The sequence below is a fragment of the Sceloporus occidentalis genome, unplaced genomic scaffold (genome assembly GCF_023333645.1).
Source record: "Sceloporus occidentalis isolate IW3139 unplaced genomic scaffold, rSceOcc1.0.p SCAF_3, whole genome shotgun sequence".
Lineage (NCBI taxonomy): Eukaryota > Metazoa > Chordata > Lepidosauria > Squamata > Phrynosomatidae > Sceloporus > Sceloporus occidentalis.
In genome coordinates, this window is record NW_028316983.1 from 219,286,582 (window position 1) to 219,401,316 (window position 114,735).

A 114,735-nucleotide genomic window follows, 5' to 3' on the forward strand; every position below is an offset into this window, starting at 1 on the left:
GGAGAGTGTTAGATGATTTTGTTCCACTGATTCCCAAAATTTAGAGAGAATGTGCAAAGTGTGTCACATCTGGATATACTTTTTATTTTATTTTATTATGCAACATCTGTTGGGTCACAAGTTTGTACAGATGAAGAGGAGGAATATGATTTGAAACTTGTGGGTTCACAGCACCACCTTGTGGACAGGAAAACTGAAGTGACCATGGACAAGTGGTTGTCGTTTCATAATGAGGAAACTAAAGTGACATTTCAGTACAAACTGATTGCTCGATTAGTCTGAGTTAGAGTTTTACAGAAAAGCCATTCTTTGACTTCAATAGAAGTGTTAATGATCTAGTTTATATTTAAGTTTGACTTCATCAGTGAACGGTCTCTGATCACCAAAATCACAATTCAGTGACAAAAATGCACTAAAAGGTTTCCACTGATAAATGTGGAAACTGGCAGCAGATTTAGGGTTTTCAGATTATCTAACTTGTTATAGAATTTCAAAGACTGATTCCCCGGTCCAACTGAGTGTGACATGAGCTTTCTTTCATTGATAGTTTTGTTGTGTGCCCTCAAATCATTTCCAACTTAGGGTGACCCTAAGATGGGTTTTTCTGAGGCTGAGAGTGTGTGACTTGCTCAAGGTACCCAGTGGGCTGAGAGGTTATTCAAAGCCTGATCTCCAGTCACAGTCCAGTGCTCAAACCACTACACCACACTGGCTTCTCTTATATGCTTGCTGATAAACTCAGTCCTATCATTTGAATGAGACTGCTGCCTCAGACAATGAACTAGGTGTACTTCCATATCCAATGCTACTGCAACCAGAACTTTATTCCCCTTCCACCACATTCCTCCAGGGAGCCATAAAATTGCTTCAGAGTTTTTTGTGGATTTTTCAGGCTATGTGGCCATGTTCTGGAAGAGTTTCTTCCTGACATTTTGCCTGCATCTGTGGCTGGCATCTTCAGAGATGAATGTTTCTCATGGCACACATGTCCCAGTTCTTAGTCTGGTAGATAGGGCATTGACTTCATTTGAACCATCACCAAGAATCTTTGAATACATTAAAGATGAACATGTTTTTTTTGACATAGGCTTTTGTGGACTGCAGATCACTTCTTCAGATTAAGTGCTCTCCCAGTTTACCCACGACTGGATTGGAGAGGTTTGTGGGAGCACAGAAATGCAAGCAGTATAAACATTGATGAGTATTTCAATGATTTTCACTTAACAAACAGTAGTTGGGAGGTAACATGGACATCGTAGTAGTGATATTAAGCATGATAGGATGATGAAACCCTTTGTCCCATCTAAATTACAAGTGATGGAGTTTAATTTTTCAATTAATTATGGGCAAAGTGTGGCCCTCCAGATGTTGATGGCTGCAGCATTCTTCACCATTGCCATGCTGGCTAGGGTTGCTGGGACTGCAGTCCACGAACATATGGAAGACAGCATTTTGTTGACTTCTGCTCTAGATAATTTCTTCTAGATGGACGTTGTAATCATTAGAGCTGGAGGGAATAGAAGTTAAAATGGTACAGGTAGTGAAAATTGCCTAACAATAACCATTAACCATAATAACTGGATGGCTATACAGACATCCCTGCATAGAAGAACTAATTAATGTTTCTGGTCAGACAAATGGCCTTTGTTCCCATTCAAGCCATAGGGGATAGAGTAGAATTTGTTTATGAATTCTTGTTCAGCTGCCTTCCATTAGAATCCACCTTTGAAGTTATTGCTTCAAGGACAGCCACCCTATGATCAAACAGAGCATCTGGGAAACTAAGTAGGAATAGTGTTCCCCTACAACAACAACCACCGTTAAATTTGGGACACTTTCTACAAATCAATCTATCGATTGCTCTTGATTGGGGCAGTGTTGTGTGTTAAAGAACGCCTATCAATTTTGTGTGAATCTTAACAAAGAGGCAATAAAAACAGGAAATTTCACACAGGGGATCTACAAGACTGGAAAATTATAAGCATGTGGTTACTTTGCATGGGATCTCTGTTTCACTGTTCTAAGCAGGGACTTTTCTCTATGCATGTAACAGCAGTCAGCTGCAAAAACACAATTTCTTCTAACAGTCATCCGGTTTTGATGCTTTGTTAGCTTTCTCCACTTCTTTGGTAACCTTCTGTCTTGATATCACTAATAAATATATTCTCAAGCCAATGTGCTTGTAGTAAGCTGTTTATACAATGTCAGTCTCAGAACTTCCTACCCTGCTTGCCAGCAGCTCTTCAGTGTTTCCAACAAAGATTTCTTGAGATTGCCAAAACTGAACGTGGGACTACCAGCTGCATGCAAAGTAGATGCCCTATCATTACATTATAGTTTTTCCCTTTATACAAAGGTGAGTACCACCCTCTTCTCACCTTAATTGCAGTTAAAGGAATACTGGATTCTAGGGTGGCATACAGCTTCAGTTGCAAAAAAAGGAGAAAGCTGTGTAGTGGGCAAAGGAAATGTTGTTACTACTTGTAATCCAGCAAATCTAACAACTTTTTCGTTAAAAGAGGCCGCTACGAACATCATAAAAGCTCTGTGTGTGTGTGTGTATGTGTGTGTGTGTGTGTGAGAGAGAGAGAGAGAGAGAGAGAGAGAGAGAGAGAGAGAGAGAGAGAGAGAGATTTTTCCATATTGGTATTATGTAGCCATTTATTGAGGAATGGTTTAAGCACCTTTTTTACAGTGACAAGCCGTAGGAAGTATGAATGGCCAATTATCCAGTTTTACTGCAGCAAAGGTTGAGCAAACCTGCTTTTGTTACAAATCTTCTGTGCAATGAGTGCAACAGCACCATATGTTGCTCCCTGAGAGAAAGGGCATAATGGCACCTTCTCCATACCATATACAGAACCTAATACTCTGAACTGGGTAGTATCCCCCATCACATGAAGGTTGTGGAGGTGAGTAGTCTCTGTGGCACACTCACGTCTATTCTGCAAGAGAAGAGAAAGGTTGAGGGACTCAGGATAGCTGATGAACTGTACTACTCTCCTTGATTGTAAGGAATGATAAAATTGCATAACAATTGTACAGTTTTAAGCTTGCTGCACTATAACTGAGTCTTGTCTCAATTTGAAACTGTGGCTTACAACAGTGCTATACAAAAATAGCGATGCATGGATCGGTGCCAGTGTATCAGCCATTGGCTTCCAGTCTGTGGAGTTTCTAGGTAAGAAAGAATTGTAGCCAATTGGCACAAATATGGCATCCATCTCTGGAACATGATGGGGTAACCTCCCCTGCTGGTTCCCCACATTGGATTGCTAAGAAACACTGGCATAGCTATGTAAATAAGGGATGGGAACTGTGCTTTCCTCCAGATGTTGTTCAACTGCAGCATCTTACAGCTCCAAGCATAGTGAATGGTAAGAAATGCTGGGAGCTGATTAATTCATATGTTTGGTGTAACAGATAACAAGGTTTGACTAATTCCTTATTTCATTCTTTCGTTGACCCTCTAGATTTTGCTACAGGTCTAACACTGGATATCTTCAAAAAGGGGCTGGACAGCCACCACTAGTTCTAGTTAGAGATTTTTACATTGAGCAGGAAGTTGGGCCATTTCCAATTCTATGATTTTATGACAAAAGATAAGCCAGAAACAAAGCAAGTTTTGAAGATTTTTTAAAAAAATGATGGAGGTAGGCATAGTGTTATTAAGTGTAGTTTTATCTTCAGTTTATGCTATAAATGTCTTAGACATACAGACAAGTTCCATTAATTTGACAAGGGGTCCACTCTTTGCCAGTTCTTCTTGCTGCATGTAGTCCCTTGGAATTAAGTGCAGTGGCTATGTGGCCATGTTTTAGAAGTGTTTATTCCTGACATTTCGCCAGTATCTGTGGCTAGCATCTTCAGAGAATGCTAGCATGGAAGAAAGCTGGGTACACGTACGTACGTGCCGCATGTGCACACACACACACACACACACACACACACAGCATGAACCTGGGTAGGGAGGAAAACTTGTCTATAATTTACAAGTGTCAAAGGAGTGAGATGTTCAAAAGCGGGGGTTTCCTGTATGTCTACTGAAATTGCAGACCCCTCCTTGAATTAATAGAACCTGTCTATGTAATTTGTAAACGTAGCAAGAGCAGGCTTGCATCAACCCTTCCTTATGGAGGCTTGCTTTGGACTGCATGTATGCAAAAAAGCTTGATTTAGAAACAGCATGCATACGAACAGTCCAAAGAGAGCCTCTATTACCCATAAAGCAAGTACTGATTGGTGCCTTATTTTTTCTCTCTCTCTCAGTTCAGTCCATGTTGATTTTGAGACTGTGGACAGTGCATCTCTAACAATATTACTGTACAGCATTTGTACTTATAATACAGTATAGTAATATAATATGCATACAGTAATATACACTGGTGCCTCGGGATACGAAATGATCGGGTTACGAAATTTTCGGGATACGAAAAACGTGGATTGGAAAAAACTGTTTCGGGTTACGAAATGTTTTTCGGGTTACGAAATTCATTTCGGCGCGAAATTCAAATGATGCAAAGTGCAGCTACAGGCTTTCCAGGGATTTCCAGGGCTAACGGAAACCTAAGGGGGCTGGGTTAGGGGTTAGCTTTGGCGCGAATTTTGAATTTCGTTAGCAGCAGTGATTGGCTTGCGAAATCAAGCTGATCAACTGTATTGGCTAACGAAATTGGGGGGGTGGCCTGGCTTGAGATACAAAAGCCGGCTTCCATTGATCTGCTCCTTTGTCTGGCCCTGTGGACTGTGTGAGGAAGAGTTGATATTCTGAGCTCTGACTCTTTGGTTCCACTTGAGGTTCGGACTTTTCCTGGCCTTTGGACTTTTTCTGCCTTTGCCAGGTGTATCTTCGGATCAAGACCGGCCATCAGGAATTTCTCTACAGGTAGGCTGATGGATTTTTACCTTCTTCTTGTGGGGTGGGGTGGGGTGAGACAGTGTGACCATGCTTTTGCTGTGGGGTGCTGGTTTTTTTTTTTTTTTTTTTTTGTGTTTTCAAAGTGTGGATTGTGGGTTTTGCTACTGGCATGTTCAGATGTGTGGATTATGGGCTTGGGGTGCTAGCTTGCCTTTTTTGGCTTTTTTTCCTTTTAGGGTGGCATGTTCAGATGTGTGGATTATGGGCTTGGGGTGCTAGCTTGCCTTTTTTGGCTTTTTTTCCTTTTAGGGTGGCATGTTCAGATGTGTGGATTATGGGCTTGGGGTGCTAGCTTGCCTTTTTTGGCTTTTTTTCCTTTTAGGGTGGCATGTTCAGATGTGTGGATTATGGGCTTGACATGCTGGCTTGCCTTTTTTGGCTTTTTTTCCTTTTAGGGTGGCATGTTCAGATGTGTGGATTATGGGCTTGACATGCTGGCTTGCCTTTTTTGGCTTTTTTTCCTTTTAGGGTGGCATGTTCAGATGTGTGGATTATGGGCTTCACATGCTGGCTTGCCTTTTTTGGCTTTTTTTCCTTTTAGGGTGGCATGTTCAGATGTGTGGATTATGGGCTTGACATGCTGGCTTGCCTTTTTTGGCTTTTTTTCCTTTTAGGGTGGCATGTTCAGATGTGTGGATTATGGGCTTGACGTGCTGGCTTGCCTTTTTTGGCTTTTTTTCCTTTTAGGGTGGCATGTTCAGATGTGTGGATTATGGGCTTGACGTGCTGGCTTGCCTTTTTTGGCTTTTTTTCCTTTTAGGGTGGCATGTTCAGATGTGTGGATTATGGGCTTGACGTGCTGGCTTGCCTTTTTTGGCTTTTTTTCCTTTTAGGGTGGCATGTTCAGATGTGTGGATTATGGGCTTGGGGTGCTGGCTTGCCTTTTTTGGCTTTTTTTCCTTTTAGGGTGGCATGTTCAGATGTGTGGATTATGGGCTTGACGTGCTGGCTTGCCTTTTTCGGCTTTTTTTCCTTTTAGGGTGGCATGTTCAGATGTGTGGATTATGGGCTTGACATGCTGGGTTTTTTTTTCTGTTTTCAAAGTGTGGAGTGTGGGTTTTGAAACTTTGGCCATGGTCCCATGTGGGCCAGAGAGTCCCACCATAGGGTGGCATTTTCAGATTTTGGGTTTCTGGCCTATGGGCTTGTGTTCTTGTGTGCTTTGGCCATGGCTGTGATGATTTGAGAGTGTGGGGTGGGACTTTTGCAAGTTTGGGCCAGAGAGTGTGACCATGGGGGTGGGGGTGGTTTCCAATTGTGGCTTTTGCTCAGTGCCTGTGCCTTTTGTCCTTTTTAGGCTTGAGCTATGGCTCCCAAGCCAAGCGGTGAGAAAAAGAAGAGGGCTCCATTGTCCTTGGAGGACAAGAAGGACATCATCGCCAAGCACGAGAGGGGCGTGCGCTTGGTGGACATTGCCAAGGAGTATGGACGAAACCCTTCGACAATTGGCACTGTCCTCAAGCAGAAGGAGGCCATCAGAGCTGTTGTGGCTCCAGCGAAAGGCGTGACGACGATTGCCAAGCAGAGGACACCGAAGCACGAGGAGATGGAGCGCCTGCTTCTCCTCTGGATCAAGGAAAAGGAGCGAGTCGGGGACACTGTGACCACCTCGGTCATCTGCGAGAAGGCCATCACCATTTTCGAAGACCTGGCCAGCAGGGAGGCAGATGAAGGAACTTCTTCCCAGGAGGAGCCAGCCACCCCGGACTTCAAAGCATCACGTGGCTGGTTCGAGAAGTTCAAGAGGAGGACCGGGATCCACTCTGTCGTCCGTCACGGCGAGGCGTCCAGCGCAGACCACCAGGCCGCCGAAGCATTCGTCGTCGAGTTCAAGGCCATGGTGGAGGAGGAAGGCTACGTCCCGCAGCAAGTCTTCAATTGCGACGAGACGGGCCTCTTCTGGAAGAAGATGCCTCGCCGCACCTACATCACCCAGGAGGAGAGGAGACAGCCAGGCCACAAGCCTATGAAGGACCGCTTCACACTTGCGTTGTGTGCCAATGCCAGCGGGGACTGTAAGGTCAAGCCCCTGTTGGTGTACCACTCCGAAAATCCAAGGGCCTTCAAGGCACACAACATCCAGAAGGACAGGTTGCCAGTGATGTGGCGCTCCAATGGCCGCGCATGGGTCACACGCCTCCTTTTCGTCGAGTGGATCAACAGTGTCTTCGCCCCGACAGTGAAGCGGTACCTGGAGGAAGAAGATTTGCCCTTGAAGTGCCTCCTCCTCTTGGACAATGCTCCTGCGCACCCGCATGGCCTGGAGAAGGACATCCTTGATGAGTTCTCCTTCATCAAGGTCCAGTTTCTGCCACCCAACACGACCTCCCTCTTGCAACCCATGGACCAGCAGGTGATCGCCAACTTCAAGAAGATCTACACAAAGCACATGTTCAAGCGTTGCTTCGATGTGACGGAGAGCACACAGCTGACCCTTCGAGAGTTCTGGAAGCAGCATTTTGATATCGTGGTGTGCTTGAAGATGGTGGACTTGGCCTGGCAGGAGATCACCAGGCGCAACCTGATTGCTGCGTGGAGGAAGCTGTGGCCTGATGCTTCTTCCTTGGAAGGGTCACAGTCCGAGGGTGCTGAGCCAGGTGAAGAGGAAGAGGTGCACGAGATCGTCTCCATCGCAAGGTCCCTGGGACTCGACGTGGACAACGAGGACGTGGAGGAACTCATCGAGGAGCACAACGAGGACCTGACAACAGAGGACCTGAAGGCCTTGGCGGCGATGCAACACTCGGCCGTGGATGAGGACGTGCTCCATTTCGACAGGGGCCAGGAGGAGGAGGCTGCGGGGGCATCTTTGCCAACGGCAGAAATTAAAGACATTTTGCGGCAATTCCACAATGTGTCTTCATATGTGGAGAAGCACCACCCTGAGAAGGTGCTCACCAGCCATGCCATTGCCCATTTTGATAATGTCTGCCTTAGCCATTTTAAGAACCTGCTTAAGGGCCGGCAAAAGCAGACATCCTTGGACCAGTTCTTCACTAGAGAGGGAGAACCGTCATCCAAGAAGGCAAAAGGTGACCCTTAAAAAAAAGGTGACCCTTAAAAAAAACACCAAATTCTTTTTAAAAAAATGGTTAACTTTGTTAAATTGGTGGCATTGGCTAAATTGGCTGAATTGGTTAAATTGCTTGAATTGGCTAAATTGGCTGAATTGGTTAAATTGCTTGAATTGGATAAATTGGCTGAATTGGTTAAATTGCTTGAATTGGATAAATTGGCTGAAGTGGTTAAATTGCTTGAATTGGCTGAAGTGGTTAAATTGCTTGAATTGGTTTAAATTTGGCTTTTTGGGCTGCCCCTCTCCTCCTCCTCCTCCTCCTGCCTCACTCCGAGATGCCAGGACCAGATGCCAAGACCAGCAAAGATAAGAAAAACACTTTTGTATGGTCATGGGTGTGATGATTTGAGAGTGTGGGATGTGAGTTTTGCATGTTTGGCCTTGATTTGATGCGGGCCAGAGAGTGTGACCATGGGGTTGCTTTTTTAGATTTGGGGTTTCTGGCCTTTGAGTTTGGGTTCTGGGGTGGTTTGGTCATGGCTGTGATGATTTGAGAGTGTGGGATGTGAGTTTTGCATGTTTGGCCTTGATTTGATGTGGGCCAGAGAGTGTGACCATGGGGTTGCTTTTTTAGATTTGGGGTTTCTGGCCTTTGAGTTTGGGTTCTGGGGTGGTTTGGCCATGGCTGTGATGATTTGAGAGTGTGGGATGTGAGTTTTGCATGTTTGGCCTTGATTTGATGTGGGCCAGAGAGTGTGACCATGGGGTTGCTTTTTTAGATTTGGGGTTGCTTTGGTCATGGCTATGATGATTTGAGAGCTCCTCCTCCTCCTTCTCCTGCCTCACTCTGATGCCAAGACCAGCAAAGATAAGAAAAACACTGTTTTTCTTTATCCTTTAGAATGGGCCTGACCATGGGGTTGCATGTTCAGATTTGGGGTTTCTGGCCTTTGGGTTTGAGTTCTGGGGTGGTATGGTCATGGGTGTGATGATTTGAGAGTGTGGGATGTGAGTTTTGCATGTTTGGCCTTGATTTGATGTGGGCCAGAGAGTGTGACCATGGGGTTGCTTTTTTAGATTTGGGGTTTCTGGCCTTTGAGTTTGGGTTCTGGGGTGGTTTGGCCATGGCTGTGATGATTTGAGAGTGTGGGATGTGAGTTTTGCATGTTTGGCCTTGATTTGATGCGGGCCAGAGAGTGTGACCATGGGGTTGCTTTTTTAGATTTGGGGTTTCTGGCCTTTGAGTTTGGGTTCTGGGGTGGTTTGGTCATGGCTGTGATGATTTGAGAGTGTGGGATGTGAGTTTTGCATGTTTGGCCTTGATTTGATGTGGGCCAGAGAGTGTGACCATGGGGTTGCTTTTTTAGATTTGGGGTTTCTGGCCTTTGAGTTTGGGTTCTGGGGTGGTTTGGCCATGGCTGTGATGATTTGAGAGTGTGGGATGTGAGTTTTGCATGTTTGGCCTTGATTTGATGTGGGCCATAGAGTGTGACCATGGGGTTGCTTTTTTAGATTTGGGGTTGCTTTGGTCATGGCTGTGATGATTTGAGAGCTCCTCCTCCTCCTCCTGCCTCACTCTGAGATGCCAGAACCATCAAAGATAAGAAAAAAACTTTTTTTCTTTATCCTTTAGAAAGTTTAGAATGGACCTGCCAGTCATTGTTAAGCTCTTTAGTGCCTCAGGCAACTTGTATTGTAGGGTACTTAGCTTAATAGGCCTCTATTGTGCCTTTGTTTTGACTTGCAGGTTCAGTCTGAGGTCATAGAACGCATTAGTTATTTTCAATGGAAAATGTGTTTCGGGTTACGAAATTTTCGGCTTACGAAAGGAATTGCGGAACGAATTAATTTCGTAACCCGAGGTACCAGTGTACTGAGAGTAGGATATTAAAGGTATATAGTATTATTAAGCTTTTGCACACAAATATGATATAGTGTTATTCACATTTTTTCAGCAGCCAAAAGGCATTTGCAAGCTAAAGTAAACTAGGTTCCACTTTTCAACTTACTCTATTTTCTGACAGTGCTCCAGGCCATTACCTGTCAGATAAGCAAGGGCTTCCTGTATGAAGAAAGTTGTGGTTTTTTTGGCTAGAACTTAGCCTTCAGTAGCAAACCACCCCAAGAGTTTAAAAGAGAAATGATTAATTCTAATTACTATCTGATTTAAATGCTTTCAGTTACCATGAAACAGGAAAGACATGTTAAAGTTTAGAGTGGGTCTCTGTGAGAAAAACCTAGCCACCATAAAAATATGGTGTAAAGCCAGTGGATCAGAGATGCTCATGTGGCATCTACAACAGATCTCTTCCCTGTAAATATGTAAAATATGACCGTAGCCAATTCTACAATGAGTGCCAGGCATAGCAGTAATAATTGCTTTGCCAAGATGTTTCTTATGACTATGCAGCTCTGTTTCTTTTCAGGGTGGGCAAATAATTTCCCAGTAATGATAAAGTTCAGGCCAAATTCTGTCCTCTTTGACTGGTACAACAGAGACAAACTGAATCCAGAATATATTTAGAAGAACAAGTGAAGACTATGTTCCATGCAAAATATGATGAGATCAAATTCTACTTTATCTTTGTAGGTCTTGGCTCTGAAGACAGTGTTTCAAGTTACTGCTTCCTTTAGGCAGGTCCACTAGTAAAATTCAATGATAAAATACAAAACCTTGAAGTCATTATCCCCTGCTTGGATTTTAACTGATGAGAAAGCACTGTTTGGCTGGGACTCAGTCCAAAACCCATGAAATACTTGACTGCAGCAAATATTTGAAAAGGGCCAGCCTCAGAAACAAAAAACCATTCCTTTTTTTGCTTGTATTGATATTAAACAGATAAAATAATGGGAAGAATAGTAATACAAAGGGAATATAGCTTTAATTATGAAAGTAATATAATACAGGGCTTCTATGAAAATTGAGTTGGGCAAAAGTTGTGCTATGAAGAAATATATATGAAGCCTGTTTATTATGACTGTGTCGAACTATTAGTCCTTCCAGTGATGCAACTCAAAGAATGGCTCTCCTGGGTCTCAGGAAGGTCTTTTTCATCACATCTCACCTGACTCTAAGCAGAGATAGCAGGTGTCGAACCTAGGGCCTTCTGTGCATTATCATTTAGTTATGGCTATATTTGACAAGACCATCGACAATGCCATACATCATGGGTTGGGACACTTTGGCCCTGCTGATGATCTGGATTTCGACTTCTAGAAGCCCAAGCTAGCATGGCCAGTGATAAGAGATCATGGGACTTGTGATCCAAACCCAAAGGTCCACTGCCATACATCATGCTATCAATAATGCCAGTAGCAACCAGTTGTCTCTGCACTGTCATAAAGTTGACGTCTTCAATGGATGTCTCTCTCTGCTCCTCCTGCTATCTTTTAGATAGTTAAAAGAAATGTAGATGGGAAGGCTGCTATGCTGCAAAGCAGTGCAGGGTCCCCCAGTACCACCTTTGCTTCCAAGAAATTTCTTTATGGGATCCATAACATCAAAATAGTGGGTGGTAACAGTCCAGCTTTTCATTCTGAAGCTTACCCTGCCATTCAGAAAAATGTACGGTACCTTTGGTGGAGAAGGGACAGCATCCCAGAGGCCTAAAAGCAGAGGACAGGAATGGTGTATTCTACCAGGCTTTTTGGTTATGGGGGTCATGTTTTTATGTATGTATATTATTTGTATCTGAAAATATTACTGTGGATTTCAAGGATTAACTGGGTGGTCACAGGGGAAGATAGCCTGATAGATATGCTGGTCTTGATTTGTTTAGGGTTTTGTATAACAAAACCAGATAGCAAAAGGACAAGAGAGAGAGAGCAAACTTAGTTCTACTTGCCAAGGAGTACCTGAATGTGGGAGCAGCCAACTTAACAAGCCCTTTCTCACCAGAGATTTTTCCCAAAGCAGTGGATGTTTGTGTCTATATTTATCTATCCCACATATCTAAGTCAATAACACTGCGATGGGAATGCAAGTGTAGCTTTAAAAATTATAGCAAGCATGTTAAAACATTTAACATTTATGCTTTAACATCTCCAGATTTTATTAGGTGTTCTTTATACAGTCATCTGCTCTGTTTAAAGACTGAGCAATAATAGAAATGGAAATACAGCTACGAGTGATTGAAGTAATAAAATCCTGAAACTAAATAGCATCTCATAATTCATTTTACATAGCGTATATTAGATTTCATTACATCAGTATATGACTTAGTAGTAAATTCTCCTGTGAGTCATAAACATGAAGGTGCTGTCTTCTTGAAAAATGTGATTTTTTTTAAAGTTAATCGGAGAAGCACTTTGTAGATCTATGATACATTCCCATCTAGTGCCAAGGTAAAGAATACTATGCTGTTTACCCACAAAAATATGGCACTTAAAAATTCCTATCATGCCTTGAGATGCTTTATCAGACATAATGCTTATAAGCAACTATTAACTATTATCACTTTAGATTTGTATCAGTTTTGGAGTATGTAAAAAGGTCTATTTCCAGATTTATCTTTTTTAAATTAGTTTTTATCTGAACAGGTTTCTAAGCCATTTTAAATTTGCATCTTGCCTGTGGCTTCTTGACAACATGTCTATAAACACAGGAAGCTGTTTTATATTACACCAGACCACTGACCCATCTAGCTTGGCGCTGTCTATACCAATTATCAGCAGCTCTTAGGGTTTTACACAAGCTCTTTCACTGCCATGATCTTTCCCAGCTATACTTGGAGATGTGGGAGATTGAAACTGGGAGCTTCTGCGTGAAATCAGGCCCTTAGCATTTTACAACAGACAAAAAACCCAGTTCATGGACTCCACAGGACAAATTTGATGTGGATGGTGGAAGCATGGGTCTGTTAAATACATAGGTTCACTCGATGCCATCATATCGGACACCATCAAAACATCCTAACATAGCTAAATAAAAGCACATATAGAAGAACTAGTGGCAGGGATTTGAAAAGGTTATACCTGTACTTGACAGATTAGAACTAGGGCTTTTTCTGGACAGTTGTGAAAGCAAAATATTTGACAGTAATACACTACAAGTGACTGAGGCAGCCCATCATGGAAAAGTCATATTGCCAAGCAGTTATTACAAAACACAAGTATATTTGCGGATGATGAACCCTCCATTTCATCTTGGTTTCCCCCCAGCTATGTTTCTCCCAGGAAGAGCTCCAAAGTAAAGCCTGCTAGGAGAAAAACTGCAGGGGAAGCATTCAAGTCCCTTTCCTTTCTAACCGCCCCCCCCCCCCCGCTGTGCTTTAAATAATCTCCAGCAAGATGTATGCATCATATAAAAACAGAAGACAGCTGATTGGTTCTGACTTTAAATTGTGCATGAGGCAAAATGCAAAGACAAATTTATTTATGAATTATCTGTTTGTATCTTTTACAATTTCTATCCCTCTGCCCTTGCTATAGCCTACTAAATTCAGATCTGTGCAAATATCGTTTTGTACCCAGTTTAAGAGAGCCAGTGCTAGGACTCTAGGTGGCAAATCCCTGCTTAGCCAAGGAAACCCACTGGGTGACCTTGGGCAAGCCATACCCTCTCAACCTCAGAGGAAAGCAATAGCGAACTGCCTCTGAACAAATTTGGCCAAGAAAAACTCTGAGCTTTAGGGTCTCCGTAAATTGGAAATGACTTGAAAGCACACATCAACAATAATAAAAATTCCAGTTTAAAAAGAACTTTCAGTACTGAATTAACTTTCTAGGAATCATGACTCCCTTTCTGTAGTGATAAGAAATTAGTGGACTACAGAAAAGTATACATATTGGTGAGGCCTTGAAATCAACTATTATCAATTGCCAAACTGTAATATGGATTGCCAAAGTTGTACTTAGGGCGCTTCCTGACTTCCAATCTGCTTTGGGAAACTGTAGTCTTCCAGATGTTGCTGGATGCAACTCCCACAATCTCTCATCATTGGCTGCTCTGGACTGGACTTTGTTACAGCTGATGTCCAACAGCATCTGGAGGGCCATGTGTTTCCCAAACATGTAAGAACCATGATGTTTCATGTCTTCCCATTCTTATTATACAGAATTAGACTGCCTTCATTATATACCTTGGCAACATAATTACAGGAAACAGTAACATCATTCATAATATCAGGACTCATATTTCTACTTTCTCATCTTCTAATGTGATCTACTCTATCATTCACAAGCAGTGCCCATATACATTCTATATAGGACAAACAGATCCATCTTTCGACTCTGAGAATGATCAATAATCTTAAAGTGGCTATTGTTGTACAAAGGACACAAAATAGCTGAACTCTCTTGGAGCTTGGTCACTGACAAAGGCTTATTATACTGAATGTATCAATTGGAAGGATAGCGGTATTATGACTGAACAACTGTTTCATGAACAGCCACTGATGCTAAGTTAAGTTCCATTGTATGTGCTTCATAAATTATAAATAATCTGCTTTGGTCAGGCCCCACCTGGAATATTGTGTCCAGTTCTGGGCACCACAATTCAAAAAGGACATTGAGAAACTAGAGCGTGTCCAAAGGAGGGCGGTCTGAAAACCATGCCCTATGAGGAATGACTTAGGGAGCTGGGGATGTTTAGCTTGGAGAAGAGAAGGTTAAGAGGTGATAATGATAGCCCTGTTTAAATATTTGAAGGGATGTCATACTGAGGAGGGAGCAAGCTTGTTTTCTGCTGCTCCAGAGAATAGGACTCGGAACAATGGGTGCAAGCTACAGGAAAAGAGATTCCACCTCAACATTAGGTAAGGATTGTTCGACAGTGGAACACACTCCCTCGGAGAGTGATGGAGTCTCCCTCCTTGGAGGTCTTTAAGCAGAGGCTGGATGGCCATCTGTTGGGGATACTTTGATTGAGAGTTCCTGCATGGCAGGGGGTTGGACTGGATGGCCCTTGCGGTCTCTTCCAACTCTACGATTCTATGAATGAAATAAATAAACTTTATTCTTATACCCCGCCTTTCTGCTGCAGCAATCAAGGTGGCTTACATGACTAGAATATCTTGGAATAATACATACTTACAATAAATAAGTTGACACCCCCCTCTTTGAAACAGGATTAAATACAATACAATTTAAAAATTAAATCTGTTCAAATGACAATTTTCTAGTAGAGGCAGTGGTTACATCAAGCAGGGAGAGTATAGAAATTAGATTGAACTATTCTGGGAAGGCCTGCCAGAAGAGATCCGTCTTGACAGCTTTTTTGAAGCTGTCTAGGCTGGTTATTTGACAGATCTCCTCCGGCAAGGCATTCCATAGTCTGGGAGCGGCAGCGGAGAACATCTTCTGGGAGGTTGCCGTTAGTCTGCTTTTTATGTGTTGCAATAAATGCCTCCCAGAGGACCTGAGGGTGCAGGGAGGATTGTACTGAAGACTTCACTGTTCATAATTTTCCCATCCACCAAACTGTGTGTCTATATAGACGTAGTTGCTACACAATATAATGCTTTACGCATTGGATGAAATAACCTGCACTCCATGAAAACTTAAGCCATATTAAATTTTTTAGTCTTTTAAGATATAACAGAATCTACGAAGAAGTTAGTGGTAACATATTACCACAGCTACTATCCTTCTGGAAATATAGGTAGAGGTAGTCTCATAACCCAGTTAACATTTGAAATGTGACTACATCAAACTGCAAACTTTTGTATGATTTCCCCTGCATTTCAAGTGGATTACAAAATATAGACTGATTATATGCATGTTTATTCAATAAAAACATTTTTAAAGGTACAAGATTAAGTGATCATACAGCAAGGGATTGAAGTGACTTCATTTGAACTGTGTGTGAAGATATGCAACTATAGGTGTGGTATTTAGTGAAGTGCAAGTTAACCACCCATATCTGCACAGTTGTTCTAACAGGAATCATTTGCAATATTTTGCTTGCACCACAGAGTTGATTCACACAGAATCAAGAACATAAAAACCAGACATATGCTGCTACTATGCCAGCTTTTACTCTGGACCAATTTGTAAGCTTCAGGAGTCCCCTGGGCTTCCCTGTTCTCAATGTTGAATATTATAGGAGAAGTGGGAATTTCATATTTTTGCTTTTCCTTCTTCTCATTAATATGTACAAATTCTCAGCAAGAGACAGATGCTTACTCATTCTGACATAAAAACAAACAAACACATTTTTGATGACTGAATTCTAAATTGTTTTACACCAATCCTAATGGGATTTTATGCCAAACCATACTGAGCGTGACTTAAGTATGCATGCTAGGTATGCCTTAGTAATTCAGTAAATTTATCTAAGTGACTAATTCAGGTTAAATGAGGCAATTGCCTTTATTTAAAGATTGGCAAGAAACACAGATTCCTAAATGATGTATTAATGTAGCATTCCATTTGTCTGGATAGACACAATAGGGATTGCATAATCCCAATTTAGCACTGCTGCTGCTGAATACTTATGTTGCTGCATCCTTGTCTCCAAGGAAAAGAGGTGATGATGGATATATATTCAGTCATCCTGCATCCCCTTTAAAAATGAATCAGAAGAGGAGAAACAAACAGCAAAGGTTGTTGCTTATCTATCCTCCCAGCTGCAGGAAACAGCTGTATTATGACAAAAATAATTACTCAAACAACTGGAATGAAGATCACCATGCTAGCAGACAATGTCGCTAAAACAGACTTGAACCAGTTTCTTGCAATTTATGAGAGAGGATTCCAAGATTTGGTAATGTTTATTTGAGCTGACTCCAGAGTGACGGCGCACCGTTTGGGGGGTTGCGCTGCGTCTCTCCGGAGGAAAAACAGGTGCCCAGCAGGCCGCCGTTTCTTGGCGGTCTGTCCCAGGCAGCAGCCAGTCAGTGTCAGCTTGTGGTTACTAAAAATGGATCGAGGAGGACTCAGCGAAGGGTGAAACACCAGCAGACAGAGGCAGTTTAAACTGTTAGAAGTTTTCCCAGATGAGTATAGTCATGGATTCGAAATAAATACATCAAAAGTCACCAATGCTGCTTTCAGACCACATCCACCAAGTCAAGTTTCTCTTTCTTCAAATGTGACCATTACTGTAAGACCATCTATTATTCCGTACCGTTTACCAGCCATAGTGAATGAACCAGTTCCCCAGGCCGAGAGTTCAACCAGGCAAAAGATGAACAAAGATGAAATAATTCAATGACTAACACCAGAGAAAAGACGACTTAAAGTCGGATATCTTGCGATTCATAAGAAATGTGAAGAAGTGATGTCATTCAAGGAATCAAGATGAAAAAATTAAACACCTTGAAGATGCTGTGAAGTATTACACAGAAACAAACTAAGATACATGGGAACTCTTTGAAATGACCAGAATGAAGAAAGCTCATCTTATCTTTTTTGATGAAATAGAAGATGCTACAAAGTCATATGCCAAGTTCAGTGCTACATCCCGATATATAGATACCCCATCTCCAAAGGAAAGTGTGGAAAACTTCCCTCTACCATTAGCTCCCCAAATGGCCAACATCTTAGGGTTTAGGGGAGTTTGTTTTTTTTTACTGAGGTTGGCACACGCAACCTATAACAGCCAAGAGACTGGAGACAATTTTACTGTTGTGTTTTTTAATTATTATTGTATTTTGTATTGTATTACTGCATTGCTGCATCTTTTGTTATTTTTTGAGCTGGATGAACAAATACCAGTAGTAAATAGTTGCACAGATTTCTTCTCAATACTCAGAAGTGCTCAACAGATCCCTCTACCTGACATAATTTAATTTGAAACATTCACACAAACCAATGTCAGCCGCAGTTATTTCTTGTTCCACTCTTCTCTTTCAAGTCTTTCACGAATGACTTCTTTCAGGTATGGCTGAAGATATGGTTTATCCTAAAAATAAGAAAGTTAAATATATTGGAAACTTGGTAGATGCATCGCATTGTAAGAACAAGTTTGACAGAAATGCTGACTATGCAGCATTTCATCCTTAACAGACTGCTTGATTGTACAGAAGAGGGAATATGGTATTAAAATGTAAACTGCTGACCATGAAATTCAGCAGGGTTTTCCCCCTGCTACTACAAAAATGCATTTGTGTGTACTTTCAGTGCACTAGTGCAGTTAGTATTTTTACCCTACCAAACATTTTCTTAGTTACTAAAGTACTAAGATACACAGTTGGCCCTTGGTATCTACAGGTATCCATTTCGCAGCCCCACCCGCAGATACCAAAATCCGCTGATGCTCAAGCCCGTGTTGTCCCCAGACAATAGAGCTTCAGTGGTGGTGCATGCACGCAGCTATACCAGCATTAGGGACAGCCCCCATTGTCCTGTGGTGGCACTGAAGACCAGTCTCTTCTGGCAGGCTTATCTAGATAATTTTTAAATTGTGAATGTTAAATGATGAATTTTAGATGCAGACAGTTTTACGTAATATTTGCACATCTTGCTTATTCTTTTAAATTGATGTGTGTTTTAACTGGTGTGTTTTAATTGATATTGTTTGTTAATTGTTGTTGTCCCCTGCCTTAATCCAAGGGGAGAGATGGGTAAGAAATAATACTAATACTAATAAATAACTAATCTTTGATGATGTAAAAGTCTGAAGTGAGAAGATTTCTCCCCTTTCCAGCTATGACTCAGACTGTAGTCAATTCATTTTGTCCTCCTTGGTCCTTACCGTTGCAAACTGCTTGGACACTGTTAGTTCAGTATGAAGCGGTATATAAATGAAGCTGTTTGTTTATTATTTGGAACAAAGCTTTTCATTTATCTGCACAGGCTTGGCATGGGATTCTGTAACATCATCATGCTCATGTATGATAAAACACTGACAACCATCTTTTAATATGTGCAGTAAAAAATCTATTACTATCTCTTACATACCAAGCTGGATAATAAGTACAGTATAAGTGAAAGTCTCTGATGTCTAATGGCTGATGCACTCATTTTATTAGATTTTACTGCATTGTCCTAACAAATTGCAAGTTACAAACATGCTGAACAACTATTTGTACACTGGTGGATTAATTCAGTCAAAGTACACAAGCTCCAATACTGTTATCAGATTGACTTAAGTCACTGGAAACTTACTTGATTCAAATTCTATTAAAACAAACACAATACGCATATTCAAGATTTCTTGTTTAAAGTCATCATGGCTGGGTTTTTAAACCATTAAAACAAGTGTATATAAATATTTTAAATAATATATAAACTAACCGCTGATTGATGGCTTATAACAGTGGTGGCAAACCTATGACACTCATGCCAGAGGTGGCACTCAGAGCCCTCTCTGTGGGCACGTGTGCCGTCACCCCAGCATAGAGTTTGCCAGAGTTTGTTACTGAAAAGTCAGAGGGATGCGGCACTTTGCGATAAATAAGTGGATTTTGGGTTACAGTTTGGGCACTCGGTCTCTAAAAGGTTTGTCATCACTGGCTTAGAACTAGCCTTCCCTTTGAAAAAAAATAACAAAACCTATTATACGTAAGTATGTAACAATTCATACCTCTTCATATTTTACCCACTGATCTTTAGGAAGGATTTGTTGCCTCATAGACAAGTTAAATGCCCTCTTGAGACGAAATAACCTGTCATTGTACACATTTTCAGGAAGTCTCTTTAGTGCTTCCTTCACATCTTCATTTTCATACATTGTATCATCTCGCATGAGCCCTGCAAAATGTTAACCAAAATGTCAGTCAATCAGCAACAAAGATGTATAAAGCTTTAGTTTAAGAGCGCCAAGGTCTTTAATCATTTGTGTAACAGCTGATGGTAAATTTGACAACACAATGGAACCTTCTCCCACTACCAAGTACATGAACACTGGCTCTGGAGCCTCTGAACCACTCATTCTGGACATTCTTTATTTACTTATCCAAAAATAGCCATGTGAACACCCAGAAAAACTACAAAATTCTGGGAAAATAGCAAGTTTTTTTCCTTATCCTAAGACAAATTACCAGTTTTTTCAATGGAAAAACTGGAAACATTGGGCAATGAAGTAAAAACTCAGATGAGATATTTGGGAATGAGTAAAATACTTTTTCTGACAAGATTTTATTTACTCAAAATGCCTGGAACTCTGTAGCATGAAGCTATGTAAGACAATCTACCAAACTAGAGAACAATACCTCTGGTGCATGCACTCAACACCAACATAAAATCTGCATTTCTCCATCTTCACTAGAGGAGCATAGTGGTGGTGTTGGGGCATCACTGAGGAGTATATACTCAGTGTATTGTATAATTTTAATTATATTCTAGATAATTATGTAGATAATTTGACTGTTTCTATTATTCTATTCTACTGAGTAAATTAAGTGCACATACTCCCTCATCTCAAGGCCTTGCCCTCTACCTAAGGGCAAACACAGAAATGGATGAAGAGAGAAATTGGGGAGATGGAGTAGTTCTGAAGGAGGCAGAGGAAGAGAAATCTGGATAAAAATCCTGATCATTTATTGGAAAACAATACAGACATTGGTTACTTTATATATTACGATGTGCATATGTTCCAAGGAAAATACACAACTAAAATACACAACTAAATATCTATAATGGTTATACTAGTTCTAGAAGAAATAATGACTAAAGAGAATCTTCTTCAGTAGTGATTCAAATGGTATGAGAGTTAAATTTTTGCAGTGAGATAAATTTTATATCAGACCTTAAAATCATGTTTCTTAAATGCACAACGTATTTTGTTTACTACAAAATTTGTGATTGCATTTGTTCCTACTTCTTAGCTGGAAAAACTAAGATACGTATGTGTACGTAGCAGAGGGTGCAGCAGTGTGCAGCTGTCTTTAGAATATATTCACAATTTTGTGCAAAATTCTGGCTTTTATATTTTTGACAGTCATAAATATAACAAATAGTAAAAGTTTATAGGTCCAAATACTATTCTTAGTCCTCACTAGCGTTGAAACACTGAATGAACACCAATGAACACCAATGTTCATTTAAAAATTATCATTATTCAATAGGTGTACTTAAGTTAGATCTAGCAACAAGACTTCACCCTAAATTATGAACGAAGCCTTTTATGTTACCAAAGTAACAAAAGGTTTGGGCTTGCATTTCAATTTATTTATTTTTTTTTGCAAAAAATTTTTTTGGGAAGAAATCTACCCACTGTGGTTTCCAAAGTTCTGGAAATTTCCCCTCTCTACTTGAGAATAGGTTCTGTTTAACTTAATGTAACTTAGGTCTGAGTACACACACACACACACAAGATCCCATTGTAAATTAGCTGAATTGGGATTTCATGAAAATCAACAGGACATATTACAGTATTCATGGCTCAACTTAGTTCTCACTGAAGTCATTGGGAAACTAAGGGCAACCAACTTATCCTGAAACCAACCTAGTAATGACTCAATAGTCATGCTGCACATATATCTGGTTAGAATTACAATACAATAATGCAACAAAGTACAGAAGACACAAGTATAGTATAGCTTAATTAATCAGACTGAAAATCAGTATACAAAATGTAACTGCCCATTAATTCTCACCATCCACCCATCTATACTAAGGTTAGTCAAGAATCCAAGGACCATTTGACTAATCAAATATTGTCTAATAGGCACAATGAGAAGTAGGTTTTATAGTCACTACAATTGCAAGCTTGTTAACTTATTGTGAAACAAAGATACATTTAAGAATTTTAGAATCAAATTCAATCCTACAGTAAAGTATAATGGAGCAGCCAAATGACATGGATAGGATACAACCTTTTATTGCAGCAAGACATAGCGATAATCTGTTTTAACCAGCAATCTTTGCAAACAATAATGTAGGCTGCAATCCTGTACAAACTTACCCAGAGAGTGGGGTTTATTTATCAGTAAACTTGCACTGGATTGCACGGTGAACTATAATGCTGTTTCACTTTGAAGATGTCTATAGTTATAGCAAATGTGAGAAACACTTGCTACGCTGACAACCAGTGAGGGATACTGGTTTGAGTGTTGGACTAGGACTCTGATAGCCCAGAGTTTAAATCCCTGCTCAGCCATGGAAGCTCACTGGGTGATCTTGGGCGAGTCAAATTCTACCTGCCTCAAGAGAGACGGCAAACTTCCTCCCAATAAAAAAACTGTGATAGTTGCAGGAAGGTTGCTAAAAGATGGAAATGACCTGAGAGCATGCAACCATAACAAGGGCTCAGATTCAAGGAGTCTCACTCCTACCATGGGTAGCAAATGATGTCACCATGGAATAAGTTTACAATATTTACCATATCAAATAGAGTGTCAGTTAATACTTTTTGACTTGCCAATGGACAAGTGTGACAAGCGTTAACTCACAACATATTTATGTTATTTTTAAAAACAATACATTTAAATAATGCTTTATCCCTTTTTCTTCTGTGAAGAAACCAATAAAAATAACAATAAAAATTCACAACAGCAAGAATAATTAGGAGGAAGCAACATACAGCTTCAGTCTCCCATATCCGGAATTCCAAAATATTAAAAAAAACGAAACCTTTTTTTTTTACTCAGGGCTAAGACAATGACACCTTTGTTTTCTGATGGTTCAACATACACAAACTTTGTTTCAGGCACAAAATTATCACAAGTATTGTTTAAAATCACTTCCAGGCTAAGTGTATAAGGTAGGTATATATGAAACATAAATGAATTTCATGTTTAGACTTGGGTCCCATCTCCATGGTATCTCATTATGCATTTATATACAAATATATGTATTCCAATAAATAAATAAATAAACATCCAAAAATCTAAAACACCTCTGGGTCCCAAGCATTTCAGATAAGGAAGATTCAACCTGTATTAGCAATTAGTACACAAAAGGCACAATGCATCTTTTCTCATAGTAACTGATCCCTTCAGTCAAGTTCAATAATAACAGATTTTTTATTTTGTTCTTTCCATTAAGGGCTTAACAAATCAAGACACCTACCAAGTTTGTTGAATCCAGCTGCATTGTAATACCACTTGCGCAGACCATCAAGCAAACGACCACTGGCTGCAGCTGGAAACATCAATCATCACCATTAGTTCGTACCAGAAGATCAAGTATAGTAATTTACCCAGACAAGCATATCAAAACAGAAGTTGTTCAAATCAACAAAAAAATAAAGGTAACAAAAAAGCTTGATACTTTTTCACCAGAAACAGGTTTATATCATCTTTTTCCCCCCAATCTCTGAAGGTCGACAGCATTTTTAGAAATACCACCTTAAATTGCTTATTATCTGAGTCTCCCAGGTCTCCAGAGTTGTAGTTGAACTACTAAAAAGAATTTAAGTCGATCTATTCTGTATATCTCAAAGGTCTGCACCTTTAAAGTGACATTTTCTGTAGATTCCCAACACAAGTCTTGCATGACTATTGTTTTTCTATGTTTTTATTGGCTACAGTGACTATCCACGCTATGAAAGGAGAACAACTATAGGAGGCATTTACTCTATCTGAGGTTAATGGCATTACTGAAGAACAGCCACATTCTTTTTAAGCTATAAAGGCACCAGATCCCATCTGAGCTTAGAAACTAAGCAGGTTAGGACTTGGATCGGAGAGCACCAGTGAATAATAGCCAAAATTTTCCTAAAGCAAAAGCACAGAGGCTTCTCTTGAGAGATTCAATGTTCTCTGCCTAAACCAATGGGGCTGTAACCTTACAAAGGATGGAGACATCTGGGATGGCAGAAGAAACACTGTTTTGCATTGCTAATGTGATTCATATTTTATCTCCTGGACTTCAGGATGATTTGTTTCCAGTGCCACATGGCCAGGAGGGATCTGTTTACACAGATATCTTTCTATAGAACAACACACCAAAAACACCTTGCGAGAATTCAAGCCTGTGGCGAACATTAACATTTTATAATGTTTCTCCTGTATGATTTTTAGCACCTTTGTCTGATGAAGAAGCCAGTAGAGCTTCAAACGCTTGCAACACGTATTTTGTGCATTTAGTTGGCCCTGTTTTGTGGATTTAGGATATTAAGTCAACAGGTAACATGAAGGCACAAACACACTAAACTTTTTTTCTTCAGAGGTGTTAAAAATCATACAGGAGGGAGATAAAATTATGGTGTATTTTGTCAAGATATAGCTGTTCTCTGTTCAGGTGATGTGGAGGGACACTCATGCAAGCACAAACATCTTGACAAAATGCATACCCCCCCCCTCCTTTGCCTGATGAAGAAGCTGGTGGAGATTTGAAAGCTTGCGTCATGTATTTTGAGCCTTTTGGTTGGCCCCATAAAGAGAAAAGGATTTTGTGGATTTTGGATGCTAACTGTAGGTATTGTAGGCTATATTTCAGAGGCAGGAGCTGCCAAAACCATAGATTCATAGAATCATAGAGTTGGAAGAAACCACAAGGGCCATCCAGTCCAAGCCTCTGCCATGCAGGAAATCTAAATCAAAGCATCCCTGACAGATGGCTATCCAGCCTCTGTTTAAAGACCTCCAAGGAAGGAGTCTCCACTACACTCCGAGGGAGTTTGTTCCACTGTTGAACAGCCCTTACTGTCAGGAGGTTCCTCCTAATGTTGAGGTGGAATCTCTTTTCCTGTAGCTTGCATCCATTGCTCTGGGTCCTAGTCTCTGAAGCAGCAGAAAACAAGCTAGCTCTCTCCTCAATATGACATCCCTTCAAGTATTTAAACAGGGCTATCATATCACCTCTTAATCTTCTCTTCTCCAGGCTAAGCATCCCCACCTCTAAGTATCCTTACGTAGTATTTAATGATCTCACTAGGGTCTATCTGGGGTGACCAGGTGTCCCCCTTTTCCAGGACCTGTCTTTCATTTCAACTCTCTGTCCAGGAGGAATTCCAAAATGTCCTCCATACGAAGAAGCATGAATTTACATTTATATTAGGATTTTTTTTGGCTTTTCTTGGTCATGTCTTGAAAAGTCTGTGCCTTGTCTGCCTTTGCAGTTATGACATTTGGTCACCTTTGTCTTTAGACTTTTTGTGTGTGTTATGTTGTTTGTCTTCTAAGTTGTTTCCCACTCATGGTGACTCTTTGTTGTTGTTGTCATCGTCAGGTATCTTGAAGTTGTCTTTGATTCATGGTGACACTGTCTTTCTGCCGCCTTCCACTTTTCCAGGAACTAATGCCTTTTCTAATTAAACCTTCCTTCTCATGGCGTCCAAAGTACAACAACCTCAATCACTATCTGTAAGCCACTCTGAGGTTGAGTATGATATAACTATCATCTGAATATAATATAACATATATAATATATGAATATGATATAACTGTCTGAATAACTATCTGTAAGCTGCTCTGAGGTTGGGGATGATATAACTATTATCTGAATATGATACATATATAATATAAATACACACTCATCTCTCCATATTTGCGGCTTTGATTATTCATGGATTTGATTAATACGTTCTCTCTAGGAATATCTAGGTCCTCCAGCACAACTCTATGGTCGACTTTAACTAAATGTTGCACTGAAGGACCTAAAGATTCCTAGAGAGCTCCTCCAGGGCAGTTCTCTGGTCAGTGTCAGATGTGGACCACAGAGTTGCGCCAGAGGACCTGGAGGTTCCTAGAGAGGTGTCCTCTCAGGTAAAAATGTGGTGATTTTTCCACATTGACGGGGGTCTTGTGCCCCTAACCCTGGCGAATATGGAGGGACAAGTGTTATATATAGAATATATTCATTTTATATAATATCATCTGAATATATTCTCATATATATATATATACATACATATATATATATATATATTCTGAATATAGTAGATTCATATATATATATATATATATATACACACACATATATATAATATCTGAACATATCATCTGAATATGAAATATTCATATATAATACATCATCTGAATATAATATAGTCATACATATATATATATATATGCGCACATATTTCATCTGAACGTAATACATTCATACAGTATCTATCCTATGACTAGGAGGCAGCCGTCCGAGAGCCTTTCGGGCCGAAGAGCGGGGTGTAAATACCCTTCATAAATCAAACAAAGAATAAACGCATGATCCTGATCTGGCAGCGCTGCAGAAGACCATCGCCACCTTCCTCCCCTCCGGGCTGAACCCCTCCCGCGGGACCTTCTAATCCGGACAGCCGCCCCAACTGCCCGCTTTAATCACATGAACACTGCGAAACAAACCGCTCACCCGGTGCCCTGGCCGCCATCTTGACCTCTGAGAAGCAGCAGCGCTTCTCTGCCGCGCTGCCTTTCGGGAAAAGCTGCCCTCCTCGCCTCGCGGGTCACGTGCTCCGTGACGTCATTGGCTTAGTGCTGGGGAACTCTGGGAGTTGTAGTTTATTGTGGCACTAGGACACACGCACGCCACGCACGCACACCAGCCGTTTCTTATTACGGCTCAGGTCCAGAACCACACTCATGTGGCCAATCTGGTGACTTTCACACGGAAACGGGGACTTTTCAGAGCCTTTGGTGTGATTTTGGTGATTGGTTTTAATGGTAATTTTGAGAGTTGAAAGAAGTATTTGGTGAGATGTGGGGGGGATTTGGTGAGTTTTGGCCAAAGGTTTGGGGAATTATCTTCAAGGCTTGTTGGCAGCACTGGAAATGACCCAGGGACAGACCTATATGTGCCATTAGCATTCAGGCATAAACATGTATATGACCAAGCAAGTGGTGAAGATGGAACCGGCCTCAATATGAAGTCTAGTCCAGATGGTAGAAAAATCCATCCTTTGGGGGTAGATTCTGTCCTGCCCAGATCAGTGCAGAATCTTCCAAAGCAAATAAAACAAGGACAGTCAAACTGGGCTGTTAAAAAACCCAAACAAACCAAACACCAAATCTTCATTAGGACTATCAGCTGTTCCTTTTCTAATCCCCCACCTCTGTTTCTGTTTGTCTAAAAATAACTCAGAAAAAGCCTGTTCTTTCTATTATAAGATGCAGCTGATCCTTCCAGAAAGGATATGGGTGGGATGAAGTTTCAATGCCAGCAATGCACCTCTAACGCCAGGGGTTGAGTTCCTCTGATAGGAGTGGTATGCTGCACCCCGCATATTCATAGAGTAAGTTCCCAGTAAGAGTGGCTATAAGAGGTCCGGCGTCGTAGATGAGACTATAATTAAGGCCAGTGATGGCAAACCTTCCCCACTGGAATAAACAAGGATACTGCAAAAAGCATACGTTTCCTGTGGGGCCTGTTCTCATCACCTTGCTTCATTGTGAGCCAATGCTAATAAGGAAAAAAGAAAAGCAGTTCTTCTTATGAACCATTTGTTGTATTCTATATGTGTATGAACACCATATCCGAATGTTAACTTTCTTTTTTCCCCTCTCCAAGTTAACTTTCAGAATCATGTACAAGTATTTATTTGAAGTGTTGACTGAACATGCAGCTCCCAACCCTCTTGTAAAATGTAAAGCAGTAGTTCTCAATCTTCCTAATGCTGTGCCCTTTTAATACAGTTCCTCATGTTGTGGTGACCCCCCAGATACAGGAGCAGTGTCTTGGTTCCTAAAATGATCAGAAATACGTATGTGTTTTCCAATGGCCTTAGGCGACCCTGTGAAAGGGTCGTTTGGCCCCCAAAAGGGTCGCAACCCACAGGTTGAGAACTGCTGATGTAAAGTTTATTACCACTGTGAAGCTCTCAGAAACTAGGGCATGTGAAATAGCTGAACGTGTTTCATAACTAAACACAGGAAAGTGTGCAAACCACATATGATACAAGGAGTAGGTTGTTGTTGTTTTTAATTTATTTTGGACTGTTATGGACTGACCTCAACTGTACCCTGGAAACAGTAGTTGTGCATCTCAACTGCAAGAAGTTACCTACCTCATATTAAGCAGTGCTCCCCTGGGATTAATAGAGTGCCCAGGAAAATGCAGAACCCCCTGAGTCTTTGTAATCAAACAGGAATGGGTTCTAGTCTTGACTTCTGCCTATATAACAAAAGCTAGGTAGGCCTTAGCTATTTCCATCAAAACACAATTATTTTACATTGCATTGGCTATGTGAAGGCAAACAGCTTTGAAGCAATGAACAGCAGCAGCATTTGCATGGCAAGACAGAGCATGTCTACCTTGGAGTAAGATAGATATATCCCCTATTGCCAACAATCTTCCGCCCCCATATCTTGCATCTGAATATGAGAAAGTGTATGTGCAGGCAATACAGAGAGCAGTTTGTTGTTGTTGTGTGCCTTCATTTCTGACTTACGGCAGCACTAAGGCAAACCTATCAAGGGGGTTTCAAGGCAAGGTTTGTTCAGAGGTTTGTCCATCCCCTGATGCTAAGAACAAGTGACTTGCCCAAGGTCACCCAGTGGGATTCATTGCTGAGTGGGGAATCAAAACCTGGTCTCCAGATTCACAGTCCAACACTCAAACCATTAGCACCACATTGTCAGTACCAACCACATAAAGCAGTATGTGTTGCTGTGCAGATAGCCAGCTAGTCTCCAAATACAACACTTTTAAGTGTGCTTCCTGTGGAATGCTTTGGAAGACTGCATGTTCCCAGTCTCAGCCTCTGGAGATAAACAGGGCCACAAACTGCAGCCACTGTAGCTCTAATCAGCAGTGGAAACAGTGCAGTTTACAGCTTATAAAACTCTATCTAAGATAGGAGCCCCTTCATGTCTACTGGTAAAGCTGCAGGTACAAAGATTTGCACCCATGAAGCAGGTTCAAAGGTAGCTGAAACACTGTTAGAACTGCAGACTGGCAAGTTGTTCCTAGTCTTATCAAGCATCAGATTCCTTTTAGTGGGCCCTTTGTATCTGTGGGAGTTTGGTTTTAGAATCCTGTACGGATAGGGTTGCCATACTGCCGCCCCTCCAAACCGGGAAAAATGTAGGACAAATTTTTCAAATGTAGGACACACAACAATGTGTCCTACATTTGAAAAATTTGTCCTACATTTTCCCTCGCGATCGCGGCGGGGAGCGGAGGCCAAGCAGCGAGGGAAAGCCTCCTTAAGTGGAGGCTTTCCCTCCCTGCCTGGGCCCCGGGCCTCATCGCGATCGGAGGCCAGGATCGGGGCCTCGCCTCGTTCCTGGCCCCCTCAGGGACCAGGAAGGAGGTGAGGAGACCGCCGGCCATCGCCGGGGCTTTGCCTCCTTCCTGGCCCCCGCAGGGACCAGGAAGGAGGCGAGGAGACCGCAGGGACCAGGAAGGAGGCGAGGAGGCTGCAGGGAGGCAGGGAGGTTGGCGCGGCTGCGCCCAAGAGGCACCGCCTTCCTGCAGCCTCCTCCGCCCCAGGCCTCGCTGCCCTCCTCTTCCTCCGCGTGGCCATGCGTGGTGGAGGAGGAGGAGGGCAGCAAGGCCCCGAGGGTTGCCTAGCAACCCCGCTGCAACCGGGCTTTTCCCGGTTTTTGACGGCACCCGTGCCGGGACCGGGCACGTGCCACCAAAACCGGGAAAAACCCGGTTGCAGCCGGGTTATGGCAACCCTATGTGCCGATAGCAAAAAACACGGATGATTGAGTCCCTATTAATAAGACGGCATAGGGCAGCAGGGGAAGTGATGGCAAGTCCTGGCTGCCAGGTATACATTCTTTGGGCTCTCCTGCCTCCAGGAGCCTGCCAGCCACCTACTTCTGCCTCGCATCACTCTGCAGCCTCTCCAATATAGTATTCTATGTATTACCCCACTTGTGCTGTGTAAAGTATTGAGTATTGTGTTGAGTACATTACTGTACTTTGACTCTGTAGATCCTGAACCTGTATACCTATACAGAGATTTTGGCTCTAGATGTACCTTATTTCAATCACAGTGCTAAGAGGAACTCAGGACATCTAGATAACATTTGCACCCATCATCTCTTAAATCAGGCTGTACATTTTTAAAAGGTAGAATTACAGTAATTTTTTTTATTCAATGTATTAATTTCATACATAATCACAAGATTTACTTTACAACACAGCATTCTAAAGGTTAATGTCTGACTTTACAATGTTTTCAAAAACTTTTCAAAGTCCTGAACTTCTGCTTTGGCAACGTCTGCACAAAACACATCATCAGGCAAAGATACCAATTTCTCCAAAGAGATATAGTTTGGCTCCTTTGGATCATATTGTGCTCTCCCCAGGAATGTAAGAAACATATGTCTCTCTTTAATTCGTAACAGCTTTGAATTAAAAACCTGAAATGAAAAATACAAACAATTTAAAGCCAGCTATTTAAATTGTTATGACTTGGATTTTATATACACTTGTTTCAGAACAAGCCATACTGAAATCAGTGGGACTTTATAATTGCTACTGTTAATTGCCTTCAAATGGTGGCTATCCAGGAGTCCTGGTCATCAACTCAGTTAGCTCAGTTAGTTCTGAGTAAATATAGACAGGATTAAACTACATGTATTTAAGGTTAACTACATCTGCAAATAATTTTATAAATATGAACAAAGTCAGCAATATTTTAAAATACATCAGGGACAATTTGCAGACTATATAGCATTGTCTTCAGTACTGCACCTTTTTTTGCAAACTTCTTGTTATAATGATTATTGTCTACTAAATAACTTTCAAGGGTCCTGTGTGGTGTAATGGTTACAGTGGTAGACTAAGTCTTTGGGTATCCAGGTTTAAGTTCCCACTGAGCCATGAAGCTCCCTGGGTGATGCTTGGCCAGTCACATCTACTCAGAATTAACAGGGTTAGTGTGAGGATATAATGGGGAGAATGAGAGTCATGTACACCATCCTTGAACTCACTGGAGGAAAAAAGGGAATATATGTAAGGAATAATTTTAAAAAGGATCTCACCTGAGGAAAATGAACAATGAGACTGTGTGGAATACCCATTACATTGTGCAAATAGTCAAATGTCGTTGTTAGTTTCTTTTTATTTACACCTAAATTCTTGGGGATTCTGTGTATAATGTGCCGAATTTCATTCTGAGTAAAACCAAGTTCAAGCTCATATACCTGGGGGAAAAGAAGAGCAAATAAGATGAATGCAGTCACAGAAGTCTGAAAAATTTCAGGAAAGAGCATTCTATTTGGATTACATATTAAGATACATAAAGCGAGACACTTATTTGGCATTTTAGTTTGATTAGTTTAATAAACTGCCATCATAACTGTGAAAATCACCATGAATGAAAAAAGACATTTGTAAAGTCCTCCTTTAGTCTATTTTCTAAACTTTTTAGGACACCATAACTTAAAGACATGCCCCTTTAAAGCTACAGGAGTGCCAACACATCTGATAGTCCTAATGAGGAATCTGTACTCAAGACAAGAGGCTACTGTCAGGACAGAACATGGAGAAACAGAATGGTTCCCAACTGAAAAAGGAGTCAGACAAGCCTATCACCCTACCTACTCAACTTATATGCAGAACATATTGTAAGGAAAGCAGGGAGAAGAGGGAGGAGTGAAAATAGGAGGAAGAAATATCAACAATCTGAGATATGCTAACAACACCATAATACTAGTAGAGAACCTCACAGACCTGGAACAACTACTAGGGAAGATCAAAGCTCAAAGAAGCAAGTGCAAAGGTAGGCTTACTATTGAACATAAAGAAAACAAAAATAATGACCACAGAGAATTTACACACATTCAAACTGGGTAACGAGGAAACAGAAATAGTAAAAGAAGTCTCATATCTGGGATCAAACATTGATTGGAATGGGGACTGCAGCCAGCCAGGAAATCAGAAGATTAAGAATGGGGAGGGTGGCTATGAAAGAACTAGAAAAGATCCTAAAATGCAAAGACATACAACTCAGCACAAAAGTCATAATCATACAAGCCATTGTATTCCCTATTACCATGTATGGATGTGAGAGCTGGACAGTCAAGAAAGAAGATAGCAGGAAAATCAACTTATTTGAGATGTGGTGCTGGAGAACAGTGCTGAGGATTCCATGGATGACCAAAAGGACAAACAAATGGGTCCTAGAGCACAGATCAAGCCAGAAATATCCCTAGAAGCTAAGATGACAAGACTTAGACTGTCATACTTTGGGCACATCATGAGAAGGAATAAATTGTTGGGAAAGACAATAATGTTAGGAAAGGTGGAGGGTAGTAAAAAGAGAGGAAAGCCACATGCTAGATGGATGGACTTTATTAGACCATGCAGGAGCTGGGCAGAGCAGTAAAGGACAAGGGGGGCTGGAGATGTCTCATCCATAGGGTTGCCATTGGTCGAGATCAACACAAAGGAAGTTAACAACATAACAACAACAACAACTTAACACAACCAACAGCCTTCTTTCAGAAACATACTACTGACTATTCAGTGATATGAAAGTCAAAAAACAACCATGATTAAGCAATGGAAAAATGTTCTAATGTTCATTTCTTACACCCAAGTCTTTAAAATGCTATTTTAAAGTTTCAGTACAGATCAGAACAAAAGTGAAAGGCTACACTGTCACAAGTATTTTTGTGGACCACTCTGGTATTTCTCAGGATCTCAACTGAATGAGTGATACTTTGGGCCCATAAATTTAAAAAAAAAAAAAAAAGCAAGCAAAAAGCAGTAGCAGCAGCAGCAAACCAGACGCACTCTTTCTTCAATCCTCTATAATTCAGTTCTACAAAGCAACTCGTAGGTCCAGAATATTACTATAAAGAATTAGTCATAAATATGTTTTTGCCTATGAATAGAAATCTAGGATATTTTATAATACTTTTCCTGTGGCATCTAAAACAATTTCTAAGTTGGATAGCTGAGAGACTATCACAAGAACAGAATACTTACCTTTAGATTTTCTTTAATAATTTCAAGACTGCCTGTCAGTAATCTTGGAAGACGAGTCACTAGATCTCTGGTCTGTTATTTTAAATACAAAAAAAGGAAAAAATAGATTGGTGATATGTATTAAGTAACAGCTATTTAAGGCACAATAAACATGTGCTGGCATCTCTCCTCCCCCAATTTATCTTTACATGTGGACACTTTTAAAACTGCTCTGGATTATTCTCCTTGAAAACATGTATAATTTTGAATGTGCGAGTAAGAATCTTGAACACATCACATTCTTCCTACAAAACTGTTACCCCCCCCTTTTATGGAAAATGTTTCCACCATCATTTTTCAATAATGTTCAAACATTAAAAACTTCAAAATAGACAAATAAACAAACTATTGTGGAGTATCGGCACATAATGGCACACTTTTCATTTTTTTCCCCTTCAGGAAATATACTGGGCAAGATCTAAACTTAGACATGCTTAGAATAGACTCATTGATGTCAATACAATGTTAGTCACAACTAACTTAAATCCTATGGATTTCAATGGGTCTACTATAGGTTTGATTAAATCTTGATTCAAACAGCCTTTAGTCAAAGACTGACAGGCAGACCATAGAGTCTTAACCTTAGCATAATATACAATTATTTCCTACATGGACATCACATCTGTGTAAGAAAAACACAACATGTACACCTCATTTGTGAAAAGTGTACTGCAGCATCTATGTAATTTCAACAATAACCTGCAGGGCAAGGTTGCAATACATTGTGCTCATATGTCTATCTGAACCTTCATTCTACAACCTAAATTTCAAGCTACTGCACTCATCCCCCCACATCCGCTGAGGTTAGGGACACAGGACCCCTGTGAATGTGGAAAAACCACAAATAACAAAAACACTGTGTTTTTACTTGAGAGAATACCTCTCTAGGAACCTCTAGGTCCTCCAGTGCAACTCTGTGGTCAACATCTGCCAAGCATTGACCATAGAATTGCACTGGAGGAGCTACAAATGCCTAGTGGAGTATTATCTCTAGGAATCTCTAGGTCCTTCAGTATGACTTTTGGTTAAAGCTGACCACAGAGTTGCGCTGGAGGACCTAGATAATCCTACAGAGAACATATTAGTAAAATTCGTGAATAATCAAATCCGCAAAAGTCAAAGTTGCAAATGTAGTGGGACGAGTGTATATTATTTTGTTATGTCAGTACTACTCCAAATAAAATGATTTTTTTTTCTCAGTAAATACTTAAAAATGCAAACCTATGGGAAGCCATTAGCCATCTGGATAAATGTGGCTGTACGACAGTGTCATCTACAGGATGAAGATGACAAGACCACAGGCAATGTGTTAAGATCCTGTAAAACTGGAGAATTTTGCTGCCTGCTTGTGCAGCTTCCCTAAGTACAATATGTTCCCTTCCACAACCTGGAAGCTAGGTCATGTATAATTGCTAAAGTGAAACGAAAAGGTACCTTTTGTACATTTAGTCCAAGTTCTTTCTGGAAGAAACCTAACCTATTATCCAGTCTTTCTACAGAAAACAGAAGTAAATATGGAGCTCCTGAGACCATTCGTGCAATTGCTTCCTTGCTGAATTTTTTTGATATTAGGTAAGCTACCCTAGAGGAGACAGAAAGATTCTAATTAAAATTAGAATGACCAAAATTTGTTCATCTATGCCAATTTCTCAGCAGCATCTATCAAAATGACGGATGTTTTAACAATATTAACAGGCAAAATCTGCCAAGAAGATGGGTGGAAAAAATGCAGGTATGACAAAACATAACATCGTGATTTCCAATTAAAGACAAAGAAAATAAACACTCTAGCATAAAATAGTACTGAAGTATTAGCTTAATTATTTCCAGCTGTATTTAAGTAAGAATTTGATCAGTACCAGCTTATAGTTCAACCAGCTGAGATGCTCTTCTTATCCCAAAAGGTTTCTCCTAAGAAAATACTTCAAAAAGGCCATTTCTGATAATAAAAATTTGTCGTTTTTTTTAAAAAAAATAGGTTTCTTAAGGAACTGAAGAAAATCTTATATCAGAGAAAGATGAAGGGCTAATCCCACCATAAACTGGTATTCCTTTGAAATTAAACACAATCATACAGAATAGTTCCAAAGTCTCCTTTGCTGAAACTGAGGTCTTATGACTTCTCAACCAATTTTATGGTTGTTTTCAATAAACACAGTCTGTCTCAGCAGCGTGGTTTCTCGGTACAGTGTTACTTTTGTGCCTCAGAAATCAAGGTTTAGATTCTACCACAGTGAGTATTGTACTCTCTGGCTATTTTTGGAGAAGCAGTTTTATCTCAGTTATATAGCCCTCATACTGTAATGGCATCAAGGTGGATCACCAAGGAAAGAAAATAAATGAGATAGCCAAATGCTCCTATCAGTGCCCAATTTTGAACTATACAGATGGGACAAACTATAAATAGTGTCTTATTTTTTCAATTAAAAACCTCTGAACTATATGTAGAAGTAGATGTCACACTACTGCTTTTCTTGCTCACCAAATTAGAAAGATATGTGACAAATATCAACAACCACCATCCTCAGAATCTTTACGTATACTCTGCCCTGGTGGGGCAGTGGTTAAATTCTGGTACTGCAGCCACAACCTTGTAAATTTGATCTTAGAGGAGGGCTGCAAGGTCTACTCAGCCTTCCATCCTTTTGTAGGTTGGTAAAATTAGTAACCAGCTTGTGGGGGGCAACTGGCTTACACAATGTAAACCGCTTAGAGAGCGTTAGTTCACTGACAAGTGGTATAGAAATATACTTGCTATTGCTATTTCCTCAAAACAAAGACTCAAGCCTTACAATTTAAAACAAGTACAATATAGCTAAAAACATACAAAAATCAATTAGAATAAGATTAAACAAAATACAACTTTAAAACAATTAAAAACCTACAGCTAAAAACATTAAAAAGGCTAGCACCTTCAGAAGCCCTTATTGTAAACACCTTAAGTTGGTACTGCAAATCACTTGAAGTTTTTTTACATTCTCTGCTCCTTCCCTCTTGTTTGTTGTTTTAAGCAACTATGTTATTAGAAATACATATTTATTAAAACATATTATAACACATAAACTATGAATGAATAATACATTAAAACACACTTTTGTCAAGTGCAGCTGAAGTAGACATTTTTGCAAGTGTCAGAACTTTTATAATCTCAGTTAACAAAGGTCCAAAACACACTGCAAAAATAATCCAGTTTGAGACAGCTTTAACTGCCCTGGCTCAATGCTAGGGAGTACTGGGAACTGTTGTTTTGTGAGACATTTAGCCTTCTCTGTCAGAGAGCTCTGGTGCCACAATAAACTACAATTCCCTTTTTGTTTGGTTTATTTTTCAGACCCTGGAAGTTAGTACCTGGATGGGAGACCACCAGGGGCTGTTGTTACTGTGTGCCTTCAAGGCATTTCAGATTTATGGGTCCAAAACACACTGCAGAAATAATAATAATAATAATAATAATAATAATAATAATAATTAACCTTTATTTATAAAGCGCTGTAAATTTACACAGCGCTGTACATACAACCTTTTAGTTAGACGGTTCCCTGCCCGCAGGCTTACTGTCCTGGCTCAAAGCTAGGGCATTGTAGTTTTGTGAGACGTTGAGCCTTCTCTGTCAGACAGCTCTGGAGCCACAGTAAACTACAATTCCCAGGATTCCCTAGCACTGAGACAGGGCAGTTAAAGCAGTCTCAAACTGAATTATTTCTGCAGTGTTTTGGACGAAAGTCTCTGACAAAGTAGCTCCTTGTCACTAAGCCTTTTTATGCCCCCCCCCTCACTTTTCCCCATGTCCTCTGTCTAGCTGCAAGTTTTGGGTTTGTTTGTTTTTACAAGCAGTGGCATTGGGACAATGGTGAAGGAGAGCTGGAGAAACACAGACTTTCAGTGTTAAGTTGCTACAGCATAACAATGCAATACAGCTTGAACTAGGAAAGAATGGGATTCTACTCTAGCCAATCCTACTGTGGTTGTGTGTGCCTATTTACAGTTGACAGGGTAAACAGAAGCTACTTCTTGAATACTTTATTGAGTATGTGTTAAGAACAAACCAGAAAAAAAGGGAAGAGCAGATAAGCTTGCTTCACTGGCTATACCCAGCATGTTAAAAAGGAAGAAGAAGAAGTGTAGAACTTTCTGGTCACTAAAATTTAAATCGTGAGAAAGGTTGAGAGTGGTAAAAGAAAAGGTCATCTCTGGTTGCAATTTAGAAGAAGCTTTCAAGTCGTCTTTAGGAGATTTGACGGCTTATTCGATGTGACTGTTTCATTTCACAGGTGCATATTGTTAGTTTTGAATCAATAGTGGTGGTTTTGTTTTTGAAGTGTAGGAATCTAAGTCCTGTTCTTTCCATGTTATTTTTGCCTGTGGTACCAAATTTTATATTAAAGAAGTAATGTCCAGGGATTCATATTAATGCTATGAATGCAAGGACCAGGGCTGAAGTGACTTATTTCTTATCTACCCAAAAGTGCCTGTAAGCCACACTTTCTCTACTCTTGTTTTAAATCAACCATAATTATCTATAACATATTGCCATAGAACTGTTGATAATATATGGTCCTGTATGGCAGAGAAAGTCCAGCTGGAGTAGGCCCTTGCATCTTCTTTACCTACATTTTGATATCTTCTTTGCCTCTCTCTTCATTTTTACTTAGGAGAACAAGCTTGCTACTCGTGGTGTATGTACAGGGAGGAGTATGTCTGTTTTAAGAAGATGCTCACTTGTGTCGGACTAAGCAGGTTATCACAAAGTATCTATGCTGAGTTAAGATAACTACTCTGTCATCTTTGCATTTTCTCTTACAAGCAGATATTGAAAACTGCAAGGATGTGGCTTTCACTTTAGAGAACAGGTCTGTGGTCCACCAATTCAGTTTTAACTGCATTATGCTTAGGACATATTACCTTCAGGATGAAATCTTCCCTTTATCAGAAAACGGGATGGTCTTTCCCCGCTTTCAGCCAGAACAACTAAAAACAAGCCTTCAAGAGGAAGGGTGAGGCACATGAAATGTATCACTAGCCAACTTCTCACTTTCTCTGTTTGTTTTCTTTTACTTCCCCCAAGCACAATAGGCTCCAAGAATAATTGCAATAAAAAGAGTGTTTGATTTTTCCCCTCAACAATATGTTTATGTAGTCAATCTTAATCCAGGTTCATGTCTACATCACTGAATGAATTCTAGTTCTCTTCCTCAGCAAAGTTGTCCTTTAATTTAGTTGGGGTCCACATAAGGAATGCTGTATTTCGTTAACACTTGTGGCCTTTAGAAAAGTGTTAGCAACGTAATTTTGCAGTGATAATTCAAAATGCTTTGGAAATTCCACTAAAAATAAATGTAAGAACCTCTCTCTTTTTAACTGCTTCAAGAAGGTTCCAAGGAAAGCAGAAATAATATATGCAACATCCATACTAATTTCTGGACTCCATTTGGAAATAATCATGAGCAATATGAATGGAACTTGGCCTTCTGAATAGCAGATGTTGCATTTGTATAGGCTGAGTACTTTAAATTATGGATCACTAGATACCTGACTACACCCTCCCTACAATATTTGATCAATAAGGGTTTAATTAGGTTGCACAAAATCCCTATAGGAAAACAATGTATTTCATGGGGGTGGAGGAAAATAAGACTGCAGTCTTATCTGAATGGATTTATGTTTATAGACAACATTTTACCTTGTCTCTAGATTTTCCACATCTTCTTTGAGAATGTAAGGATTTTTAGTGAGGAATGCCCCAAGCTGTTTATCTTCTACGCCAACATCCTTAAGAAACAGAAGGATTTTTCTAATATCCTTTTCAAAGTCTAATTTGAGAAGAAGCTGGCCTGCACCTCGACGTTTTTCCGCTTTGGATAAATCAACTCCTGCAGTATATTCAACAAAGATATTTTAGCTTGACACTTGATAAAAAACAACAAATGACAAAAATATTTATAAGCCAACCATGTAAGTTTGCATACAGGAGGTTGGAACCATTGTCATACAGCAGGGGTAGGCAACCTTTTTGAGCCGGGGGCTGGGTTGCTGTCCTTCAGACAACTGGGGGGGGGGGGGGGGGGAGCCAAAAAATAAATAATTAAATATACTTTTAAAAAATTTAAATAAATAAATAAACCGGGACAAAATTTTCAAATGGTGGACACTTTTTTTAAAAACGTTGAGGACACGCAAAAAAATTTGCTGATTTTTTAAAAAATGTTAATATAAATGCATGTTTCTGAGGCTTCTATAGACAATTGCCCCTGCGCGCGAGAGGCCAAAGGCCCCGGCAGCAATCGGCGGCAGGACCGGGCAGGGGCCGGTCCCAAGGCCTTGCCGGGGCCGCAGGTTGCCTAGCCCTGTCATACAGAGTAGGCCCACTGCAGCAAGTAGGCAAGTCCTAATAATTTTATGATTATTATGATTATTATTAACCTTTATTTATAAAGCGCCGTAAATTTAGATCTGAATCCAACCCAATTTCTTAAAGTATTCTTTGCCATTCTTTGCCATGTCCAATGGACATTGGACAGCTAATGTTACCAAGTAAAACCCAAAGAAGCATGATACACAGCTATGCATAAGCTCTTAATACCTATAATTCAAGATTCATAGCGTTTGGAAAGGCTGGATGCATCAGTTTAAAATTCTTCTGAAGATTTCTCATATTTACTGACCAAAAAGTACAGGAACTACTATAGCAATGAAAGGTGCTTCCTGTCATTGAGAAATGTGGATGTTGTTTCTGTAGTGATAAAATATCTTTCTAGTCACATCTCCCATCTTATGGGAGAGGGTATATTTTGCCCATATTTTTGTTTAAGTTCTGCTACTCTAAGGTCCAAAACACACTGCAGAAGTAACCTAGTTTGAGATGGTTTTAATTGTCCTGGTTTAGTGCTTGGAAATACTGGGAATTGTAGTTTGTTGTGGCACCAGAGCTCTCTGATAGAAAAGGCTAAATGTCTCATAAAACTACCATTGGCCCAGTACAGAACACGGAAAAGGGGCGGTCCACAGCCACCCCTTTCCGTGCAGGGTTGGGGGCATGGCAGCCTCAGCAGTAGCCCAGAGGCCCCAATCCAGTGCTTTTCCAGGCCATGGAGAAGCGGAGCTTCCTGCCTCTGGACACCCTGACAAGTGCAGCGAAGAGGAGAAAGGGGCCACCCGGCCCCTATCTCCTTTGCATCGCTGGCACGGCCATGTAGAAGCTGCACCAGCGATGCACAGGTGCAAACGGAGCTCCATTTCGGAGCTCCTTCCCGCGACGCTGAAAGGGTGCCCCAAGCGTCCTGTACAATCGCTGTGATGTCACGCACACGCCAGTCCGTGTGGAGGTGGTGCATGCGTGACGTCATCACCCTTTGTATGGGCAGCACTTTGTATGGACAGCGTGCTTCCAAAATGGCACCGTCCATATGAACTAGGGCTTGGGAGCATGCAGTTGTGTGCTCCCCTGCCCTAGTTTTGGTCCAAGGACAGCGCTTCTGCGCCGTCTGTATCAGGCCATTATCAGAATTCCCTAGCATTGAGCCAGGACAGTTAAAGTGATCTCAAACTGGATTATTTCTGTAGTGTGTTTTGGACCTAAGGCTGCTATAGCTGGAAAAAAAACAAACCATGGTGGGCTTTTATGCAGCAAAATAAGCTGTCTACTGAAGAATTTCTGGCTTACTTTTCAAAGCCTGCCATGTACAGGTACACTCACCCAGAAGCACCAACTTCTGCAGAGTTTCTGAACTATCAACATAATCTTGAAGAGTGGACGATTCAAAAGGTAGTGGTGGCTTAGCTGTGATCTGAAGAGCTTCATCTTCTGAAATCTCCTCCAAAGCAGATGAAGGCAATGCATCTTCCAAATCTAGAGACCATTAGAGAAGGAAATCACTGGAGTAGGCAATGGTAAATGGCAAATTTTATATATGGTGAGCAAGTTCAAGCATATATTGAAAAATAATCACACCCCATTGTTTTCTACTCCTTCTGGAATTAATGGCTTAATCACTGGAAACCTTATCACACTATACTGTTACAGTGCTATACTCCACTTTAATTGCCATGGTGGCAACATCCTATGAAATCCTGGAAATGAGGGGCAGTTAAAACTGTGAGCCAGAGAGCTCTTGGGACTCACTGAAGTACAAGCTCTGGAATTCTACAGGATGTTGCCAGGACAGTTAAAGTAGAATATAGCACTATAACAGTGTAGTGTGATAAGGATGTGTTTCAACTTTCTTTTTCTGATATATAGGAGGGTAGGGTTATCTTTACAAATGCCATGGGAAAATGATAGCACTGAAGCAGGGAAGGCAACATTGCTTTCCTTCTCATTCAGTTTCAATCTACAGCTTTTTAAACAGGGGTATATTCTGACACAGAACACTTGCAACACAAATGAGTTTAAGAACACAAATTAGAGACTGAACTGGGAATGGATTAAAGCACAATGTAACATCTCCAGAGTATGAATAACTTTAATGTTTATATAATTAATGGGAGCAAAGCTTAGAAAATAAGGGATTATATCTGAGTAGAACATTTTTGGTTAAGCAAGCAAGAAAAAAAGTCTCTTGTTTTAATGTCTTGGAAAACATGCCTAGCTACCCATTTGGCCGTTTTTGGGGGATAAAGTCTCTAAGTTACAATCACATTCTGTAAAACATTTTATACTGATTACATTTAATTCATACATTTTCATCTCTTGCATTTAGTTGTATGGTTGTACGATTTGCAGCAGCAAATGTGCTGGTGGAAGTGAAAAGAACAAAACTAACATCAGCAGGTGGAGCCCTTGAGGCAGGCCTATTTTCTATAAATTCAGTTTTCTACAATTCCAGGACAGCTGTTAGTTTATTACAGCAAATACCAAGAAGAGTTTTGTGACATCTTAGAAATCCAACAGATTTATTTTGTCATACACCCTCATGTTTTCTGGTCAATGAAAGCGTATGAATCAATACACATGAAAAGCTAAGATTTTTATAACTAAATCTCAAATATCACTGTACAGTACTTCCACAAAAGACAGATTAATATTAAACAATGGTTTGGCGCTACATTCATGAGCAAGAATGAGTCTTATTTGTATTATGGTATGTCCTCTCTTCACACACAAATACTGCAACTTCAATAGGCAGCAAACCATAGTTTACCAATAGGTTCAAATCACTAATGTCTGCAATTCTGCAAGCCAACATTTCCCAGTTTGGGCAAAAGATCAAAATATGGTTTGGTGTAGACTGAAATTGGAAGTTTCCAACTGTGCTTAAGGAAAAGAAGGAAAATGTCATTCATATATCAGCAAAGCCTGCATAGCCTTTAAGATACTGGTGCCTAAACTGTAAATGGTTTTAGTGCAGGACAAGTTTAATGGCATCAGCAAAATCTGGAGCCAGCAAACTCTGGACCTCCTTGATACTGTTTAATATTAGTTTCAGCATAGGCATTGCTACAGGAGCAGCTATTAGATATCAGAATTACTCCAATCACCATTGAAACATATTACTGCAAGGGCACCAGCACAACAGTGATGGTGGAGCGGAAGAAAATGGGATGAATGGCTTCATGGTCATTCCCAGAATGTTTTATCCTAGCCATCAAAAGCATAGACACAAACCTGACACAATTCTAGTTTTCCAGAGAAAAGAAGCAGTAGGAAGTTGACTTGGTTATTCTTGTTAGGAATACAAGGACACTGTAGTGGTGGAGGTACAAGCTAGTTTGTAAAGACACAGCTAAAACATTCATAAAAGGTCCAAGACACACTGCATAAATAATCCAGTTTGATACTGCTTTAACTGCCCTGGCTCAGTGCTAGAGAATCCTGGGAATTGTAGTTTATTGTGGCACCAGAGCTCTCTGACAGAGAAAGCTAAATGTCTCACAAAACTACAGTTCCCAGAATTCCCTAGCATTGAGCCAGGGCAGTTAAAGTGTTCTCAAACCAAATTATTTCTGCAGTGTGCTTTGGACCAAAGTCTCAGTTGATAGAACCCAAGCAGGTGCTGTGGCCCACTATGATGCTGGGGGAAGGAGACTTCTTGGTAGTTCCAATAGCCTATGGAACGCTCTCCTAAGACCAACCCACCTGGCTTCCTCATTGATAACATTTAGATACTTTCCAATTTTGGTAGATGCTCAGCCATTGATGTGTATTTCTACCTTTGTTTTTATTGTTAATGTTTTTATTATTGGGTCTTAATATTCCGGCATCTTAGAATTCTGATAGCAGGTTAGCTGACTTGTTTTTATTATAAAATCTGTGATTTACTGAAGTTAATCAATAGGCTACTGAATCTGGATCACACTGTTTTATTACAATAGTATCACAACCAACCTTTATTTCCCACACAATCAAACCTTTTCCATTCTATCCTAAACTAATTGTTATTAAAGAGTTATCAGCCTGACAATGAAAGAGAAAAGAATATAAGAGAAGCACTTCAGCACCACCAGGTGGCTCAATTCCAAACAGTTCAGTTCAAATGTTTTCACTACTTGTAGAAATTCCATTTAATCCTTGCTCTAACATAAAATCCAGGTTGTTAAATTTCTGTTTGTGAAAACCAATTACACAACTCATTAGGACTTCATTACGCCAAGTGTCACACTTGTTCTGTCAGCAGTAATGCAAGGAGTAGCATGGTAACTTTTTTTCTGCTGAGGGCTGAGGTATCATGAGGATAATCTGTCAACAAAATCCAAAATCCACAAGTAGTGATACCTTTATTGGACTAAATCCAAAGCATTATGCTTCACTGGCATTTTTATTGGATAAAGATGATAAAAGTAATACAGCAGAAAAAGGTGATGATGTCAGTCACAGGCCTACATTTGATCTCATATGTTTCTCTGATGTCAGGGACTCTACACTAGTGGTGTGTGAGGCTAAAACTACTGGTGGGTAAGACCATCTAATTCACTCTCTTTGCCATCTATTTCAGTCTGTATCTCTCTTTCTTCCCACCTAGCAGGTTGATGGGGGAAAGACAGACAGCTCTCACAAAGACATGGTATGATCATTTGCTGAAGCCTTCAGAAATTAAGCTAGTGGTCAAAATGAGATCAGGGTGAGAAGCATAGCCCAACTAGCAAAACTATGTGTTGTCCTGTGTCTTCAAGTCATTTCTGATTTATGGGGACCCTATCATGGGATTTTTCTTGGCAAGTAAAGAGTTTTCTGTTCCTACAGGCATTTGATAAGTGACTGCATAAGGTCCATCTCACCTGGATCTTGATAATTGTTGTGCTGATATGTGTGTGTTTAATAATATATAAATATGGTTTTAATTTTTATTGTTTAATCTTGTTTTAATTTTTATATCTCATGAATTTGTTGTAAGACACTTTGAGTCCCAAACTGGGAGAAAGGAATGATAGAAATAACTGTAATAAACTAATCATAGTAGTAGTAATAACCCTTACAGTATTCAGCCAGTTTTGTAGTGGTGGAAGGGCAGCAAACCTTATACTAAAATCTCTTAACAATCTCTGGTGTCCTTGAGGCATACAGACCACATTGATCAAGAAGGCAATCTCAGCTCTTCTTAAGAGTGGTATCAAGATAATGTGGCCTACCATGTTAGACTACACTTCTCATCGTCCCCCACTAGTGGTGGATGGCAACTGCAGTCCAACAATATCTGGTATGTCACATCTTCTTCAGCCCTCTTCTAAGAGTTTACAAAAGGACATAAGGGGAAAAATAACTTCTTACGCATATAGTTCAAACCACTGAAAGAGTTATTGTTTAAAGCCATCACTTCTAAAAATTGACAAGATGCTCCCATGCTGCAATAGCTCTACTGGCTGCCAGTCTGTTATAGGGCATAATTCAAAATGCTGGCTACTACCTGTAAATTACTATATAGTTCAAGTCCAGGCTACCTGAAGGACTGTTTTGTCCCCTGTAAGCTTGTCTGAATGGTAAGATCCACAGGGAAAGAATGTCTCTCTATCTTGTCTGAACAGTGAGAGCCCCAGGGGAGGAACTTCTCTCTATCCTACCAGCTTCACAGGCAGGAAAGAGACTTCTTTGTGGTTGACCCCAGATTTTGGAACTTCATCCCCAGGAAGGTTAAGATGGCTGTTTCTTTGCTGTCTTTTTGCTGGCACCTAAAGCCCCCCCCCCCCCCCCGCAAGCCTTTAGGAGCTAATTGTTAACAAGAGAAGCACTTTTAACAATGCTATACTGATTTAGATCTTTACTTTAAAGTAATATTTTAAAGTCTGTTGTTAGTTTACTGCTATTTTAATCTCAACTTCTGTATATATGTGTGTGTGTGTATACACACTATATGTGTCTTTATTGTAATTCCACATTTTATCCTCACAACAATTATTTGAGTTAAATCTAGAGATGCCACAATGTGTGTGCACATAGAGATTGAACCCGGATTCATCCTGGATTATTTTCAGTGTGAACAATCTCTTAGTCATTAAGTTCATTACAGGCTGAGTTTCCCTTATCCAAAATGCTTGGGACCAAAGGTATTTTGGATTTTTTTTGGGGGGGAGGGGATGGGACCCAAGTTGAAACACAAAATTCATTTATATTTCAGATACACCTTATACAGATAGCCTGAAGGAAATTTTATACAATATTTTAAATCATATTATGCATGAAATAAAGTTTGTATCTACTAAGTCATCAGAAAGTAAAGATGTCACTATCTCAACCACCGATAAAATAAGTTTTGATTTTTGGAATACTTTGGAATTCCAGATAAGGGAGACTCAACCAGTCATGAATTTAATGACTATGCAGACATTCCAAGTGGAATATTCCCAGCTTTACAATAAACATGAATCTCCATTGATGCAGATGTGTGTAACACTATGTCTGACATAATATAAGAATTGGTGTCAACTACGAAGAGCCAGCATGACGTAGTGTTTGAGTGTTGGTCTATGACTCTGGAAAACAGGGTTCATATCCCGGCTCAAGCATGTAAAACCAATGGGTGATCTTGGGCAAGTCACACTCTCTCAGACTCAGAGGATGACAATGACAAACCCATTCTTTAGAAACTTGCCAGGAAAGCCCCATGATAGGGTTGCCTTAGAGTTGCTGTAAGTCGGAAACATCTTGGACAACAACTACTAAATCACTTTCTCAGTCTGACTAGTATAGCCAAAGCCTTAAGAGATTAGTCATGAACAAGTCAATAATTTTATGTCTCTATACAAGCAGGAAATATTTTAGATATGCTAGTAAAATCTAAATTCTTACTAATTTCTTAATATAATATGGATTGCATGGATTTCTTACCTTCAGGAAGTGGATTCATATCTGACTTAGAGCCTATTTCAGTTTCCAGTTTATTTACTAAAGAAAGGGATTTATTTTCTGGATTCTGACTTAATTCAGAACTTGAACTGCAGCATTGTACAGAGTTATTAAAAAGTAAAGTCCTACAGTAATTTAACACTGGTTGGCAGTGTTTTTTGTGAGAGGAAAATAATGGCAAACCCAACTGTCTGAGAGAAAATGTCCATGTTTTGATGGATTGCTTTCGCAGTTGTTCTGTGCAGTTCACAACAGTGCAAGTCTTTACCAAGGGAGAACATCTGGATATCTGTCGAGTCAATGAAGCCATCTTGTTGAAGATATTCTGTAATTTTAAAAAATGAGAGAGAGAGAAAGGGTTATGGGAATATTCAAAGCAATATTGTACTTACAGGGCCAGCTTTACCATTTGTCAGTGGGTCAACTGCCTTAGAGCTGCAGCCGCTGGGGGGAAAAAAATGCATATCATGCTACCTGCCTTACTTCCTTAAGCTAGTGTGCTGCATTCAGGTACTATATAGCAGTAAATGCTGTTCCATTACAGTTAGGGTTGCCATAAGCCAGGACCTCCAAACTGGGACAAATGTAGGACACATTTTTGTAAAAATGGAGGACACGCGAAAAAATTTGATGATTTTTAAAAAATGTTAATCTAAATGCATGTTTCTAAGGCATGATCAAAATGGAGGACATTTTGGCATTATTCCTAGACAGATGGCAGAAATGGACTTCCCTTTCTGGCCATATTTATATATTTAATAATAAAAATAATGAAAAAAATAAATAAAAACAAGACAGGGGTGTATATATTTAATAATAAAAAGAATGAAAAAAGCAATAATAAAAATTAATAAAATAAATACAAGACATAATTAAAATTAATGAAATAAAATATAAAACAAGCAATAATAAAATTAATAAAATAAAATAAGTATTTTATATTTTTAAAAATTAATTAAAAAAACCAAAAAAACCAAGGCAGACCTAATGGCCACTGACTCACCTTTCCTCCTTCTGCTCCCCCTCTCCGCCTCCACCTCCTCCTCTTCTTTAGGCTCACGCATGCACACGTGTGCAGGGAAGCGAGGCAAGCGCGTGTGCTGGAAGTGGGGCAGGCGCGCGCATGCAGGAAGCAGGGCAGGCGTGCGCGCTGCCACTGGCCCCTGCTGAGGCCCAGGCGGCGCGCGCTGAGGAGCCCGTCCCCTTTGGCCAGCCGGCCAAAGGCTGGCTGGCAACAAAGCAGGGGACGAACTCCTGCTTTAGAGCCCCCCCCGCGCGTGGGCAGGAAAGCCCTGGCGCAGGAGGCGTGGCAGCACTGCTGCCGCCGAGAAGGAGGAGGAAGGCAGAGCCAGTGGAGGAGTTGGGTTGGCGCTGCCCACCACTTCAGGAAGGGAAGGAGGAGGTGGGTTGGCGCCGCAGCCAGCCGCATTAGTGGCAGCGGCAATGGCCGCAGGAGCGGGCCCCTGACCGGGACAAATGCATGGCTGGGGGCCAAACGGGGCCGTGACCGGTAGGGGCCCCCAAAAGCGGGATTTTCCTGGCGGCCACCAGGATATGGCATCCCTAATTACAGTATTAAAATAAGAAGCATCTGAGAAACCAAATGATTTTTGTACATGGAACAAAGGAATGTGCCATCTTGTCCATCACCTCAGGCAGCAAAATATACTCATGTATAAGTCTAGAAATAATAACAGTCAAATAAATACATGTACAAATAAAATATGAACTGCAAGGGTGCTTGGGCAGGCTTTGATGTGTGCTTTTGGTGATCCTGATCCTAAGGCAATCCTTATCGTGGGGTTTTCTCAACAAAATTTGTTAAGATTGGGGCTGCCACTGTCCTCTGAGGCTGTGAGAGTGTGAGATGCCCAGGTCATCCAGTGAGTTTCCATGGCCAAGCAAGGATTCAGACTCTGGTCTCCAGTATCCTAGTCCAATAGTCAAATCACTACACTACTTTAGTAATAAAAACAGTGAGTTGCAGTCAATTAATTATATGTATAGATTGGTTTTCTTTTGATGTTTACTCAGATGCAAATCTCACTGGTAAAAAGACAAACCTGTTTCCAAGGAATCTAATTAAAGACACTGAACACACACACAAAAAAGTGACAAGATTACAAATTAGAAACTATAATTACCCAGGGGAGCCTCCAGCATGTGCTTTCCTGAATCCTGGAGCCTGATCACCACCATGTTCACTCAGGTGTACCAGCAGTGTTTAATTTGGGCTTATTCCCTGGTTACTACTGTGCCCTAATAGTGCTTCCAAACATGCAAGGATAGGACCACATTGCAATAGACTTTAACAGAACTTACCCCTAATCATTCAAGAAAAATGTAGGACTTTACAAAATAACTCATATAAATTCATGCTTCTCAGTCATGTGCAAAATGGAGGATGTTTTGAAATTCCTCCTGGGCACAAGTTGAAATGTAGAACATGTCCTGGAAGAGGAGGATGTCTGCTTAACCTAAATGGGACTTGTTTCAAGGGGAACCCGCACCAGATCTCTGACCTGAACCCAAACCTACTGAAGCCTTCCTGAGCTGGATTACAAACCTCTCTTTCTCTTGGACAACACAAAACAAAACTGAAAATAAACAGAAAAGAACCTCCTTAGAGGAGAATTTTATAAATGTTTTATTCTGTTGTAAGGCGCCATCATGGTGCAGTCCTTTGAGTGTTGGACTGCAGTACAACTCTGGGGACCAGGGTTCAATTCTCAGCTCAGCCATGGAAACCCATTGGGTCACCTTGGCCAAGTCTCACTCTCTCAGCTTGTGCCAAACCACCTCTGAAGAAGCTTGCCAAGAAAACCCTATGATAGTTTTGAGTGTTGGACTATGATTCTACAGAACAGAGTTCAATTCCTGGGCACGTCACACTCTCTCAGCCTCAGGGGAAAAAGAAACGTTGGTTCTTACCTGTGAGATGTTCGTTTTCAGCGATGTAGGTGGAAATATCCTATAACGTGGGTTGATTCCATCTCTTGCTCCGAAATAGGCAGGAAAAACAGACTTGAAGGAGTCGCCACCAGAGGGAGCAACCCACACCATCCCTCAGTCAATATTACAGCCGAGGATAGAAAACAAACTCAAAGAGCATTTAATGCAAATCAAAGTATAATCAATAGAAACTATCATAAAGTCAAACTAAAAATAACTAACAACCACCCTTGCACAGCCAAGGGAAACAGCCTCCTCAGTTCTGGGTGGGGAGGATATTTCCACCTACATCGCTGAAAACGAACATCTCACAGGTAAGAACCAATGTTCCTTTTTCCAGCGATGGAGGTGGAAACATCCTATAACGTGGGACTTACCAAAGCTCCCCAAACCAATGGGTGGGTGAACTGAGGCATATCACTTATGTGAGAACCACCAGATGTGCCTTCCAAAGGAAGCCTCTTTTGATTCAAGGCCACAACAGAGGTGGCATGTAACTGTGGAAGATGAAGGCCATGTCATGTCCTACATTTATCTTAGATGGATGTGACTGTTGGTACTGCAGAGGAAGTAGCTGCACTGTAAATGGAGTGATCAACAACGGAGCACACAGAGATAGCTCAATCTTCTTGTAGCATGTTAAAATGCATCCAAGACGAGCCACAATTTTATCAATGCCTTGTTTTGACTGTGACAAAAAGATGTTGAAATCATTTCTTGAATCAAGTTATTAGAAATGTTGATTTTGTCATGAGTGACCTGGATTGGGTCAGTCATTTGGTGTATATGAACCCTTAATGTAAACTTGTCAATTTGAATCAGAATTGAGCTGTTAGTAGTTGTGTTTGAAGACAAACACTATTGGTTTTAATTGAAGCCAATTTATATTGTGGAGTAGAGATTGTTGGTCGTATTTTTTTATTTATTCATTTTGCTTATTGAGAGTAACAAAATGATTAGCATCGCCCTAAGCTGGCATTCACCATTATTTGGAATGCCATCAGGGGCCAAATCAGACAATCCTTCTCAATTGGCAGCAACAACCACCGTTCAAAGGGATTTGAACTTATTTGGTATATGTCAGAACAAGTGGAACAAGTGATTTATCTGTGAAATCTATTTTTCAAATAGCTAGAGGAACCTCTCTAGGCTCCTCGTGTTCATGACAAACTATTAATTGAAGCAGATCAGGCACTGTAGGTGCGCCAGTAACACTAGCTCAGATAACTGAGAACAACCTACCTGCTTGAAGGTGTTCTTCATGGATCTTACCCTTTGTTTGGCCAGGTAGACTCTGGTCAGAAACGCGTCTACAACCACTCCAAAGTGTTGTAGCTTCTGAAATGGAACTAGGTTGTCCTTTTCATGAATTAGCAGAAAACCTTTTCTGGATAGGAAGGAAAGCACAACTCGACATCTGTTAGATCTTATGGAAGAGAAACAGATCTAATCAGGACATTATGATGTTATGGGTATACATGAAGATCTCACTGTTTCAATGTGTTCCTATCAGTGTAGTGAGTGTCACTGAATAAAACAACAGACTGAATGGTAGAGTTTTGTATGGAAAAAGCTTTCCCTGGTAAGCAGTGTGTAGATAATTGTGATGAGGTAGGTGGATTGGGATGCAGAAACAACTACAACTAAGAACAGGGACACACAAAATCATGGAGCTGAAGTGCCTCCAGGGTTTTCTGGAGAATCTCCAGTCTGAACCTGTTTTTTTTTGTTTGTTTTTAATAAACCAACTGACCAATTTTAGCTCTAGCACCACACTCTAAGTTTTGTTTTTGTTTGTTTTAAATGTAGAATTAAAGAAGATTGGAACAAGCCTCTTTGTTTTTATAGTTTTTTTAATTGTCCCAATATTAATCAGATGTCTTGTGGCTTTTAGTATCAGCCAATGAATCTTTGCTTTCCAGTATCTTGAGGAAGCAATGAAATAGTAATGAGAATGGTATATGTATATGTGAGCAAATTTTTAGAGTTCAGAGGACCCATAGGTCTGCTGAATTTGTTATGAAGGATGAAAGAAAGACTGCAGTCTTCCTCCCACCCTTTAGCATCAATCAGCCAGGACTGAGGCTATTTGTGTCATTGTTTGACAAGACAGGTATTGTCACTTATGTGATGTCCTGCCAGGACTGCTTGAATCTCCCCCTGCATTTTCTTTCACATTGGTTCAGGCCATAGTATGTTTAGTGTAGGAAAAGTGCTTTGTATTAGTTGTGGGAGGAGCTGTAGGATCCCCTGCATTATTTCCAGGTTTGGTTTGCCCTTTCCCAGCATGTTATAGCTGGAAGCCTTTAGTTTGGAGCAGTCTTTGCTGTGAGCAGGCAGAGAGCTGTCTTTTGGTGGCAAACAGGCCCAGGCAGCCGGAAAGGGCATTTCTTACACGTTAGCCATTTAAGTTACCAGGTTTTAGCCAAATCAGTTACCAAGTTAGCCATTTTAGTTACTATCAGCAAGAAAATAAAGGAGTTCAGGAGCTGAAAGACCCTGCACCAGCTCCATTGAGTGAGGAGAGCAAACTAACATCAGACCCAGAAAGATGACATCCGGAAGATTGCTGAAACTGTAAAGTACCTTTTGTTTAGAGCTGGGGAGGAGAAAACTCTTTATTTTGTCCTTTAAATTAAATTTCCCCCTTTTTGAACTTTACATTCAGTTTCAGAGCCTTTTTTGGGTAAAGAGTTTGATCTCACCAAGGTACCGGCGTTGCACACCCAAACCTGCTACCACCTTTAGTTGGGTGTGTCATCACAACTTACATTATTGTTGTAGGTTTAGGTGAAGCAGTGCCTGGGACTGATGGAAAGGTTGGTAACTAAGCTCAGACCACTGTTTGTCAAACCTATTGTCTCTTGTAAAACAAATATCATAACTGTATCTATAGGGGAAAAAGGAGGATTGTCCCTGGTGAAGGGATCTCGTTTTTTATTTTTATGTGAAAAAGCAAATGATTTTCCCTTATCATTAATTTTTTTATCAATATTGGATCCAGTGATTGTTGAGTTTATCACCAATCAAAATTATCAAAGTTGTTTAGAGCAGGCATCCACATGCCAGCAGTTTTGTTTATGTTCACCTGATTATGAGGGATCTCATAAAAACTTAGCCCACATAAGGTCGGCCCTTGAGAAAATGATATAGTTGAAGCAGCCCTAATTGCCAAGGAGGATGCTGTTTATGACCATTTATCTGTTCTTTCATCAGTGTATATATATATATATATACATGTATACTGTATATGTATGTGTGTGAAATAGAGAGAGAATGTGTGTCTCGTCAAGCTTGGGTATAAATGGGAGAAACCCAGGGCTTATACTGAGTCATCCATTGGTTAGAATTGCAGTTTTGCCATTACCTGTCAAGGTAAATGATAAAGCTTATTAACAGACACAGAATTTAGGTGTAATGTGGCAGGTTTATCCCACTCTTACCTGATACCTTTGTGAAGACAGCTCTGAAGAGTGTCTCTAGGATTGAAGGCCCTGGTCTAAGAAAAGTCACCTTTGCCTTCTGGCAAATCAAGACCGTTTTTTGTAGACTAGTTGGAGTGGAGGAGTGGCCTCAAAAATGTTATTTAAAAATCTTAACCATTGTGTAGTAACACTGCAAAATGCTCAGTCAGAAGATGGAGTCCCTGCATCAGAGCAATCTTGATCTCTAAAGGTGCTCCATTATCATATTTAGACAATATAGGAAAGTCAGGGCCTTGTTTTCATTCTTCATTTGAGGAATGTGTTATAGGAAAGAACTTTTTTTAAAAAATAAAACATGGCAAGGTCTTTTTGTTGTCCTTAGTCTCAGCCAAGAGACTTTATTCTAAACAATTTGTCACCAGTAAGCGGTGGAAATGTCAGATTTTGTTTGTAATGGACATCTGTGAGTCAATTTCTTTGATCAAATCTGTTGTTGTACTGGAACTAAACCAGTTGTGGTCTTGGATTGTATCAAATCACATTTAGGCTAGTGTCTCCTGAAATAGCCACTATCTTAAACCATTTCTTAATGTTCTGGCAGAACTTTATTTTGACCTCAAGTGTTTTTTGTTTGTTTGTTTTTAACAAGCGCTGTAGGCTACACATAGCTCTAGAAAAAATGAAAACAGGAGAAACAACTTTCATTGAGCATAAACTATGGCAATCACAAGTGGGATCTGCTGATTCCCATAACAAATTCAGGTGAGCTGTAACTATACACACACACAGAGCTATTGGATTTGGTCAACAAATTCAGGTGAGCTGTAACTATAAACACACACAGAGCTATTGGATTTGGTCTCACAATAACAATCTATGGAGGCCTTATGACCTTCATAAAATCTGTATGAAAATGGAGTATTTGGTGTTGAAGGCCCAGGTTTGGAGGGGGGAGGAACATCCTTCCCTTGAGGAAGATCAGGATCCTCCAGCTTTAATTGCACCGAGGTGCCATTAAACTCCAATATATTAATTGTCTTATACAATAATACCATAAAAACAAATACAGTAATAATAAAAGATCATCAGACCCCAAAAATCTAAGAGATTTCAGGAGCCACTGAAAGGCCCTCATTTTTATTTGTTTTTTTTTTAATTTACAATTATATATATATTTCAGATCAGATTTCTCTTCTGAGGAATGAACTCCGTTTAATATTTTGTTTTGTCTTAAGAGGGGCAGACTGGAACGGAAGCATCACGCCTTTGTTCTTTTGACTTGACTTGGGGTCCTTAATCAAAATGGCTGCCGCACCTTAAGTTGCAGCTTTGCCTCTTATTTTAAAAAGGGAAGCACGATAAATAAATTGTTTAAACCAATTCTCCCAAGGAGTGACTGAAACATCCAACTAGGGGATGATGCACCTGACAAATCCTTTTGTTAACCCTCTCTGATCCCTTCAGCCTGAGTGGATCATGGAGGAAGAATAGGAGGAGAAAGAGGAGGAGGTGGCAGTTGGTTTTGGAGGGAAACTCTCCTTTTGCACTTCTCTGCTAACTGAGGTCTCCTTTAAACTGGCAATGCAAGCCAGAAACTCTTTTAAAACTGGCAATGCAAGCCAGAAATAAACTCTCCAGTCATACTTGTGAGGCAACTGAAATCTCTTGAAAACTGGCAATGTAAGCCAGAAAACAAATTCTCTAATCACACTATTGAGGTAAAAGAAATCTCCTTGAAAACTGGCAATGCAAGGCAGGAACAAATTTCTGGGGTAAATCTTAACTCACAAACATAGGATTAGAAGCAGGATCATCAGTCACCTCTTGGAGTCTGCCTCATCTCTCTTTCTCTCACTGCCCAAACCTCTTCCCAGGTTTGATGTCTGCAGTGGGCACAATCTGGCCAAGGACAGGGGGTTCTCTCCTCTGGCCACGCCAAGGCCTCTCTGGTTGTGAATCTCACCACCCAAACCCCTTCTGGGGATGGTGACTGCGGTGAGGTGCCTTTTGGTTAAGGACAGGGAATATTCCCTCCTCCACCGTGCCAATTACTTTCGGGATGTCCATCTCACTGCACAGACCCCTTCCCGGGGTTGGAAATTGAAGCGGGGCACATCTGGTCCAGGACAGAGGGATCTCCCTCCTCCGGCCGCACCTGGGCTTCAGCCAGACATGGTTGGGCTGTCTTCTTTTTTAATGCTGGAGCTGGGCCTAGCTGCCTCACAATACAGCAGCTTATGAACTGTCTCTCCCTGCCTGGCTTTGCTTCAGCCATTAGATAGTCAAAGGGATAGAGCAAGACTAAAGAAAACATAGCTGTTTTTGCAGGTAGTTGTCAAGGCAGGAGAGAACAGAACATGAATATAAGCAGAATAGAAGAAATATCAGAAGAAATATTAAAGTCTTTAAGACAAAGTCAAAGGAGGAGGAGAAAAGGAAAACACAGCTTACTTGGAGCGAGGCAGGAAAAAGACTGAGGGATGGAGGGGGTTGCTCCCTCTGGTGGCATTGACTCCTTCAAGTCTGTTTTTCCTGCCTATTTCGGAGCAAGAGATGGAATCAACCCACGTTAGAGGATGTTTCCACCTCCATCACTGGAAAACAATGGCAAACCTCATCTGAACAAACCTTGCCACGAAAACCTCATGATGGGCTCACCATACGCCGGAAACAACGTGAAGGGACACAACACCCCCTCGCAAAGCGCCATATGAATCAATGGCACGATATAAATAAAGGACAATAAATAATAATAATAATAATAATAATATCATTTTAGATGAACTGAAAAAAGAGAAGTGGGCAGCATGAGCTTCCCTAGACTCGAACCTATTTCCTCAGAGGCATTTAGAAGAATTCTGTGAGGGAGACTTTCTTGAAAGGAAAACAAGCATCGAAGCCGAGTTTATTCCCTAACTCTTCCAGGCAGGGAAAATTAAAAAAAGCAGCTATTCCTGTCAAAACTGTTAAATCATTAAAAGTAGATTTGCCCCTTCATTTCCATACATAAAAGATTTTGAACCTGGGTTGACATATAGGTCTGTCCCTGGGGTTTGAACTCCACCAAATGCATCTGAGGAAATAGACTGAAGTCTTCCAAAGCTCATGCTGCCAACTTCTTTCTTTCCCTTAGGTCAAAAACACATAGCAGAAATAATCCAGTTTAAGACAGCTTTAACTGCCCTGGCAGAGAAGGCCAAATGTCTCACAAAACTATGTCTCACAAAACTACAGTTCCCAGGAAGTTAAAGTAGTGTCAAACTGGATTACGTTTGCAGTGCGGACACAGCCCCTCCGATAAAACACAGAGCAACTAAGGTCCAACACACTGCATTAATAATCCCGTTTGAGAACGCTTTAACTGCCCTGGCAAGGTGCTAGGGAATTCTGGGAATAATAATAATAATAATAATAATAATATTCTTATAAACACCTTTCTCCCAACACAGGGACTCAAAGCGACTGTAAATTGCAGATTATAATAATAAACTACAGCTATTACTATTATTATTTTCTTATATTCCACTTTTCTCCAAACACAGGGACTCAAAGCAACTGTAAATTGTACTTTATAATAACAAACTAAAACAATACTAATTACTTTCTTATATCCCACCTTTCTCCCATCACAGGGACTCAAAGTACCTTTAAATTGTACATACTACTACTAATAATATATGATTATTATTTTCCTTTACCCCACCTTTCTCCCCACAGAGGGACTCAAAAGCCCCTGCAAACTGTGGCCTATCCTGGGCCCAGAGCTCCCTCACAATCACAAAACTCAACGTCTCTCACAAACTACACTCCCCAGAATTCCCTGGCATTGAGCCTTGGCCGTTAAAGCGGTCTCTTAAGGTCCTAGAGAGCTCTCGCAACATACAGCCGCTATTCCCTGAGGCTCGGGGCCTAGCGTGGAATCTTCCTCGCCACTTCTGAGCTGCAACGCTTCCGGCCGGGGGCCTCGCCTCAGGCGGCGGATCGCCTTACAAATCGAGGCCGGCGCCTCACCCGGGCCTACGAGGCCCAACGCGTTTCCTGTCAGGGTTGAGGAGGAGGAGGGCGGTTGTGGTGGTTCCTCCTCCTTTTCCTCCGCGTTGCCTTCGACGCCAAACCCAGGCCCGGCCCTCCATAGCGCCTCCCCTTCTTCTCCATCTCCGTCCTTCTTCTCCTCCCGCGTCCCCTCTTGGGGCGGCCGCCTTTGCGGCGCCTAACCGACCATTTTTTCCTCCCTCGCGTCCCCTTTTCTTTCTTTCTTTCTTTCCCGGAGGAAGCAGGGAAGCCATGGCGTCGTTCGTGGGGAGCCGGACCCTGAGCAAAGACGACGTCAACTACCGGCACCATTTCCGCATGATCAACGAGCAGCAGGTGGAGGACATCACGCTGGAGTTCTTCTACCGGCCTCACACCATCACCCTCCTCAGCTTCACCATCCTCAGCCTCATGGCCTTCGCCTTCACCAGGTGCCTATGTTGCCCTATGGGCAAGCATTCCCCCATGATCCCCTGTGGGCAAGCATTCCCCCATGATCCCTTATGGGCAAGCATTCCCCCATGATCCCTTATGGGCAAGCATTCCCCCATGATCCCCTGTGCGCAAGCATTCCCCCATGATCCCTTATGGGCAAGCATTCCCCCATGATCTCCTATGAGCAAGCATTCCCCTATGATTCCCTATGGGCAAGCATTCCCCTATGATCCCCTATGGGCAAGCATTCCCCTATGATTCCCTATGGGCACGTATTCCCCTATGATTCCCTATGGGCAAGCATTCCCCCATGATCCCTTATGGGCAAGCATTCCCCCATGATCTCCTATGAGCAAGCATTCCCCTATGATTCCCTATGGGCAAGCATTCCCCTATGATCCCCTATGGGCAAGCATTCCCCTATGATCCCCTATGGGCAAGCATTCCCCTATGATCCCCTATGGGCAAGCATTCCCCTATGGGCAAGCATTCCCCCATGATCCCTTATGGGCAAGCATTCCCCTATGATTCCCTACTAGCAAGTATTCCTCTATGATTCCCTATGGGCACATACTCCCTTATGATTCCCTATAGGTAAGCATTCCCCTATGATTCCCTATGGGCACGTATTCCCCTATGATTCCCTATGGGCAAGCATTCCTCCATGATCCCTTATGGGCAAGCATTCCCCCATGATTCCCTATGGGCAAGCATTCCCCCATGTTTCCCTATGGGCAAGTATTTCCCCATGATCTCCTATGAGCAAGCATTCCCTTATGATTCCCTATGGGCAAGCATTCCCCCATGATTCCCTATGGGCAAGCATTCCCCCATGATCCCCTATGGACAAGCATTTCCCCATGATCCCCTATGGGCAAGCATTCCCCTATGATTCCCTATGGGCACGTATTCCTCTATGATTCCCTATGGGCACATACTCCCTTATGATTCCCTATAGGTAAGCATTCCCCTATGATTCCCTATGGGCACGTATTCCCCTATGATTCCCTATGGGCAAGCATTCCTCCATGATCCCTTATGGGCAAGCATTCCCCCATGATTCCCTATGGGCAAGCATTCCCCCATGTTTCCCTATGGGCAAGTATTTCCCCATGATCTCCTATGAGCAAGCATTCCCCTATGATTCCCTATGGGCAAGCATTCCCCCATGATTCCCTATGGGCAAGCATTCCCCCATGATCCCCTATGGACAAGCATTTCCCCATGATCCCCTATGGGCAAGCATTCCCCTATGATTCCCTATGGGCACGTATTCCCCTATGATTCCCTATGGGCAAGCATTCCCCCATGATTCCCTATGAGCAAGTATTCCCCCATGATCTCCTATGAGCAAGCATTCCCCTATGATTCCCTATGGGCAAGCATTCCCCTATGATCCCCTATGGGCAAGCATTCCCCTATGATCCCCTATGGGCAAGCATTCCCCTATGATCCCCTATGGGCAAGCATTCCCCTATGATTCCTTATGGGCAAGCATTCCCTCATGATTCCTTATGGGCAATTATTCCCCCATGTTTCCCTATGGGCAAGTATTCCCCCATGATCCCCTATGAGCAAGCATTCCCCTATGATTCCCTATGGGCAAGCATTCCCCTACGATTCCCTATGGGCAAGTGTTCCCCTATGATTCTCTATGAGCAAGTGTTCCCCTATGATTCCCTATGGGCAAGCATTCCCCCATGATCCCCTATGGGCAAGCATTCCCCCATGATCCCCTATGGGCAAGCATTCCCCTATGATTCCCTATGGGTACGTATTCCCTTATGATTCCCTATGGGCACGTATTCCCCTATGATTCTCTATGGGCAAGCATTCCCCTATGATTCCCTATGGGCAAGCATTCCCCTATGATTCCCTATGGGCAAGCATTCCCCTACGATTCCCTATGGGCAAGTGTTCCCCTATGATTCTCTATGAGCAAGTGTTCCCCTATGATTCCCTATGGGCAAGTATTCCCCTTTGATTCCCTATGGGCAAGTATTCCCCTATGATTCCCTATGGGCAAGCATTCCCCCATGATTCCCTATGGGCAAGCATTTCCCCATGATTCCCTATGGGCAAGCATCCCCCCATGATTCCCTATGGGCAAACATTCCCCCATGTTTCCCTATGAGCAAGTATTCCCCCATGATCCCCTATGAGCAAGCATTCCCCTATGATTCCCTATGGGCACATATTCCCTTATGATTCCCTATAGGTAAGCATTCCCCTATGATTCCCTATGGGCAAGTATTCCCCTATGATTCCCTATGGGCAAGAATTCCCCCATGATTCCCTATGGGCAAGCATCCCCCCATGATTCCCTATGGGCAAGTATTCCCCCATGTTTCCCTATGGGCAAGTATTCCCCCATGTTTTCCTATGGGCAGGTATTCCCCTATGTTTCCCTATGGAGAAGTATTCCCCTATGGTTTCCTATGGGCAAATATTCCCCAATGTTTCTCTATAGGCAAGTATTCTCCCATGTTTCCCTATGGGCAAGTATTTCTCTATGTTTCCATATGGGCAAGTATTCGTCTCCAATTATCCCCTATGGATAAATATTCTGCATAATACTTTCCCTATGCATAAATATTCCCCTATGTTTCCCTGTGGACAAATGTACTCCGATCTTTCCCTAGGGACACGTATAGCTTCCTTGTGGGCAAGTACTGTCATTTCAGTACATCCTGTTGTTGTTGTGTGCGCCTTCAAATTGTTTCTGATTTATGGCAACCCTAAGCCAAAACTGCCCATGGACTGGCCCCTCCTTATTTATCTGAATTTCTTTCTCCTTACATTCCCACTCGCACCCTCCGCTCTGGTAGTCAAGGTCTCCTGTCCCAGCCTAGGATTGCCACTGCCTCCTCCTGGATACGTCCCTTCTCACTTCCTGCCCCTTACTCCTGGAACCTTCTTCCCCCATATGCACACCTCATCACTTCTCTACCCAGTTTCAATACTGAGTTAAAGACTATATTGTTTAGAGAAGCGTTCCCTGGGTTGAGCCCCTCTCTGCCCCAGGATGCCTCGTTTCAACTATCCATTAAGAAGCCAAGCCCTCCCTCCAGTCCATCTCCCTTGGTCCAGGCCTTAGAGGTAGAGAAGAACTGCTGGACCTGATCCCCTTCCCCACCACCAGTCCCTTGTCCTTTTGGGTCATGTATTTTTTTAGATTGTAAGCCTGAGGGCAGGGAACCATCTAAATAATAATAATAATAGGATTTATTTATATGCTGCCCGATCACTGGGAATCCGGGTGGCTTACAACAGAGGGGATAATAGATGGTTCCCTGCCCTCAGGCTTACAATCTAAAAAGACACGACACAAAAGGAGAAGGGAATGGAGGGGGGATCAGGTCCAGCATTCTTCTCTCCCTCTGAGGCCTAGACCAAGGCAGATGGACCGGAGGGAGGGCTCTTCTTCTTCAGGCTAGCCCTGATGTAGCTGGGCCAGCCTATTCTCTCCCTCACCTGCCGAAAGATGACAGTTAAAGAGGACAGTTAAAAAGATTGTATGTACAGCACTGTGTAAATTTACAGTGCTATATAAATAAAGGTTAATAATAATAAATAATAATAATAGTAATAATAATAATAACTGTCATGGGTTCTTCAGATGGTGTTTTGCTTTGTTTTTTACCATGACCATTCTCTGAGAAAGTGTGACCTGCCAGGATTTGAACCCTGGTCCTCCAGTCATAATCCAGCACTCAAGCCACTGCACCATGATACTGATGCCTCATCAAACTACAGACCCCAGGATTCTTTAGGATGGAGCGAGGGCTGTTAAAGTGGCGTCAAACTGCATTATTTCTAATGTATCATTGTGGTGAGACATTGCTTTGAGTGCTGTAGTGCCTTCCTATGGAATCCTGGGATGTGTGGTTTTATAAGGTCTTTAGCCTTCCCTGCCAAAGAGTGCTGGTTCCTCACTAAACTATAGATCCCAGAATTTTCTAGGATGGAGTCAAGGTGATTAAAGTGGTGTCAAACTGCATTATTTCTACTGTACCAGTGCAGTTTGACATTACTTTAAGTGCTGTACCACCTTCCTATGGAATCCTAGGATTTGTACTTTTTGTTATTGTTGTGTGCCTTCAAGTCATTTCCGACTTACAGCAACCATAAGGCAAACCTATCATGGGGTTTACTTGGCAAGTTTCTTCAGAGAGGGCTTGCCATTGTCATCCTCTGTGGCTGCGAGAGTGTGACTTGCCCAAGGTTCCCCTCAGTGGGTTTCCATGGCCGAACCCTGGTCTCGAGAGACCTAGTCCAGCAATCAAACCACTACACTTGTTCTCTTGTACTTTTTACAAGGTGTTTAGTCTTTCCAGCCAAATGATACTGGTGTTTCACCAAACTACAGATCCCAGGATTCTCTAGGATGGAGCAGGGAAGTTAACGTGGTGTCAAGCTGCATTATTTCTGCAGCATAGACACCATTTCTAATTGCTGTAGCATCTTCCTATAGAATCCTGGGATATGTGGTTTTACAAGGTCTTTAGCCTTCCCTGCCAAAGAGCATTACTGCTTCACTAAAGTATTGTATATACTTGACTATAAGTCAACCTCATGTATAAGTAAAAGGGCAAGTTTTGTAGCCAAAATATGGATTTTGACATGATCCATGGATAAGTTGAGGATAAAACTTAAGGGCATGTAACAAGGGATATAAAAGACAAAGCAAAGAAAAATGATGCCAAAGAACACCACCATTTTTCCACCCAGGCTTTAAAAAAGGCCAGAAGCATAGCAGCAATGGAGGAAGAAGAGGAGGGTGGTGCTTCTGGCTGGTACAGTGTGAGATGCAAAGCAGGTTCTGAAGGTACACAGTGTCAGATCCTTGCAGAAACTAAAAAGATTTGGATCTTTGCTTGGCTTTGGACAACCTTTTCACAGCCCTGTGCTTAACACCTTGAGTTTCTGCATGGAAGAAAGATGGGACTAGGGTGTACACCCGCCCCTGCAAGTCCATGGACTTGAGATCCACGGACTTGGAAATCCGCAGAAGGGCAACCGCCATTGACATGAATGGAGTGTGCACCCCGCATGCACACACCCCATTCTAGCCTATGGGGCTTGAATATTTGCGCATTTTGGAACTCACAGGGAGGGGGGTCCTGAATGGATCCCCGCAAGTTCCAAGAGCCAACTGTAATAGTGAACCAGAAAAGAACCCCTCTAACAGCACAGTCCTTTGCATATTTGCTGAGGTGTAAATTCTACCATGTCCAGTCTCCCTTACCTGAAATACTTTGGATCAATAATGTTTTGATTTTTAGAATATTTGCACATACAAATAACATATTCTTTATCCCCGGATTCAGGCATTCATGGCTTGAAAATACTATTTCAAAAAAGCAAACCTTGATTTTGCCATTTCATGTAAGGGACTCTATTTTACTATGCCATTGTATTTGATGGGACTTGAGCATCTACAGATTTTTGGTATCCATGGGGGGTACTGGCCCTAGAACAAAACCTCAATGGACATCAAGAGCCTGTGGTACATAATGAGATATCTTGGAAATGCAACCCTAGCGTTGTGACAAACCAATTTTTTTCCCTTCTTTCCCATCGAGAACTACATGCAATTTTAAAATAATAATAATAATAATTATTATTATTATTATTCCCACTTTCAAAAGCTTTTTTTTCTCTCCCTGTCAGAGCAGTATTTTTCAGATTTCTCAATAAAAGACAAGGGAGGCGAACATTTACACTAATTACCTGGCATTTCGAACTCATTTAGCATGTCAAAAGGAAGTTTGGCAGAGGTTTCCTCTGCTAGAAAAAAACAATATGAATGGTAGCTTTGCTCATGCAAAATACTCAAATCCTGGTCATCGAATTAAAATCCAAAATTCTTACTCATTGATCAAGAAGTGCTCATAATTTCTTCTCTTTAAAAAGCTTTCGAAATCTTCGAATAACAGATATTTCTTCTATTTATCAAATTTTGATGAATATTGTTTACATCACTATGCAACCCAAGTCTAAACATGAAGTTCATTTATTTTGTATACACCTTATACACATAACCTGAAGGTAATGTTATACATGATAATTTAAATAATTTTGTGCATGAAACATATTTATTTATTTACGGATATTTATACCCCGCCCGTCAGCCCTAAAGGCTATCAGAGCGCCTTACAATTATTATTTTTTAATTAGATGGTTCCCTGCCCTCAGGCTTACAATCTAAAAGACATGACACAAAAGGAGAAGGGAATGGTGGTGGGAAAGGGGATGAGGTCTAGTGGTTATTCCCTCCCTCTGAGGCCTGGACCAAGGGCTCTTCTTCTTCAGGATAGCCCTGATAGAGCTGGGCCTGCCTCTTCACTCCCTCGCAGGCTGAAGGATGACAGTTCTCATGGAGGGAGGGCTCTCTTTCTTCAGGCTAGCCCTGGTGAAGCTGGGCCTGCCTGTTCATAGGTCCAAAACACACTGCAGAAATAATCCAGTTTGAGGCCACTTCAACTGCCATGGCTCAGTGCTAGGAAATTGTCAGAAAAATTGTATTTTTAGAGACATTTATTCGTCTCTGTCAGAGAGCTATGGGGTCACAGCAAACTACAATTCCCAGAATTTCCTGGTACTGAACCATGACAGTTAAAGGGGTGTCAAACTGGATTACTCCTGCAGTGCAGATGCAGCTGTAGATAGCCAAAATGTAGACAGAGGAATAGTTCTGGGAATGTTAAGAAATGATAAGAAACTTCAATAAATGAATAGGGAAAAGCCTGAGAGAGCAGAAATGACAGTTGGGGAGAGAAAGTTGGAAGTGAATTAGAGGAGGAAAAATAAACACAGATATGGAAAAACACTTTAGACCAGCCATTCAGAGGGCATTTGAACTTGGTACTTCCGTGTAAATTGCCTTCATGTAGCTCTCTGAATACACAAAAGCAGAAAGCTTAGTGAAGAAAAATCCTTCTGAATTTTTCTTGCCCACTTCGTTCTTGTCAAAGCCTGCTTGCTAACAGTTACTTCTCTCTGGGGTTTATGAAAATACTCTTACAGAAGAGTTTTGTTTATTTAACAAAACTCTTTATTTTTGGTGCTGCCTACTGGCAGGTGTTCTGGAACATTTCTCCTGGGAATCTGAGATCCTCATGCAAACTATCCAGTGTCTAGAGCTGTAGATGTGAAACAGTTCAATGGCTTTGCTTGCAGAGTTATTGTTCCTACATGGATATGTGTTTTGCGTCTGAATATTGATTCTGTGTGCTTGGTACAGTTTTCTTCTCTGTATGTGAGCACTGACCTACAATGAAAAGTTGTGATTCAACCACTGTTTTCTACTACACTCCATGTAGTAAAAGAGTCATGCATGCATGTGATGTATGTGTGTCATTTCTGCTCCTTCCTTTACAAACATGCCTTTTGTGCAGCATTATTGTTTGTTTTTGTTTTTTCCAGCACAATTCTCTCCCTTCTGTCTGAGACATCACAATCAGCAGTAGCTATCTAGTGATGTGTGCACATTGATACTATTACTTGGCTGTCCTTTTTATTTCTATAACTCTTTCTACATTTCTTTCTTGACTCCACTGAGTTTAAAAGTAGTTTAAAAGGTTAAAAGAGAGAGGAATTCCAAAGGAAGAATGGTTCAAGGATCTTAGTGAATGTTCACTTGTTAGTTCATGTAGCACATTTCTTAACCAGTCTGCTATTTTTAAGGATCTGTTTACAAGAAGCTGTCAGCATTCATCTCAGTGAGGCTTTCCATAGAGTAAGCTCCCCTCAATTCATTTAAGATTTCTAGAAGGAATATAACTGACCTGAACTGTTTCTAAGCAGCCAGGATCTATCTCAGATGTCAAATTTCTTTGTCCCAGTTGATAGGTCATGTTCTGTGAAATATGGGCGGGTTATAGACCGCCACTTGGGACGTCCGCAGAACGTCCCATTTTAAAAAGGGGGCGTCTCTTCTAGACGCCCCTGGCTCTAGTACGGACTCTGTCCGTACAATATGGTGCCGGCCGTTCCACACAGCCGGCGCCATCTTTACGTATCGGACGCTGTGCGTCCGAACGTGTCGCGGCACTAATGACGTCGCGAGTGCGCCAACGGCGCCTCACGACATCATTAGGGCGCCACAGAAAGAAGCTCCATTTTGGAGCTTCTTTTTTGCTCTGTAAGGGAGCCACGCGGTGTGGCTGCGACGGCTCCCTTACGGAGCAAACGGCGGCGGCGGCAGACCGCCTCAAAGCGGCGGTCTATAACCCGCCATGGTCACATCTATGAAGTCTGGAATGCATTACTAAAAACTAGATTGATTAATTGGTTAATTAGTTGTTAATTGCTGGATAATTTTTCTTATCCTACAAAAACATACTCTGACCTGATATATATAAACAATATATAAGTTTATATATATAAAAAAGTACAGGAATAGTGGTCATTTGATCATTTGCTTTTATTCTTCTAGGTGCTCAACTAACGTATTCAGGGATTATTTTTCAGCATTTTGCCATGATTAAATAACAGAGAGCTGTTCAGTTTACAATATTTTATGTAAAACAGTGCTTCTCATGCTATCTGTTGTGGGGGACTGGCAGTTCTTTTTCCTAATATCTCAGGGGCTAAAGACACTGATCCTTATAGCTTTAAATAAAATACTATGTAAGGCAGTAAATCCCTTGTGGGAGAAAGGCAGGATATAAATCCTAGAAATAAATAAAAATAAAATATGCGGTCTGATATGGAGGATTGGCAGAATTCCTTCCTGAATGTTCCTGAGACTGGCACCCTATTTCTGCCTACTGGCAAAGGTCCCAAACACACGTCAGAAATAATCCTGTTTGAGACCGCTTTAACTGCCCTGGTTCAGCGCTAGGGAATCCTGGGAATTATAGTTTATTGTAGCACCAGAGCTCTCTGACACAGAAGGCTTAATGTCTCACAGGACATCAGTTCTCAGGATTCCTGAGCACTGATCCAGGGCAGTTAAAACAGTCTCAAACTGGATTATTTCTGTGGTGTGTTTGGCCTATAAAAATATTTCTTTCTTTCCTGGAAATTCTACAGACCAGAGCCAGTGGCTTGCAGGTGGTCCAGGGACCACCACTTTGAGTAGCATTGATATAAAGGACTACCAACCTTACAGAACTCCACTGTGCACACGCAGATGTTGTGGAGAGGTATTCAGTTTGTAGGAGTTCCTGTATGTCTTGTCTGCAATACTATCCTGCAGTTCTTTGCATTACCAATTGTTTTTTGAAGCCTTGCACCTTGAATAAAAGATGGATGTTCTTTTCTGTACCTGTGAAATTGTGAGAAAATACTTTGCTGTTTTGTAATTAAACTTGGCAGGTGTCTAGGAGCACAAGCTGTCTGTGAACATGGAACTTAATGCCCCCCCTCCATTACCTAGCTGTCCACTATTGAAAACAAATGCAGATCTGCCAATAGGCCACCACGTCATATACCATTTATTCTGCATACAGCCCACAGCAGAATCCCCGTTGGTTAGAGAGTTGAGGAGCAACCAGAAAGCACATGACTTTTAGGTAAAGACAGAATTGCAAAGTATGAATCTGTTTTCTGCTGTTTTGTTTGCCTCATCAGGTAATCACTGCTCAAAAGCACCTTCTAAACTCCCTTTTAGTTCCATGAGAGAAGAAACAGCTTGAAGGAGAGAGGGAAGGAAGTGGTGTTTTCTCCTTTATATCCTTTGTTACATGCCCCTAGGTTTTACTCAAGACTTATCCATGGGTCATATCAAAATCCATGATTTTGGCCCTAAAACCTTCCCCTGATTTCTACATGATGTTGGCTTGTACACAAGTATATACGGTATATAAAATACACACCATGTACAAAGTGTGTATAAAAGTAGGAAACATGCACAGAAAATCTGTAGAAATTTCTACATGAGAAGAACAAACAGCCTCACAACTTAATGCAAACAAAAGGTGTGGTAAGAATGCAAGTGGCATTCAGAGATATGGAATACACCAGTCTTAACTCATGGAAACTGTGGCAAAGGGAAAAAAAACATGCTGTTATCTAAAACAAACTTAGTGAAAAAACTCAAATCTTTTATTTCCAGCCTTAAGTCCTCCATGTCCCCATTCAGCAAGCACTTTGCTGCAATTTTCTTTTGTCTGGAATGAGATGAGGGGTATACAAGAGACCTTATTACAAGAAACAATTATTAGTTAGCTGCTGATATATAGGACTCATGACAAAAGTGAGGGTTTTGTATTCTAGATTAGATAGCTGACTCTATTCCAGCCAGTGATACCTCTTGTGCTTGACGTATTCTAATATTACAGTGAGTTCTAAGGGAACTAGAATATTGTGGATATGTGCGTTGATTGCATGGTTAGCATTGCTGACAAACCAGAAGTTTGTCAGGTAAAATAAATTATTTTAAATGAGTTTGTCGTAGCAGAGATAATGAATGTAATGTTTTAATCTCCTTTGCTGTTTTAATTGCTTTCTCTTTAGAGATGATACAACCCCAGAAGATAATATCTGGAAAGGCATCCTATCTGTGATTTTCTTCTTTCTGATCATTAGTGTTCTAGCTTTTCCAAATGGTAAGCAACTCTGTATTTGCTTCAGTGCCTTTCATGTGTATCTACAATATTCTCAGCAGTTGCCTGTGCAGAACTTTTTTAACATGTCTAAAGTGTCAGAGTGAAAGTAAGACAAGCTGCTTTGGGAATATTCTGTTGTAGTAATCTGTTTTGAGCTCAGAATATGGTTAATTTCCCACTCTCATTTCTTCAACCTTTACCCAGATAAGGGTTGAGTGGAAGAGCTTTTGGTGCCATGCCAAGTTCAGAACAAGGCAGTAGCTTAAACAAACAAACAAAAACAAACAGCTTCATTTATATACCGCTTCATACTGAAACTCAACATGGAGCTGAAAAGGAATGCTAGATGGGTCCTCTTTATACTCTATAGATTCTTTTTGACTGGTTCTGAAAGATTCTCTTTTGGAATGAATAGGGCAGCATTTATTACTTTGTGAAGGACATAAAGCCTTCCCTATTGTCCTCTGTATATATATTGTTGTTGTATGCCTTCAAGTCATTTCCAATTTATGGTGACCTTATGGCAAATCTATCACTGGGTTTTCTGGGACTGAGAGTGTGTGACTCACTCAAGGTCACTCAGTGGGTTCCCATGGCCAAGTGGGTAACTGAACTCTGATCTCCAAGAGTCATAGTCCAGTGCTGAAACCACTACACCACACTGACTCTCTTCTCGCTCTATAATATTTATCTGTATATCTGTCTGTCTGGTACATTATAAATATAAAAATTTCTTTCCAGACCTGCTGGCATCGTAGCTGGCATTTTAACTGCTGTGCCAACTCCCTAATTGTACTAAGAGGCTCAGATCCAGTTCCTGATAGTCTTAAGATACTGCTTGATTCCATACTTGTTTAGTGAGAAGTAAATCTTCTTTATGTTCATAGAAATTACTCCCACGTAATTGGGATCAGAATTTTAGCCTGATGTGTACCTTGAGATTTTATCTGTCTACTAGACAGTCATTTATTAAGCCACTTAACTGCACTATTTATTCTATAAAAACCACATTTTTATTTAAGAGCTTTGTTATCAGAAGGTTCAGGCTACTATGGCTGTCATCCAGTTGTTAGACTAGATGAAGAGAGCATGGTTTGGGCCAAGGTAAAAGGAGCATATATAAAATGAAAGCAGCATTAAGTAAATATTAACTGAAGTGCTCTATTCATTTTCCTTCTCATATGTGATGTTCTTGCTGGAAACATTGAAGTTATCTAATTGTGTTTGTTACACGGGGGGTTGGTGGTGTTAATTATCTTCTACAGAACACTGTTGCTAGTACTTTCTTAGCAAAAGTAACTCTGTATGTGTAATAGAGCTGCAGTTGGAGTAGACCAGCCTTTCTCAAATAGTGGGGCGGGCCCCCCAGGGGGGCCACGAGGCTCCGTAAAGGGGGCGCGAGGCTCTGTTATGCAGAGGTGTACTTATAACAATTTTATAGACAAATGATACTATTTACAGTCACACGGGGGGCGCAAAATGTTTTCTTCTTCCTAGGGGAGGCATGACAGAAAATAATTGAGAAGCACTGGAGTAGACTATTCTATATTAGCCTACCAAATCTGTAGCTGAATTCAGCCATGGGCATTTTTGGTGAATGACTCAATACTGGGCAACACTTGCACAAAGGGATCTGACTGCTGTTAAAGGTAGTTCCAACACTCCTTAAATTATCTTGGTTCTCTTTTTCAGATTGTCATTGCTTCCTTGATTCTTGTCCTGGTAGTAAAGTTACATGATGGGCAGTTAGCAACAGCCAAAATCTATCCCCTGTGTGGAACTGCTGGGCTTCAAAGAAATATTCACTTTATCATCCAAACTCCTGATTCAGCAGTACTTTTCATCCCCTCCCCCCAATACATGGGATTGCACTGTGCATGCCTTTTACAGGGAGCACACTGAACTATACATTACAAAGCCAGAACCTGATAAATGTGAACATAAATAACACTAATGGAAAGACCATGAAGCTAAGTGGATGTGTGCCTTCAGTCGACCTGGGTGTTGTGGGTTAGAAAAGCTTCGGATACCTTGAATTAAGCTGCTTTGAGCCATATAATCTGGATTTGTAAATGATCTTAGTGGTGTCTCTAAAAGGTATTGGTTTCAGATGTGTAGCTGAGAGGAATGATTTTCCACATAAGTTCAGGCTGTATGCATGGTACTTAATACCTTGTCCAGTATCTAATGTCTGTTTTACTGGGAGTTTTAAATGACCTGTCCAGCTCTCCTACCTTTTATCTAATAGTGCTAATAACACTGTTCCTTTGTCATCTGTATATCATAATTGGAAAATACATAGCAGAAAAGTAAGCCTTTTCAAGGTGACCTAGCACTAAGGTTTGACAACTGAGGGGGGGGGAAATACTTCAGACAAAAGAGTTATCTTTTACAGGACAACCTGTAAATTAAAGTCTCATTTTCAGTAGGACTTAACTTCCTACATGTTCCAGAATTCAGCGTTAAAAACGCATGTGGCACAGACACATCAAAAGGCCTTGTCTTCAGATTCTTCTGGGGAATCCTAGATGACTCATTTGCTTTGACATGTCTCTAGCACATTCCCTCTCTCTAGCTCATAGCAGCTTCTAGTTATCTCAATAAAATGGCTGATTTCCATAGATCCCTAATACATCATAGAATAAACAAAGGCATGATGCAAAAGAGGGCACCGCCATTCAATTAAATGCGACTCCAGCATATACGAAATTTGCCTTACGCCGGGGTGGGTGGTTTCAGACGGATCCCCCGCGTATGGCAAGGGAGGACTGTAGTTTCCAGTGTCTTGCTTACCATCAGCACATTTTGCCTTAATAAGCATTTCTTTCCATAGGCCCTTTCATTCGTCCACATCCTGCAATATGGCGCATGGTTTTTGGTAAGTTTTTTTTTTTTTTTAAAGATGTTCTCATATTATTATAGAGCACCATGTATTTTTTTTTCTTTTGAATATACATTAGTTCACTATATGCTTTCTGCATCAAATGTTGTAAAAAGTAAATAAGAAAGAAAGAAAAGAAATATAATGTTTTAGAATTAGGCAACAAGGTGATTCTCCATATAGTAAAAATGGGTGTTTCAGAGGTTGTTACAAGTTTAAAAGAAGACAAGATACAATATTTAAATGAGGAAGCAAGCTATAAAATTCCTCCTATTTTCTCTCAAGAAGAGTTGAATACAGAAAATAGTCTGGGATTGAATTTTGCAGCCACTTCTAGAATACTGACTAATAATTTATTTAAATCTTTCTCTTCTGCTAATGGTTCCTAAAGTAAAATACTGCATGATCATAACACTATGTAAACATGTAACTAAAACAAACAATTTCTAAAAGTCATAATAAGGAACATATAATATAACTAATACTAAAAAATAAAAAACAAAATCTGTAGTCATTATTTTTGCTTCCTTGAAGTTCAAATGTAAACCTGCCTTTGACTTTCTTCTTTGGCTTGCTTCAGTAATCACTCCAAATTTTGTTCATTATATAAAATTACATTATTAGGAGGTGAAAGAGACAGGCGGAAGGAGCTGCTTGAAGCCACCTCTTCCAAAGACAGATTGGGCCTGTCGCAAACACATGCTATGGCCCCAATATGCCTTCAACTCGGCCAAAAAATGAGAGGATAAGATCCACTCCTTTTGCGGCCGGCAAAAAGCCAGCTTTGCCAACCCCACTGTGGCCCCATGGCAGCTTCATAATGCTCTGCCAGCATTTAAATGCCAGACCGCTGGAGCATCATGAAGCAGCCCATGTCTGAGCAGCCAGGCAGCTTCAAAACGTCTTGGGGGCATGTGGCGTCTAAATGCCATGCCTTCAAGCCACCAGGAAGCTGGCTTTTAGAGCTGGTCTATTCCGGCTGTCTGTTAAATTATCAATGCAAACTGCTGTTAATATATATAATCATTCCTTGTGTATGGTTTTGTTTTTTTCCTTACAGTCCAACCCATTGAAAGCATCATCGGTCACATGTTTCATCTGAATTTGTTTTCTTGCAGGGCTGAGTGTCCTGTATTTTCTCTTTCTGGTATTCCTGCTATTCCTTAACTTTGAGCAGGTAAAATCAGTGATGTATTGGCTGGATCCTAATCTACGGTATGCTACAAGAGAAGCAGACATCATGGTGTGTATTGGTGCGGTTTGTAGCTATTGCTTATGTACATCTCCCCTAGTGCTACTGTAATTCTGCATTAGAAACAGAATGGAGTAACTTTTGGAAAGCGATAGGAAGTAACTGAGAATGCTGGTGTCATTTCTGGAAAAATCAAAGCAATTCTTATAAATCTGCCTCAAAAAACAGATATAGTGGAAAGTACAATCACTGGATGTGAAATATTTTCCATGCAAAAAGACACTGAAAGGATAATCTGAATTACCAAAGGGCTGGATCACCTTCTGTAACAAGAAGGGTAAAACCCCCCAGGCCCATAGTCAGGCTGAGCAGAGCAAGAGAGCATTTTACAAGCACTTTCCTCCTTTCAGTGGATAGTGGAGTGGATTTTGACAATGTGAGGGGCAGGGCATAACTTGGAAAGCTACTCTTTTGGAGCACAACTCACAATATCCTCTAGGATGCATGACCACTGGGACTCCAAATTTTGAATGTGTTTGGGGCAGCAGCTGTAAAACAAAAAAGCACACCCTGCCAACTTCCATTCACCAATGGTGGCAATGCTCCACTGTGAACTTCTTTGCAGCCCTGATTTACTGCAATTTCAGTGCCATTTTTAGTTCTGAAAAATAAGCCTTGTTCTGGGTAACAGTAAGGTTGCAATATCACCACTGAAGGCAAACAAATCTAGTTCAGAACCATGACAGTGTTTCAAGAATTGTTCTAAGTCTTCTAAATAGGTCCTTGAGTAAATGTTATAGGAAGGACTAAATACTAGTGTAATTGGAGTTATTGTGTGGGATCTGGGTTACCTTGATTTAGATTTTGTTGATCTTCGAGTATAATCTTTGAAATAATTATTACTCAAGATTTTAAAAAATAGAAATAACAACACAGCAAGAATGTGCAGAATACGACTGGGTTAAAAAAATAACATTGGCCCGGTACAAACGGGAAAAATGTGGCGTGGCGTCGGCGTTACTAGGGTTAGGGAGCACGCACCATGCAGACACTCCCTAACCCTAGTACGTACTAGCAGCGTCAAAATGGCGGCGTCCTGTCTACTCGGGTGCCGCCATTACGACGTGACAGACGCATAGTGTCCACATGTCTCGTCGCACTTTTGACGTAATCAGCGCGCCATTTGCGCACTTGGGCGTTGCAAGTGGGACACAAAGGAACCCGCTTTTTGCGGGTTCTTTTTCCGCTGAGGGAAACCACGCGGTTTGGTGGCTGAGGCTTCCCTCCGTCGGAAATCCAGGCACCGGCAGGCCGCGCTTTTTGGGCGGTCTGTTCCGTGCCTCAGCACTCCTTGAAAATTATGGATGTCTCTCTCTGTTATTTAGAATTGTCAAAGCATGCACCTAAATATCGATACGTATCCAAATGATAAATATCTAAACGATAGTGGGCTATATGATGGGAGAAGTACACTCTCTGATACATGTAGTAGGTTACAATTGTATTTCTTAGGAAAACTTTTCCAAAATAGTCTTTAGCTGTTCTTTCTTTCTTTCCCCTCTTCTTTCCCTCTCCCTCCCCTGCCCTCACCATCAACAGGAATATGCTGTGAATTGTCACGTTATCACATGGGAACGAATCCTCAGCCATTTTGACATATTTGCTTTTGGACATTTCTGGGGTTGGGCAATGAAAGCTTTGTTGATCCGCAGTTATGGATTGTGCTGGACTATTAGCATCACTTGGGAGTTAACTGAGGTAAGTTATGTATTTTAGAGTGACAAGATGTTAATGCACAGTGCAGCTGATACTGCTTGATTTTTCTGGTGCATTGCTTCCCCGATGAAACTAAAAGCAGACCTTACAAATGTCATTGTTTCAGGGAGAAAATGTCTGTCCTTGGGGTAATATATGTCTGCTTCACTCAGTGTTGTGGCTTTACCAGGCATTACACAACATCACAGGCATAACTCAGGTTAATTGTTTACTCAAATTTGAAACAAATGCTGACTATTTGATTAAACATTTTTCTCTTTCATGTAAGTGGTTAGGATGCCCAAGTCAGATTTATTTGCCTGTTCAGTGCACATATCTTTTTTAAAAGATTTTTTTTATTAAAAGGGGGGAATGTATAAAAACAACAAAATGTATAAAAGCAATATAGCATGGAACACATAGAACATTTCATTCTCCAGTATCATTCAAATTAATTACAGTATTTGGCAGTTCATAAGTAAATCTTTCCATAAATTCAGAATACATATTCAGGAAAGTTTTCATACTTAGTTAATTGGATATATGATGGATGATTGTAAACGTTAGTATAACTGTATGGTTAATTCCTCAGATTAAAATCAGCAAATGCACTTCTTGCTGATGTGGCATATGATGTTGTGTCCCTTCTTTACTAGTAGACCTAGTAAAAAGCACTGTTTTAGTACACAGTTTAAAGTGCAGTCCTTTGCAGGTCTCCCCAGAAATAAGTTCCATTGACTTTAGTGGGACTTACTTTCACTGAAGTGTTCATAAAATTATTTCTTTAGTTTGAGGCTTTAAAATCCGTTAGTCTACCCCAGGCCAGTATTTGTAGTGGCATTAAAATGTTGAATTTTCTGTGGAAAAAAGACATGAACAAATGTGGCCAGAACTATATTTAAATATTTCCCTCTATAACTATATTTAAGCACTAATGAGTATGTACATGGAATTTTCTATTTACTTCTGTCTACTGTCTACACAAAGGGTGAGCATCTGGCAGTCCATGTGCCATTCCATCTAAAAGGGCTGCTGCTGTAGTTTTAATAATGTAACTTTAGTTTCATACAGGGGAAAAAAGAAATGCATGTCCATCTAAGCCGGAATGTGCTGTAACTGTGAAGCCTGTAGGGAGACAGCTTTATTTTGGAGCCTGAATGCTCTTTTGGGAAGGGTATCTGCTTATATAGTAAAACCAATTTCCAGACCCTGTCTATAGAATAGAGTGGCCTCCCAAAATACAGAAGCTGTCCATATACTGCAAAAGATTGCCCTGTTTACATGAGGATAATAGCAGAGCATATGTAGAATTTTGTATTTGTCATATTTTCTACATTTACTGCTTAGGTCATCTGTGTAAATCATCTACCAACTGAATTTCAAGCCCCAAACCTTTTGGCATATAACCGAATGATTTTCTCACTAGGCCACTGTTTCTTACCAACTTTGGATATAAGATAAGCATCTTGTCATACCTCTCAACTATCAACATGACATTGCTCCCATCATAAAAATGAGGCTATCAAAATGATTCTGCTCTTTCTTAGAGTTAAGCTGTTTTAATAATGACCTCCATTACTGACCATTAACACCAAAGCTGGTTAATCTTTAAATTTATCTTCAGAAGCTGCAGCTGTATGTCCTTAGATCAAAAAGCATTAGATTACATAAGACTGATCCTCCAGGGCTGAACAAGGATTAAAATAATGTGCAGTTCATATTAGATCAGGCTAAAGGTTTTAACAAGACAGAATGAAATCTGAGCAGATGGCTTGACATCATACATACAGTTCAGATTGAAAAATAGTTATTCAGTTATTTTTCTACTGGTTAAATCAACCAAGTGTCAAACAAACGTGAGTAAAGTAACTGTTTAAACCATTTCTGTATCTCCTACTTTTCTGTATAATATCCCTACCACATGGTTATTACAGCATTATTAGTGTCCTGCCCAGTGGTATCCTGAAATACTCATTATGCTGCATATTTTCACTATGTTTACAGCAGTGAAGATGTAGTTGTTGCATCATGCACTGAAGTGGTTGGGTTAATTGCTCATGTGTTTTTGTTTTTGTTTTTGTCCTAATATATAAAGAGAAAAACTATGTGCCAGCAAATAACTTTTGTGGAAGTGCAAAATTATCTTAAGTATCAAAGAATGCTTCGATTTATAAAACAAACATTTGCTAAAAGTGAATGAATATTGTTGAGTATTATCAAGCTCACATTTCAAGATGTTCATCTGGATACTGTGTCTCTTCTCAGTGAATGAAACTAGGTGATCCCTTTAGCTTGGAAATTACATCTTGGTTGGTAAATGAATACTAGATGCTTCCTTTTGAATACTTCTTCATCAGAAGAGGTTAAGATGGCTTTTTTCAGCCTTTGAATGACAAAGAAAAGATGAGAGGCACAGTAGAAACATCCTTTATAACCATTTGAATTCCTTATGTGTTCTTTATCTTCAGGCTCATTCCCACTTGGAGTTTAAATCGGTTCTAAAATGTCCTTTGCTCCACTTCGGTCCACTTTGGTAAAAGGTCTCTAGTTCCCACTATAAAGAGATCTTTTCCTACCCCAGTGCAAGAGGGTTTTTTTGACACGATTGTCATTCCCATTTGCACTGCTCATGTGTCAATCATATGATGTCACACAGATGTCATCCTCTCAGGGCTGCCTTTTTGGTTTGTGTTATATATATATATTTCAATTGCAAAAACAATAGATTGGCAAAGCAACTGCTTGCAAGTAGTTGCTTTACCGATGCAGCGATTTTGCAGTTAATTTTATGTATTTTTTTTAAAAAAGAAACCAAAAATGAAGCACTGGGTGGATGACATCTCCAGACCCTTGCCATGCTTGGATAGCTCAATCTAAGCATGGCAGGGGGTGAGGAATACCCCCAGGGGTCCTCTCCAGATCCTTGCCATGCTTGGATCGCTCGTTCTAAGCATGACAGGGGGCGAGGGGACCCCCAAGCATCCTCTCCAGACCTGTACCAGCAGCAGGAGGAGGAGGAGGATGGAGGCAAGGCCAGGCGGTGGGTGCGCGGACACTGGGGATGGGAGCTGGGAAGAGAAGGAGGAGGATGAAGAAGGAGGCAGGAGACAGGCGGAGGAAGATGGTGATCGGGGGGGGTACGGCCTGGCGCCAGGAGGAGGAAGATGGGGAAGACAGTTTTTAAAAAACAAAAAACTAATCGCAAAATCGGTAGAATGGCTTAGCTACTTGTCTCTGCAATTAGTTGCTTTACAATCTAAGAATTTTGTGATTAGTTTTATTTTGTTTTGTTTAAAAAAAAAGGCCCAAAAAGGCAGCACTGGGGGGGGGGGGTGACGTCTCTGGGGAGGGACGGGACACACACATCGCTCTGCCATTTCCCCTCCCCTCTGAAAGAATCGATCCCGATCTGGCGTTCCCACTTATTGGACCTGGGTCGGGATCAATTATTTGCAAAAGAACCTCTGAAAATTGGCTAGCAAAATACCCCGGGCTTTTGGTGTTTGCCGCAGGTTTTTCCCAAGGGAATCAATGAAATGAGGATTAGAATCGAATTCCAGTGGGAACTAGGGCCATAAAACCTACATCAGGATTCCAAGCTAAACGTAGTGGGAACGAGGCCTTCGATAGCTTATATTAATATAGTTGGAGCAAGTTCAGTTATATAAAGATATTAGTTATCTAAAAAAAACCTTGATTATCAAGATTATTAAAAGAGCAGAATTTAATGAAAAGTACCAATATAAATTCTAGTGTTAGTCTCAGCTAGCTTCAATCAGTGAAAAGTTGGTAAATCAATTCTAATGTAATGTCTGTTAATTCATTGATTCTCCTCTAATTGGACTAAAAGTTTTAGACCATAAACAATGAGTATATATTGCCCTGTTGTTCTTCAGATTTGTGGCATTAAAACAAAACAATTTTTTCAAAAACACCTAATTGTCAGTCTGCAAATGAAGCATGATAATTTAGTAAGTGTTAAAAGTACAATTTTAAACCATTTGAAATTATTTTAGCAAGATTATTTTGTTTAATGCAAGGTACAGGCACTTCACCAGACAATCATTACCCGTATAACACTGAATAATAATGTTGCTATTTGTTTGAGAACATGCAATTGTGACTTCAGAAAGCAAACATGATAATGCTTTCTTATAAGAAATAAACTTGAAAAATCATACATGAATAGTATTTAATCTGTGATATGAAAAATATTTTCTCTACTTTCAGCATCTGTTCTTGTGTAACGTTTATACTCAACTATAAGTCAACCTCATGTATAAGTCAATGTCAGGTTTTGAGGCCAAAATTATAGATTTTGCCATGACCCGTGGATAGGTCGAGGGTAAAACTTGGCAGCTCTTTCAGCGTGTGTATGTGTGGGTATGGCAAGAGAGACTCTCATTGAGGCTTTTCTTAATTTCAGCTTTCGTTTTAGTCAGATGCACCGACGGGAGGGGGACTCTTAAACAAACAGCAATATCAATCAATCACCCAGGACTCTTTCTGCTTGACTCTTTCTTGCTAAACTCCTCTCTGCACCGCATGGGGAAATCTGAAAGAGCTGCTATCACATTTCCATAATGACCTGTAAATAAATCGACCTGGGATTTGGGGGTCAATTTTTGGGCATAAATTTTTAGACTTATAGACGAGTGTATACAGTAAATCACATTCTTAAGTTAAAAAACTCCTTTGTTTATATGAATTTCTCATCCCAAATCTTTTTGCTGTATTCTTTAGCTGTTCTTCATGCATCTACTGCCTAATTTTGCTGAATGCTGGTGGGATCAAGTCATTTTGGACATCCTGCTATGTAACGGGGGTGGCATCTGGTTGGGCATGATAGTTTGCCGTTGGTTGGAGATGAGGACCTATCACTGGGCAAGCTTCAAGTAGGTGTCAAATACAATCCAATAAGCATTGTATAAATGACATTGTAGTATGACAACTCTATATGCCATTTGAAAGTTTGTAAATTACAGAAGTTGTCCTTTTAAAGCCTAGTGAAACACTTACACTTGTTTATACTAATATTTTTAAGTTTGCAGAAATAATGCTAAATACTAAATATGCATTTGTTCACTAGAAGTTATTCTGAATCTTAAACATGTTGCATTTATTCATACTATCTTGGAATCACAGAGAATATGACCCTACAGACTCATTGTCTTAAGTGTTTTCTAATTTGGTCTGCATGTTGTAACTTTTTTTAAAGCTTCCCTTCCCTTGTGGTGTTGATAGACTACAGCAATGGTTCTCGACTGTCCTAATGTCATGACCCTTTAATACAGTTCCTTGTGTTGTGGTGACCCCCAACCATAAAATTATTTTCGTTGCTATTTCTTAACTGTAATTTTGCTGCTGTTTTCCGATGGATTTAGGCGACTCCTGTGAAAGGGTCGTTCGACCCCCAAAGGGGTCACGAACCACAGGTTGAGAACCACTGGACTACAGCATTCTTAATGGTTTACAATGTTGTTTGTCTGCAGACAGAGACTGGTGATTCATGAGCTCTTTCCTTCATTTTTAATTTCCCTCAACAACCTCTGATTTACCTCTTTTGTTGTAATCCTATACATGCTTATCTGTGAGCTTCCTTGAATACAGAGGGGCTTACTTCTGAGTAAACATTTGTATTTGCAACTGAGTTGCTGTTTGGAAGCTTCACAACATACTTCCTTATTTAAATGGAGGTTATTTTTGTGATTACCTATGAAAACCTTTGTCCATTAAAGCCTCTTATATAGTGGCCAATGCCCAGATCCCTCTTCCCCCATTTTTAATCTCCACTCCATGAAAATTGTCTCTCTACATCCCTAACGGCGCGCGGCTCTGGATGTTGGTATATAAAGCTAGTCTGCTAGCTCCGCCCCCTTGTGACTCACAGATGTGACTCACAGAAGCTCCTCCCCTTCAGCAACGAGCACACGGTCTCGAGCACACGGTCTCAAAATGGCTGCCGAGCAGCTCCTCTCCTTCTCCTCTCTCTGGCCGGACTGCTCTGGAAGGCTCTGGATGTTGGTATATAAAGCTAGTCTGCTAGCTCCGCCCCCTTGTGACTCACAGATGTGACTCACAGAAGCTCCTCCCCTTCAGCAACGAGCACACGGTCTCGAGCACACGGTCTCAAAATGGCTGCCGAGCAGCTCCTCTCCTTCTCCTCTCTCTGGCCGGACTGCTCTGGAAGGCTCTGGATGTTGGTATATAAAGCTAGTCTGCTAGCTCAGCCCCCTTGTGACTCACAGATGTGACTCACAGAAGCTCCTCCCCTTCAGCAACGAGCACACGGTCTCGAGCACACGGTCTCAAAATGGCTGCCGAGCAGCTCCTCTCCTTCTCCTCTCTCTGGCCGGACTGCCAATTTTCATTTTCTTAAACTCAACAACTCTGCTCAAGTGGCATCAGGTTAGAATCAGATACTGAAACAGAACCTTCCCTTTAAGTGTAAGATAGCAGCCAGTACTTACCTTTAAAGAAGTATTCCCAGTAGATTGACTGTTATATTTATTACTAAAGACTTTGCACTATGGACAACGAGGGATCTGCCGCAGTCACCTGCAACTCTTGTGGGATGTTTCTCTTCTTGCCTACAGAAGTGGAGAACTTCACATGCACCAAGTGCAAGTTGGTAGCACTCTTGGAGGAGAAAGTGCAGCAGCTGGAGTCCAGAGTAGCTACACTTCAGCATATTAGGGAACAAGAGGATTTCCTGGACTCAATAGAACTAACCATCTTGGATGAGTACCACGCAGAGGAAGATGCTAGGGTGGAAGAGGTCACTTGCCAAACAGAGGAGGCAGACAGCTGGAGGAATGTCACAAAGAGAAGTAAGCCAAGAAGGAATTGTTCGGGGAGCTTGCAGCTAGAGAATCGATTTGAAGCTCTTTCCCTTATCAAGGAAGATGAAGAAGAGCAGCATGGACAGACTTCTGGGACAGAGCAGGGGAGCCTGAGAGTCCCACCCGAGGGAACAGTCGCTGCTAAGCCTCAGAGGAGGCGTGTGGTCGTAGTGGGGGACTCCTTGCTGAGGGGTACAGAAGCAGTGATTTGTAGGCCTGACAAGATGTCTCGAGAGGTGTGTTGTCTTCCAGGTGCAAAGATCCGTGATGTGACAGAGAGGCTGACAAGACTGGTCAAGCCTACTGACCAATACCCCTTCCTTTTGGTCCACGTGGGAACTAATGATACTGCAAGACACAGCATTCAGAACATCAAAAGGGATTACGAGGCGCTTGGTAGGAAGCTGAAAGGAATGGATGTACAGGTTGTCATCTCGTCTCTTCTGCCAGTTGAAGGGCATGGTCCAGGAAGGGAGAGGAAAATAGCAGATGTGAACAACTGGCTTCGCAGATGGTGCCGCCGAGAAGGATTTGGATTCTTCGATCATGGGCTGCGGTTCCATGAGGAGGGACTTCTTGCAACAGACGGGTTGCATCTCACGCCAGTTGGAAGAAATGTTTTTGCCAACAGTCTCAAGAACTTGATCAGGAGAGCTTTAAACTGAGTTCCGAGGGGAAGGGAGACAATTTTAAGGAAGGCGAAAGGGATGGCGAAAATAGTCAAACTGACATAGAGGAAACAAGGCAAACAGTGCAAGGACCCAGCAGTGGGAGGCAAAAAAACTTGCACAGGCAGCAAGTAAAAGGGAACCATGGTCTGCGATGTCTCTACACTAATGCACAGAGCATGGGAAATAAGCAAGATGAACTCGAACTCCTAGTACAACAAAGCAAATATGATATAATAGGCATCACTGAAACCTGGTGGGATGAGTCTCACGATTGGAATGTGGAAATAGAGGGGTATAACCTTATTAAGAGAAATAGGCCAAACAGGAAAGGAGGAGGAATAGCACTATATGTCAGAGATATTTACACCAGTGAAGAGATCCTGGACATCAATCATGGAAGCCAGGTGGAGAGCATCTGGATAAGAATCAAAGGGGAGGGAAACAACAAGGGTGTTACGGTGGGAGTCTACTACAGACCCCCAAGTCAGACTGAGGAATTGGATGATATCTTTCTAGAACAGATGACCACACAGTCAGAAAAGAGAGATGTAGTAGTGATGGGCGACTTCAACTATCCTGATATTTGCTGGAAGTCAAACTCAGCAAAATCCTCAAGGTCTAGCAAATTCCTCACTTGCCTGGAAGACAATTTCATGGCCCAAAAGGTGGAAGAGGCAACAAGGGGGTCAGCTATTTTAGATCTGATCCTAACCAACAAGGATGACTTGGTTAATGGGGTGCAAGTGGTGGGATCCTTAGGTGGAAGCGACCATGTTCTCCTGGAGATTGTTATACAATGGAGAGGAGAAGCCAGGCAGAGTCAGACACGCATCCTAGACTTTAGGAGAGCGGATTTCAGTAAACTTAGAGAAGTATTGAGGGCGATTCCATGGTCAGAAATACTAAAAGATAAAGGAGTTCAGGACGGATGGGACTTTCTCAAAAGGGAGATACTGAAGGCACAATTTCAAACAGTTCCAGTGAGAAAGAAAAACGGGAGGTGTCTCAAGAAACCAGGATGGATGACTAAGGAACTTTCAACCGAGCTAAGTTTGAAACGGAACATGTATAAGAAATGGAAAAAGGGGGAAATCACAAAAAAGGAATTCAAAGAAATAGCAGGCATGTGTAGGGGTAAAGTCAGAAAAGCTAAAGCGCAGAATGAACTCAGGCTTGCTAGAGAGGTTAAGAACAATAAAAAGGGCTTTTTTGGATATGTCCGCAGCAAGAGGAAGAAGAAGGAAACGGTAGGGCCACTGCGTGGAGAAGATGGCAAAATGCTAACAGGAGATAGAGAAAAGGCAGAATTACTCAACACCTTCTTTGCCTCAGTCTTCTCAGAAAAGGCAAAGGGTGCTCAACCTGAGGATAATGGAGCAGAGGACAGAATAGGGGAATTTCAGCACAGAATAAGTAAAGAGATAGTAGAGGAACACCTTGTTAATCTAAATGAATTTAAGTCTCCGGGACCAGATGAACTCCATCCAAGGGTATTAAAAGAACTGGCAAAAGTAATATCGGAGCCATTGGCAATCATATTTGAAAATTCCTGGAGAACAGGAGAGATCCCAGCAGACTGGAGGAGGGCAAACGTTGTCCCCATCTTCAAAAAGGGGAAAAAAGAGGATCCCAACAATTATCGTCCAGTTAGTCTGACATCAATTCTAGGAAAGATTCTGGAGCAAATCATTAAACAGAGAGTTTGTGAACATCTAGAAGGCAATGCCATAATCACAAAAAGTCAACATGGGTTTCAGAGAAACAAGTCATGCCAGACAAATCTAATCTCTTTCTTTGACAAAATTACCAGCTTGGTAGATGAAGGGAATGCTGTGGATATAGTATATCTTGATTTCAGTAAGGCCTTTGACAAGGTTTCCCATGACATTCTTGCAAACAAGCTTGTAAAATGTGGGCTAGACAAAGGAACTGTTACATGGATCTGTAATTGGTTGACCGGCCGAACCCAAAGGGTGCTCAACAATGGCTCCTTTTCATCCTGGAGAGAAGTGACCAGTGGGGTCCCACAGGGCTCTGTCCTGGGCCCAGTGCTATTCAACATCTTTATCAATGACCTGGATGACAGAATTGGGAGCATACTTATCAAATTTGCAGATGACACCAAATTAGGGGGAATAGCTAATACCCCAGAGGACAGGATCAAGATTCAAAATGACCTGAATAGACTAGAAAGCTGGGCCAAAGCTAACAAAATGAAATTCAACACAGACAAATGTAAGGTATTGCACTTAGGGCGGAAAAATAAAATGCACAGATATAGGATGGGTGACACCTGGCTGAATGAAACTACGTGTGAAAGGGATCTAGGAGTCCAAGTAGACCACAAGTTGAACATGAGTCAACAGTGTGATGCGGCAGCTAAAAAGGCCAATGCTATTTTAGGCTGCATCAATAGAAGTATAGTGTCTAGATCAAGAGAAGTAATAGTGCCACTGTATTCTGCTTTGGTCAGGCCCCACCTAGAATATTGTGTCCAGTTCTGGGCGCCACAATTCAGAAAGGACATTGAGAAACTGGAGCGTGTCCAAAGGAGGGCGACAAAAATGGTGAAGGGTCTGGAAACCATGCCCTATGAGGAACGACTTAGGGAGCTGGGGATGTTTAGCCTGGAGAAAAGAAGGTTAAGAGGTGATATGATAGCCCTGTTTAAATATTTGAAAGGATGTCATATTGAGGAGGGAGCAAGCTTGTTTTCTGCTGCTCCAGAGAACAGGACCCGGAACAATGGATGCAAGCTACAGGAAAAGAGATTCCACCTGAACATTAGGAGGAACTTCCTGACAGTAAGGGCTGTTCGACAGTGGAATGCACTTCCTCGGAAGGTGATAGAGTCTCCTTCCTTGGAGGTCTTTAAACAGAGGCTGGATGGCCATCTGTCAGGGATGCTTTGATTTGGATTTCCTGCATGGCAGGGGGTTGGACTGGATGGCCCTAGTGGTCTCTTCCAACTCTAAGATTCTATGATTCTATGATTCTATGTCCTCAAATACATGTTTACATTCTGTAAATAACTCTCTGAAATGATGCTCAGAAGCATACCACCTTCCCTTTGACTTTCTCATATTATTTTTATATGATCCCCCCCCCCCAAAAAAAAAGACTAGAAGCCATGGTGGTGCAGTGGTTAAATGCTTGTACTGCAGCCACTCACTCACAAACCATAAGGTTGTGAGTTCAATACCAGCCAGGGGCTCAGGCTTGACTCCGGCTTGCATCCTTCCGAGGTCGCTAAAATGAATACCCAGCTTATTGGGGGCAGTTAGCTTATAATTGTAAACTGCTTAGAGACTGCTTGGGTGCTACGAAGCGATATATAAATGAAGCTGCTATTGTTATTGCTATTCTGTTCATTCTGTTTGAATCATTATGTAATTAATATTTCAAGAATGGAGTGTGAGGACTATAGTGATGTAGTAAACTGTTCCCTGTTGTTTCATTTTAAATACAGTGGAGCCTTGCATTACATGGGGGATCCGTTCTGGACCCACCGACCCCACATAAGACAAATCCCGCGTAAGTTCGAGCTCCATTCAATTGAATGGGGCTTGTGCTTGTGGTGGCGCACTCACACAGTGGCCACACACTAATCACTTAATGGCGACGTGGCTTCCGTGTAAACAGGAAGCCATTTGTGGAGGGGGCTTACTATATAAGGTCTGATGAGGGGTACAAGTAGAAAAAGTGAGAACTGTATGTAAAGGTTTCCCATTTAGCTTTGCTTTACTTTTACTTTTTCTTTTTTTTTTTAGAGTTTTGCAAGAACATTTCTTTTCTTGAATAGTTTTTGCTTCCCCCTGTATTGCCATTCTGGAGAGAGAAACTCTGTTCTGAGTCTTGGTCCTTCAATCCAGGGTATGAATTATACCCCAGCCCTACATGCTGTTCTGGTGTCCCATGCAGTCTTCCATAGCACAAACAAAAATGATATGCACAAAAAGTGTTTCTCACAAAAACAGAGCAATAGTGCCTCCAGGACTGCAATTATCTTCTAAAACAAGCTATATGTCTATCTCCACAACTAGTTTATGCAAAAGAATTTATTTGCTCCATTTAGATTTATTACATCTAAAATACAAAAACAGTTGCTTGCTTTGTCAGAATACTTACTAAACTGTTTCTGAATGTAACTTGCACTGCAGCATGTTCACAGCCACAACATGTCCAATTGTTATATGGTAGGTTTGTGTTGTATCATGACTTGTTCTGTGACAGTGCATACTGACTTGCATTTTTGTTTTGTTTTTCTGTTATCCTTGCCTGTTTTCAGGGACATTCATACAACCACAGGTAAAATCAAGAGAGCTGTATTACAGTTCACTCCAGCAAGCTGGACCTATGTTCGCTGGTTTGATCCCAAATCTTCATTTCAAAGAGTGGCTGGAGTATATCTTTTCATGATTATCTGGCAGGTAAAAACAACAACAACAGAAAGCCACCAAACCAACTGTGTGACATAAAGCCCAGAGATCTCTGCTGATCTCTTTATCACATTTGACCAGGTAACATTATACCTGTTATGTTAATATACAGGTAATTGAGGAGAAATAATAAATTAGGGTAGGTGCTTGTTTTGTTGATTTATTCATTCATAGGGATTTGTACCCTATCCCTCACTTGGTTCCCAAAGTATCTTAAAGGAAAAACAACATTATAAAAATTTACAAATAATTTAAAGGACTGGCATCAAAATAGCAGAAATGAAATAAATACTGTACAAACTACTGTAACAGCATTCAACAGACCTAAAGTTAATTGTATTTAAAATTTGGGGAAAATACACTTCAGAATTTATATTTAAGTTAAAAAGTTTTTAAAAAGTCTTATAGCTGAATGTTTTCTTCTTTCTCCTTCTTTTTTAGTTGACTGAACTGAATACATTTTTCTTGAAACATATCTTTGTTTTCCATGCAAGTCATCCCCTAAGCTGGGGTAGGATTCTTTTCATTGGAATCATCACAGCACCCACTGTCAGGTAACTCTTGTTTCATAGTTTCATTTTCTTCACTGTAAATCTGCTTCTATCTAGAAGTGTTTAGGCTCCTTGATACATTTCTGGCTTTGACTGTTATTCAAAAAAAGCCTCTGTATAGTCCTTTTGGTTGTGATGATATAGGCTTGGTTCAGGTATTATGGTAAACCAGGGATGAGGCTACAGAGGCTTATTTGACCTCACAGGAGACCTTGGGGGGGCTGCATCCTTAGTCAAAAATTTTTAAAAAATTGTCCTCAAATAGCCTGAAATGCTCTCTGTTGCACAGTAGACATTTTCTCCATGTGAAAATGGAGTGGACCATTTTAGGTCCGGGAGAGGCCTTATTTTAACTGGGAGTTTCATCTTGGCTTTTGAGGGGAGGGGTGGGGGGTAGGGAAGATAGTTTAATTTGAGGTGGGCAGCATGCAGCCCACATTTGGTACCAAAAGGCTTTTTTCACCTTCTTAGGATATGCCCCACCTCAACTGCATTACTGAAATATGGCAGTAAAGTACTAAAAACCATTAAAGGAAGCAGAGAGTGTGTATTCTTAATAGATTTTCAGGGTTTTCTGCCAAATTCTGGCATTAGAACAGAAAAGGCCCATTAAAACAGTGAGCTCCTGCCTGCTTTAATTGATACAGTTGTGGCCTGCATGAAGCAGAAGGGGGCTAACACTGGCTCCTGGATGTGCAGAATTTGCCCACCCCTCCTTTAGAGCCTGCCCCCTTTCCCCTAGTTTGGGTATAACAAGAAACTGAATAATTTAAAGCTGGGAACAAAATATTCTCTGCATCATGTGCAGGTACACTTTTGCCATATTTTGGGGCTCCCCAGGTTTAGATCAAGGGGGAGACCATTTCTGAGCCAGAAAGTAAACAGGAAGTCACTTTCAATTCATTTTCTGATTATAAAATGGCCTCTGCTGGGCCTTAATCTGAGCAACCCAAAAAGTAGTAAAATTGCTTCCTCTCTAGATGGTGAAGTTTGCGTAACTGTTAAAAAAATCATCATCTTCTTCTTTTAAATAGAGATAGTTGAGGTTTCAAAAAGGGAGACCACATTTTCTATCCTGATCTAAGATAAAGCCTGTATTTACACTGTATTTTCTGCATTTTCACAAACCAAGATTATTATACCGATATGTTACCTGAATTTCCTTCCCACTTCCTTATTCTCTGTCAATCATGTCTACTATATAATTTAACAAATTTCAGTCGCTGGTTTAATAATATTATAGTAATTTGACAGTTAAATATTGCAAATAGAGCTGTTTGCTAATCCTTCAGGCAGTATTTTTTTCCTGCTTTTATTGGTTTTGTGATTGCCTGTCTTATTTTGTTAGAAGCCTTTACAGTGTTTAAATTGATTAATCACACCTCTTTCACATAAAATAGAACAGAGACCAAAAGAACCGTAGTTTTGTTAGTTGTAATTTAAATATGTAATTATCTGCTCCACTGAAGATTTTACCTTTCCTTTTTGTTGTTGTTGTTGTTGTTGTTCCAGACAATACTATGCGTACCTGACAGACACGCAGTGCAAACGGGTAGGAACTCAATGTTGGGTATTTGGGTAAGTTTTTTATGTGCTTGAAATTTGACTAAAAAAAACCTTTGCTTCTCCAGACTCCTGATTCAGAGCTCCCTAGGAATAAGACTTTTTTTTTTTTTTTTTTTTACAAAAAGTTACTACATTTATTATTTCCTTTCTACCTTCTATGTAACTCAAGGTAGAATAAATAGGAAGCCTAAACAAATATACTGGCCACTGCTAAACATACTTAATGGATTAACGGAAGGTTCATTCATCATATATATTCACACCATTGCTGATGAATAACAAATTTTGATGTATTTTTAACAGTACATCAAAGAGTACCATATGTGACCATTTCAGTAATATAGATACATTCATTTAAAGACTTTGTTCTAGCATATGCTTGAATAATATTTTTGTCACAATTTTCAGAGGTTTTATATGAGATAACACTGAAAATAATCAGTTAAACCAAGAAAAAGCAGTACAGATGTTTGAAAAACCAATGCATGACAGTCAGTTCTATAAAAGGGGATTTCCCCAACAAGAAACAAGGTGTTTTGGCAACTTGTCTTCCATCAAAGCTGGCTCCTTTCTATGTTGTTCCTCCCCCATTTTGCATACCATTTCTATCCAATATGAATAACTTCAAGAATTTTAACCATTTACCTTCCCCAAGACAAAATGGAATAGCAAGTTTACCTTATGTTTGCTAGCAACAAAAGGGAGTCTCTTCTTCAGTTTCTTTCCAACAACATCTTTTTGGTCTGTGGGTTCTTGCAATCGAGGAGCTTAGAAGGAAAGGTGTAGAAACAGTTACATCTTTGATGACTTTTAATTGGGGATGGAAATAAATTTGTATTAATTTTAATTAATTTATTCAATTTCAATGAATTTATCCAAGTGCAAGACACAAATCTTGCACTTTCCCATCATCAGGAAGACCCCCCCCCCAAATGTTACATATAAAATATATGTGTACTGTTCAAACTTTGCTTCTGAAAAAAAGAAAATATAAAAGTGCATACATTAATGAGACTGTGTAGAAAAGTGCACATATTGCTAAAACTTGTACAGATTTCCTTGTACAAATTAAGAACACAATCTCACAACCCAATAAACAAAAGGAAGAAAATGCAGGTGGTAGCTGGAGAAACATGGTAAAATTGGGATGGTCACGTTCCTCCAAACAGTTAATTGGTCTGTCTGTCTGTCTGTTTGTGTGTCTTCCTTCCTTCCTTCCTTCCTTCCTTCCTTCCTTTCTGTTTGATTTCCCCCTCCTTCTACAGCTCTGTTTTCTTTTGTAACTGCTGGAAAGCCCTATTCTTTTCCTTCTGGCTCTTACATCACTACACTGATGTATGAACTGCCCCCCTTATTTCTTGAACAGAATCCAGATTTCTGTTAAAAATTCTTCGTCTGAACATTCATAAAGTTGTTAATCCTCCACTGAATACTATTCTAGAATAAGTGGTTGGCTGCCTTCTAGAGCAGGCTTCTCAAACTTTGGCTCTGCAAGTATTTTTGACTTCAATTCCAAGAAGCCTCAGCTAGCTTGGTCACAGTGGTCAGGATTTCTGAAAGCTGAATCCAAGACAGTGGGCAGATCAAGGTTTGAGAACCACCATTCTGTGGATATATATGGTTAAGTTAAGGTGCCTCTTTCCTTTGATTCTCTGCTACTATGCTGAAACTTGCTTGGTTTTATTCCTGGCACTCTGGAGTGAGATTTTTTTTTCATAAGACAGGGTGAGGTTTTGGTGTGTGAAGAATCCAGCTTGGGCTGAGCTGGGTGACTGCCAGGCTGTTTCTTGCTTTCTGTCATTCTCTTGACCTTATTGTTTTCCAGAAATTGGAAAACTTAGGGTTTTTTTTCTTTCTGACTGTATGTCTTTTCCCCATTTGGACTACAACTGCCAGATACTGGATACTGTGGCTCAAAAAGAAACTTTGCTGACCTGTATTGTTTTCTCTGTCTATCTTTGTCTGTCTCTTTCTCTCTCTGCTGTTCCAAAATATAACAGTGGTAAGGAAACAAATAAAACACCAACACCCTTTACACGAAGACATTCAGATCATGAAGTTACAAAAATAGCATTGTTCAAATCAGCACAGTCTGCCCTTGTGGAGAAGGTCATGCTTAGCTAATAGGTGCTGAGGGACTTTTAAACTGCTTTGTTCCTTTGGAAAGTTTTAAAGAGACTAATTGAATCAGTTGACTTGGCCACAGTTAAGAACATTTGCTTGGTACATGTCAGATCCATCTTCACAATGTCTTAATGGCATTACAACAGCTAGCACCTGTTCCAGTTCTAGCTAAGCTCAAAACAAAAAAGACTGTATCAAAGCAGTAGGTCTGCTTTTCTGTCTCATAGATGTTTGAATAATATAATTGGTATTAAAATTAGATGGAATGGGGATAGATAATTCAGGGCTAACCCAAAACATTTTGATGTCAAAAAGCCCAATGATACTTCTCTCCCTCTAATTAATAGAACTTGGAAAAGTTAATTTTTTTTGGATGACAGCTCTTAACATGGTCATTTTCAAAAGGTAAATCAAGGAATAGGGATTCAAGCTTTACTGGATGGGATTACATTTTGAATGTAAGAGAACTAGCATTGGAGGCAGATAAGGAGAGGCAGGCACAGCTCCACCAGGCCCAGGCCCAGCAGTAGATGAAAGGCCCTCCCTCCATCTTGACTACTACCAACCTTGCCTTGAAAAGAGAGAAGGAGAGACAAGCAAAGATGTACCAGACCTAGCCCCAGAGTCAGATGAAGGGCCCTCCCTCCATCTTAACTGCTACCTTCCTGGCCTTGGAGAGAGAAAAGAACTGTCAGGATCTGCTGGACTTGATCTCATATCCCACTGCTATTCCCTTCTCCTTTGTGTCCTGTCCTGTTTTTTGAGATATACAACTGTATTGTTGCTGCAAAACTTCCTTCTGCAGTCCCTCTACCTTTTGTGAGGATTGCTTTTGAGGTCAGAGACCGAAGTAGGATGGCAGATGACACCATCTCACCTGCTAATCAAAATATTCCACTTTTTGTACCCTGCAAATCCATTATACTACTGTGGGACCTTGTTATCTGCTGGGGTTTGGTTCCAGGATCCACCGTGGATAACAAAATCAGTGAATGCTCAAGTCCCATTAAATGTAATGGCACATAGCCAAATGGCATCCCTTATATCAAATGGCTAAATCAAGGTTTGCTTTTTAGAATTTATACTTTTTTGGAATATTTTCAAGCTGTGGATGCTTGAATCCGTGGATAAAAAATCCGTGGATAAGTAGGGCCAGCTGTACCAGACATTTTGCCGTCCACCAACTGGACCAATAAACTGGTTACCTGGATTTCATTTGTCTTTTTACTTATTTTGTAATTGTATTTTGGTTTATTTAGACTGTATTGATGCAGAGGTTTTATTTTCAGTAGCTGGGAAGCTACTTTTAAAATGGACACAAAAAGTATATGAATATATTTAAATAAAATGACTACAGCAAACAGTAGTGAACATAATTTTTGTCACTGACAGTAAAGACTAAAACAAATGTGCAGCCAATACCAGGGCTATTTGTAAGTCATAGTTCTATTGGAATGAAAGAAAGACACAGAGATTTAAGTCCTGTTTTAGTCTTGAATAGAATAGAGCCATTGAAACAATTGGATTTACCTATGTGTTGCAAAGAGTCTGCTCTAATTTTGACTAACCAACGGGATTCCAGCCAGAATGAGATGTTTTTGAAATTCATACTATGATTCTGTGAGGGTTGGCTTCCCAGAACTCAGCTTTAAATTTAAGTTTTAAATTTTAAAAAAATTAAATTTAAAAGTTTTTAAAATTTCAGCTGCTGTGTTTTTTTAGTGACTTCAGAAATTAGAGGGATAGATTACTGTATATACTCATGTATAAGTCTAGAAATTTTAGTCAAAAAAGTGACACCAAAAACCTGAGTCGACTTATCCATGGGTCAATATAGTATTGTACTTTTATTTATACAGTGGACCCTTGTTATACGCTGGGGTTTGGTTCCAAGATCCCCCGTGTATAACAAAATCTGTGTATGCTCAAGTCCCATTAAATATAATGACATAGCACAATTGTGTCCCTTATAAAAAATGGAAAATCAAGGTAAATTTATACTTTTTTGGAACATTTTGAAACCGTGTATGCTTGAATCCGTGTATAAAAAATCCGTGTATAAGAAGGCCCGACTGTATAAAAAGAAACAATTCCCTGGTGAAAAGCAAGAGAGTAATCTGTCCTAGAAGCACTGACTTCCCTCTATTCTCTCATCAATCCAGCTTTTAATAAGAGCACAAACAGTGATGTCCCCTGGTATTTTGTAAGTTCTTGGCATTGTTTTCCTTTGCTTCATCCTTTACATCCTTTGTTACATGGCACTAAATTTTACCCTCAACTTATCCACGAATCATATCAAAATCCATAATTATGGTTCCAAAACCTGCCCTCGACTTATACACTGGTGCCTCGGGTTACGAAATTAATTCGTTCCGCCATTCCTTTCGTAACCCGAAAATTTCGTAACCCGAAACACTTTTTCCATTGAAAATAACTAATGCGTTCTATGACCTCAGACTGAACCTGCAAGTCAAAACAAAGTTACAATAGAGGCCTATTAAGCTAAGTACCCTACAATACAATGTAATACAAAGTTGCCTGAGGCACTAAAGAGCTTAAGAATGACTTGCAGGTCCATTCTAAAGGTTTCTAAAGGATAAAGAAAAAAAGTTTTTTTCTTACCTTTGCTGGTCCTGGCATCTCAGAGTGAGGCAGGAGGAGGAGGGGGGGCAGCCAAAACACCCAAATTTAAACCCAGACAACCAATTCAACCAATTTAACCAATTCAACCAATTTAACCAATTCAACCAATTTAACAAAGTTAACCATTTTAACAACAATTTTTTTTTTAATTTGGTGGTTTTTTTAAGGGTCATCAGCACCTTTGCCCTTCTTGGATGACGGTTCTCCCTCTTTTGTGAAGAACTGGTCCAAGGATGTCTGCTTTTGCCGGGCCTTAAGCAGGTTCCTAAAATGGCTAAGGCAGACATTATTATAATGTGCAATGGCATGGCTGGTGAACACCTTCTCAGGGTGATGCTTCTCAACATAAGAAGACACATTGTGGAATTGCCGCAAAATGTCTTTCATTTCTGCCGTTGGCAAAAATGCCCCCGCCGCCTCCTCCTCCTGGCCCCTGTCAAAATGGAGCACGTCCTCATCCACGGCCGAGTGTTGCATGGCCGCCAAGGCCTTGAGGTCCTCTGTTGTGAGGTCCTCACTGTGCTCCTCAATGAGTTCCTCCACGTCCTCGTCGTCCACGTCAAGTCCCAGGGACCTTGCGATGGAGACAATCTCAGTCACCTCTTCTTCACCTGGCTCAGCACCCTCGGTCTGTGACCCTTCCAAGGAAGAAGCATCAGGCCACAGCTTCCTCCACGCAGCAATCAGGTTGTGCCTGGTGATCTCCTGCCAGGCCAAGTCCACCATCTTCAAGCACACGACGATATCGAAATGCTGCTTCCAGAACTCTCGCAGGGTCAGCTGTGTGCTCTCCGTTACATCAAAACACCGCTTGAAGAGGTGCTTGGTGTAGATCTTTTTGAAGTTGGCAATGACCTGCTGGTCCATGGGTTGCAAGAGGGAGGTCGTGTTGGGCGGCAGAAACTGGACCTTGATGAAGGAGAACTCAGCAAGGATGTCCTTTTCCAGGCCAGGCGGGTGCGCAGGAGCATTGTCCAAGAGGAGGAGGCACTTCAAGGGCAAATCCTCTTCCTCCAGGTACCGCTTCACAGTCGGGGCGAAGACACTGTTGATCCACTCCACGAAAAGGAGGCGTGTGACCCATGCGCGGCCATTGGAACGCCACATCACTGGCAACCTGTCCTTTTGAATGTTGTGTGCCTTGAAGGCCCTTGGATTTTCTGAGTGGTAGACCAACAGGGGCTTGATCTTACAGTCCCCGCTGGCATTCGCACACAACGCAAGTGTGAAGCGGTCCTTCATAGGCTTGTGGCCTGGCAATCTCCTCTCCTCCTGGGTGATGTAGGTGCGGCGAGGCATCTTCTTCCAGAAGAGGCCCGTCTCGTCGCAATTGAACACTTGCTGCGGGACGTAGCCTTCCTCCTCCATCATGGTCTTGAACTTGATGACAAATGCTTCGGCAGCCTGGTGGTCTGCGCTGGACGCCTCGCCGTGACGGACAACAGAGTGGATCCCGGTCCTCCTTTTGAACCTTTCAAACCAGCCACGTGAGGCTTTGAATTCCGGGGTGGCTGGCTCCTCCTGGGAAGAAGTTCCTTCGCCTGCCTCCTTGCTGGCCAGGTCTTCAAAAATGGTGGTGGCCTTCTCACAGATGACCGAGGTGGTCACAGTGTCCCCGGCTCGCTCCTTTTCTTTAATCCAGAGGAGCAGCAGGCGCTCCATCTCCTCGTGCTTTGGTGTCCTCTGCTTGGCAATCGTAGTCACGCCTTTCGCAGGAGCCACAACGCCTCTGATGGCCTCCTTCTGCTTGAGGACAGTGCCAATTGTCGAAGGGTTTCTTCCATACTCCTTGGCAATGTCCACCAAGCGCACGCCCCTCTCATGCTTGGCGATGATTTCCCTCTTGTCCTCCAAGGACAAGGGAGCCCTCTTCTTTTTGTCACCGCCGCTTTTATCTGTGGCTTTCTTGGGAGCCATAGCTCAAGCCTAAAAAGGACAAAAGGCACAGACACTGAGCAAAAGCCACAATTGGAAACCACCCCCACCCCCATGGTGTGTGTCTTAAGATGTTTGCAATAGAATCAGTACTTCTATTATTTGACTTATATAACCAGGGGTTGGTTCTACTACTCATCTATAACAAACACCACTTATCATTTTGTTTCCAATTCTCACTCTCCATTTCATGGCTACTGAGAATGCTCAGTTCTCATTCCCCTATTTTGTATGGGAAGCATTGCCCCTCTAGTTGTTGTTTTAAACTTTTGTATTTTTGCGAACCTTGGGTTTGCTGCAAAGCATGCTAATACTTTTCTCTTGTGACCTCATTTTGGCTACAATTCTAGTAGCATTACCCATCAGAATTTGGAGTAATGACAGTGTGCACAAGTATAATATTTGGTCCTATTACTGCCCTTTTTATTACTAGAATTAACATGTATCTTTATACATGAGTGAGTAGGATTTCACTGCCTTCTCAGCCAGAGGCTGTCATGGTAATATACAACTAGTCCGTTCTTCTCAGAGCATTTCCAAACATTTTCAATATGCTTTTTTATGTTGCCATTTCTTTATGAATATTGTACATTAATAATAGAAATGAATATTTTGATCAGTACAGATTTCATATTTGCATTACAAAGCAATTTTTACCAAGATGTTCATGGAATCCTAGAGTTGGAAGAGACTTCAAGGGCCATCCAGTTCAATCCATTGGGGATCATCCATAAACTATCCTGTTAGGGAAAAGAGATCAGAGTTATAAAAAAGTTATGTGGACAGGGATAAAATCTTGGTTAAAAGTGGAGGGTGGGCCAGGGCAAAGTATCCAAGATATAGATGTGGTATCTGAAAGTGAACTCCTTTTAAAATGGCCACCAAGATTTGCTTTTCCATCCCTAACATGAGAAATATAATGGCTGGAATCTTGTTGAAGCACTATGCTAACTTAAAAATAATTGCATAAGCAATTGCGTTTCCTCAAAGGGTGTGTAAGTGTGATCCTTAGAGTAGCTGGTTATTCTGCAAGGGTACATGTGGCCCTCTCTTTTTTGACTCAGTGGATGGGGAGCTAATGGCCCTGTGCGCAGCGGGTGAGGTCAAGACTTTGGACATACTTTATACAATCAGTTGTGTAACTGTAGGGTCCCATGTCTAAACATGCATTACTGTATGTTTGCACAATGCTAAAAATGTCTATAAAAGTTACTTGATCTACAAGTTACTTCACCAAATCTTAAAGAAAAACAGAATTAAGTATGCTCTGTGTTCAGTAAAAACCACATTCCTTTTGTTATTCCTTCAGAGTTATTGGTTTCCTTGAAGCTATTGTATGCATCAAGTTTGGGCAGGACCTCTTCTCCAAAACCCAAATATTATATGTTGTGTTATGGCTCCTTTGTGTGGTAAGTGGATTTTTCTCTTATTTTACTGATCTTGAAGGTGTTGCCTTCGAATGCTATATCAAATAATGATAACATAATACTTCCGGGCAGTTGCAGTCTCCCTTAAATGTAAACCAGTAATGTAAGCAGCTGCAAATTACTCAAGCTTGTATATGTTTGCACTGTTAAATTCTTCCCTAGCTGCCTTGTCTTTCTCACCTCCATTGGCCAAGATAGTTAACTAGCATTGTAGTAACTAGCTTTTGCCTAAATTCATGCTAGTAATAAACTAACTAAAATGGCATAGTAGATTTTCGCATCATTATTATAAGAATTTGACTGAAACTGTAGAAGGCAAGTATTATATTAAAAGACATGGTTTTCTTTTTCTTTTATGTTATAAAGAATGCATCTTTTTAAATTTCTGGTACCTGCTGTCAGATTTCCCTAATTTGGCATCCTCCACATGTGTTGGACCACAGCTCCTATCTTCCACTGACTAACCATTGGATGGTTGAAATATTGTAGTCAGACAACGTCCCTAGCTGGCTGCTTTCTATTGTGCCTATACAGTGGGTCCTTGCCTTACGCGGGGATCCGTTCCGGATCCCTCCGCGTAAGGCGATTTCCGCCTATGCTCAAGCCCCATTGGAAACAATGGGTCTCGTGCATGGTGGCACAACGGGCGCGCACGCCCATTCAATTGAATGGGACACGCCGCCCTGCGCGCGCCCCGCGGCTTGAGCGCGTATGCTCAAGCCGCGTAAAGCACGCCCGCGTATGACGCGGCTGCGCTGTATTATCCAAAGACACATTGCAAGATCTATTGCTCAAACACATAATTAAGCAATAGATTGATTAATATTCTAATATACTAAACGTTATATGATTAACTTTTTTTTAAAAAAGGTAATAGTTCTGCTGCTGACATATTTTATTTTAAGAGCTGTATATCCTGCAGTTTAAAATCTTTTACACAGTGGCTTAGACAAAGCTGTTAATAACAAGTAGCAATAATTAAAATACAGGTTAAAACTACATAAATGTATAGAACATTCCTTGATGTGTTATAAAATATTTCCCCAGTTGTTGTTCAAATGCAGATTGTACCATTTGTGGTTGCACAAGGTGTGATGTTTGTTGGCAGGAGAGCACTGAGCATTGTGAAATCCATTGGGAGGCAAGCAAAGACTGAGACTTGTTCATTTATGGTTAGCAGAAGTTTTAAAATAATATGGTATGATCCTCACATCTATGGGACTGGTATCTGCAGTTTCACTTACCCATATCTGAAAAATATGTTCTCTTAGCATATCCCTCATTCTCCAGCACTGTTCTATGATATGTTTTGAGTGGGCATTGGCCATAGAGTCATTCTGGAGGACCTAAAAATGCCTAGAGAGGTGTTCTTTCTAGGAATCTCTAGGTTTTCCAGTGTGACTCTACAGTCAACTTTCTCCAGAGGTCATTCATTTTAATAGGTTTTGCTATGGTTTCACATTTCAGCACTATGTCCCATGGATATGGGGCTCATAGTGTACCTTCTCCACTGGAAGGTGGGATCTTGCTTTATTGCCCCACTGCAGATGTCATGCATCTTCCAACCCTGTATCAGGCTTTTGCAAAGAAGTAGTATTTTGAGTGGTTCCCCATTTCATGGAAGCCTTCCCATGTACTCCCCCATAGGTATCAGAGCATAGATGCTCAGCTTGTCCAGAAGTAGGGAGGGACAGTTCAAAGTCTCAGAGGTGGAAAATCCAGCTGGCTTTCCCCCCACTCGTCATCCATCTGTACAACTGTTCATGTGGATTGCAGCATCTAAGAAGGTCTCCTGAGTCAACTCAAAGCATTTGTTACTGCCAATGTAAAATCTAACTGCAGAATTTGTTGCTTAGTGCAGAGATTTTAAAAAATCAATTTGCCAAGTAGACATGTTTTGAATTGCACTGTAACAGATTCAGTGTCATAAGCAAAGTGTGTTTGAACAAGGACTGATAAGTGAGAAAGCTTTTTCCTGAACAGTCTTATATCTACATGCTTATTTATATACTGCATAGTTAATCTGGGAAGAGAGTTTGTGGTTTGAAAGAGAATTCTCAGTCAACTCACCAGACTGAGTTGTTATGCTTTTTAGTGTAGCCAAGTCAGTGAAAATGGTATAAAACATGCATATTTTATTTTATTTTTATTTATTTCCTGTCCTTGCCCCAAAACTGGGACTCAAAGCGGCTTACAAGATTAAAAACAGTACAATTAAAAACATAGAAAAGTGTTATATTACATATTTAGAGTGGAGATAGGCCCTACATCTGTCCTATTTTTCTTGTCATTGTTCTCTTCCATTGCCTATACAGTGTATAGTAAGCCAGTGTATTTCTGAAAAATGTACAGTGTATTGCTGACAAATTATGTATAAATCAAGTAAATAAAAACAGCTGTGGATTTTAATATACCCCTTTTTCTGTTTCTAATGTTTAGGCTGTTACTACTTTCCTGTGTTTATATGGAATGGTTTGGTATGCAGAACACTATGGACAACGAGAAAAGGTAATGTCTAGGGTAAATAGTAAAGCAATTTGTACATAAATTGTCCTGCCACATTTGCAGCTTTGACTTTTGTGGCTTTGATTGTTCATGGATTTGATTCATATGTTCTCTCTAGGAATCTCTAGTTCCTGTAGCGCAACTCTATGGTCAATATCCACCAGAAGTTGCAACAGAGAAAAGACTTCAGGTCCTCCAGTGAAATTCTGTAGTCAGCTTTTGACAGATGTTGACCATAAAGTTGCACTGAAGAAATGAGAAAATTCTAGAGAGTATTTCACTCGGGTAAATAAAGTGGGTTTTTATTTGCATTTTTCTACTTTCACAATGGTCCTGCCCCTCTAACCCCTGTGAATGTGTAGGGCCCACTGTATTTCAGGCTCCAGAATGTAAAACATGGAGATTTCAATGAGGAGTAAGGGGTCAGGATCCTCAGTGAGATTTAATGCTCCCTAAGATAATTCAGAATTTAGTGAAGTTTCTTTCTTGGGTTAGAGTCCCTAGAATCTCCCATATCAACATAGCCACTGGCTAACAGGTCTCATAAAATGAACTCAAGTCAAGCAACCCTTTTTATAGTTGTATAAATCAACAAGTATAGCTTGCATACGTACCAGCATGGTGTAGTGGTTTGAGTGTTGGGCTACAACTCGGAATCCCTGGTCAGCCATGGAAATGCACTGGGAGACCTTGGGCAAATCATACTCTAAGCCTCAGAGGAAGGTAAAGGCAAACCCCTCTCAACAAATTTTGGCAAGAAAACTCCTTGATAGGTTTGGCTTAGAGTCACCATACGTTGAATTTAACTTGAAGGCACACAACAACAATAGCTTGCATAACTAGCTACACCCACTGAAGTTACCTCTTCTACACAGCAATTAAAGATACAGTAGCTCTGTCCTAGAGGAAGTTTTTGGCTTACTCAAATAACAGCCTTTGTGTTCTTAATTGTAGAACAATTGGATTGGTTGGGTCTCTGTGTTTTTTGTGGCTTTGAAACACACTTCCAGCTCCTTAAAATATTACCCTCCTTTCCATGTTCATTTAACATGATAATTTTTGTAGTCTGTCAGTGTGTGATGCCCTGTAGAGTGTGCATGCCCTGCCACCCAGAATTTGGAAATGATTCTATTACATGCCTGTAGAGATTTTCCTGAATGCCATGAAGACATGGGAAAATCATTTGGTGTGTGATAATTCCATCTAAGCTTGAGGCTTAAGTATTTTTGAATTACATAGTCATAGTTACCCTAGTTTTGCAAAATAGAGCTGGAAAGTAATAATTCATGTCCCTGAACTTGGGTGGACGGACAAATGGGAATTCAAGATGATAGTGAAAGGTTTGCATTGCATAACAAAGCATGTGGGAAATGATTTAGCCTTGTTATTAGGGTTTCTTTCTTCTCACCTATTAGACCTCCATAATCCAAATGTGTGGAGAAGCCTTCATTGTGTGTTGAATTTTGTCAGTTGTCACTATAGTTTTAAAACTGAAAGCTTTGAAAGAAACTGGAAACATGGAGCATATATCACAAAGATGGCACTCTCCAGTGATGAATCTCTTTGCCTCCACAGACTTTGTCAGAAAGTGAGGACAGCTCATATATCGCAGATGCTTCTTGGCTTAACTCTAAGTTTACTAGAGGTAATGGTGCCTTATATGATGTATTCTGTCTCCCCACCCTTTTTTTGTCAGTCACAGTAAAACCCTTCTGTCTTTCATCAACTATGCCCCCCAGCCAAATAGTCATAGAACAATGTGTGTTTTTGTTGTGCACAAGTTATTTTCCTTTTTCCCAGCCCAGAGCTTTGAAAAGATACTTTTGGGACTACAACTCCTAGAACCTGAGCCAACATGGTGACTTATCCATGCTGATTGCAAGGTGATGGGTGGTTTAATGCAAAAATCATTTTTTCTCAGTTTTGTAAGTCCCATCCCCAGGTTGTTGAGCTATCTAGGCTGAATTCTCATGTTACCTTTGTTCACTTCTGTCCTACATAACAGTACACAACAAAACTTTCTGTTTTGAGACCTCTGGGGGTATTGAAACAAATCCTAGGAGGCATTCTCAGATTCCTGGTTAGTCCTTCCATCAGCAGCCCTACCATCTAACATGGCAGAGGCTACTGGAAGGATAGTATATTGTGACCCCATGGGGTTAGGGGGAAAGTGTTCCATAGGTATACCTTCTAAAACATTTAGGCTACTAGGACTTGCACACAGATATTGCTTCATCCTACTTGCCCCTTTCCCATAGTGTACCGTAATAGGGTCTTAGGAGACAGTTTTGCCACATTTATACTACTGAGAAAAATTGTTCTGGCCAGGCATTTTCTGAGACTGTGAAAAAGCCTCAGTGCCGAGCACTGTTCCATCCATGGAAGATATTCCCTCTTATTGGGAGCATATTTTCTCTACATAAACTTCCTGTCTGTCTGCTGAAATAAGCCTGCTTTTAAATTCCTGGGCTTATCTGCAAGCTTAATTAACCAAAGAAGGTATTTATGAATGGAGCTAACTAGCACTCCTTCCAGTTTTGTCAGACAGTGTGATGTGGTCAGTAAGGGCTCAAATTCCTTCAAGAGCACTTGGTTCTTTGCAGCATTTTCCCTGGCTTTGGGTTAAGTAGCTTTTTCAGCCAGGAGACCAACAGGCGCAGGTGTTGTGCAGTGGTCATGGGGACTTCACAGCCACAGACAAGAGTAAGCATCAGCATAGGCCATGCTCCAGAAATGTAAGGGCATCTGCTTTCTACCAGCCAAACAAGACCCTTTAAGCCTGGTTTGTATGTTGTAAGCCATCATGAGGACAGAAAAGCATTATTGCCATTCCTCCATTCTCTATTGAGTAACATTTCTAGAATGTGGTTTTGTTTCTGTGTGATAAACATGAGATTGTCATACTGTATAATGACGTGGGGTCTAAATTACAAATCTTCTCTAATGCACTGATAACTCCCTCTGTTGAATATTATGTTATGATGTTAACTGAGAACCGAAGAACTGCTTCAAAAGACCAATTAGATTAGAGGATCCAGACTCCTACCAATCCCTGACATCAGTTCCTTGAAGTTAAAAATCAGAATTTTTTTCCCAATAGAAAATGGTCCTCTTCTGAGCATCATGAGTGACACTTGCATCTCACAAGTGACTTTGACATTTCTGTTTAAAATTGTCTACTCTTCCTTTCCACCTCTCTTTATGTTAGCTCTCTGTATCCTTGCTTGCCCATTGTATGTGATCTTAATTAACCTTCTAAATTTGAACTATAGGGTTTAACTTGAAGGCTTTCTGAGCCCAAGGAGCAACTGTCTCTCATGAGCCTTGTTGATGTGTGTAGCCTTGCTGCTTCATGTGCAGGCATAATCTTGTGGAAGGATTCATAGGCAGAAGGTGCTGGGCATTGACAACAAATCTCAGCTGGCTGTAGCCCATCCAGATTTGACACTTGCCTGAAGTAGACAGGATAAAACTGTGAAGCATTAGCAAATAGGTGCAATCTTGGGCTGGCAGTGCCTTTACTGCACAGTGTTCCATATGTTAATCCCTGCTTGGGTGGGCAAATTATGCCAATGTGGTTCCCAACTTCACAGTATGTGCAAGCTTTTTAAAAATACCTAAGATTCCACTGCTCAACTTAGAAGAATGGGAAAGCTGGCTCCAGTTTCTAGGACTGACAGGTCCAAAACACACTGCAGAAATGATATAGTTTGAGACTGATTTAACTGCTCTGGCTCAGTGCTAGGGAATCCTGGGAATTGTACTTTATTGTAGCAATAGAGCTCCCTGACAGAGAAGGCTAAATGTCTCACAAAATTACAGTTCCCAGAATTCCCTAGCATTGACCCAGGGTAGATAAAGCAGTGTCAAACTGGATTCTTTTTGCAGTGTGTTTTGGGCCTAAGTCAAAAGTCTCTTCTGCCTGCTTTTTGCTCAGCCTCCCCCCTCCCCTGCAACACTGGCTGTGTTCTCTTCATTCACATGTGCATTGCTCTTTACTTCATCCCTCATCTTCTATGACCTTCAAATTTTCTATATATGGCTAATTTTCTCAAGATCTGAGGGGCAAGTAAGCAGATCAAGCTTGGATTTTCCCTTAATAAACTCTAGACTGCCTTGCAAATCCATGAATGTCTACCTTCCCCACACCCCACCTGCTGCCCCAGACTCCAGAGCCCTGCTCCATTTTAAGCATCTAATATCTATTATTTTAAGCCCCACATTATCTATTACTTTACTATTATAAGGAGTGAGGATAGGTCTGAGACAAATAGTTATTATTACAGTGTTATTAAACAGTGTAATAATTTGGGAGGGGAGGACAGTTGGTAGTTAAACAACTAGATGGTGTGCTGGTTTCAACTAAATTAGATTGATTCAGATTAATAAATTCAGGAATTACTTTTGTGAAAAATAAGTTTTTTAAATAAATGACTCACATATGTGTCTATGAATTGTTTGTTAGGAATGGAAGAGAGTCCACCCAAACACACCAGCAACAATGAGAACCATTCATCTAGGAGGAGGAATCGTCATTCAAAAACAAAAGTAACCAATGGGATTGGCAGAAAATAGAGAGAGAGGGAGAGAGAGAGAAAGAAAGAGAGAAAAAATGATGAGACAGACAGTCAGTTTCTAGATTTGTTCAGGAAGTGTGCCTGAGAGCAAAGAAATGAAACTGGGTCTGGTTCTGCATTCCTTGCTTGAAGGTCAAGTAGAGAAGAGGAGGAGATGGAGGGAGACCATATCTTCAGCAACCAGAGGCCTTGGAGCTTGTTAAGATGGAGCTCATCTGTGCATTGCAAATCATTAGCTGCTGTCACTTGCCAATCGCTGGCTTCAAGCTAACCTCTTCTGCACTTCACACTCAGACCAATAGTCCTATCTAATGGCAAAACAGTTACTCCCTTCTGAGGGGTTCGCGTGCTAATCTTTGTTCAAGTAGTTTGAAAGTCTTCTTGAAGGGCTCTAGTTGAGAAGAATAACCAAAAGTCAGTCAGCAATCAGTTGATTTTGTATTGTTATACATTTTTTTGTTTTGCCTTTTTGTTTGTTCATGTTGGTTAACAGATTTTGTTGGAGGATTGAAAGATACTCTGCCTTTCTTCTTGAACTAACAAAACTTTCCTGCTTGTTAGGAAAGCAACACTCCCAGATTTCAGTCAGCAGGGTGCCAAGGGTTAGAATTTGTATTCCTAATTCTGTCACACACACACACACACACACACACACACACACACCTCTACCTCTATATGTATGTATATTTCTAACATTTGTACCTATCTCAGATATTAATGCAGTTCTGTTCCACGGCCAGGGTAGTGCCGGAATGTATTGGAAGAGCCATAGACCCAGCCTCAAACACATGTTCCTTCTTTTTGTTCCTTTTCTGTCAGTTGGAGTATGGGTCCTATACATTTATCATCACTGCAGATATACCATAATATTCAAACAGGTTTTTCTTGATACATCTGAATCCCACTTGCAAGTAAATATCCTGCTTTTAATGTAGAATTGATTCTTACAGGTTTGCCAGCCTGATATCATGGCCTGTCCAAGACAGAGCTATGCTAGTTCACTTTGTTTTGGCCACTTCTTATAGGCTCAATCCACTTTTTTCCCCTCCTGGGGTCAGTTTTGCAGAAAGCGTCAATAGTTTTATGTTTAGGTGGTGCGTTTGTTAAAAAGATATTATGAAATAAGCTTTTTGATTACAAAACAGAGTCATTTCCAGGAAAGAAAACTGTTATAACTAAATTCCAAGGTTGAGCTATCAGACATTTTTACCTAGATTTTGTTTTCTGTCTTTAGTTGGTTGATTTTTGTGTGTGCCAACTAGGTTGTTGGGCTGTTACTCCTGAAAATTTGGCAGAGCTGACAGGTTAAGTTAGAATCCACATCCTTACCATCGTGCTTCAACTGGGAAGGGGTGTTTGCTGTGATAGAACATAATATGCACCGCAAGATCTGAAATATTGTAAAAACTTCAGCATATAAGTGAAGGGGCTGTAAATAGAAAAAAGACCCCCATAATCCATGTTGTTTTATGTGCTGCAGAGGATCAACTTTTTGAATGCAATCACAATGCAGCAGCTAATCCATGAAAACTCTGTTTTGCTTTTACGTCACAAGTGTATAACCTCCTGCACCCAAAGCTGCTATATCCAAATGTGCTAAATGATACAAGGTGGAGGAAATCTATGTGTTTGGAGCATATTTTTTCCCAACAAATACTGGTTTTTCATTCATATTCTGAAAGTTGTGAACTGATAATGTCTGTGTGTTCTTGGCAAGTTGCATAATTCTTGAATATATTTTTCACTTTTCAGTTCGTTCAGTCTTAGAATTCTTTATCATTTGCTTTAAAAAAAACCTGTTTTTGTTTCAAGACCAAAGCCAGAAGATTTTAAGGTTCTTGAGAAAGTTTCCATATAATTTGTTTTAGTGTTTATTAATTATTTAGTATAATTAATAACAATTTCTTTGAAGGAGCCTGCCCTATTCTATTAAAGATTCTGATAAAGTACCTGTTTGCCTGGTTAAAGATGCAGTCTACAGTGCAGTTTCATATCTAAAGGCAATTTTTGTCAACTGAAATGAGCACATGTATGCACCGCTTTTTGTACATTGGGTTGATTTTGCCTATATCAAAAACAGAGTGTGTACATGCTGATCTTTTATAAAATCAGAACTGGTGTGCACACGATTCTTTTTATGTGCACTTGAGATCCAGACCTGTGTGAATTTCATTATTTTTAATAAAGGATGATAAAGTATGACCGTGTGAGAATGAGCTCAGAAGATGAGCATTCCTTAACTAAACTATATAGAAACAAAGGAAATGTATCTGGCCACCATTTCAAACATAAATTATACAAAATCATTAACTATTGTATGAACTTTGGGCATTTTCTGCAGAACTGTCAGGTTTTCATCTCTCAAGGCAGTATATACTGTCTGGTTTCATATTCCAATTGCAGGGTGATATATTTGCTCTATATTTTCCATGGATGTGAGGTCCAGTCCAAGCCAGACAAAACAAGAAAACCGGGATTTATCAAGTCTAGGTATGCAGTGGAGTCAGACTTGAGAGTTTTGTCCCCCAACTAGTGAGATCTGTGTGCGAGCTGTGATACTGTCACCCTGGTACTCATAATTTTTAGGGGTACACATTTGCTCTCATTTATGTTTTTAAACTTGCATTCTTTTTTGCCTTTTTCATGACCCTTTATTTCACTTTTCCCTATTTTTTTACTTGTGTACACTCCAAGTTTTGCTGGTTGCTTTCTTACATTAATCATTTACAGCATGTTTATTGAAGAAGTGATTGACCTGGTTCCTCCGGAGACTGCCATATCAGTCTTTGATGGGGGGGGGGAGGCATTAACCTGCTATTCCATAGCATGAACAGTGGTGAACAGGTGGTAACACTGGAGGGAAAGGGCTCAGATGCAAAAGGATTGATTATAGTTGACTACATTTTTAAATTAAGAATTAAGGTCAAGAAGGATACAAAACAGGGATGGAAAAAATCTAGCCACCCAAAACATACCTATTGCCAGCTACCAGTATTAAACCTGGGTATACCTGGGTATACACTGTTATGTATAAAACACAGTGTCTAATGCGTATATGGAATTTGGTTTCAGCTGTGCTTTTGGTTATTTGCCTGTGAAAAATAAAGTCATGAATGCCTGGGATTAATTTGGTGTTTCTTTTGTTCATGCTTTGATATTAAAGACAAAATACAAAGACATCAGCACGTAACGGGCAATGCTGTGTGAATAGGCATTGTTCCTGCAGAGGTAAAGTTGAATCAATTGCACAGTTGGATTCTCTTCTACCAACTCCATTTTGGCCACTATAAAAATCCCTCACTTTATTTCTAGCTGATGAAATGACTTCTCAGGAACACTTCATCTTTTGTAACACTTGAATATTATGTTGCTATTAACTTTCATCTCTAAATGAGCTCAGATTATGAAACATTCCTGAAACCTCTCTTGCATTCCGTCCTCTTGGGATGAATAGACAGGTCTCTAATGTATTGGAGTAAGATTCCCCACCGCCCACCAAAAGCATTCTGGTTTCCTATTGAAGGTTTACTGCTTGCTAAATAAACTCAGAAATCCTGGTTGGACAAGTGACCTGAAGCCCCAAACAGGAATGACTTTTTCAAGTCAGGCTGTAAAATGTTTGCAGCAGTCTTCTCTGTTTTTTCTTCTACTTTTCTTCCCTTTCTCAGACTCTTTCCTCTTTTGATTCTTTTCCTTCTCCATCTGAGCATTGCCTCTACTGTATCAGCTCTCCTCTGAAATCTTTTTTCTTATTAGTCATGCAAAAGGATGCAATAAAGGGACAATATGGTGGTACTCCTGAGGTCACACATCTTTGCCCTCACCACCCCGAATGGATATGTACAATAAAAAATGTGTCCACTTAAGATGCCTATGCACAAAGAGGCTTACCTGCATAACCAGCTCCACAACAGCCACGTATGCCTCAACAAATTTCAGCAGCAGTGCAAGGAAGTACTGGTATTTGGTGCTCATCCTGCTTTCTCTTTGGATGTGTGATTCTCCCTTCTGAAGACAAATGTGCGAAGATATTTTAGATGTCACAATAGAACTGGGAAATGTGAATTCTATGTGCTTTTGCCCATGTGACGTAACACATAAGAACCACAGGTTGGAACACCTGAGCAGTAAAGAATTCCCAGGGTTATTCAGATGGTGAAAATAATCTGGGTTGAATCTTAGTTGTTGAGATGCACTGTAATTCTTACAACTTTGACTGTGATATTTAGTGATACTCTTCTTCCAAATTGTAGATGTAAGGACTTGAAGCCATCTCATGATACAGCAGAGTGAAGAACGTACTCAGGCTGCATCCACACTGCAGAAATAATCAAGGTTGACACCACTTTAACTGCCCTGGCTCAATGTGCTGGTAGCTTCTCACTTTGAGAACTGGTTTTGTGAGACATTTAGCCTTCTCCATTTAGCTGCATCAACAGAAGTATAGTGTCTAGAGATCAAGGAAAGTAACTGTGCCACTCTATTCTGCTTTGGTCAAGCCTCACCTAGAATCCTGTGTCCAGTTCTGGGCACCGCAATTCAAAAAGGATGTTGTGAAGCTGGAGCATGTCCAGAGGAGGGTGACCAAAATGGTGAAAGGTGTGGAAACCATCCCTTATGAGGCTTAGGGAGCTGGGTATGTTTAGCCTGGAAAAGAAAAGATTAAGTGGTGATATGAATCGTACATACAAATCATATATATGGAAGGTTTTAAACAGAAGCTGGATGACCATCTTTCGGGGGTGTTTTGTGAGTTCCTGAATGGCAGGGAGTTGGACTGGATGACCCTTGAGTCCAACTCATTCCATGATTCTCCAGCAGGGAGCTCTGGTGCCACAACAAATGACAGTTCCCAGAATTCCGTAGCACTGAGCCATGACAAAGCGGTGTCAAACTGGATTATTTTCTGCAGTGCAGATGTAGCCTCAGGGACTTACTGGTTGTTCCATCAATCTCATAGTCAGAATGTTACACCACCATTGAGCACCGTGGTCTGTGCAAAGAGTTTAAAGATGGCACAGCTCCCTGGAAGTTTAAAAGCCAAAATTTCCAGACCTCCTTGGATATGCTTTTCTGGGATGAAAGGCAAAAGGGATCAAATATTAAAGGCTAATTATAACAGACTTTATTATGATAAGGAGAAGAACTTGCAAACAATTGGAATAAATACTGAGTTGATAGCTGTTCAGTATTAAGATTATTCAGCTATTCAAATTATTTCAGAGGTTTTGGAGTTTTACTTGCTCTTTCACACAAGGGGGCACTCCAATCCAGCCTGGATTCAAGTATCTGATTGATGTGCTGGTAGCTTCTCACTTTGAGAAAAATGCAAGGGAAGGAATGAAAATACATACTTACCTTTTTTTTAAATTGGCTATGATCCAAGTGCCAGCCTTCATTGTACATATGGAATTGATTTTTACAACTTTTAAAAAAGCGGTGGGGGATCCAAGCACCCTGGCAAGGGATAACTTCAGGTGTACATTTGCTTGGCACGGACAAAAAAACATGAGCTGGCACATGCTGTAAACTGTAATTTTATTTTATTTTTCAGTTCAGTGGTGAATATGTAACATTTTTTAAAAAACAGCAAATGTGGGTGAGGGACAGCTAAAAAAAAAGACTAAATTTCCAGCAGAAAGATAGTTTTATTCAGAACAAATAGTTGAACTTTTCACAATCATGACAAATTAGCTAAGGATAAACCAAACCACATTTTGTTATTAGCAAAGGTAAACACTCCCTCTGCCCAAAATGTGGCCTGTGTGAAACTATTGATTCATGGAGATTTTTGTTAAAAATGCTTTGGGGGAGAATAACATGAAAGGGTTAGGGCTTAGACTGACATCTGTGACTTGTTGTTTTTAGTGTAAAACTCATAAATTCCAAAGGGATTCCAAAAGTAACAAGCCAGTCCTGTGAAAGGAGAGTCTTGTCAACAAAACAGCATTGCTTTTTATTATGTTTCTAGTAGATGGTTCAAATAGGATTTTTTTACCCAGCACTTTCCCCTCGGACTAGATCAGGAGTGGACAAAATGCATCTCCCCAGATGATGTTGGACTGCAGTTCCCAGGAGCCCTATCCAACATAGCCAGTGGTGAAGCATGCTGGGAGTGGGAGTCCACCAAGATCTGAAGAGGTGTATTTTGCCCACCTTTGGCCTATATCTAATTTAGAAAACAGTGAACTTCAGGATGTATTGTTTCAAAATTGTTTCCAGAAGAGGAGTTGTGTTTGTCTGTTCCAGGAAAAACGACACAGTTTTGTAACATCTGAAATGCAAACATGTCTATTTAGTAAGCTAAACTCTTGAAGCCTGGAAACAACTAGTTAAACTTAATTTGTTATACAGTTCAATTTACCAGATTATGTGGCAATTAGCCACCCTCCCCCCCCCCAGGTGGTTTAATGAGTTAATTAGTTGTCCAACAATGCTCACTATTTATTTAATGTATTTCTATATCATCTCCCAGGGCCAACAGGAACCAGTTAATTTTGATTCGAAGCATGCTAACTGTTTCTCTTTCTCACCAAACCATGCTTTGCAAGTTCATTTGGTGGTTAATGTCACCCACTAATCCCATAATGCAATGAATAAAAGGTGGCATCATCATCATCATCATCATCATCATCATTATTATTATTATTATTATTATTTCTGTTGTTGTGTGCCTTCAAGTAGTTTCCAACTTGTGTTGACCCTAAGACATCTCTAACATAGGGTTTTCTTGGGAATTTCTTCAGAGGGGTTTTGCCGTTGCTATCTTCTGAGGCTGAGAGAGTGTAACATGCCCAAGGTCATCCAGTGGGTTTACATGACCGAGTTGGGATTTGAACCCTGATCTCCCAGTGCCCTAGTCCATGCTCAAACCACTTATTTCTACCCCACATTTACCCCAGATTGGGAGTTGAAGCAGTTTACAATGATTAAAAATGGTTAAAAATCCACAAGATACAAAAGTTAAAACACTTAAGCAATCAGAAAAAAATAAAACTAGGTTTTAGTTTTAGTTAAAACTCACACACACCCCACCCCAGCACAACAACAATTAGCAATATCTAGTGCCTTGTGTAAAATTGGCCTTATATAATCACTCATCAAATGCCTGTCAGAACAGAAAGGAGTTTGCTTGCCTGCAAAATGGAAATAGGAAAGGTTCTGATCTAACTTCTGCCTTGCTATGTATTGCATGGGGTGATATAAACTGAAGCTACAGACTGAATGTGGAAACCCTGGCCCCTTGCTTACAAAACAAGTTGTCTATCATTTAACCTCATATTACTTGAGTCTACAGCTGCATCTGACACCCCTTTAACTGCCATGGCTCAATGCCATGGGATCCTGAAATTTGTAGTTTGTCCTGGCACCAGAGCACTCTGACAGAAAAGGCTAAATATCTTACAGAACTTCAAATCCCAGAATTCCATAGCATTGAGCCATGACAATCAAAGTGGTGTCAAACTGGATTATTTCTGCAGTGCAGATGCAGCCTAAGTGAGTGGGTATGCGGAGAATGGAGTTATTCAGTTATACAAAAAAAAAAAAAAAAAACACCTGTCCTCCAAGGCACTTAGAATATTAAGAATTTTCCACAGTTGATTCACCAACTAATATTGCAACCACTTACTAATGCACTTCATTAATACTGGATTAGCGTCCTCTCACTTGAATGAATGCATCATTCCTTATTCACCTTTTGTTACCTACACAAATAATCTATGGTGTTGAAGGGGGAGAGAACAGCAACAGATGAGGTGGGGGGAAAATAGAGATGCAGAACAGTAACAGAATTTAATTTAACATATGTTAGGTTCCATCCTTTCCAATCAGACAGTTTCCAAGTGTGCTGCATTACTATAATTCCCACAATCCCCTACCATAAATCAGATTACAGTATTTATAGTCCAATGCATTTAAACTTTGCAATAGGAGTTGCTAGCTGTTATTTTTGTTGAGCTTTTTATGGTTTATGGTTTTAACTGGTTTAAATGATTTTAACTACTTTGACAGTGTAATCACTTTTTAATTTTTGTGGATTTTTAACTGTTTTTTTAAAATCTGTTGTAAACCTCCTTGAGTCCCAAAAAGGAAAAAGATAGGGTAACAACAATAACAACAAAAATAGCATTTTGGAAGGAACCAATAACAAAATATGCCACTAGGGAGCGATAGTGACAACCAAATATGCCATTCCCTGTAAATCCCATGCTTTCTTTTTAAAAACTTTGCCATTTCTTTAATAAATTAATTAATAGTAGAACAAATTAAATTCCATGCCTCCCAACATTAACAGTGAATGGATCTCCCTATTTCCAACCAACAGAAATATTAATTTTTAAACCTAGTTTTCCAAGCTTTGAACTGATAAGGGCGAGATTTACGTTATTAGCTATATGAAGTCTCATCCTGAATTGCAAAAATCTTATTCCACAAGACCTCTAGTTTAAAAACAAATTTTGTTGTTTTATGTGTACATAGGTTCAGTCTCTACTCTTGTTTAATAAGGGTTCTCAATTCTGAAACTGGCTGAGAAAACCTTCTCCATGAGTGATAAAAGCAGGGCAGCAAAGAGGAGATCTCATTTATGGTAGATTTCCACCCCAAACCTCCCAGCTATTTTTTGGCAACCAGGAAAGACTGTCAGTTACTAGACAACTCTGAACATCTTGCTAAAGCTATCAGGAAACCTCCTGCACAGCTTTCTACCAGCAGCTACATCTATATAAATTACTGGTGACAGCTGTCCTTAAATCACTGGTCAGCAATCTTGGATCACACCCTTGTGAATCCAAGTGCTGCATCACCTGTTTTTATCTCAAGAAGACCTTTAAGCATACTGAGATTGGCAGGATTTACTGGCCTAAATCCAATTGCTAGTCCCATAAGCAAATTGCATTGATTTGATGGGTCTCCTCTAGCTGGAATTAGCAATGGATTTAGGCCACTACATCTAACAAAACATCACTGGCAGGTCATGTAATGTCATTTATCTCTCCCAGTGCAAATGCCCAGAATGTTACAAGCTGTGTAAGGTAAGCGGACAAGTGATCTGCACACATGTTTTGGGAACAGTAAACCTGCAGCCTTGATTGTTTTAAAAACAGAATAACTGCTTGCAAATAGTTTCAGTTCAGAACGTTGTTGTTGTGTGCCTTCAAGTCATTTCCAACTTATGGTAAACCTAAAGTGATCCTGTCATGGGGCTTTCTTGGCAATAGTTTTTTGTGGGTTTTTCAGGCTTTCTTGGCAAGTTTCTTCAGAGGGGGCTGCCATTGTCATCCTCTGAGGCTGAGAGAGTGTGATATACCCAAGGTCGGCCAGTGGGTTTACATGGCCAAGCCAGGATTTGAACCCTGGTCTCCTGAGTCATAGTCCTACACTCAAACTGCTCTACCGACGCGCTATTCGTGAATATCACAGCCTATCTCATTTGTTCGATACTGGAATAAACATTCTAAGTGAATGAAGAACATTGGGAACAAGAGAGAACATCTGGATGCATAGGTTCAACACTTTTAAGACCAAATTGCCTCTGCTGGAAGCTAATACTTAATGATATTCACCCACTACAAAAGCTGTGCTTTTGAATATGCACTCCATCCTATTCTACAAGAACCATCTTGGCTACATCATGTATCAGTTCATAATAAAACAGCTGAGGAACACAAAAACTGAAGTGTTTTGCTGGAAAACGTCAATATTTATATTTTGCCAGTCACTGTAAGTGATTAACTGCATCCTTCTGAGGTCCAGAATAACTTGTCCGAGGTGCTTTAAAAAATTGTGTGCAGGTGCTTAAATCCAAACTTAGCCCTCCCTAGACTGGGCCAGCAGAAATCTGGGGATATGAATTAATTGTGATTAAAAGGTTCCATTTGGAGGCTCAGCATATTGTAGTGGTTTTAGACTCTGGAAGAAAAAGATTCAGATCCCTATGCAGGTGACCTTGGGCAAGTCACATAAACTGCATCCACATTGGAGAAATAATCCTGTTTGACACCACTTTAACTGCCATGGCTCTGTGCTATGGAATTCTGGGATTTGTAGTCTGTTGTGGCACTAGAGCTCTGCTCTGGTGCCACAACCAACTATGATTCCCAGAATTCCATAGCACAGAGCCATGGCAGTTAAAGTGATGCCAAACAGGATTACTTCTGCAGTGCAAATGCAGCCATACCCTCTCAGTCTCAAACAAAGGAAGGAGGCCAACCACCTCTGAATAAATCTGGCCTCATATAGGGTAGTCGTAAGTTGGAGTCACACAACAACAATGAATGTCCTATTCATTTAATCTGCTCTTTATTGGATGGTTGATTTAGCCCAAAGATGTTTTTAAAAAGCCCTATGAATTCAATTGTGACCTAGTTCAGGAGCATCCTTCTATTAACAAAAAGACATTGCATTGAATTTTGATGCAGTAACTCATTGCTGCCTCCTTTAGGGCCCAGAAAGTGACCTCACAATCTCATGAAAGTGTGTGTATGAGTGTTTGCAAGAGAGAAGCTTTCCTGCTGGAATGCTGGAGAATGACACTGCTTATACTTTGGATCTCAAGCAGGATAGATTTAGGCTGGAGGACCTAAGTCATGCATACAGAAGCAGACCTTTCAATTCCATGTTAAGGACAGTTAAGCTGAAATGTGCCCACCCTCAATTCTCCACCCAACTGTCTCTAAGGCACTTTCCATGGAAAAATGAAAAGCACAGCCAAGAAGTTACTGTCATCTCTACTTTTGATCATTTTGGTAATAGTTCTCTTACTGTACCAAAGTGGTTCTAACTCTTCCCCGTGAATTCAGAAAGGAAAAAATAAATTTCAAGCCTTAGTTTGGGGGGGGCGGGCAGGGAAACTATGCCATTTGTGTTAGTGGCCAGTGGATTGCATGGATTTTTTTTTTTAAGTAAAGTTAAAAACTTAACTCACAACGTCAAACCTTAGAAGGGCAAAGCAATTTTTGAGAAATATTTACATTTTCATTTTCATCACAGTCCTTGTAATGGGGTGTCTCAATAGGATGACAGTCTCCTTTTGGATTGTCTCACTGATGGATGGCTCAGAATGGAAACAATAACAACAACATTTTCTACATCAAACATATATAATCAAAAACAGATTATAAAACACAACACTATAAAATGCTAAAATACTAAATTACTATAATAATATACTAATATATTAATATACTAAATATAATATACCAATATAGTGGTCCTTCCACATTCGCTGAGGTTAGACATGAAGGACCCCCATGAATGTGGAAAATCCACAGATAAAAAAACCTCACTTTTTACCTAAGCAAAGACCTCTCTAGGAATCTCCAGGTCCTCCAGTGCAACTCTATGGTCAACAACTGCCAGAGGCTGATCACAGAATCATGCTGGAGGACCTACAAAGGCCCAGAGAAGTGTTTTCTCTAGGAACTTCTAGATTCTTCAGCACAACTCTATGGTCAACTTTCAGCAGAATTGTGCTGGAGGACCTAAAGATTCCTAGAGAGAACATATGAATGAAAACCACAAATAATCAAATCTGCAAAAGTCAAAACCACAAATGTGGAGGGCCAACTGTATAATAACATAATATATAGTATAATATAGTATAATGTAATATACCAATTGTATATTAGTGGCCACATTTAGAGGCCTCAAGGGCTGCATGTGGCCTGCAGCCCACAATTTGCCCATCCCTGTCTTATGTAAATCCTATTGATTTAATGGGCCTCACAGTCACTTAGAACTACATTTTGGCCAAATATGTTGCAGTGCTCAGGGTGCCAGCTAGACAGTCATACTCTTTTCTACAATACGCCATTCCTCTTCCTGTTTCCATCTTTATCATTCTGTGCCTGACCCTTATTTAAAAATTTAGGCAAATTTTATTTTAGGCACATTTTTAAAATTTAACTGAAGCCTGAAGTGGCTTAAAACCAAAGTAAAAGAGGAGACAGCTGAAACCTATTAAGACAGTAGTCTTAATAGCATTACATAAAGTCTTCGGGTCTTCTTAGAGCTTCTTCTGAGTGCCCTTTCCCAGGGGGACAATTTGCCCCATTTGCTACTACTAAATGGGTTCCCTTACAGCGATCCGTGGCTGGATCCTCACCAGCTTGGTAAAGGACCAATCAGTTGCACCCCCATTTTACACGGGAAAGATCTTTGTCTGCTGACAGAAAGAGAGCAGAGAAGGAGCTCAATAAGCCTCCCATGGGAAGGAATTTCAGAGCTTGGGAGCAACCACTCAGAAGATCCTCTCCTGGATCCTCACCAAATTTGTCTGTAACTGTGATGGAACCAAGAGAAAGCCCCCATGAAGTCTTTAAA

At 40.7% G+C, this 114,735-nt stretch overlaps 3 protein-coding genes across 9 annotated transcripts; 1 reads left to right on the forward strand and 2 right to left on the reverse strand.

Moving 5' to 3' along the window:
- Positions 1–15,637: 15,637 nt before the first annotated feature.
- On the reverse strand, positions 15,638–26,152 carry UQCRB (ubiquinol-cytochrome c reductase binding protein). The gene is made up of 4 exons (XM_089517671.1): positions 26,055–26,152; positions 22,830–22,901; positions 19,402–19,568; positions 15,638–17,778 (listed from the first exon to the last, which is right to left on the reverse strand). The coding sequence occupies exons 1-4, from the start codon at positions 26,071–26,073 to the stop codon at positions 17,701–17,703; spliced, it is 336 nt and encodes a 111-aa protein (XP_089373797.1). The 5' UTR covers positions 26,074–26,152; the 3' UTR covers positions 15,638–17,700.
- Positions 26,153–29,724: 3,572 nt separating this feature from the next.
- Positions 29,725–56,447, reverse strand: MTERF3 (mitochondrial transcription termination factor 3). Of its 7 annotated transcripts, none has more exons than XM_089517675.1 (9): positions 55,984–56,028; positions 50,128–50,281; positions 45,886–46,228; positions 40,324–40,476; positions 38,311–38,500; positions 34,065–34,212; positions 32,592–32,663; positions 30,641–30,802; positions 29,725–30,016 (listed from the first exon to the last, which is right to left on the reverse strand). In XM_089517675.1, the coding sequence occupies exons 3-9, from the start codon at positions 46,211–46,213 to the stop codon at positions 29,822–29,824; spliced, it is 1,248 nt and encodes a 415-aa protein (XP_089373801.1). In that variant the 5' UTR covers positions 46,214–46,228; positions 50,128–50,281; positions 55,984–56,028; the 3' UTR covers positions 29,725–29,821. The 7 variants fall into 7 exon arrangements, with proteins under 7 accessions (XP_089373801.1, XP_089373799.1, XP_089373805.1 ...); XM_089517673.1 differs by having other exon boundaries at positions 50,098–50,281; XM_089517679.1 differs by lacking the exons at positions 50,128–50,281; positions 55,984–56,028 and adding an exon at positions 56,164–56,447.
- PTDSS1 (phosphatidylserine synthase 1) lies at positions 56,292–105,534 on the forward strand. Its single transcript, XM_089517680.1, has 13 exons — positions 56,292–56,743; positions 67,212–67,303; positions 70,137–70,181; positions 71,303–71,427; positions 72,976–73,134; positions 77,875–78,026; positions 84,933–85,074; positions 85,525–85,637; positions 87,147–87,212; positions 95,212–95,311; positions 97,769–97,837; positions 99,410–99,479; positions 102,300–105,534. The coding sequence occupies exons 1-13, from the start codon at positions 56,565–56,567 to the stop codon at positions 102,407–102,409; spliced, it is 1,422 nt and encodes a 473-aa protein (XP_089373806.1). The 5' UTR covers positions 56,292–56,564; the 3' UTR covers positions 102,410–105,534.
- Positions 105,535–114,735: the final 9,201 nt, after the last annotated feature.

Bases quoted from the DNA above. Each gene is read 5' to 3' on its own strand.
- UQCRB (XM_089517671.1), bottom strand. The intron at 19,569-22,829 runs GTAGGTGTCTTG...AACATTTTGCAG, and splicing joins AGCTGGATTCAACAAACTTG to GGCTCATGCGAGATGATACA. The intron at 17,779-19,401 runs GTATGAATTGTT...TCTTATTTTTAG, and splicing joins AGTGGGTAAAATATGAAGAG to GATAAACCATATCTTCAGCC.
- MTERF3 (XM_089517672.1), bottom strand. From the start codon at position 47,464: ATGCCATATCCTGGTGGCCGCCAGGAAAATCCCGCTTTTGGGGGCCCC. The intron at 32,664-34,064 runs GTACCTTTTCGT...TTAAAATAACAG, and splicing joins TTGGACTAAATGTACAAAAG to ACCAGAGATCTAGTGACTCG. The intron at 30,803-32,591 runs GTAAGTATTCTG...CTTTTCCCCCAG, and splicing joins TTATTAAAGAAAATCTAAAG to GTATATGAGCTTGAACTTGG.
- PTDSS1 (XM_089517680.1), top strand. From the start codon at position 56,565: ATGGCGTCGTTCGTGGGGAGCCGGACCCTGAGCAAAGACGACGTCAAC. The intron at 85,638-87,146 runs GTAACTCTTGTT...TTGTTGTTCCAG, and splicing joins ATCACAGCACCCACTGTCAG to ACAATACTATGCGTACCTGA. The intron at 99,480-102,299 runs GTAATGGTGCCT...ATTGTTTGTTAG, and splicing joins TAACTCTAAGTTTACTAGAG to GAATGGAAGAGAGTCCACCC.